At 46.2% G+C, this 144,179-nt stretch overlaps 4 long non-coding RNA genes across 4 annotated transcripts; 3 read left to right on the plus strand and 1 right to left on the minus strand.

Annotated features, from left to right (window-relative positions):
- Nucleotides 1–16,977: 16,977 nt before the first annotated feature.
- On the plus strand, nucleotides 16,978–27,108 carry LOC105470713 (uncharacterized). The gene is made up of 3 exons (XR_011613269.1): nucleotides 16,978–17,286; nucleotides 23,291–23,517; nucleotides 24,903–27,108. It is a non-coding gene; the product is annotated as an uncharacterized lncRNA (long non-coding RNA).
- A 16,785-nt stretch (nucleotides 27,109–43,893) lies between these two features.
- LOC139358435 (uncharacterized) lies at nucleotides 43,894–49,308 on the minus strand. Its single transcript, XR_011613270.1, has 2 exons — nucleotides 48,484–49,308; nucleotides 43,894–48,038 (listed from the first exon to the last, which is right to left on the minus strand). It is a non-coding gene; the product is annotated as an uncharacterized lncRNA (long non-coding RNA).
- A 14,482-nt stretch (nucleotides 49,309–63,790) lies between these two features.
- LOC139358812 (uncharacterized) lies at nucleotides 63,791–84,604 on the plus strand. Its single transcript, XR_011614313.1, has 3 exons — nucleotides 63,791–64,486; nucleotides 83,989–84,106; nucleotides 84,521–84,604. It is a non-coding gene; the product is annotated as an uncharacterized lncRNA (long non-coding RNA).
- An 18,173-nt stretch (nucleotides 84,605–102,777) lies between these two features.
- On the plus strand, nucleotides 102,778–107,845 carry LOC105470715 (uncharacterized). The gene is made up of 3 exons (XR_980725.2): nucleotides 102,778–103,049; nucleotides 106,536–106,806; nucleotides 107,455–107,845. It is a non-coding gene; the product is annotated as an uncharacterized lncRNA (long non-coding RNA).
- The last annotated feature ends 36,334 nt before the right edge of the window (nucleotides 107,846–144,179 follow it).

Consider the following 144,179-nt stretch of genomic DNA (forward strand, 5'->3'; position numbering starts at 1 on the left):
AGAGATCCCGCCACAGGGTTCTGTTAGAACTCAGGGCTAGGACAAGAGAGAAGATTCTGGGCAGCAGGATGTAGAGGGAGAAGGAGAAGAGAATGGGATGGATATGGGGGTCAGGACTGTGCAGGGGTGGGGTAGGAGGTAGGGGAAATTAATCAGAGGATATCCTGCAATTCTCAGACTCTGAAAAGTAGAGGAGCCAGCCTCACTTCAGCCCTGCCCTCTTGTTTCACAGATGAAGAAACAGCTGGTGGCTGGATGGTTCAAGGCCATGCATTTGTTGAGCCACAGTTGGGATTGGGTCCAGCAGGAGGGCTTCGGGGCCCACTCTGTGGACTCACACAATAGGCAGGGTTAACCTCCAAGACCCCATCTGCCTGTGCTCAGCAAAACTCAAGACACACAGAGATGAAAAGAAAGAACGATATACAGAGAAAAAGGAAATCATAATTGAAAATGTGAATGCCAGCTCTGCTGGCACCCGGACACGGACCCCACCTTCTTCTGGATCTCTGAGGGCGCAAAGAGGATTATGTTCTAAAGATGGTACATGAAGGTAAACAGGGTGCCTGCTTAAAATTACCCTTGACAACCTGTCATTGCCTGTGAAGAACAGTCAGGACGGGCACAAGTTCAGAAGGCGTTTCATACCCTGCCATCGCTGTCTTGAAATTCTTAATAGTTTTATCTTTGAGCTTGTGATTTGTTGGCGAACTCCAGTGAGACAATGGCACATGCTTGGTCCTGCCCCTCCCCTCCCTGGACAAGTCCTCCGGACCCCCGGGCCCCATGTGATCTCCGTCTCCCTGATTCCAATCACTGCCATCAGATGGCAACATGGCGGCAGATGCAGGGGCAGCTGCAGTGAGGCACATGCACTCACTTCGTGCACCTCAAAGATGAGAGTGGTAGTGGCTGTCCCCATCCCAGGCTGGCAGCTAGACATTCCCTGTATCTTTTCAGTGACTGAGCCATCAATTCTTTATTTCTTTTTCCCTTAAGCCATTTTGAATTGTGCTACTGCATTGTCAAACTAAAAGGCTCCTATGGACTCTTTAGGCAGCACCCTACCCCCACCACGTCAAAATCGGATTTCAGGAAATGATGCTGTAAACTTCTTCCAGCCAGGTGGCAACAGCTGATAAGCCTTCCTGTGTCACCCCTCAGTGCAGCATTGCCAATAAGGTAGAAAGTCCAAGAAAGGGAGCTTAGAGTTTTGGGGGATCCACAGCATTCTTCTCTATCAGCAAATTGATACTCAGAGAGGGTAAGGGGTTGGCCTGGAGTCACACAGCAAGTGAGGGCAAGAAGCCTGGCGCTCTGACCCAGGTTCCCATTTGGCTACTGTGTTACCCCAGACATGCTCTTGACCCTACCAATTCCAGTATCAGGATCCCCTGGGTTCTCTCTCTCTCTCTCTGCCTATCTCTGTCGCTCTGCCTCTGACTCTTTCTGTCTCCATCTCTTTTTGCTTCTCTCTCTCCTTCAAGTATATCATCACATAATGAACAGATGAACAAAATGTGGGATACTTGTACAATGTAATAGTATTTGGACATAAAAATCAATGAAATATTGATACATGCTACAGCATGGAAAAACCTTAAAAATATACTAAGTCAAAAAAGCCAGGCAGGGAAGAGTAGCTCGCACCTGTAATCTCAGCGCTTTGGGAGGCCAAGGTGGGAGGACTGCTTGACCCCAGAAGTTTGAGACCAGCCTGGCCGACATAGTAAGAATCTGTCTCTACAATGTTTTTTCAAATTAGCCAGATGTGGTGGTTCACACTGGTAGTCTTAGCTACTGGGGAAGCTGAGGCAGGAGGATGGCTTGAGCCCAGGAGCTCGAGGTTGCAGTGAACTATGATTGCACCACTGTACTCCAGCCTAAACAACAGAATGAGACCCATTTCTTTAAAAAAAAAAACAAAAAAAGGCCACATTTTGTATGTTTGTATGATTCCATTTATATGAAATGTCCAGAATAAGCACATCCCTAGAGACAGAAGTAGATTAGTGATTGTGAAGAGTGAAGAGCCCTGACAGCTAACAGGTGTGGGGCTTATTTGGGGAATGATGAAAATGCTGTGGAATTAGATCGCGGCGATGGTTTCATAACTTTGTGCTTCTTCTGAAACCTCTAAGGCCCATGCACAAGGCGTGCATCCTGAGGTAGAAGAAGGAATTGTTTCTAAAAGGATAGATTTTATGGTGTGTGGGTTATATGGCAATAAAGACGTTATTAAGAAGCACCATCACGTGGCTTGGCACATATACTCTGTTAGACGCTGAGCACTCCTGCGTCTGCTGTGCAGGTGCACATGCGATGGATGCACAGGGTAAATACACAAGGTCACGGGCACTGTCCTACGGGACGTTTACAGGGTTTTCAAGGCGGATTTTGACTCCATAAGATTTCACCTTCAGAGTAGCAGCAGAGGCTCATGCCCCAGGTAGGATACTTGGCCACCAGCTCACCAGTGCTGGCCAGAAGAAAGAGCCAAGAATCCTAAACATAAAAAACAAACACGATGTGTACCTTCCGGGAAGATACAGAGCCCTGGAGGCTGTCCGTGAGGCTGGCTTTCCTTTTTCTCAGAAGAGAGATTTTTGGCCTGGCACGGTGGCTCACACCTGTAATCCCAGCATTTTGGGAGGCTGAGGCCAGTGGATCACTTGAGGTCAGGGGTTCAAGACCAGCCTGGCCAACATGGTGAAACTCCGTCTCTACTAAAAATATAAAAATTAGCCAGGCATGGTGGTAGACACCTGTAATCCAAGCTACTTAGGAGGCTGAGGCAGGAGAATTGCTTAAACCCAGGAGGTAGAAGTTGCAGTGAGCTGAGACTGTGCCACTGCGCTCCAGCCTGGGTGACAGAGCAAGACTGTATCTCAAAAAAAAAAAAAAAAAAAAAGAAAAGATTTTTGACTGTGCACAAAGCCTCCTGCCTATAATCCCAGTACCTTGGGAGTACAAAGCAGGAGGATTGCTTGACACCAGGAGTTTGAGACCAGCCTGGGCAACATAACAAGACCCCATCTCTACAAAAAATAAATGAGTGGAGTGTGTTGGCACTGTCCTGTAGTCCCAGCTACTTGGGAGGCTGAGGTAAGAGGTTTGCTTGAGCCTGGAAGTTCCAGACTGCAGTGAGCTGAGATCATGCCATCACACTTCAACCTGTGTGACAGAGCCAGACCTTGTCTCAAAATAAAATAAAATAAAATAAAATAAAATAAAATAAAATAACATAACATAACATAACATAAAATAAAATAACATAACATAACAGAAAATAAAATAGAATAGAGAGAGATTAGCACTCGTTAGTGCTTAAGGACCTCCCTATGAGGAACTTGAAACTTTCTCCTCGATGCAATCAGAAGGTTGAAAATGAATTTTAAAAGGCCCATTTCTGGGTGGGCTACAATATATCCAGTGCTGTTTCCTGGACCCCCCGACCTTGTCTTGAAGACAATGAAGTCCTCCGCTGCACTTTAACCCTGGACAATCTCATCTGTGTGGACACAGCACCGGCCATCTCAGCCCTCTCCAAGCGCTGGGCCCCACACAAGCATGGAATGGGAGCCCACGCCCGGCCTCCTGGTCTCCGTGCTCTTCCCTGCTCTGCTCCTGCCTGAACATCTCACCCAGGCAAATGCAACTGTGCTCTTTAATTTTTCCTACCGTATGACTGGCCCCTAAAGTCAGCCAACTCGTTCATCTGGGACTGAACTAGAAAAAATGGATGCCATGTCTCAGCGCTGGAGGGAAACGCTATGTCAGACTCACCAAGAAATGATGTGTCCAGATATACCAAACTCAACCAGCAATGGTGCTCTTGTGCCGTTTGTGTCTTATACTCCATCCTCAGAATCCAACATAATCCTCACTGTGTGCTGGGGGCCTGAGGCAGGGAACCGTGGGATGGCTTCAGTTCTGGCTGGCAGCTGTTGAGCACTCACTGTGGGCCTGCCACATCTAAATGCTTTGCAGGCATTGACTCATTAATGCTCACAATAGCCCAATGAGGTTCATGTGATTGCCCACATTCAATATCCAATAACGTGAGGCTCAGGAGGCTACTGACATTACCTGAGATAACAGAGCTGCCAAGAAGGGCAGCTGGGCCATGAGCTCCAGGGTCTGTGTCCCTTTGCCATCTTGAGTCGTTGCCCACAGGACAGAAAGGAGTCATGTCCAGGTGTGAACGGTCCCCACTCTGCTTTGGAGGCTCTTACTGTGCACTGGCCTCCTCTGATAAAGGTCCAGCCTCTGGCCGGGGGCAGGCACCCAAGCAAGAGTGTGATGTTCCCACAGTGCCAAGTGCCAGCAAGGACACGGAGCAACCAGAACTCACGCACGCTGCTGGGGGCCGTAGACACTGACACCAGCCCTTTGGAAAGTTTGGCATTGTCTAATGGAGACGAAGATGTGAAGGCTCTCTGGCCCTGGCAATTGCACACTTGGTAGATCCCCAGCAGAAATGCATTTTACGTGTGCAGTGGGATACATGTCCAAGTCGTCCACCGAAGCAGCATGGGGAACAGCCCCTGTGCCCTGGTGATGACCCCCGCGGCCATCAGCAGCAGAAGGATAAGCACCTCACGGTGGGCTCACCCCAAGGCAGAACATCAGCAGCGCAAGGAAGAATGAGGCTGCATCCAACATGCCACTGAGCAAAAGAAACCAGACACAAAAGTCCAAAATCAGGGAGAACTAAACTTCTGTGTGTTCAGGGGATCAGGCTTAGGCAGTGTAAAAACAGAGGAGAAGAAGGAGGCTAGTGCCCTAAGTCAGAAGAACGATGACTTTTAAGAAGCAAAGGAGGCTGTGATTGGACAGGGAGACATAGAAAGTTTCCAGAGTGTCTTTCTGTATCATGATGCAGTGGAAGGGGTACCTGAATGTTCAATTTACAACAATCTGCTAATAATAACAAATACGTATTACGCACTTTTCTGAATATGCGTTCCATTTCACAAAACAACGGTTCCACCGACAGAGTGGTGGCCTCGCTCTTCAACCTTGATCCCTGATTTCCCTCCAATGACTGTGTGACCACATGCTCACGCTTGAGACTAAAACTTTCTCCATAACTGCAAGATTGTCCCTGGCCTGTGCCAAGCAACCCCAGCAGAGTGGCTGCTGAGGGAAGGTGAAGGAAGGGAGATCGATTCTCCCATTTTCCCAGGGGTCCACGCCCCAGAGCCAGCTGTCTAGCCTCAGTTCTTGAACGTGATTTTTTTTTGCACTTTGTAAATGAAAGTTCAAAGCAAGGAAAACTTACTCTGAATCCCAGGGAAAGCTGTGTTCCTGCAGCTGCCCACTGAAATCTGCTCCCAAAGATGTTTCTCAAGCCCCCAGCCTCTCTCCATCACCCTTAAAATGAGAAAAGAGAATCGTTTTCTTCTCAGCGTCCAATGATGAGCCCTGACCCCACTCCACAGAGGGAAGTGCCATGTGTTTGTACTTGCAGTGGTTGGGGGTTTAATTTCGTTTGCTTAGTGAGATTTGCTCATCTTCGTTCTGGTCTGAGGTTAAGACCAGGTTTTGATCTTCGCGGCTTGTTTATGGCCTGGGTGGTTGTCCTGTTGGAAGAGAACTCGGCTCCCTCACCTTGCAGAGAGGACCACAGATGGTCAATGCTGCTTTGGAGGAGCATTTCTGTTTCTGGTTAGCAGCCACATTCTTTTTGGTTTGGTTTCATCTCCTTCTTCCCAGGCTCTGGCTGGGATAGGATTAGAAGCCTGAAACAAACAAGTAGAAACAACATCTGACTTTGCAGGATGCCTACCTTGTGTCCAGCACTGCTCCATTATGCCTGCTGACCAAGCTCATCCCCAAGTCCTCTCTGTGGGAGGGGCCATTACCTTCATGCCCATTTTACATAGGAGGACACTGAGGCACAGAGAGGCCAAGCAACTTGCCCAAGGTCACACAGCAACTTACTGGCAGAGCTGGGACTGGAACCCTGACTGCCTCCAGGGCTTTACCCTGAACTATTGCTTCTTCCCATGGATGGGTCTTCCCATCCCAGAGTCAAGGCACAGTCAGTGGCTGGGGGGATACTCTGGGAGTTGCATTTACAGAGGATGTTCCTACCCAGGAGAATGCCACCCTCTCACAGGACCTGTCCCTGTGGAGGACCAAAGACCTTGCCCACCACGATGCCCAGGACTTGCGTTTCATGGTTAGAGGTTTGCTTACGTATTGTCATCGTTCTGGGGGGAGCAGGTACAATGTCTGCACCTTTGTGGGAAGGGAGGTAGAAACGCTCAAATGGGACTTGTTCCCCCAAGATGTGTCAACTCCTCATTTTTAAATTGAATCTTCATTATTTTGGGGGTTTCTTGCCCATCCATGATTTAGGGTGGATGGGGAGGGGGTGACCCAGCCCGAGAAAAAGGGTCCCCTGTCCTCAGGTGAGACTGGTTGAACTGTGTCTCTGGAGCCAGACCACCTGAGTTGAACCCTGGCTCTGTCACTTAGCAGCTGTGTGGCTTTCGGAAAGTCACTGCCTCACTCTTTGCCTCAGTTTCTTCATCTGTAAAAGGGGAATAACAGTCCCTATTCACAGAGCTGTTGTGGTCACTAAATCTCTCAATATGTGGGACACACTGAGGACATTGCTGGCATAGTAAGCACTCGATACGCACCAGCTAGCCTAATAACGATGGAAACAATAATAGCTGTTGCTATTAGAACCCTTCCAGCCCTTCCTCCTGCCCTCCAGGCAATTGTCAAGGCCGAGTTCTGCTGTGGCGCTGGGCGGCAGAAACATTCCTCCCTCTGTGCGCTCAGCCTGGCTTCCCACAAACCCACCCAGAGCCATCCCCCCAAAGGTCCTTCCTTCCATGTGACTCGAGTCCCCAAACCCCACCCTTTCTGCCCATCTTTAGGAACCAACGGGCAGGACCCACTCCTTCCTCTCTGTAACTCCTTCCTCTCTGTAACCCCCAGTCAACCTTCATTCCCTCCCATGTCACCTGGCTACCATCATTACTTGGTGGTCACAAGGTGTCAGCTTTGAAACTCAGACAGAAAGGGGCTCAGAACTCAGAGCCCCCAGGCCTGGTTTGCTTCCCAAAGGACAGAAAGTCACCTTGCCATTCTTTTTTGGCTGAGAGGTCCACAGGGGCTATCGAAAGAAAAAAAAAGAGATGAGTCACAAATGAATGTATTAATCATATTGCAATGTAAATAATCACAAGGCAATGTGATAAGGGCTATCATTCATTCAACAAACATGCATGGAGATCCTACTACATGTCGGGCACCGTTCTAGGCTCCAAGGATACACGGTGAGCATTATCCCTTCCCTTATGGAATTTATGGAATTACACTCAGGGAGACTGACAAGAAAGAAATGTACAGGGAATACCAGGTAGTGATGAGGACTGGGGAGACACATAAGGGCTGAGAGCAGGCTGTGCAATGCCGGGCTGGGCTGGAATGATTGGCCCAGGAGGTAGCTTGCTCACAATTGGGCGGTGTGTTCTCTCCATCTATTTAGCAAGTTTGCTCTCCATTAAGAGAGGCTGTGACCACATCATCTAACCCACCTCATTTATGCTATGCCATGCTCTGGACACGGGTAGTGCTCAATAAAGCAACCAGGGGTGACTGGGTGACGACCCCAGATTGTCTTAACTGATGGTCTCCTGATGTTCTTAAACATTCTGGAAAATCACAGGGATGTGTTGTGTTAGAATTCTCAGCAGATCAGAGCTGCAGGGACCTTAGGGAAATCAGTCTAATATCTCCTCCCATTCGCAGGTAAACAAACTGACTTGAGCCAGATGGGAGCGCATGGGCTGACCGGGCTTAGGCCTGATCTTCCAGCCATGGTGCCCGGCTGCTTGGGGGGCTCCGTGTTTCCCACAGTGCAGGACGTGTGAGCCACACAGAAAGCGGCGGGGGTGGGGGGTTCAGACAAATGCAAGGTGTTTCAGTGGCGGGTTGATATATCACATGCAACAACATGGACTCGCAGGTGCAAATCTCTTTCTATCCCTCTGTTTTCCCCCGGCCAGATCTCCGCCCTTCGAAAACCTGCCTTGAATGCTTCACCATCACTTGCTCATCCTTCTGCGGTGGAGCAGGCCTCAGGCTCAGAGCCTGGAAGCCACTGTGATACTACTCACACTGTATTTCCTTTTATTAGCATCTTCTATTTATGGCACTGGTTTTAAATGTCAAAATACAAAGAGAGAGAGTGTGTGATGTCTGTAATAAATAGCTGTGCCTAAGTAGAATATGTCTCCCTTTGAAAAATCTAGGAAAAACTAGAGACAGGTGTTGCTATCATGAAAACCAGGAAACTGGCTGGGTGCAGTGGCTCGTGTCTGTAATCCCAGGACTTTGGGAGTCTGAGGCAGGTGGATCGTTTGAGCCCAAGAGTTTGAGACCAGCCTGGATAATATGATGAAACCCTGTCTCTACAAAAAATACAAAATTAGCCAGCTATGGTGGCTCACGCCTGTAGTCCCAGCTACTCAGGAGTCTGAGCCTGGGGAGATTGAGGCTGCGGTGAGCCAAGATCGAGCCACTGCACTCCAGCCTGGGTGACAGAGAGACCTGTCTCAAAAATAAACAAACAAACAAAAACAAAAACAAAAAAACACGAAGCTAAGGTGTAAATGACTGAAGTTTGGCAAACCATCAGTTGGTGGTTGCATTTTTGGGAGGATACTAAAAATAAGCAGCATTTGCTGAGAATTTACTACGGGCCGGGCTCTGCTCTAAGCCCTCTGCTCTAAGGCCACCCCCAGCATGAGTGATGGTTTCCCAGTGGATGCTGACCGCATGTTGCATCTTCTGTGCAGGCATCTTGAGCAGTTGAAGATTTTGTCATCAAGCGGTGGATGGGGTTGGGCTCCCTGGCACAGTCAGGCCTGATCGACCACCCTTGAAGCTCTTGGTCTCCGTGGACTGAATTCTGTGACAGATATCTGCAGGAGACCTGAGGATGAAGTTGGAGGTGGCAGGGCCTTTGGCTTCCTGGAAGGCATCTGGTGTCCTTGCTATGGGGGGTCGGCAGCATCAGGCCTCTCTGGTTAAGCCCCATCCCATTCCTCCAAGGGCACAGGAGTCAGAAGCTCCATTGAGCTGTGGCTGGGACCCAGGTGGACCTTGAGACAGGGGTTGAGTCCTCCCAGCCTGAGGCCCTGGCTCCGACCACCCAGCCACACTGACAGCTCTGCACTGTGGCAGCGGCTCTGGCTACAGCGAGGGTGCGTAGATCAGCATGTATCATTTAATGGAGAATAAATCCACATGGCCTACCGTTCCCTGGAACAGCGAGGGGAGCGAAGAAGTCAACAGGAGGGCTTTACTGGCTGACAAGCCATCTGGGAGATTTGGAGTCCTGGGCTTTGGGTGGCTGGAAAGGTAAGCTGCCCAGCGTGGCTCATGGGTGGCAAGTGGAGCCGAGCAAGCCAGGACCCTCTGAGGTGCTTGGGAGGGTCCTGAGGGGAACTCAGCTGTGCAGACCCAGTTCTAGACCCTTGCTTCCTCCACCTGCCTTCTCTCTGGAGGGAGTGGGAGTTTGTTTGGGAGTAAGTGGGGGGGCAGGAACGTGGGGCCACTTTCGTGTGGCCAGGGCTCCTGCGTGCAGTGATGCGGGCCGGGGAGTCAGAAGACAGCAGGTAGAGCTTTGCTCCTGCTGGATAAGTAGGAGGGTAAAGGAAGAGGAGAAAGGCACAGGATCACAGCCAGGCAGGCTGTCCAGGTTGGGTTGGGGGAAACAGGTGGTCCCTGGGGAGTCTCTGGGATCTCCAAGAAGAGGCCAAAGTCAGTCCTCAGTGGGGGCAGGGGTAGGGGAACAGAGACCTGACCAAGGAAATGGTGTTTGCTGGCCTGGGTCCTGTGCGGAAGCTTTGCCCCATGAGAGGAACAGGCAATGCCACCGAGAATGGCATTGGTTATGTACTGTGTGGGAACCATCCTTCTTTATTCCTCCGTCCTCTGAGCCCGGTGGGTTTTTTATGCCTGCGATGTGGATGAGGCAGCAGAGGAATGGAGCCATTTATCCAGCACCATGGAGCTCATAGCAGTGGAGTCGGTGTGGGCCCAGTGGTCTGATGGCTCTTCCCACACTCAGGCCACCTCTTACAGAGGAGCTCAGCTCAGACAGGCATGGCCTCTTCAAAGGCAGAGGCTCCATGGTCTCTGTCGTCACAGAGAAGGGGATTTAGAGGGAACATGGAAGCAACCAAGCCTGGGCAGCCTTGGGTGCACCCTTGGCATACACAGGTGATCGCACATAGGCCTGGCCCTTCGCTTCCCTTCTTGATGGTACAGAAGACCTGGAAGATGGGATGCAAGCTCCTGGGCATCTCTACCAGCTTCCTTTTTTTTTTTTTTTTGAGATGGAGTTTCACTCTTGTTGCCCAGGCTGGAGTGCAATGGTATAATCTCAGCTCACTGCAGTCTCTGCCTCCCAGGTTCAAGTGATTCTCCTGCCTCAGCCTCCTGAGTAGCTGGGATTACAGGCGCACATCACCACACCCGGCTAATTTTTGTATTTTTAGTAGAGACGGGGTTTCACCATGTTGGCCAGGCTGGTCTCAAACTCCTGACCTCAGGTGATCCACCCACCTCAGCCTCCCAAAGTGCTGGGATTACAGGCGTGAGCCACTGTGCCTGACCCCGCTGTCATTCTCCTCTTCTCTCTTCCTGAGTCCTGGACAGAAATCCATCCCTGCTCTGCATTTCTGGATTGCCAGGAAGTCAGTGTGGTCTGTGATCCACACTTGCCAGTCAGGCAGGAACTGTTAGGCGTGTGTCTGTGCCTACCACACGCATGCAAACACGCACACTAACACACACAAACTTGCAAACACACACAAATATACTCACTCTTACACACATACACACACTTACAAACACACACACAAATATACTCACTCTCTTACCCACACTCATATACATGCACTTGCAAACACACACACATTCCCACACACTCTGTTACACACATACACATGCACTTATAAAACACACACTCACACATTCTTGTACATATATGATAAATACACACACTCTTGTGAACCACAAAACCTCCTGCTCAGATATTATATAATATATCTTTGTTCGTGCTGAATACAACCTCATTCCAATCCACAAAATACAATTCACTGCACCCAAACACACGCCCACATACCTAGCCTCCTCCATTAGCACACATGCACACACACACCCACCTGTCATCCAATGCATGTAAACACAAGCACATCGGCAGTTATGCTTTCTGCACATAAGCACGTGCTCATTCATCTGTTTTCATTCATTGAACATCCCCTGAGCTGCAGGTGGCTCGCTGCAGGGCCACGTGTCGTGTGCCGTGGGGGGCAGAGGACAGAGCGTCCAGATGCTCTGGAGCTGGGAGGGCTGCCAGGAGAAACCAGAGTTAAGCCAGGTCTTGACGGATGGAAAGGAATTCGCATGAAGACTAACGATTCATTCATTCACTCATTTTTGTTTCAGGGATACCTTTATTTATTTGTGGGTTAATTACCTGTTTTCCACAAGCAGAATAGAAGCTCCACCAGGGCAGGATTTTTCTGTTGCCCATTGCTTTGCTTCCAGTGATTTGAACAGGGTCTGACTCACATTTGAACTCTTAATAAATATTTGTTGAAACGCTGAGATTCAATTGCTACATGAAATACCTGTTTTTCAAAAAAACAGAGGGCTGTTTTCCAGCAGCTCTGGGGAAGCTACACGACAGTCAGATGCCAGCTTCAGAAAGATTTGCCACGCGTTCTGACCCTATGGTGGTCTCTTTCCTCTCCTTTTTTTCTTCAAGAAGGAAGCTGATCCCAGTGATTTCAGCCCATGCATTAGACAGGAAACAATAGCAAATGTGTGGAATTCGTGTTTTTCTAAAGGAAACTTAAAAACTGCTGCTATCTGTTACACACAGAACGGGTCAATGCCACATGGACAGGGAATCACAAGTTTGATTTTGGTGCTTCTTGTTCCCCTTTGTATTCAGTTGTATAGAACTTTCAAAATCAGAGTGAAAGGAAAGCTGTTCTGTATCAAACCGTCTAACCAATAAATGTCATATTTTAAAAGTAGCAAAATAAATAAATAAGAATAAAAATTGTTGAATCAGTGAATGTATCCATTAATCCTCCCTGAAGGATTCTGTTGGGGGTGATTGGACCCCTATTTCATGTGATAGGTTGTTTCAAAATGTTTATGAGGAATAAGGATCTTTTTGCCCCTTTATGGAGAAGAGGGTGAAATGAGTGGTGCTTTCTCTGGAAAGAGTAGCTTGGAATCAGTGAGTTAGGAAGAGTTAAGGTTCCACAATCTTCTTGGTGACTTCAGAACTATGAAGAGTGGAGAGGGAGGGAGAAAGAAGGAGGAAAGGAGGGAGGGAAGGAAGGATGGAAGGGAGAGATTAAGGAGAAAAGAGACAGCTTATTCAGAAAGAAACCAAAGAGCGCTGAGACCTGGCATCCTCTGAGAACTGGGTGACCTGGGTCACTGGGCTTGTTTTCTGAATGTCAGCTGGGAATGAGCCAGCCCAGAGGACAGACAGGGAGTTGGAAATGAAGAGCTTGCTAATCCTGCGGTTTTGTACAAATCCTCTCATGTCTCTGGGCCTCAGCTGTGCGTAAACTCAGAGACTGGACTAGAACAGTGCTGCCCAAAGTGGCATCAGTGGGCAGATTTCAGCTGGTACCCAGACATGCATGTTTCTATTTTAATAACTGTTTATCAAGAAATAGAAAGAACAAGAAATATTGTGATAATTGCTATTCCCAAGGATGAGGTTGATTCTTACAAGAGAGTGGATGGAAAGCAGGTTTGAAGGGACATATGTAATTTTGCCCAGGTGAGATGCAGGTACAAGATGGTGCTGGTGGACGTGAAGCTGATGTTTGGGAAATGCTGGCCTAAGTGACTGGAAACATTACCAGAAAGGGGTCCTGATCCGGACCCCAAGAGAAGGTTCTTGGACCTCATGCAAGAAAGAATTTGGGGCGAGTCCATACAGTAAAGTGAAAGCAAGTTTATTAAGAAAGTAAAGGAATAAAAGAATGGCTACTCCACAGGCAGAGGAGCAGCATGGGCTGCTTGACTGAGTATACTTAGAGTTATTTCTTGATCATATGCTAAACACTGGGTAGATTATTCATGAGTTTTCTAGGAAAGGGACAGGCAATTCCTGGAACTGAGGTTACCTCACCATTTTAGAGCATATAGGGTAACTTCTTGATGTTGTCACGGCATTTGTAAACTGCCATGGCACTAGTGGAAGTGTCTTTTAGCATGCTAATGCACTATAATTGGTGTATAGTGAGCATTGAGGATGACCAGAGATCACTTTGGTCACCATCTTGGTTTTGGTGGGTTTTGGCCGGCTTCTTTATCACATCCTGTTTTATCAGTGGGGTCTTTGTGACCTGTATCTTGTGCTGACCTCCTATCTCATCCTGTGACTAAGAATGCCTAACCTCCTGGGAATGCAGCCCAGCAGGTCTCAGCCTCATTTTATCTAGCCCCTATTCAAAATGGAATCACCTGGTTCCCCTCTGACAGTACCACCTTTGCAAAAATTATAACAGTGAGAAAATTATGGCAGTGAAAGACATCTGAACTAACCAGCCCCTGTCTTGCCTTCAGCCCCCAAACTTCCCTTGGTCATTCCAGGGCTTGGCAAGCTAACCTTGGGAGAAATTTAGTGTATAGTTTAAATGATAATATCCCTTCCCACGAACTAAACCTCCTAATGAAAGACACCGGGTTAGAAGGATGAGAGGCCAAATTCTACTAAGATGTAGGCAAAAAGGATTGCCAGTCATTATTCTGGAGGTCACAAGATTTGCAACTTCCCCAATTACTCCTGCAGATACCATGACTGTTGTAGAACCTAGGAGTGTCCTTTAGAGATCTCTCCTCAGACTTTTGCATTCCTGAAAACCCCCTGGATGACTCTACCTGGACCTGTGACTTTTGACTCAACTGGTCCTTGTGGCCCCACCCAGAAGTGAATTCAGAGTGCAAGGACTGTTTTCCACACCCCTATGTTTGCATCCCCAACCAATCAGCAGTGCCCATTCCCTAGCCTCCTGCATGTCAAACTATCCTTGAAAAACCCTGGCCTCTGAATTTTCAGAGAGATTGATTTGAGTAATAAAACTCTGCTGTCTCGTTCAGCCAGTACTGTGTGAATTAAACTCTTTCTCTATTGTAATTTTCCTCTCTTGATAAATTGGCTCCGTCTGGGCAGCAAGCAAGGAGAACCCAGTGGGTGGTTATGTGACCCCAAAGGAACCTTCCAGCTCTGTGGTTTCAAGGTCCCACAGCACCTAATCATCAGCCTCACGTACAGGGTAATCTGAAAAGGGGAGCCCCCTGGAGCTCCCTGCACCCCCTACCTGACCTGCCCTCTGGGAGAGGAAGAAGATCGTACAAGGTCTTGCTGGGGCAGAGGCTGCACCTCCATCTTCATGAAGCCAGGAAGCATCCTGAGTGGGTGGGAATAATTCTGATTAGCGAGTGCCTTAGCCTCTGAATAAGGTGGACTCGGAGCCTTTGCACTGGACTCTGAGCCCTCCTTCTGGGCCACTTTTTCTCATCTCATTCAGGTCTGTGCTCTCATGTCACCTGCTTGGAACCACATTCCCTGTGTGCCCCATGATATAGGCCTCACCCACTCTCTTCACTCTCTAGCCCTCGATCTGCTCTTGTTTCCTTGGCTGGAATCTTCTTCTTTATTTGTCACTGTGTTGAGTGTCCACCTCCTCTACTTCATATCAGCTCCATGAGAGGACAAACTGTGTCTGGGGTGCTCACTGCCTGTACCCTAGTCCATTGCCGAATGAATAAACAATTGGCCACGAAATATTCTAGTCATCTGCCTCCACCTCTTAAACATGCTTTTTTATATCCATTCAAGACAGGCCAGGGTTGTTCTTTTCTTTCTTCCAGGGCAGATCTGTGGGGCCATTGTACTGCAACTGGAGTGGGCATTGGCATGTCTCAACAACAGCAGGTGGAGCCGAGCATTATTTAACCAGAGCCTGTGCCTGGGGTCCTCTGAGAGTTCACCAAGGGCTCCCATGCGTCTGTTCCTGCTTTGGGGTGTCCTAGTCAGCCAGGCCCTGAGAGGCCAGGAGGGAAGCTCCAGTCTCTCTGGATGCCTGGCAGATTTGCTTTTAATGTTCGCATTCAGCAAAGGCTTTGCAAAGACAAAAGCTTGGAGGCCTGGCTGCCCATCGATGTTGCCCGGCTGGCAGGTCTCCATGGAGACCGCAGAAGCACATCTGTTCCCTCTGACTTCCCAGGGAGGGCGTCTGCCCTGAATCCACAATGCCCAGGCCTGGAGAAGCCCAGGCTGGGTCCCCTCTGTCTACAGGGAAAACAAGAAGAAGGGAGCATCTGTTCACGCCAGGAGGTGGGCAGCTTGGGAGTCAGGGCAGAGACGGGGCTGGGCGCAGAGTGGACCCTCGGGGAAACAAAGGCCTGCGGCAGCACACGGAGCTCCTGTCCTGTGCGTCTGGGGGTGGAGGGACCAGGAATGGAGGAGTAGGGGTCCAGCAAGAACAGTTGCCAGCCTGTTCCCTGGAGGCAGAAGCAGTGATTTCCATGAGGTCAGACTCGGGGTTCTCAATACCTGGAGCTTAATGCCTCCCTGCTTTCTGTAGCTCTTGGAATCCATCCAGCCTCTGTTTCTCTTTCTGTCTTTCCCTTGCTCTCTCTCTCAGTTTCTCTCGCTCTCTCTTTTTCTTTTTGTTTCAGTCCATCTTCCTCTGGGCACTTCCCTGTCTCTCTGTGTCTCTACCTTTCTCTGCCTGTGTCTTGCTTCTGTCTCTTTCTTGGTACCACCACTCACAAAGAGCAGTGTCTCGGGAGCTATAGAAAAAACTATAGAAGAAGAAGTTAGAACTTGCTAGAGTTGTGCAAATGGTGCTCAGCCCCAACTTCTGCCCATGGCTGGCCTTGCCCCTAGCCTTGCCACTCAGAGCACGGCCCTCAGTGTTCCTCTCTGCACAACCAGATTGTCTCCCCTCTGGGCTCTGCCTCCTCCCTCCCACCCCGTGGGAGCAGGGAGCCTGTGTTAGCTGGAGGAGGCTCAAGTTCACATTCTGGGACCCCTGCAGATAAGGCATTGCCTGGTAGCCTTGGGGCATGTCTACCCCCCTGGGCCTCATACCCACAGCGATGCTGAGGCCAGGAGCTAAGGCTCCCCTACCATCTCTGTCTGTCTCTGTGCAATCTCTCATCGTGACATTCCAGCCTTGCTTCAGGGTGGTCAAAGTTCTGACACCTTGGGCCAGAGCTCATAAGAAACAAGTCAAGGGAGAGAGAGAGAGAGAGAGAGAGAGAGAAAGAGAGAGAGAGAAAGGGGCAAGATCTGAACTGCCTTTTATGACCAAGCCTTGGGAATTTGCAGTTTCCACCTCCCCCACATGCTGTCCGTGAGGACGACTCATTCCTTGTCAACAGCAGAGAAACACAAATAAATCTAGCGGAAGGACTGTCAAAGAAATGTAGATGTATTTTAAAGGCACCACCCATAGCAAGAGAATGGCAGGGCTGGGACTTGAACCAGAGAGTCAGGCTCCAGAACATGTGCCTCGGCCATTCTGCTGTGGGTTTTTCAATGTCTTCTCTTTGGGGGGAAAAGGCTGCACTTGGGCCCAAGCACATAACAGATGCTCAATAAATGCTTGTAGATTATATTGCATAGACTGTAAAATCCCACAAGGCCAAGGACCCCAAGACAACCTTTGCTCTCATCTCCAGAGCTCAGGGAGAGAGTGGATGGGCCAGAGAGGGTGCAAGCAGGAAACTTCCAGGGGCCACTGGTTGGAAGGGCTAATGAGATCACCAATGTGCATCTGTCTCCACATAGCTCTAATGAAGAAAGGCTGACTTTCCCTTTGCAGAGTTTCCATAGCAACCAGCAGAGGCCCTGGCTTCGGCAGGTGTCCTCATTACAGCTGGGAGCTCCTGGTTACCAAACACCCTGCTCCTGCGGGCTACTGACTAGGCGCAAAACTAGCCAACTATGAGGAAGGGACAGACATTTACTCCCTTGGCATAAGTGACAGGATCTGTTATTCTGGCAGGAAGTGATACCATGGGGTGGGTAGGCTTAGGGACAGGAAAGAACAGCCTCCAATTCTTGCTGGAATGGCAGAATTGCAGCATGTCCTTGGAGATCACCTAGTCCTGAAACAGTTTTATTCGCTCTTGGATTCACTCACTCTCTCAACCAACATCCATGGAGCATCTGCGCTGGGCAGGAGACCTGCTAGGGGCTGAGCTGTGAGTAACACCAAAAATGGCCTGTCCTTGTGGGCTGGCATTTGGGAGGGGACCAGAGGACACTCAGAATGTGTCCAGAGGGAATCCATGTGCTGCACAGGGGCAAGAACCAGAGGAATGTACAGCAGGAAAGTGGACGAGAGGGTGGTAGAGGGCGCAGCCCCGGCAAGCCCCCTGGAGAAGGAGGCAAGTGAGCAAAGGCCCAGTGGAGGGGAGGGAGAGGCCATGGGCTCACCTACCACTTCTTCCCCTTAGGTGGTGATTTTGGGGAGAATGGGTGACTGTTCACCGTACAATGCCCCGCTCCGTGGGGAGGCCATAACCCCTACCCTGTGGACTCAGGCGTGCCTTGGTGACTGGCTTCAGCCAATGGAGTGAGTGGAAGTGACACGGGCTACTTCTGAGCTGAAGCTCCACCTGTGCCTGCCCCACCCGTCCCCGGAAATGCTCCTGGTAGAGCATGGTCCTCAGCCCAGGAGGAATCTGACACCCCGGGGACTGTTCACAATGTCTGGAGACATTTGTGGGTGCCATGACTTGGGGGGAGGGTGCTACGGGCACCTTGTGGGTTGAATTTGTTTGCTAGGGCTGCGGTAACACGGTACTACAGACTGAGCAGCTTCAGCAACAGACACAGACAGGCTCACCGTTCTGGAGTCCCACATCAAGATCTGAGGGCTGTGAGGAGAATCTGTTCCGTGCCTCTCCTGTAGTTTCCGGTGTGTCACTGTCCATCTTTGGTGTTTCTTAGCTCGTGGAAGCATCACCCTGACCTCTGCCTTCATTTTCACATGCCGTTCTCCCCGGGCGCATGTCTGCATCCAGTTTTCCCCTTTTCCTAGGGACGCTAGTCATTTTGGATTACGGCCCCACCCTACTCCAGTGTGACTTCATCTTAGCTAATTACACCTGCAGCAACCCCATTTCCAAATAAGGCCACATTCTGAAGTATCCGGGGTTAGGCCTTTAACATATGAAATGGGTTGGGGGGCACAGTTCAACCCCTGACATAGGCGGAGGCCACAGATGCTGCTAAACATCCTTCCATGCACAGAACAGCCCCCACGATAGAGAGTGCCAGGAGTGCTGAGGTTGGGAAGCCCTGTGACAGAGGTTGGGGTTCTGGATGGCGGGTGGCTTGGAGTTGAGTGGCAGTCCAGCTGTGGAGGACCTGCAGCCTTGTGAAAAAGTCAGTTTTGCTCTTGTGAGCCATGAAACAGCTTGTGTGTTTCTTACACAGCATAATCTAGCCCATTCTGACTGATGCAGCCACCTGGCACCCGTTAAGAACCCACCCAAACCCCCAGTGGGATGGAGTGTCCTGATCATTTAGTAACGCCTGCCATGGTGCAGGAAGGGAAAGTGTCCAAATGTCCGCATCTTCACAGTTTCTGGCCTCACCCCTGCAACTCAGAAAACTGCCCAAAGTCACACAACTCACAACTCACAATGTTCTGGTGCTTTACACAGAGCTTGTCATGTAATAATGTTCAGTAAGTATTTGCTGGGTAAATGAATCTCCAGCAGGATTAGAAACCGGGCCTCCTGTTATCTTTCTACTCCACTAGGTCGCATCTCCAGAGATTTTCATGCTCCCAAAATATCGTAAATGCTGGGACTAAGATTGGACCGTGCCACAAATTCTACCTCTTTCTTATCAACAATTGCTCGTGGAAAACGGATTCTCATATTTCTCATCAGATAAGCTTTAATGTGAGGTTTAAAGTGTTACTTTTCTCCAGGGTGATTTTCTTCTTCTGGAAATTCAAAACGAGACTCTCTAATGCTGGCATTCCAGACAGCAGCGATGGTGTGGGAAGGATTTGGGGAAAGGGGGAGGGCATGCTTCTTGGTGTTTCCGGAATCACTCTAGGCAGGCGAAGGCTCTTTGCAGTGTTAGATAGCCAGGGCCCAACCTGAGCGTGCATTGGTTGAGGGAAGGTAGATATCATGGGCACATAGTTGCAAATGAACAATGTGCCAGTGACCTCTACCTGCCCTCAACCTCTGCCCAGGAGAGATTAACCAAGGAAGGATCCGTGATTTGCGTGTTTGGAACAGGGCCTTAAGAGAAGGAATGAAAATGATCAGAGGACCCCAGGCCAGTGCATGTCTGACCGAGCAGAGAGAGCAGCATTGTCTCTGTGCTGTCACCTTTGGGGAAAACCATGGGCGAGACCAGTGCTCTGGAGAAGATGGTGTCTCACAAGGAGGTGTGTGCCAGGACTTTTTTGGTTGCAAGTGACAGAAATCCAAATTGGATGGATTAAAGTAAAGAGGAGTATGATCACTTCTGTAAATGAAAGCTTGAAGGGTTTATGGCCTGAGATGCAGCTGGATCCAGGGTTTAAGTGACTTGGATTCTGGACTCTGGAAACACTCATCCATTTCTCTCTCTCAGTTCCTCTGTTCTCTAAGTTGGCTCCACTCTCAGCTGGCAGGAATAAAAGTCATGATGAGCAGCAAACTCAGGCTGCTATCCTGCCCTCACGGCAACTGTGACATCAGGAGAGGCCTCAGTCCCTGTTGTGCCAGCAACGATCCAGGATCGGCTCTGATTGGACCAACCAGGGTTACATCTTCAGCCCCATCCCTACCCCTACCAGTGATTGAGGCTGGACAATGGAAGGGCCAGGCCTGGGTCACGTGGCTGGCCCTGGATCCACCCAAAGCACAAGGATTGAGCTTGTGAGCCAAGAACACCTAGGGCCAGAGGATGGGGGAATGGCTGCTGAACAGTCAGAAAGACCCAGCGCCCACCACACAAGACAACGATCCCATTGCAAAAATGTCTATTTCTAGTAAATGCCCCTGAGGGCACCCCTTTCCCTGTCAATGAAATGTGACTTGAATTCATTTCTTACACCAAATACATGGAGACAGTGCAAGGCTCATTAAGAAGAAGGATGAGCGAGTGCACACACTGGATTTTAATGGTTTAAAACTATGTTGCCTCTGTCTGTTTAAGGATTACTATTCCTCAAAGAATTCAGCTCCATACGATAAGTGTTAATACTTTATTTCTTGGGGGAGTCTGCAGTCTGGAGTTGGAATTGATTGTGAACAGAATAAAATAATTTGCTTTTTATCAGCATCCTCCATGGAAACTTGTTTGCAGCCAGTCTGGGCCTCGGAGGAAAATGCATTTAGCTTCACCTCCCTAATCCCTCTGTAAGGCGCCTAAATCACCACCCATCACTCAGCACCACTCAGCCTGAAAAGACCGTCGCTCGGTAATCGTAAAAACAGAATTATGGTCACTGTCACCTCCTGCTGATGGCTTCTTTAGGGCCAGATGAGAGCAGGACTTAAGAGTCAGCAATCGCAGGGAGCCACAAGGGCCCGCGGCTCTGCCAAGCGTGGCTGTGCCCACGGAAGGACCCTGTGTCCCCTAAATCAGCGCTGGCCATTCTTGTATTCTTGACTCCCAAAGTCAGAATTAATGACTCTCTCCTTTACCCTGGAGGTGGTAGCTGACTGCTCATTTACAGACTACTGTTGAGTTTCATTTTGCTTTTAAAAAATAAATCAATCACCAAATCTGATCGTTGGGAATTTCCACATAAAAGTCTGGATTTTTACTCCCTTTTTAAAAAAGAGGGAGAGTTGAAAGCACTGCATTTGGCTGGTGCTGAGGAACGACGTCCCACCTACCTCGCCAGTTCGCCCCAGCCCTCGCCACTTTCTGGAGGCCCCTTCACTCTTTATGTCACCTGCCTGGCCCCAGACCACCTACATCTGAGAGCCCAGCCCACATGTGAGAGCCCAGCCCACAGTGGAGCAGGTGGGTTGGCGCTCAGACTCTATGGACAGATGACTTGCCAGCTTCCACTGCCAGCTCTGACCTGTCCTTGCTGGATGTCTTGAAGCAATGACTTGGTTTTGCGTGTGCATCACTTTCCTCATTTGTAAAATGGGTACAGTCATAGCACCGGTTGATATGCAGAGCAAATGAGTTAATGAACACGCAAGGCAACTGGAACCTCTCCCGGCACACAGAAGAGCTATGCGCGGATAAGCTGCTACTGCCATGCTCCTGCCCTCCTTTGCCCTCATGGCATTCTCTGCCCTATCTTGGATATGGCGTGCATTGAACTGTGGCCCCCAAGAAGATATGTCCAAGGCCTCCACCTCTGGTGCCTGTGAATGGGACCTTATTTAGAAAATGAGTCTTTGCAGATATAATGAAGTGAAGACTCTTGAGGGGAGACTATCCTGGATTAGTCGGGTAGGTCCTACAACCTTGACAAGTGTTTTTATGAGACAGAAGAGGGAGCCAATGACACAGAGGGGAAGACCTGTGAAAATGAAGGATGGGACTAGAGTGAGGCCACCACAAGCCAAGAACACCTGGGGCCACCCAAAGCTGACAGAGGCTGGGAAGGCGTCTCCCTGAGAGACACTGGATAAAGCGAGGCCCTGCAGACACCTTGATTCCAGACTCCTGGCCTTCAGAACTTCGAGAGAATAAATTCCTGTTGTTGCAAGCCCTGCAGTTTGCAGCGATTTGTCACAGCAGCCACAGGACACTAATAGCAATGGGATGGCAGATTCTGTGGCCAATACCATTTCTCTCCAGCCTGACCCAGCTCAGTGCTGGGCATGATGTCGGGGTGACTCTGGAACACTTCTCAATTGGGAAACTGTATTTACACCTCCCAGCACACCTGTGAGAGATAGAGGGGCCCTTTTTAGGGCAAGCAGTGCCGGGACCTGGAGTTCCAGGGCTGGGGGAGGGGGTTCCCCTATCCCCACAGAAAGGCACAGAGCAGCAGCGGGTTCAAGGGAGAAAATGATGTTCACATGTTTAGGAAGAGATGCAAGAGCCTTCCTGTTTCGACCCAATTCATCCACCAGAATCGCACCTAGTACATGTGTGTGGGCTGGACCAGATCCCTGCTATGCAGGCCCAGTGCAAAACGGAAATATGAGGACCCTTGTTCAAAGACATTTAAGAATTTTAAGATGGTGACAATAGAGCACTAAGCCAAGTGGGAGGCTCTTCTGAGCATGGGAGACTGCACAGGTCACACGCCCGTGACGCCGGGCCTGGAGACCCAGCAGGGAGCAGGGAACAGGTCATACCACATCCCTACCCCAGAGCTTACCTTTTGGTGGGAGAGCGGCAAGAACCAAGTAACCAAACCTACAACACAGATGCACGGTTCTCATCCTCATGAGCAAACCCGGCTAAGTAGATCCACTTTACTCTCACAGGAAGGGGAAACAGAGAGTATGAGAGAACAGAGAGGTTAAGTAACCTCTCAAGGTTGCACAGCTGGTTTGTGCTGCAACTAGGCTGCGGACCCTAAATGTTTTTACCTATTTCCCCTCAAGCAGGCAATTACTAGAGAGCTGATATGTTCCACTTCACATATATTAACTCCTTCAATCCTGCCACATGGTCAATCCTGTTATTATCTTCATATTACAGATGAGGAAACTGAGGCACAAAGAGTGTAAGTACCTTACCCTAGGTCACATAGCCGGCAAGTGGCAGAGCCTGGATTCGAACCAGGGAGATGGCTCCAGGATCTGTATTTTCTACCCCAGTTCTCTACCGCAGGGACCGTGTCTTGTTAGGTTGAATTTTGATCGTTAATCCTAATTCTTCAAGCCATTGTGCCCATTTTCATGCAACTTGTTGGAATTTACTGTTGTTTCAGCATAAATATGGTTAAGAAACCATAGTATTTTGCCCAGAGGAAAAAATATTAACAAAGATTTGCCCCAGAAGGAGTTTTTGGGAAGGAGGTTTTCGGGAAGGAGTTACCCGTGTCATGAGGTGGAGGACAGGGCATCACGCCTTGGTTAGTTCAGGGCATACTCTGGTCTCCTCTGTCGCCTGCCACCTCTCTTGTCTGTTTCGTTGCTCACTGATGTGTCTATCTCGGGCTGCGAGCCTAGTGCTCGGCACACACTGTTGTTGAATGAATCTCTGTCTTCCTCAGTCCATGCCGCTCCCTCCATCCCTCCATCCCTCTCTCTCTGCTTCTGCCTCTAGGGCCCTGCGACTTCTTGAGGATTGTTCCAGGAAACACACTTAAGACACCTGGGCTCAAGGACACTGACCTGTCCAGACGTGAACACGATCCAGGTGGGCCAATGACTCAGTGCCCCCATCCCAGCCCCATCACACCAGGAAGACGAGACAGATGGACCACTGGGCCCAGCGTAATCAGGGCTTGGAATGGGGGCCTGATTACCTGTCCATGGAACATTGATTTATAGGTAATTCTTCTTCTCCTCCAAGACTCCAGATTGCAGCTAATTTACCGACAGTCTTAAATCATCCCCCAACAGGCGGTGGTGAAACCCGAGGCACCGTCTATCATGGGCCTCCTGTAACCACTGCCTTGATTAAAATGAGGGTGGTGAGAATATCCTCCTTTGTGCCGAGGGTGGGGCTCACACGGGAACTGGCAGTGTCGTTTATCCAGAGATGGTGGCAGCCCACACACGGCTCACTTAATTTCATGTTTGGCTGCTGACGGGTTTTCATTTATAGATAATATAAACAGGTTGACAGGGCCCTAATTAACTGATTTGTGGTCCTTTGGGAACAAAACGCTTATTAATATTCATAAACATTTGTAGCACTTAGGCAGATGCCCGGCCCTGACATGATCATAATATGTCAGCAACAGTGAGCTCCCGTGATATCTGATTTGTCCCTTTCCTGTGGACCCCAGAGAGCTTTGTCTGACCATGGTCCCTCTCCAGGAGGTGGGCCCAGCTCTTGATCCCGGCATTAGTGCATGATTTATCGATCACATCTTGAATTTTCCATAATCTTTTTTTCTCCCCAGATGTCCTTGACCCAACCTTCCTCCAATCCCACCCCTGAATCTTTTTTGAGATCAGCTGAGAACTTCCTCCTCCAGGAAGTCCTCCTGGATTGATCTCTCACTACAGTGATGCCATCTTTCTATATCAGAGTTACTTAGTGCAGTGTAATTGTTTACATGAGGGTAATTGTTTGCTGTTTGATGTTCTTAGGTTATTTTATCCAAGAATGTTCTGCCTTGTGAACTTTCCCCAAAAGCAGGGATAAATCAATTTCTTCCTGTAGCAGTAGAGCCTCACCTTCTGCAATGCCATTCGTGCCATGGAAATTAAAGAACAAACAAAACAGCAGCGGCTAGCATCTATTGGACTCTTCATTACATGCCAGGAAATACGCCAAGCCTCTCACTCGCTTTTTTCGCCTCAGTACTGGGAGGCAGGTGCAAGAGTCTCCACCATTTTCTAGATTAAGAAACTGAGACACAGAGAGGCCCAGTAACTCGCTCAAGACCACAGATCAGTGAGTAGCACCGTCAAAATTAGTCTTCAAAATTCCCTCAAGTACTCATAAGGTCCAGTATATATGGTCGAGTGCACTGACTTTAAAACTTTAACTCTGACGCGTAGCATGAAATGTATCTTTCCCTGTGATCTGGTACACACTCGTGCACAGGCACACACACGTGGACAGACACACGTGATGGAATTGACAAGCCTCTTAAAGCAATATTTATTTTATGATGTGTAAAATATCCTACTGTCTTCTCCCCTATTCCATCCTCTTGGGAAAAATTCTGACCCACTGATTTTATTTCTTAATCTATTAACAGCTCACAACCCTCTGATGGTGAGATCGTTATATTAAGTGTCAATTTGATTGGATTGAAGGATGTAAAGTATTGTCTCTGGATGTGTCTGCGAGCGTGTTGCCAAAGGAGATTAACATTTGAGTCAGTGGACTGGGAGAAGCAGACCCACCCTCAGTCTGGGTGGGCACCATCGAATCAGCTGCCAGCATGGCTAGGATAAAAGCAGGAAGAGGAGCGTGGAAGGAGTGGACTGACGGAGTCTCCTGGCCTCCACCTTTCTCCTGTGCTAAATGCTTCCTGCCCTCGAACATCGGACTCCAAGTTCTTCAGCTTTTGGACTCTTGAACCAGCGGTTTGCCAGGGACTCTCGGGCCACAGACTGGAGGCTGCACTGTCGGCTTCCCTACTTTTGAGTTTTGGGACTCAGACTGGCTCTGTTGTTCCTCAGCTTGCAGATGGCCTGTTGTGGGACTTCACCTTGCGATTATGTGAATCAATTCTCCTGATAAACTCCCCTTCATGTATACATATATCCTGTTAGTTCTGTCTCTTTGGGGAGCCCTGACTAATAGAGGTGGGTCGTGATAGAGTTTGAAGATCACTAGTGTGAAGCACGCCACACAAACACATAGAGAAGATGCTGTACATTTCTCTAAACCTTTGTAAGTAAGATACCAGCATTTACCTGGGGCTTACTCGGTGCCAGGCACTGTGGTCAGAACTTTTCAACTCTTAACTTCATTCCCTATGGAATATTAGGTTGAATCATATGAAATTGTCTATAGTTGACAATTTCCTGTGGGGAATAGCAATTTCACATAGCTGAACTTAATATTTATCTTCATGGTAATTCCATTTTGTACACACACACACACAAATTACAAAACAACAGAGAGATTAATTAACCTGTTCAGTGTTGCACAGCACCATGTGAGGTTGCTACACCTCACTCCCAGGCAGCCTGGCTCTAGCCCATAACCGTATGTCCTCCTAACCACTGGGTAGCCAAGGCTCTTTAGCCAATGATTCCTCAAGGATACTGAGGAAGCTTGCAGGGGCCACTTCAATGAGCAGTATTTCCCCCCTGTTTTATGCCTGGGAAGCCCCTTCGAATCATCCTCACATTCTTTCTATAGGTTTTCCAAGCTTTCTGGACTTTCAGACATCACAGCATTCAGTGCCCAGGGCCTCCCTCTACTGAGCCCAAAGACTAGCTGAATTCCTGCCCTGTGTCAAGCCCATCTCTGCATCTCACCACCTCCTCAATGTGCAGTGGAATTTGTTGGTGAGTTAAATGCAGTGTGGCACGATTACCCACTGTTTCCTCCCAGGGCGCATACCTGGGATGCATTTGCTGACCATCAGTTTCAAAATGCAGTCAGAGACGTAGTCAGAGGCCCACTAAAAGGTCAAACGACAGTCTGGACTAAAAGTATTTTTTTTCATATCTAATAATGAAAAGCAATGAGTTGGAAGAGGTATTAGAGTCCCCATCACCCAGCTGCCCCCCGAGCCCTGACATCTGCACCTCTGCATCAGAATGTCCCTGACACTTGATGAGCCGCCCTTGTCATAAAACCATCTAGTTACTGCGCCTTTGGATCTAGGGCATCACCCATCTGCTTCTTGAAATTTCAATTACGTTATGTAAGCCATGAGGTACTTGCTTACAATTTATTCACCTTTCCAGGATTTTCATTTCCTCTTACCCACAATGGGCCTGTGGGTTCCAACCAACCAGTTGCCACCCTGCTCTGCTGTGAGGACATGGTGCCAGCAGCCTCCACCTCTTTGAAAAACGGTAGGGTAGCACCTGATGTTGGCTCGGGATCTCAAATTACTAATCAAGGCCAACATCAGATGTAGAAACAGCTGAAGATATTCAAACCCCAGGATCATCCTCAATATGGGTAAATGAGCACATTCGAGTGGCCCTTGGCAACGGAGACACAATGACAGAATTGCAGCTCCATCTGCCACCACCCCCTCCCACCAGCAGGTGCCCAAAGAGGGGCACGCCTCGGCTGGATTATTTACATACATTTACATATTCTATGTTTCATTATTAGCATATATTTACTATCCTCTTTGTTATAAAACTAAAGATAATCTTCCCATGTTTTATTTTCTGTCAAGGGTATTCTGTTGTATTTACGTCTGAGGCAACTCCACTGTAATCCCAACAATAAAACGATCTGCTCTTGAGGGCACTCGGAGAGATCTGAAAGAGCGCTAGCTGAGACTGAAAAGCCTGCCTGCTGGAGCCGTCTCTTTCATTTACTGACTCTGTGACTTTGGAGAAGTCATCTAATATTTCTGAGCCATAGGTCATCTTTTCTCTAGACTAGTGGTTCTCAACTGGGGGTAATTTTACCCTTAGAGGACACTTGGCAATGTCTGGAGACATCTTTTTGGCTTGTCACAATTGAGAAGGGGAGGGTGCTACTGGCATCTAGTGGGTAGAGGCCGGGGATGCCGATAAACATCCTACAAGGCCCAGGACAACCCCACCACAGAGAATCGGCCAGCCCAAAATGTCAACAGTGCTGAGGTTGGTAGACTGCAGTGTAGACGACTCCAGTGTAGACATACAAAAGGCATGAAAAATATTATCATGAATATCCATGTTTCTAGCTTCCAGACATGAGGAGAGGGTTGAAGCCCTCCGTGTGTGTGCTGCCGAACCCTCGGAGTGCCTGCGCCCAAGTGCATGTCCCTCCTTCCCCAAGGAGTAGCCACCATGCTCAGTTACACGGTTATCACCCCATGTACACCACCGACAAGAAGGGAATGATTATAGCAGATCAGCCTCATTTAAGAGCTGACATAAAGAACAGTTGTCTGAGACAGAAAGCCCAAGAAATATCCCCTAACAAAATTTACAAATGGGGGTGGATTACAATGGTCTCATCTGTTTTTCCTATTGCCCCTTTCAGCATTCAGGGTAGAAATCCTTCCACCTCCTTCGACAGATGCAGAAATGAAGTCCAGAGAGGTTAAGTGACTTTTCCCTGACCGCACAGCAAGTCAGACCCCAGTTGGGCTCAAACTCCAGTCCTCAGAGTCATCTTTCGGCTTCACCATGTGAGTCCAGCTTGGATACACTTTCAAAGACTTTGAGCCACAGGAGTTCATGGAAGTTGATCTGGGCTTCTCACCCGGGTTAGCAGCTGTGCGCTTTCTTGCTCGCGCTCTCTTTCTCTCTCATGCTTATGTGAAAAGCATTTTGCCTGGACTTATCTGCCTCCCCCCAAGTGGCCATTTCATTTTGTAGAGTGACATTGAGGCGGGCTTCTCTCCAGAGGGAGAGAAGATTGAAGCCTGCTCCAAAGGCATTTGCCCTTTCAGGCCAGCCCCCTGCGGAGAGCCAGAGCTCACAGGAACAGCAATTGGGCTGCCTCTCCTGTTCCTTTTTGTTCCTCATGAAAAAAGGTGAAAAAGAAAGCAATTTCTGAGAAAATGACCCAGGTGATTAGGTACAATCACTTCTCTTTTGCTTTCTGCTCCAGCTGGGAAGCTGCAGTCAGACTGTGTATGAGGAGGGAGGAGGGGGAGGAAGGTGGGGAAGAGGGCCCTGGATCTGAGCTGCTGCCATCCCCTAGGAGGAAGGGACAAGGCTGGCTGCAGAGCCACTTCACAGATGACTTCAATCTTTTTTTTTTTTTCTGTTTATTTAATCCAAGGGATGAACAAACAGATTAAATTAGCAAATACTTCTATAAGGTTTGTTACTAAAAAAGCATTTTCACACTCTCTTTGCCCTCCCCGCCTTTTTTCCCACACTCAGGCAGTTGCTTTCAACTCTTTTAGCTGAATATGTTGATATTTAAATCTAAGTAGTGTAACCCCCCAACAGCTTCATCTTGCTGGCTGCCCAGATACAGCTGATTTATCAAGACAGGAGAATGGCAATAGAGAATGTTTAATTCACGCAGAGCCAGCTGAGACTGGAGTTGTGTTATGACCCACATCAGCCTCCCTGAAAATTCCGAGGTTAGGGATTTTCAAGGATACTTTGTGGGGAGAGGGTTAGGGAATGGGTGCTGCTGATTGGTTGGGGATGCAATCAGAGGGGCGTGGGAAACGGTCCTGGTGCGCTGAGTGCTTGTGGGTGGGGCCACAGGACCCAGTGGGTCACAAGTCTTGGGTCCAGGCAGAGTCATCAGGTCTTCAGAAATGCACAAGTCTGAAAAGATGTCTCAAAAGGCCAATCTTAGATTCTACAATAGTCATGTTATCTGTAGGAGTAACTGGGGAAGTTACAAATCTTGCGACCTCTGGAACAAGGGTGGGTATCCTTTAACCATGCCTACATCTTAGCAGGATTCAGGCTCCTCTCGTAATCCTAACCTGATGATTGAGTTTTGGGAAGGGCTATTATCATCCTGGCTTTAAGGTTAAACTACAAACTAAATTTCTCCCAAAGTTAGCTTGTCCCACACCCAGGAATGACCAAGAGCAGTTTGGAGGTTAACAATGAGGTTGGTTAGGTCAGATCTCTTTCACTGTCAACATTTTCTCACTGTCTCAATTTTTGCAAAGGTGGTTTTAGTGGCATGCTTGTAAAGAGCCTTGCTGTCTTTGAAGTCAAAGCAGGTGACTGAGGAGACATAAGTGAGTGTTACCAAGTGAAGTGGGCAGACTCAGCTGCATGCGCACCAGCAGCCACATACACTCATGAGGAACATGCCCATAGCAAGGCTGAGTGGAACAAGAGCAGGTGCCCATCTTCCTTTTGGCAACATGGAGTCTACATACCACCCCTGGATGATGACTGCAGATTTCTCTTTTTGGAAGACAAAGTGAAACCCTCATTGTCTTGGCCATTGTTTAGGTTTCTCTCACTGGCAGCCAAACAACCATGAATTGGAACAATGACAAAGTCAAGTGCAAAACTTGGCCTTTATTTTACCCACTAGACAAACCTGTCACTGCACATTGTTAAAAAACAAAATCCTTCTTTGTCATATCATACGATCTGCTGTCCAGTAAAGAACAGCCTCACAATGACCAGAGACCCTCAGGCGGTGCTGCAGAAGAGCTCTCAGGCTCTCAGAATGCCCCTGACAAAGCCACACCGTTCAAAACTTACCTTCACAAAGCATCCCTTTGGATTAGGGAGATACTCCCTGGATGCTCTTTTGTTTTGGAGAGCGTGACTTTGCATTATGAGACATTCATGCTCTGAAGGACATAATCAAGGAGATGTGGCCAACGGTAACAGGGTGGGGGTGGTGGGGAGGCACTTTCAGACTGGGCAGGAAAAGTAGCCAGGTGTGATGGGGCACACCTATAGTCCCAGCTACTCGGGAGGCTGAGGCATGAGAATCACTTAAACCCAGGAGGCGTAGGTTACAGTGAGCCAAGATTGTGCCACTGCACTCCAGCCTGGGTGACAGACTGAGATTTTGTCTCAAAACTTAAAAAAAAAATTGGGGAGGAGTTTAGTGGTGAGGCAGTGGGGTGGTGTCCTTCAGTGAGGGAAGACACTGAGACCAGTCTGAATGTTGAAAATTAGCTGGAGTGAGGTGGGGGTACAGGAGGGGACCGCACTCCAGGCAGAGGGAACAGCAGGTGCAAAGGCCCTGAGGCTGGGATGTGTTTAACACACACAAGGTGTGCATGGTGGAGCTCTGTGGCTGGGGAGGAGGTCCAGAGGTGGGCAATGGCCACGCCGTGGCTGTCTGTGGCTGGGATTTTTTTTTTTCTAAGAACTCTGGGAAGGCCCAGCAGGATTTTAAGCAGAGTCTACGGATATTCCAGAAAGTTCTCACCCAGCCCTGGGGGCCTCTGCCTTTCCTGTCTCCTCTGCCTGAAGTGCCTTTCCCCATTCCCCCTTTCACCTGGCTTACGGGGCTTGATGCCATTCCTTCCAAGAAGCTTTGCCTACCCCATTCTCCATGTCACAGGGCCAGCACCTCTCAGGGCTCTCAGAGGCCCCAGAGCCTCCTTCCACTTGGACACCTGCCCCATGATTGTCAGAGGCTTTGAACCAGAGCAACTCCATCTTGAATAGAGGCTGGGTAAAATAAAGCTGAGACCTACTGGGCTGCATTCCCAGGAGTTTACACGTTCTTAGTTACAGGATAAGATAGAAGGTTGGCACAAGATACAGGTCACAGAGACCCCACTGATAAAACTGGATGTGGTAAAGGAGCTGGCCAAAACCCACCAAATCCAAGATGGGGACAAAAAGTGACCTCTGGTCATCCTCATTGCTCATTATACGCTAATTATAATGCATTAGCATGCTAAAAGACACTCCCACCAGCACCATGACAGTTTACAAATGCCATGGCAACATCCAGAAGTTACCCTATACAGTCTAAAAATGGGAGGAACCCTCAGTTCCAGGAAATCTCCACCCCTTTCTCAGAAAACTCATGAATAACCCACCCCCTTGTTTAGCATATGATCAAGAAATAACTATGAGTATACTCAGCCCAGCAGCCACGTCACAGCTCTGCCTATGGAGTAGCCCTTCTTTTATATCTTTACTTTCTTAATACACTTGCTTTTACTTTATTCTATGGACAGGCCCCAAATTCTTTCTTGCATGAGGTCCACAGACCCTTTCTTGGGGCATTGGGACCCCTTTCTGGTAACGTTATGTTTCGGTGAGTGACTTCTTGGCCTCCCTCCTCAGACTGTGGGGTCCTTAAGCACAGGCCAGGCTGTGTTTGCCTCTAGAGCCCCAGCGTCTGGCTTGGTAGACTCAGCCCTGGATACTCCTTAGCACCACTTGGGGGCCCCTGATCCCACACCCAGGCTGCAGCCCACACTCTCTGCGGTGGGGCGCAGGCATCAGCATTTTTAAAGCTTCCCAGAGATGACAAGGTGCAGTCAAGTTGCCCACTAGATGTGCTCCAAATAAAGGAATGGATGCTGGTCTTCAGAGCCTCTACAGCGACACCGCTGCAGTGGGCGTGAATCCAACCCCAACCCCGGGCTGGTTGGAAACCCCACTCCTCAGCTTTTCTGTGACTCAACTGAATTTTCACTTTAGGTCCCCATTTGTCTCTGGTGGACGCTCAGTCTCAGTCAGTATCGAACTCCCCTTCGTGCCAGGACTCCAGCTGGAAGCGGAGGGCACAGGCCCATGGGGATTGCTTAGCGAGTGGTAAGGGGTTCAGCAGGAGGGGGAGCACAAGCGCCTGGGACCAGGGATAGGAGAGGTAGGGGCTGTTGCTCGCTTGGGTGCAAAGGATCCCAGGAATGGGTAGGTGATGTAGGCTGGGAGAGGAGAGTCAAGTGGAGAAGCTGGCCTGGGAGGCAGCTGGGGTCTCTAATCAAGGGACATAGCCAGGCCATATTTACTCCACAGGCACAGAGTCTGGGAAGTGAACTCCGTGCCCCTCCTGCAACCACCTGCAAAGCCCCCACCAGCCACACCCAGAAGCCAGAGGCCAGAAGGGCCATGCTGTGGGACATATGTATCAGCCTCCCAGGGCAGGCAGCAGGATGGAGGATGGGTGAGTGGGCCTGGTGGGACAAGGTGACAATGCCCAGCAACCCCCTCCCCCAGATCACACTCACCATCTCAGGCAGGGTTTAGTAATGCCAGGCAAAAGCACGGAGATTGGGGGTAGTGACGGGTACACAGTGTCACCTGTACACCCTGGAATACACGGAGATGTCTGCAGGGACAGTGTTCAAATATCCACACAACACAGTCATGACCAGCCAGAACACTGGTCAGGAACTGGGGTGCATGGTGCTCCTGTGCTGGTGGATGCTGAATCCCCTAGTTTGGTTCTGCACTGGGGCATCCCCCTCCCTCCACACCCTAGCTATGTACTTGAAGATCATCCTGCTGCCTCTGCAAACACCAAGAAATGGTAAACCTTATTTGTAATATATTTCAAATGTGATTTTGAAATTTCATGTTTAAAAAAATCTGCTCTCACTAGGCGCGGTGGCTCACGCCTGTAATCTCAACACTTTGGGAGGCCGAGGCAGGTGGATCACGAGGTCAGGAGACTGAGACTGTCCTGGCTTAACACGGTGAAATCCCGTCTCTACTAAAAACACAAAAATTAGCCAGGCATGGTGGTGGGCGCCTGTAGTCCCAGCTACTCGGGAGGCTGAGACAGGAAAATGGTGTGAACCCGGGAGGCGGAGCTTGCAGTGAGCCGAGATCACGCCACTGCACTCCAGCCTGGGAAACAGAGCGAGACTCCGTCTCTAAACAAAAAGGAAAAAAATAATATGCTCTCATGAATAAATGATCAACTTCTACATGATCACACATTGGAGTAAAGTTCATAAGTAAGAATGTGCTCAGCGTCCTGGAAGCGGAAAGAAGCAGGGAGAGGCAGAGGACTGAATTTCCACCTCCGTAGACCTGAATTATGAGCCCTAGCTTGGAACTGGTTGCTGCAACCCTTGAATAGTACAGGCAGATGCTGGGAACACCCCAGTGACCGCTGTGCCAGGAGCTGAGTCCAGCAGCAGAGAGGGTGGTCACAGGCTGGGACATGGTATGACATTGTCCTCATCTTCCTGAGAATATCCACAGCTCCTCTCGGTCCTGGTGGCCTCTGGTAAGTCTCAGCAGGTTCTAGGTATGAAGATGGTGTTTTGACTGCCACAGGAGCCTAGCTGGGCAAGTGGCTGGCGATGACTGGTGTAAGCTGGGACCACAGAGGAAGGAGGAATGGAGAGGAAGGAGGAATGGGGAGGAAGGAGGAATGGAGGAGCCTTTCTGAACTGAAACAAACGTCAGAGAGCATCAGCAGGTGCTATTGGCATTTGAAAGCATTGCAAGAGACTTAGTGTCCTTGACCCCATCCCCTGGAATGCCAGCAGTGCCCTTCAGTTATTGTGACAACAAAAACATCACCTTATGTTTCCACAAGCCCCTGAGAAGGTGGGTCTCTTCTGGCCTACACACCGTCCATCGATTTTATAAGTGAGGGCAAGATGGGAGAGTGAGTTGGGATAGCGAGTTGGGATAGCCCCTACCTCTTCCTTTCGCAGGCAGGAACTGGAGCAGCTCGTTTTATTCAGCTCACTACTGGCCACTCTCTGTGCTGGAACCGGCTGTTCGCTCCTCTCTGGCGGGAGCAGACTCTGTGCAGACCCCACAGCAGAGTCCAAGCGTGTTACAACCGATGCTCTTTCAGCTCTGCTGTCCAGGGATGGCCAAGTACCAACCGACTCAGTGGAGGGTCAGGGTAGCAGCCCCTGCCCTCTTGGCACCCGGGTTCTTGTCCGGCGAACCAGGAAGAACCAGGTCACATGAACTGTTGGAAGAGTGATGAATGCGGAAGACTATTGAGCAGTGAGTGGCTCTCAGCGGAAAGGGAGGCTGGAAAGGGGAAGGGAAAGTGATCTGTCCCTGAAGCCCCGACATCTCTGGCCAGGCCCCTCTCTGAAACCACACTGTCTGAAGTTAGTGGCATCTGTCCGTAACCTCCGATGCTCAGCTGCTTCTATCCTCGACCTCGGCCATTTATATTGCTTTGCCAGCTGAAGTCTTTAATGGGCACAGGATGGGGTAGGGCAGGTCAAAAAGGCAACATTTGGGTGGAAAAAGGAGGTCAGCTGTTTTCACTTAGGGCCATGATTCCAGGCTTAAGGGTAGGGTTTAGCTGGGAGTCCAGCCTTTCTGTATCAAGAGCACATTCTAGAAATGCCATCGTCTGTGTTGCAGCCTGGGGAGAGCCAGGACTATACCCCAGGTCTTCTATTGCTCCTGGTCCTACCATCATCCACTTTATTACAGTAGAGCTGATCATAAGGGTCAAATTTCCATAGGGTTAGCAAGATCTTCTAGGAACAATTACAGCAGTCATAGTAGTCGTTGACACTCTTGGTTGTCTACACAACAGCCATCACCTCCCACTTCTTCTCTGCACACAGATCCCCAACTTTGTGTCAAGAAAAGAGATGGGGATCTCAGGATCTCAGAGAAGCTAGCCCATCTTCAGTCACAGAGGATTAATCTGGCTTAAAACCACCGTGGTTCACCTTTACTTTTGCCAGTGACTGGTGCAGGAGTTGCCATGTGAATCTGTTCTGGCTAATGAGGTGTAAAGAGAAGTATGTTGGGGAGTTGCCCACTTTGAAATAAAAATTGACAAAATCTCATGACAGAGCTTTTTAACCCTGATTCTTTTTCCTTTCCAGGGATGGGAGAGCTGGAGCTTGGCAGTCATCTTGTGACCATGAGGATGCAGACGTGCAGATGAAAAGTTAACATGCTGAGGAAGGCAGGGAAGAAACATGGAACGACCCTGTATCCATGGGCAGCATCGCACTGTTGCCACTTCAGCCCTGGGATCTCCAGGCTTCAGATGTCTTGTTCATATGAGACAAGATGCTATCCAAAAAGAGCACAAGATGGAGCTAGTCAGGTGTTCTGAAACTGCAGCCCAGTACATTCCAAATGATGTAAATATTTTCCTGCTTACAGAGGGCTCTGTTGAATATCTCATTCATGAGGAAATCAACAAACATGTTCACTGAGCCACAATTATAGGACAAAAATTTTCTAGGCCCTTAGAATACAAAGATAAACCTAGTTTCTGATCTCACAAAAACTGAAAACATAGGACAGGAAACACAAAATTGTCCTATTCATAATAGCTATCCTCAGGATGTGTCAAGCACTGTGCTAACTCACTTGATTCTGGGTGGTCAAAGCTGAGTGGAATAGCACATGCCTTGCTGGGCAGTAGCCATTCTGCTTCTGTTCATAACCAACCCTGGGCCCAGTATAAGCCTAAAAGCAAAATTCCAAGGGTGTGACTTCTCAGTCTGGGGGTGGATGGGAGCCTGAGTCTCTGAGTCTTTCTTGTCTTTAATGGGTGGGGTGTGCAGACTCCTGTCATCAAAGCTGCAATGAGGGAAAATTCCAGAATCCCCAGCTAATGGATACTTGAGCCAACCAGCCAAATGGGACTTCCAACTTCCCAGCTCCTCTATTTTTCAGAATGCGGACATGTGTCTGTTGCCCTCCACAGTGTGTGTACAGCAGGGAGGTTATCAATAACTGCCCCCCACCCTCCCTGCCACCCCCACCTTAGTAATGCCCAGCTCTTGGTTTCTCCTCCCTCTCAGAGCTTTGCCATCATGCTTTCAAGGGTCATCCATGTTGTCATAGATTGCAAGATTTCTTTTTTTGTTTAAGCTGAATAATATTTTATTATATGTATATATTACATCACATTTTAAAAATCCATTCATCCATCAATCAAGATTGGTTTCACATCTTGGCTACTACAAACAGTGAAGATGGGAGTGCTGAGATCTCTTCAAGGTCCTAATTTCAGTTCTTTTGAATAAATACCCAGAGATTGCTAGTTCATATGATAGTTCTATTTTTAGTTTTTTGAGGAATCTTTACGCTTTTTTCCATAGTAGCTGCACCATTTTGCATTCCTACCAACAGTGTAGCAGCGTTCCAATTTCTCCACATTCTCACCAACACTTGTCTTTTGTTTTTTTAATAATAGACATCCTAAAAAATGATGTGAGGTGATATCTCATTTTGGTTTTAATATGCATTCACCTGATGATTAGGGATGCTGAGCATCTTTTCATATAGCTGTTGTATGTGATACACCTCATTAACAGAATGAAGGAGAAAAATCTCATGATCACGTCAAGTGATACAAAAAGAGCATTTCATGAAACTCAACACTCTTTTGTTATAAAAACACTCAAAAACTAGGCATAGAGAAAAATTACTAACTCAACATAATAAAGGCCATATATGAAAAGCTCACAGCTTACACTCAATGATAAAAAGCTGGAAGCTTTTCCGCCAAGAACAGGAAAAAGACAAGGATGCTTACTCTCACCGCTTCTATTCAACATAGTACTGGACGTCCTAGCCAACACAACAAGTCAAGGAAAAGGCATCTAAATTGGAAAAGAAGAAGTTAAGCTTTCCCTTTTGCAGATGACATGATCTTATATATGGAAAACCCTAAAAACTCTTAAAAAAAAAACCTGTTAGAATTAATAAACAAATTCAGTAAAGTTGCAGGATACAAAGTCAATATCAGTTGTGTTTCTATATACTAACAACAACCTATCTGAAAAGGAAATTAGAAAATCAATCCAGTTTGCAATAGCATCAAAAAATACTTAGAAACAAACTTAACTAAGGAAGTGAAAGATCTGTACCCTGAAAACTACAAAATATTGATGAGAGAAATTAAAGAAGACACAAACAAAGGCAGAGATGTCTCATGTTCATGGATTGGAAGACTTAATTCTGTTAAAATGTCCATACTACCCTAAGCAATCTACAGATTCAAAGTAACCCCTATCAAAATCCCATGGAATTTTATTTTCACAGAAACAAAAAAAAATTCAGAAATTTTTGTGGAATCACAAAAGACCCCGAATAGCCAAAATAATCTTGAAAAAGAAGAATAAAACTAGAGGCATAACATTTCCTGATCACAAAATATATTACAAAGTTATAGTCATTAAAAGAATATGGTACTGGCATAAAGACAGACCTCTAGATGAATGGAATTATAATAAATAGAGGGCCCAGAAATAAATACCCAAATATGTGGTAGGATGATTTTGAACATGGGTGCCAAGAATACATGATAGGGAAAGGATAGCCTCTTTAACAAATAGTGGTGGGAAAATTAGATATATATATGCAAAAGAATGAAATTAGACCCTTGTCTTTGTCTTACACCATTTACAAACATCACCTAAAAATGGATTCAAGGCTTAAATGTAAGACCTAAAACTATAAAGCTCCTAGAGGAAAGCATAGGGGAAAAGCTTCACGACATTGGTCTTGGCAATGGTTTCATGGATACAACACCAAAAGCAAGGGCAACTAAAGCAAAAATAGACAAGTAGGACTACATCAAACTAAACAGCTTCTGCACAGCAAAGGAAACAATCAGTAGAGTAAAAAGGCAGCCTACAGAATGGGAGAAAATATTTGCAAACTATGTATCTGATAAGGGTTAATTTCTAAAATATATAAGGAACTCCTACAACTTTATAGCAAAAAAAATAAATCCCTAATAACCCAATTAAAAAATGGCTAAGGATTTCAATAGACATTTCTCCAAAGAAGCATGACTTTTAATTAGCCTAAGCAGCCTCGCAGAAGGTGTTGATATGGAACATCGCAATTGTACAGAGTGATTTTCCCCTGAAGGATCAGCTGCCCTGGATGTCCCAGCCGGTGGGAGGATGTGCGGCCCATGCTGGGGCAGGGCCACAGAAGGGCTGAGCTGGACATAACCAACCACAACTTTCACCTGGATGTATCTCTTTGCAGCCAGAAGGCCATGACTTCTAATGGAGGGTTGCAGATTTATTTTACGTATACTAGATGAGATTTTAACCAGACCTCAAGGAGCTAAGACAACGGCCCCAAAAAGGGCAGGGCTGGATTTTCTATCTTGGACCAAATAAACAGGGATGAAGGTAGAGGGAGGGGTATAGAGCCGAATCTGCTTTTTATGGCTGGGAATAGGGAAGAGGGGGTCTGAATTGAGATTTAAAGGAGGAAATAAATAGAAAATGAAATTCCTTTTTCTTAACAAATAAAATAATCAGGGCACTGTACTTTCTTAAAGCAGAAATCATTTCACTCTTCCTCCTTCTCCAAAGCCATAGATTTTTCTATTCCTTTGCTCATTAATCAACTAGAAATGTGACTTAGGGGAGGCAGAGCAACAGCATTTTTTGCTCTGGAGTTCATTAGGAATTCTGGAAAGCTGACATCATAACTCACTCCTAGTGCAGCTGGCTGCCAACTTCCCAGAATCCGAGGTTGGGAGCCCATTTAAAGCTGCAGGCAGCTCTTCCGCAAAAAAACTCAGCTCAGATAGGATGTCTATTTATAAGCAGGACATCAGGATTTTCCTAGGAGTCTAGACTTCAACAGCTCCTTTAGTCTAGGAAAATGTTGGCTTAAAAATTGCATTACCACAGACTGGGTGTGGTAACTCATATTTGTTATCCCAGCACTTTGGGAGGCCAAGGCAGAAGGATCACTTGAGGCCGGGAGTTCAAAACCAGCCTGAGCAACATGGCGAAACCCCCAACTCTATAAAAAAAAAAAACAAAAAAATTAACCAGGAGTGGTGGTGCATGCCTGTAGCTACTACAGGCACTTGGTAGGTTGAGGTGTGAGGACTGCTTAAGCCCAGGAGTTCAAAGTGACAGGCAGCTGTGATTGTGGCACTGAACTCCAGCCTGAGCAACAGCGTGAGGCTTTGTCTATAATAAAAATAAATAAATAAATACAAATTGTATTACATATTGGGGGGCAGACCTGGAAAACCCTATAGCTAGTGAGAGAGCAAAAAATAAGTTAAGACGTGTCAGAAATAGTAACAAAAGCCAGTAGGAAAATAGGATTCTCATTGCTAAAAAGCAGACATTCATAAGACACATATCTGCACATTGCTATTTTGCCAATTTAAGTGTGACCTATAAAAATAATGTAAAAGAGTTGGCTATTGACAATCTTTTCCCATAAAATATTTAAAAGTCTTGGTTCCTTATTTTATGAACTTGACTTTTTTTTTTTTTTTTTTTTTTGGAGACAGCGTCTTGCTCTGTCCCCCAGGCTGGAGTGCAGTGGTGCGATCTCGTCTCACTTCAAGCTCCGCCTCCCAGGTTCACGCCATTCTCCTGCCTCAGCCTCCAGAGTAGCTGGGACTACAGGCGCCCGCCACCACTCCCGGCTAATTTTTTGTATTTTTTAGTAGAGATGGGGTTTCACCATGTTAGCCAGGATGGTCTCGATCTCCTGATCTCGTGATCCGCTCGCCTCGGCCTCCCAGAGGGCTGGGATTACAGGCGTGAGACACCGTGCCCAAACCTGACATTTTTAAGGAGGCGAGATGGATTACTCCATTCAACAAATGGGCCATGAGCTCCAACAAAAGGTTGCTTTGTTTATATTGAATTTCGGAAGTGAAATAGATGCGGGGTCTTGATGCCCCAGTTCCCGGGGCAATGCATATCTGAAGTGTTGGGTTGACAACCTCAGCCGTCGTTAAGAAATAACATCGACCATAAATGCCTTCAGAAAATACAGGCAGAAGAAACACTTCCTAACTCATTTTATGACACTCACTTATGACACTATAATACCCAAATATGACAGATAGTCAGATTGCAGCACTGAACAGATAGTCAGATTTGGGTATTATAGTTTCAAGACAACTAAAATGTATTCCAATGTCTCTGGGCTGTGTTGTTTCCATCTAATATCTACCAGGAGCTTCCGCAACAGGAATGATACATTTTGGTGGAAAAGGACATCTACTCGATACCGTTTTTTTCCTCCCTGGACTGGCGTCATCTGCCCACAGACAACAGCTGTTTCTTTAGCACTTTTGTGAAACCTTCATCTCATCCACTCCAATGTCTTTGATTGGCCATCATGTTCACCAGGTGCACAATAATGTCAAAAAGAGGTGACAGCATGACATTGCCTCTCCTTCTTCTGCCATGCTCAATTCAATGTGTCAGAGGCTCCCGCTGGTTCTTCCCTCCAAAACATCTGGAATCTGAACGCAACTCCTGGTCTCTGCCTCCGCCATCTTGGGTCAAGCTCCCTCATCCTTCTCCTGGTTTGCCGACAGCCCTCTCACTGGACTTCTTGCTTCCCTCATCTATAGACTCCTATGTACAGAAATGAAACTTCAAGGATATTCTTTTTAGCCTTTTAATTTTAAAATCAGACACAGGTACAAAAAAAAAACACAAAAAAATGTATAGCTTAGTGAGATATCATAAACAAAGTTCTTATCACCAAGACGAAGTTAAAAAAAAGCACCTAGCTGGAGTCCACTCCACGGCTGCATCCCAATCACAGTCTCTCCCTCCCTCCCTCCAAAAGTAACCCTCATGCTGATTCTCATAGTCAACTACCTCCCTACAATCTGCATGGCTTAATCACCCCCATGTGCCTCCCTAAACAGCACAGTTCATGTTACCCATTTGGTAAATCTTGGTAAGTCTCTTAAATTTCCAGATTTCCCTTCCAAGCCTGTCTTTTTCTTAGAACTTCTTTGTCACAGTGCCTGAGCCCTGTGACCTATAGAGATTTTCACAGTCTGGATTTTGGCGATTCCGAATTTATGGTGCAGTCAGCACATTCCTCTCTCTGTCCTGTGTATTTCTTGCAAAATAGCAGCTGGATCCAGCAACTTGTTCAGAATTAAGTGTGATTGTGGAAAAAAAAAAAAAAGTCTGAACTATAAAGAAGCTATTGGGGAACAGTTGTAAAGTTGTAAAGTTAGACCATGATGTTAAAGCCCACCCACCTAAGACTCCCAGGACCTTCCCTGCAGTCACAGTCAGTTTATTTAGCTTGCTGCAGTCATGGAGATTCCACACCCATGGCCACCTGGGGGCATCTCAGTAAGAGGGAAGGGCAGTGCTTCTAAGAGGACTTAGGCTTCTACTGAACGATTCCAAAAAGGGATTAAGGAGGCAAGGTCAAGAAGTGAGGGCAACTTGGTGATTGCGTATCTTAAATACTTTATCTCCAGCTTGAAGCAGGTTAGAGTTGTCATTGGTAAAGAGGCAGCTGTCACTCATGTTAGAAAAGGGGCATGTTCAGTCATTTCTGTGACTGCAGAGTGGTCTTGTCTCTGCCTACCTCTAAACACAGTCAACTTGTGGCCTTGTCTGAACGGGTTCATATTCTTTGAGCATGGTTCATGTCGACTCAGGAACATCATGGCCTGGAGGGTTGTGTTTCTCAGTTCCCTCCACAGGCTAGAGGCAAACAGGCCTGTTTTTGTTTTGTTTTGTTTTGTTTTGTTTTCCTTACCAATGACCATATTATGGAAGGCCTTGGTTTTCATCCTAAGGAGGTTTGTATCTAACTTGGTAGATGAGACAGAGTTATCAAAGATACTTGGGTGCTGGAGTAATCAAATTAGAATAGTACTTGAGAGATCAGGTATCTGTCAGTCTTTTGGAAGAGAAAGGACAGGAGATAGGATATTAGGGGCAATTATGGTCCAGGCTAGAGAAGGTGCAATATCAATAAAGGTACCAGGCGTAGGAAGGAAACAGGCTGACCAATGGAGGAGGCATCTGAGGGAGGGAACAACAGGCTGTCCCCTGGATTGGATGCTGGCAGTGGAAGAAGATAAAGTAGGAGGTGCTGATGTTTGCTCACCCAACAGCCATCTTCACCCTACTTGCTAACAGGATTTTTTTCTAGGCAAAATGGAAATGGATCATAATTGGTCAAAACCAGTCTTGGCTATGCCAGTCACCTTTGCCAGATACTTCCCAGCTCCCTTTGCAGTGAGGACTTCCCTATGACTCATTCTGGCCCACAAGGCCTAAGAGGATTACGACAGGGCTCCTGAGAAGTTTTCTTTTCTTATACAAAGAACAAATGTAAAGAGGGCGTTCCCTTGAAATGCCCCTATTTCCTTGTTTTGGCTTTGATCCTAAACTGGAAGCATCGAAGTCAAGCCTTGGATTAGCTCCCATTTTCTACTATAGGCAACTGGAATGTGTAATGCCTAGATCTGCACCGCCCCCTCCGAGTCTTTTCCTAAAAACATTGCTATTTCCTTCTTCTTTCTTTTAAGATGGAGGTATTGCTCGTGTCTGAGTGACGTGCTTATGCCAACGAGATTTTCATAGACATGGCACAGGCAGAAGCCTGGAATGTGTTGGCACTGCCAGGCCTGCCCTCTAATGCTCTTGATTTTTCCCACGAGATGAGCGTGCCGCAGGGAACTTCAGCTCTGGCTGCAGGATGAGAGGTGTGTGGAGCACTCAGAGTTCCAACCCTCAGCCTGGAGTCAAGCCTAGACTAGATCAGCCTAAGCCCAGCCAAGCCACGGGTGCAAGAATGAAAAGCAAATGCTAACTGTCCATGACATTGACTTTCAAAGGGATGCGTCATGTTATGTGGCTCATCCCAGCAACAATGAAGATATTTCTCTATCAGTCAGTCGGTAAATAATTATTGACAACAAGCCAGGAAGGTGGAGTGATCGGAGTAGATTTGGTCCCTATTCTCATGGAGTTTACTTTCTAGAGGGGAAGACAGATGATGGATGAATAAATATAAATTATACTATTAGGTTGGAGCAGCAGCAATCCCGGTTTTTGCCATTCAAAGTAATGGAAATCAAAAGCAGGGAGGAGCTGGCTCTGCAGTTCGGTAAAAGTAATGGCAAAAACTGAGATGACTTTTATGCCAACCTAATAGAACAATTACAAGTGTGCAAAACACTGTAATGGGAAAGTTCCAAGTGCCAGGATATCAACCAGCTTCCTGGAGTCAAGAGATGGGGGTTTTCAACCTAACCAAGGTGAAGTCCAACTGGTGGGGACAGGCAGGGAGCAATATTTCAGTGGAGACTCCAAGGATGAATGGTAATTAGAAAAGTGAGCCCAGATGGTTGGGGAAAGTGTTTCAGGCACAGAGAACAGCATGTGCAAAGGCCTATGGTGGGAGGACATCGTGTGTTCATTGACCTGAGGGGCGGCCAGCAGGCTGGAGCAGAGCGGGTTGAGAGGAGGGTGGGGAGCCGGGGAAAGGCACTCCACGCAGAGGGCACAGCAGGGGAAAAGGCCCGGAGTCAGGCCTGAGTCCATGTGGTTTGAGGAAGTGGCAGAGGCATGTCTGTCAGGAAAGTAACTGCAGAGGGGAGACCATAAGGCCAGGGCAGAGGGCAGGGCCGTGCTGGGCACTGTGGGCTATGGATGGGACCTGGCATTTATTCTTGGGTGAGGGGAACATGTTAGAAGATTTTAAGGAGGGCAGGAACATTTGGGGATAATGTGTATTTTAGGAATCTCAACCAGGTAAATTCATAGTTCGAATGTTCATAAGACTTCTGCACAGGTAAAGTGAAAGATGGTTTCTAGAGCTGTGAGATAAGATCATAGTAAAAAAAGAATGACTAAGTTTCTAAAGGTCATTTCAAAGGGTGGATTTCCATCTTACAATTGAATATAAGTAGACTGCAAGGTTGATGGAAAGTAGAAAATTTCCTGACTTGTGTGAACAGAAAAGAAACATCAATTTGAAAGGAAAACATTTATTTATTTACTTCCTCTGCAGTTTTCCTGACTGCTACATTTCAGGAGAAGGGATGGTTTATGAGGGTCAAGGAGCCGGAGGCATGGGGAGGAGCTGGTGTTTTTGTTCCGGTCTGAGGGTCCTGGAGCTGGAGCCCACGGGAGGAGCCGGTGCTGCCACTGATGCCTTAGGGTCGTGGAGCTGAAGATCCCACAGGAGCTGGTGCTGCTGTTCCAGTTTGAGGATCGTGGAGCTGGAGACCCAGGGAGAAGATGGTGCTGCTGTTCTAATTTAAGGATAATGAAGCGGAAGAGCCAGACAGGAGCTGGTGCTGCCACTGCTCAAATCTGATTGTGTTGGAGCTGCAGCCGGGGGTGGAGCCGGTGCTACCTTTGTAGTCTGAGAGTCATTGAGCGGAGGTCCAGGAAGGAGCTGGTACTGCTGTTCTAGGATGAGGGTTGTGGAGCTACAGACCCAAGGAGGAGCAACGTTGTTTTAGTTTGAGAGTTGGGAAGCTGGCGACCCAGGGAGGAGAGGTTACGTTGTAGTTTGAGGGTCACGGAGCTGCAGACCCAGGGAGGAGCAATGTTGTTGACGTTCGAGGGTCTGGAAGCTGGCGACCCAGGGAGGAGAGGTCATGTTCTAGTTTGAGGGTCGTGGAGCTACAGACCCAGGCAGGAGCAATGTTGTTGAAGTTCGAGGGTCTGGAACCTGGCGACCCAGGAAGGAGGAGTCTTGTTCTACTTTCAGGGTCATGGAGCTGCAGACCCAGGGAGGAGCAATGTTGTTGTAGTAGGAGGGTCTGGAAGCTGTCGACCCAGGGAGGAGAAGTCATGTTCTAGTTTCAGGGTCGTGGAGCTGCAGACCCAGGGGGGAGCTACGTCGTTGTAGTTCGAGGGCCTGTAAGCTGGCGACCCAGGGAGGAGAGGTCTTGTAGTTTGAGGATGGTGGAGCTGCAGACCCAGGGAGGAGCAATGTTGTTGTAGTAAGAGATTTGGGAACGTGGCGACCCAGGAAGGAGAGGTCAAGTTCTAGTTTGAGGGTCGTGGAGCTTCAGGCCCAGGCAGTAGCAATATTGTTGAAGTTCAAGGGTCTAGAAGCTGGCGACCCAGGGAGGAGAAGTTTTGTTGTAATTTGGGGGTCGTGGAGCTACAGACCCAGGCAGGAGCAATGTCGTTGAAGTTCAAGGGTTGGGAACCTGGCGACCCAGGGAGGAGAGGTCTCGTTCTAGTTTGACGGTCGTGGAGCTGCAGACCCAGGGAGGGGCAATGTTGTTGTAGTAAGAGGGTCTGGAAGCTGGCGTCCCCGGGAGGAGAGGTCTTGTTCTAGTTTGAGTGTCATGGAGCCGCTGACCCAGGGAGGAGTTACGTTGTTGTAATTTGAGGGTCTGGAAGCTGGCGACCCCGGGAGGAAGGGTCTTGTTCTAGTTTGAGGTTGTTGGAGCTGCAGACCCAGGGAGGATCCGTGTTGTTTTGAGTGTCGTGGTTCCGGAGACCCACAGAGGAGCCGGTGCTTCCTTTCAAGTCTGAGAGACATTGAGCTGGAGATCCACGGAGGACCCGGTGTTGCTGTTCTAGTGAGGGCAGTGAATATGGAGACACAGGGAGGAGCGGGTGCTGTTGTTCATGCCTGAGGCTTGTGGAGCTGGAGAACCAGAGAGGAGCTGGTGCTGGTGTTTAAATCTGTGGGTTCTGGAGCTGGAGTCCTGGGGGGCAGATGGTGTTGCTATTGTCTGAGGGTCACGGGGCTTGAGGTACAGGGAGGAGCTGCTGCTGCTGTTCAAGTCTGAGGGTCGTGCAGCTGGAGCGCGGGGAGGAGGTAGTCTCGGTGTCTAGTGTGAGGGTGGTAGAGCTGCAGACCTGGGGAGGAGCCGGTGCTGCTGTGGAGTTTGAGGGTCATGGAACTGGAGACCTAGGGAGGAACCAATGCTACCGCCATTTAAGTCAGAAGGTCGTGGATCTGGAGTTTTGGGGAACAGCCCGTGCTGCTGTTTAACTGTGGGGAGGATCCGGTGTGTCAATTGAAATTTGAGGGTTTGGGAGCTGGAGAACCAGGGAGGAGCCGGTCATGCTATTGTATTTTGAAGGTTATGGATCTGGAGACCTGGGGAGAGGCCGGTACTATTGTTGTAGTTTGAGGGTCATGGAAGTGGAGACAGGGGGAGGAGCCGGTGCTACTCTTCTAGTTTGAGGGTCGTGGAGCTGAAGATCCTGGGAGGAGCTGGTGCTATCGTTCAAATCTGTAGGTCCTGGAGCTGGAGCCCTGGCGGGCAGCCAGTTCTGCCATTCGTGTCTTAGGTTCTTGGAGTTGAAAACCCAGGGAGGCGGCGATGCTGCTTTTCTAGTTTAAGGATCGTGAAGCTGGAGACCTGGATAGGAGGTGGTGCTACTGCTGTTCAAATCTGAGAGTCGTGGAGCTGGAGCCTTGGGGAGTTGCCGGTGCCACCTCTCAAGTCTGAGAGTTGTTGAGCTGGAGATCCAGGGAGGAGCTGGTGTTGCTGTTGTAGTCTGAGGGTAATGGAGCTGGAGACTCAGGGAGGACTGGTGCTGTTCTAGTATGAGGGTGGTGGAGCTGGAGACACCGGGGGGAGCTGGTGCTGCTGTTGTTTAAAGCTGAGGGTTGTGGAGCTGGAGCCCTGTGTGGTTGCTGGTGTTGCTGTTGTTGAAGTCTGAGGGTCATGGGGCTTGAGGTACAGGGAGGAGCCACTGCTGCTGTTCAAGTCTAAGGGTCGTGTAGCTGGAGCGTGGGGAGGAGGTAGTCTTGGTGTCTAGTGTGAGGGTGGTGGAGCCGTAGACCTGGGGAGGAGCCGGTGCTGCTGTGTAGTTTGATTGTCGTGGAACTGGAGACCTAGGGAGGAGCCGGTGCTACCAGCATTTAAGTCAGAGTGTCGTGGATCTGGAGCTTTGGGGAAGAGCCTGTGCTGCTGTTTAACTGTGGGGAGGATCCGGTGTGTCACTTGAAGTTTGAGGGTTTGGGAGCAGGAGACCCAGGGAGGAGCCGGTCTTGCCATTGTATTTTGAGGGTCGTGGATCTGGAGACCTGGGGAGAGGCTGGTACTGCTGTTGTAGTTTGAGGTTGGTGGAACTGGAGACAGGGAGAGGAGCCGGTGCTGCTGCTGTTCATGTCTGAGGGTTGTAGAGCTGGAGACCCAGGGAGGAACCGGTGTTGCTGGTCTAGTCTGAGGGTTGTGAAGCTGGAGACCCAAGGAGGAGCCGGTGCTATTATTCATGTCTGAGGATTGTGGAGCTGGAGACCCAGGGAGGAGCCGGTGCTATTGTTCATGTCTGAGGATTGTGGAGCTGGAGGGAGACCCAGGGAGGAACCGGTGCTGCTGATCTAGTCTGAGGGCCATGGAGTTGGAGATCCTGGGAAGAGCCGGGGCTGCCGTTTAAATCTGTGGTTCTTGGAGCTGGAGCCCTGGGGGTGACCTGGTTCTGTCATTCATGTTTTAGGGTCGTGGAGCTGGAAACCCAGGGAGGCGGCGGTGCTGCTGTTCCAGTTTAAGGATCGTGAAGCTGGAGACCCAGACAGGAGGTGGTGCTACTGCTGTTCAAATCTGAGGGTTGTGGAGCTGGAGCCTTGGGGAGGTGCCGGTGCTGCCTCTCAAGTCTGAGAGTTGTTGAGCTGGAGATTCAGGGAGGCGCAGGTGTTGCTGTTGTTGTTTGCAGATTGTGGAGCTGGAGGCCGAAGAGGAGCTGGTATTGCAGTTCAAGTTTGATGGTCGTGGAGCTGGAGACCTAGGGAGGAGCTGGTGCTACCACCGTGTAAGTTGGGGGTTGTGGAGCTGGTGGTCCCGGGGAACAGCCAGTGCTATCGTTGAAGTTTGAGGGAGCTGGAGAGCCAGGGAGTAGCCGGTGCTGCTGTTCTAGTTTGAGTGTTGTGGAGCTGGAGTCTTGGTGGGGAACCGGTGCTGCCTCCTAAGTCTGAGAGTCATTGAGCTGGAGATCCACGCGGGAGCTGGTGCTGCTGTTGGAGTTTGAGGATGGTGGACCTGGAGACCCGGGCGGAGCTGGTGCTGGAGTTGGAGTTTGAGGATGGTGGAGCTGGAGACCCGGGCGGAGCTGGTGCTGGAGTTGGAGTTTGAGGGTCAGGGAGCTGGAGATCTGGGGAGGAGCCAGTGCTGCTGTTTAAGTCTGAGGGTCGTGGAGCTAAACATGGAGCCAAAGTTGGGGAAGTAGAGAGAGAGAGTTACAGGATGACCCTGAAAACTGTAGATGAAGCTGTACCCCAAGCAAGCTAAGCTTGGGAACTTCTAAATGCTAGTGATGAGTGTTCTTTTTCCTCTTACACAGTTTGGATTTGTTTTCTGTCTCATGAGGCAGAAAGATCCTGACTGATACCCTTAGGAATTGAAAAGCTTAAAAAAACTAAAGGATATTGGTGATAATAATAACAATAATTAAATTATGACTATCCTGACTGGCAGAGACGAAATTACACACACACAATATATATCTTTCAAACAGTTAGTAAAATAAAAAATACATTGGAAAATAGACCCAAGCAAAGCTATAAAAATTTGTTTCACAGAGAAGCGTTGGAGGAGAGAGATTCATCTGAGAGGTGCTATTAATGGAGAAACTGAGAACTTACCATTTTTCCCGTGAGGTTTTGGTGCAGAATGATATTGTGTGAGTTCTGGCAGCTGAGTCACTTCCCACAGCCCGGTGATGCTGTCGGTGTCACAGAAGGACCCTCTCCCAGCTGGTCCTGCCTCTCTGCTACGATGAGTGCGGCCTCTGATCCCCAACAGCTGACTGCGTCTTGAGACTAGGCCCATGAGCACAAGGGTTTCCATGGTGAAGGTTCCTGGATGGAACACTGTGGATGTTCCTAGTGTTCCTTCCTGATGTTCATCTGCCATCCTGCTATTTAATGCAATGTCTTCTAAATATTGAATAGAAAAAAGTATTTGTACAATATGGGTAAGGTATAAAGAATATCCACACACTGGACACATGGACAGGGAGGAGCACCCACAGCAAACTCCCTTCGCCTGGGAGCAGGTGTGGTCCTTGAGTCCTGTGTCGCCTGTTTCTTCCTCCGCCTTGGTCTACAGTTCCGATATGATCTGACCTCTGCCTGCCTCTCCAACTCCATCTCCCCTCCCGCTCCTGTTCTTTCTAACAATTATGTTACAGCCTCAGTGAATGTGACAAGGACCCTGAATCACGGTGGCTTTACTAAGACAGAGGTTCATTCCTTTCACATGAAAGTCCAAACCAGTCGGGTGATTCTTCTCTGTGCATGTTTCAGGGTCTTAGGTACTTCCATCTTGCTGCTCTGACTTCCTTAGGGTGTAGCTTCCCCACAGCGTCCATCCTATCTATTGCCAGCCGGCAGGGAGGGGAGAAGAGAACAAGAGGACACAAACCTCCCTTCCTGTAAAGGCAGTTGCTGTGCACTGGCCTCATATGCATTGACCACTGCCTGGTCACATGGCCACTGCTTGCTGCAAGGGATGCTGGGAAGTTTTCATCCTGGATGCCAGTGCCCACCTGGGTGACTCCTGAGATCGAGGGGAGACAGGACATGAAAGAGAGTCACTGACTTTTCGCACTGTCATGCACGTTGCTCCAGTCTAGGGTGACCCACTGCCTCAGCTTGTTCAGGACTGAGGGGGGGCCATGGGGCACAGACCTTTCAGTTTTATAACAAGGGCAGTTCCAGGCAAAGCATCCCAGCTTGGCTGAGACTCAGAGTTTCCTGGGACTTGGGATTTCTAGTGTTAAAACTAGGAAAGTTCTGGGTAATCCTGGACAAGTTGGTCCCCTCTACTCCAGACACTGGCTTCCTTTCTGCTCCTCCAGCAGGCCAAGCCAGGGCCCGCCGTGGGGCCTTTGCATCTACTGTTACCCCTGTCTGGGATTCCGTTTCCGCAACTCTGTGCAGTGCTCACTCCTCTTCTGTTGAGGAAACGCTGCTCTCTGGGTGCCCCTGGGAGCCTGGTCTGCTGTACTCAGTCAGCACTACATGCGCCGTGAAAATCCCTCCGTGCTCTTCATAGAATGAGATCGGTTCTTTCCACCCTTTCCTGCCCACTTCAGTTTCAAAGTGTCTGAGGATTATTAATTTTTATTCTCTTCACCGCTGAAAGAGACATCCCTTTCCCTAAAGCTGTGACTGGGTTCATGGATAGCCAGGTAAATCTGATATCAATAATAACCTGAACGAAAATCATGTATTAAATCCCAAGGTTATGATGTAGGAAGCAGGGATTCTGAAGAGATGTGTAAACCTAATAAAGGCCAAAGGGTGTGAATTAAAAGGAAATGTGGGGTGGAGAAACATTTCATGAAATAGAACCACACCTCTTGGTGAGTTCATTGGTACAACCTTTCTAGAGGGCAATTTGGCAACTGACCAATGAAAGTGCATAACTTTTGGTCCCGGATTTCATTCATAGGCATTTATCCCTAGGAAATAGTCAGAAAAATATGCAAAGATGAAACTCTAAGGATTTTTCTAAGAAGAAAGAAATTGGAAGCATGAATGCCCACTGGTGGTCTCGCACCCTGGCACCAGTGCTCCCCTCTCACACAGGCTACATTTTCCCAGGCTTCCTTGCAGTGAGTTGTGGCCATGTGACCAGGTTCTGGCCAATGGGAGGTAATAAAATTGTTGGGTAGCATTTTTGGAAACTCTCTTCTATAACCTCTGTCTTGATATGGTTTGGATGTTGGTCCCCTCCAAATCTCATGTTGAAATGTGATCCCTGATGTTGGAGGTGGGGCATGGTGGGAGGCGTTTTGGTGATGTGGGCAGATCCCTCTCACAATGACTTGGTGCCGTCCCAATGGCAATGACTGAGTTCTTGCTCTGAGTTTATGGGAGATCTGGTTGTTTAAAGGGCCTGGCACGTCCTCCTCCCTCTCTTGCTTTCTCTCGCCATGTGACATACCTGCTTCCTTTTCACCTTCTGCCATGATTGGAAGCTTCCTGAGGCCTCCCCAGGAGCAGATGCTGGTGTCTTGCTTGTACAGCCTGCAGAACTCTGAGCCAATTAAACCTCTTTTCTATAAAGAACCCCGCCTCAGGTATTCCTTTAGGCAACACAGATGGGCTGACATATATCTTTACTGTCATTTCTTAGTTGTTCCATCCTTTGACCTGCTTCCTGGGATAAGCATATGATAATTGGAGCTATTCTTGTCACCTCGAACCTTGAGGATTAGGCTTCTACCCTGTGGACAGCAGAATGTCCTCTGGAAGGAAATGAAAGTCCCTAACGCCACCCTAGACTGACAACCTCGTTTTCTTTTTACTTTTTTGTTTTTTGAGATAGAATCTTGCTGTGTTGCCCAGGCTGGAGTATAGTGGTGTGATCTCAGCTCATTGCAACCTCTGCTTCCTGGGTTCAAGTGATTCTCATGCCTCAGGCTCCCGAGTAGCTGGGATTACAGGTGCATGCCACCATGTTCAGCTAATTTTTAGATTTTTAGTAGAGACAGGGCTTCACCATGTTGACCAAGCTAGTTTCAAAATCATGACTTCAAGTAATCCACTCGCCTCAGCCTCCCAAAGTGCTGGGATTACAGACATAAGCCACTGTGCCCTGCCCAGTCTTGGTTTTTGTGAGATAAACTTCTACCTTGAAGTAACATCACTGATAGGTGATATAACCGTAACTGGATAAAAAGTAGGAAATTGATTTAATATTTACATCTACATATGGCCATACCAAGAATGATAGTGAACTGTTGTTATCAATGTATAAATATGGACACAAAATATTGTTTAGTGTAAACAAAACTGTTTTGTTTTCTTTTTTGATTCAGAGTCTCACTCTGTTGCCCAGGCTTGAATGCAATGGTGCGATGTCGGCTCATTGCAACCTCCACCTCCCAGGTTCAAGCGATTCTCCTGTCTCAGTCTCTGGAGTAGCTGGGATTACAGGCGCACGCCATTGCATCCAGCTAATTTTTTGCCTTTTTAGTAGAGACAGGGTTTCACCATGTTGGTCAGGTTGGTCTCTAACTCGTGACCTCAGATGATACACCCACCGCGGCCTCCCAAAGTGCTGGGATTACAGGCTTGAGCCACCGTGCCCAGCCAGCATTGGTATTTTTTGACCTCTGATGGTTGGAGGTACTGTTCCCAGCTGCCCAAAGCATGCTAATCAACCCCCAGGGGGAGCCACAGATGACAGGAATGTCTTTGAACCTGGACAACTCACAGGATAGTGGGGCCTGCATGGAAATAGGAAAGTCTGGGGAGAAGCTGTATCCGGGACGGGAAAGAAAAAGTAATTTTGTTTGAATCTTCTAGGTTTAAATGGACAGCAAATAAAGTCTGGAGCTTGCGAGAGAGGCTAGAACTTAAGTAGATAGCAGGTGGGAGGGATCCAGAGGTAATGGTTCAGAGATCTGCCTCAGATCTGTTTTGGGGAATCCTGGGTAAATATAGACTTTAATCCTTTTCCACATAGTCAGATATTACTTTTAGGATGTTGTGAACTCATTGCCTGGCTTGGTTTTTGCACTTGCATAGCCTGGTTAGAAAATAAATTCACGGCCGGGCGTGACGGCTCATGCCTGTAATCTGGCACTTTGGGAGGCCAAGGCGGACAGATTACGAGGTCAGGAGATCAAGACCATCCTGGCTGACACGGCGAAACCCCATCTCTACTAAAAATACAAAAAATTACCCGGGCGTGGTGGCAGGCACCTGTGGTCCCAGCTACTCGGGAGGTTGAGGCAGGAGAATGGCGTGAATCTGGGAGGTGGAGGTTGCAGTGAGCTGAGATCACACCACTGAACTCCAGCCTGGGTAACAGAGCGAGATTCCATCTCAAAAAAATAAACAAATATAAATATATAAATAAATAAATAAATAAATTCACAGGCTGAGCACAGTGGCTCATGCCTGTAAAAGCAGAGTCAGGGAGGGGTGCAGGAGAGTTTTGGGGGTACACAGACTGCTGACTCCTCCACCTCTTAAAATATCCACATTTAACAACTTAAAACAGGAGGGGATCTTAGATGAGAAGTGTATTACTCTGTTTTCACACTGCTGTAAAGATACTACCTGAGACTGGGTAATTTATAAACAAAAGAGGTTTAATTGACTCACAATTCCACATGGCTGGAAAGGCCTCAGGAAACTTACAATCATGGCAGAAGACGATGGAAAAGCAAGTCACACGTTACATGGTGGCAGGAGAGAGAGAGCAAGAGAGGAGGTGCCACACTTTTAAACCATCAGATCTCGTAAGCACTCACTCACTATCACGAGAACAGCATGGGGGAAATGGTCCCCATGATCCAATCACCTCCCACCAGGGCCCTCCCTTGACATGTGGGGATTACAACTCAAGATGAGATTTGGATGGGGACACAGAGCCAAACCATATCAAGACGAAACTGGGTCATGGAGACAGATGCCCACTTTTCCAGAGTCAAGGATGAAGTTGGCATGGGAGCCAGTTCTCTGAACTCTTGCCCATTGCTCTCTTCCTCTCCCCCGTCACCTTTCCTTCAGAATGGGATGTGAAATCAGCAGAACATTATAAGCAGAGGAATCATGAGTCTGCTCTGTGTATAAATGTATCACACAGAATGCTCTGACAAGGTGAAGAGGTCAGGATGGGCGTGGCAGGTGGAGGACAGGAGGTGAGAGTCCAGTGAGGGGGTTGCTGCAAAAACTGGATGAGAGCTCATAATAGCTTGGACCAGAGTGGGAGCAGTGGAGGTGGTGAGAAGTGACTGGACTCACGATATATTCTGAAGATAGAGCCTACACAATTTCCAGATGGACTGGATGTGGCATATGAAAGAAAGGAAGAAGAGAAAGATGGAGCCCAGGTTTTGGTTCTGAGCACCTGGAAGGATGGACTTGCTTGGGCCGAGATGGGAAAGGCTGCAGAAGAAGTAGATTTAGACAGAGAATTTAGTCTCAGTCTGCTCAGGCTTCTATAACAAAATTCCACGGGCTGGGTAGCTTGTCAACAGCAGAACTTTCTTCCACACAATCCTGGAGGCTGGGAAGTCCAAGATCAAAGTGTCATCAGATTCAGTGTATGACAGGGCCCCAGGGCCTCCTGGTTCACAGTTGGCACCTTATCTCTGTATCCTCACCTGGTGGAAGGGGGTGAATGAACTCCCTTGAAGTTTCTTTTATAAGGGCATTAGTGCTATGCACAAGTCCTACTCACCTCCCAAAGGCCCAACTTCTATACCATCACCTTGGGAGTTCAAATTGGAACATATAAATTTGGGTGGGGGGGAGTGGACATAATCATTCAGATTGTGGCACAGAAATAAAGAGTTTCATTTTGAACAGATTAAGTCATGATATGTCTGGACAGCTGAGTGCATGAGTTCTGAATCCAGGGGAATTTCAGGCCAGAGATACAAATGTGGGAGCTGTCAGCATAAAGGAGATGTTTAAAGTCTTTATCTTGGAGAAGATCCCCCAGGGAGAGAGGATCTGATCTTCTCAGATGGGTTTACTGTGTGATCTTGGGACTATCCCTCCACCTCTTGAACCTTTTGCTTGAAGCAGCCTGGGCAACAAGAGCAAAACTCCATCTCAAAAAAAAAAAAAAAAAAAAAAAAAAAAAAAAAAAAAAAAGAAAGAAAGAAAAGAAAATACCAATGTGTTTAGGAAAAGACTGGGAAGGGCAGCTCTGGGCATTACATATTCCAATTTCTTATTGTAGAAACCTGGTTTGGCTCTATACCCCTCCCTCTACCGTCATCCCTGCTTATTTGGTCCAACTTTTTGCTTGTCGGTAAAAATATGGATTGAAGAACTTGATCTCCAATATCCTGTCCTACTCCATTGTTCTAAAATAGAAGAGGGTCCTCAGGATTGACTGAGCCAGGCTGATGAAGTGGGTGCTACCCACAGATCAGTGTTTATCTGCATCAGGGTGAAGACCTGGATATACATGGATTATCACCAGGTTGACAGACCCTGATGCAGGTGGAGTGAGACATGGGATGCTCCCCAGTGCTTCAAGCTGCTTAACTGGAAGCATCAACAGCCAAGCCTTTGATTAGCTCCTGTTTTCTACAACAGGAAATCAGAACCATTAGCCAAACCAGTCCAGCTGGGAATTTCAGCTGTCTTTCCCCACGAGACTCACCACCTCTGTGATCAATCACATCACCAGAAATGTCACTGGCAACCTGTTGATCAGCTGGTGATGAAAGCAAGTGCTGCACATGCAGGCAGGCCATGCTGCTTGGCATCCCCTTCCCTATAAACAAGGACCCTGTAATTCTTGCTTCCTGCCCAGGGCCCTATAAAGGCAGCCATTTAGTAATGATTTTACAGGATGACCCAAGCTCTGTGGGGGCAGGGTAAACTTCTGCTCTAATTACACAACAGCTCCAATTGGTGCCTTAGAAATGGGGCCCTGTAAAAACGGGAGAAAGTCTTTGTTTCCATCCCAGGTAGGCTAGGCTGTTTGTGGAGAGAGAGAATAAAATGGGGACTAGAATAGATTGAAGAGGTATGTTGGGTGGGACTGAAAACTGCCTAGCACCCAAAAGGTCAGAGTTAGGAGGTTGCCTAACAGGTTGTACTGACGAGACTAACATGAAAACTTGTACATGTGTCCCTCCGAGAGACAGTAGGTGTGAATTCGGGAGAATTCACAGTTAGGAACGTGAATTCGGGAGGCACACTGCCTCGGTTGGAATCCTGGCTGTCTTTTTCTACCTGTGTCACCTAGGACAAGTGATTTAACTTCTCTGTGTTTAAAAGCTTCACATGAAAAATGGGTACAATAATGGTACCTATTCCATCAGGTTGTTCTGATGATTAAATGAGTTAATATATGTAAAGTCCATGGACCAATACCTGGAACACCATGAGTATTACACAAGGCTTGCTGTTCCTAAGGACTGAACCCTTAGCCAGATTCCAAATTTTGCCTACTATTTGAAAAATCGCCTGTGACACATCTGGACTCAGAGTGCTCTCATTACATGAGAGGAAGAACTCAGCTCATGAATTTCTTACCTCTAGTCTTACTCTTTAATCAGATAAACCAGTAGTTATTGAATAGATGGCTGCAGTGTGGGCAGCTCTGGGCTGGATGTACAGAACCTTAAAATCAAGATGTAGATCCAAGACACAAACTTGTAACTTGCTGAACAGAAAGAGTGGCACCAAGTGACGTTCAGGATAGTGATGGGAAAAGTGTCACAGGTCAGTACATGGTTAGTACCCGGATGCTCAGGCAGAGAGTGAGAGGTGTGGGAATTTGAGCAGAGTATTAGCAGATGATCTACTAGGAAAACCCAAGAAAATCTACAAGAAGTTTTGGAGCTTGTAATTGTGTCCAGAATTCCAATGGGCTATAAAATTAGCATGTGGCCAGGTGTCATGGCTCATGCCTGTAATCCTAGCAATTTAGGAGTCAGAGGCAGGCAGATTGCTTGAGTCCTGGAGTTCAAGACCAGCCTGGGCTACATGGTGAAACCTTATCTCTACAAAAAACACAAAAATTATCCAGACATGGTGGCACGTGCCTGTAGTCCCAGATACTCGGGAAGCTGAGACGGGAAGCCTGCCTGAGCACAGGAAGCAGAGGTTGCAGTGAACTGAGATCGTGCCACTGCACTCCAGTCTGGGTGACAGAGCCAGACCCTGTCTCAAAACAAAAGCAAAAACAAAAACAAAACAAAAAGAATGATAGTTAAACCTCTAAGAGAAACAAATCCAATTTTAAATTACAACATACAACATTTTGATATCATTATAGCAGCTCTTTGGGATCCATATGAATAAAATCATAAAACAAAAAATCAAATAACATGCATAGCACATTCTTTGATAGGTAGTTAATATTGACTTGATACCTATTTCCTTCTTCTCAATCTATAAAATGTGAAATTCCAGGAAATTATCATGAGGGAAATGGTCTATAGTGAATTTGAAAACTTAAGTCATAAAAAAATGCTTTTCAGAAAAGAAAAGAAATTATGGATTTAGCTGTACCAGGTATTCTCACACATAGAATTGTAATAACTGAAGAGTCAGGCTGATTGGAAGCAAAGCAAGAAAACTCAATAGAAAGTTCAGAAAAAGACTTGCAGATATAAAACGCTGCAATGTGATAAAGGTTGCAATTCCATTGTTTGGAGGAAGATGAATTATTCAATAAATGGTATTCAGATTATTTTGAAGGTGCTTAATGATCTAGATAAAAATATTAAATCTGATGTGTATCTCATTTGTACATCAAAATATACTCCGAATGTGTTGGTAAATTAAGTGTAGAAAACATATGAGTCCTGGAAGGAAAAAATGAAGTTTACATAATATTGGGGGATTTGTAAACATAAATATGGAAAGCACAAAGACAAAGTTTATTGAATATAAGAAACAACAATGGGAAACTTTTCTTTTGATATCTCTGAAATTTATTCATTTTTCAGTTTCATAAACTTACTCTAAGGTATCATTTCTTGCCTGAATTCATTCATTCCTTCGTTCGTTGAGTGACTACTATATGACAGATATTGTTCCTGGTGCCAGAAAAACAACAGTTTTTAAAAAGGGCAAAACTCCTGGTCCTTATGAGGCTTGCCTTCTAGCAGGGCAGACAGAGTAGGAACAGGATACATAAGTGACATACACAACATGTCAGATTGTGTTTGGGTTTATGAAGAACAATAAGGGAAGAAATGGAGATATGGTTTGCGGGGAGTACTTTGCAATTTTGAAAAGAGAGGTCAGGCTGGGCATGGTGGCTCATACCTGTACTCCTGGCATTTTGGGAGGTCAAAGAAGGAGGATTTTTTGAGCCCAGGAGATTGAGATCAGCCTGGGCAACATAGTGAGATCCCATCTCTACAAATATTTTTGTAAAATTAGCCAGGCATGGCAGCACACACCTATAGTCCCGGCTACTCAGGAGGCCAAGGAGAGATGATTGCTTGAGGCCAGGAGTTTGACACCACCCTGGGCAACATAACAAGACATCATCTCCACAAAACATAGGAACGTTAGCTGAGCATGATGGTGCACACCTCTACTCTGGAGGCTGAGGTGGGAGGATCGCCTGAGCCCAGGAGGTCAAGGCTACAGTGAGCTGTGATGATGCCACTGTACTCCAGCCTGGGCAACATAGAGAGACCCTGCTTCTTAAAAAAGTGGGGAAGGGTGTCAGGAAAGCTTCTGTGAGAACTTGACATTTGAGCAAAGCATTATAGGAAGAGAGCAGATGATTATGTAGATAATTTAGGCAAAATATTCCAGGCAAGGAAACAGGAAAAGGCAAGAACAAAGTCCCTGCAGCAGTTGGGTGCCTGACAGTGGTTGAGGATCCTCAAGGAAGCTGGCGTGGCTGAAACTAAGCAAGTGAGGGAGAAGAGTAGCAAGAGATGAAGTCAGGAAATATTGGGAGCTGATCATGTGGGCTCTTGTAATCTATTCAAAGAATGCTGGCATACAACTTCTTCCAACAAGAGGCTGTAGAGCATGGTGGTTAATCTGGTGAATGGATGGATGAATGGGCAGACGGAAGGGCAGAATGGGGCGATAGGCAGGTGCATGAATGAGTGGATGGGGGGGTGAGTGAGTAGAAGGGTGAAGGGGTGGGTGGATGGTGGGTGGTGGATGGGTGGGTGGATGGGTAGATGGGTGAAAGGAAGAGTTAATAAACTAGAGGCAACCAGAGGGAAAACCAAACTATGCAGTTGAATACATGGGTCTGAAACTCAGATAAGGGAGAACAACTGGAAGTGCCTCTTTGGGAGTCAGGGAGGCAGCAGTGGTCACTGGGGTCTCAGGCATAGACCAGCACCTAGAGAAGGAAGACAGAGAGGGAGGAGAGGAGCATCTGGGGCCAGAGCTTAGGGGATCATCTGCCGGCCCCTCTTATAACTCTTTATGTATTTTAAGTCTTCCCATTCTCAAAAAAAAATTTTTTTAAACCCTGAGGTAGATACTATTGCTATCATATTTTTAGAGATGTATAACTGTAACACGAAGGAATTAAATGACTTGCTCAAGGTCCCACAGTGAGTAAGCGGAAGGGCCAGGGCTTGAACTCAGGCATTTATGCTCTTCTCTTAATCACGATGATGAAATGATAGGACCAGTGAAAAAATACGACACAGCCACACAGCAGAGGGGCTGTGCAGCCCTTAAACATGATGCTGCAGAAATGTGTGCATGGATGTGAAAAACTTAAAAACTACACTGTGCTTCAATGTCAAATAGGTAGATTTTTTTAATGCATGCATAGAGAAAGGACAGAAAACTACACCTGAATTTCCTAGAATAAATACATTACTTTAAAAAAGTTTTAATGAAAAAAAAAATGCCCAGATAAAGATACCGAGGACAGTATCTACATCTAGACAGTGATTGATCCATCCAGCTGTGGCCCTCCCATCTCACCCAGCCCCATGTAGCTTCCTTTGAAACTGCAGACTGGAGATGATAGTGGTGAATTCTAGTCCTACTCACTGGATATCAGCATTTCTGAAGAAAGTCACCATATCAGAGTCCTTCCCTCCCTCCCTCCCTCCCTCTCTTCCTCCCTTCTTCTCTTCCTCCCTCCCTCTCTTCCTTCTTTCCTTCCAACTGACATTTATTGAACACCTGCCGTGTGCCAGGCACAGTGCTAGGCACCCAACAAATAAGATCAAGAGGGGCCCTCCCTCACAGAGCAGATGGAGGAAGTTAGACGACAAACGTATAAGGCAGTCAATGAACAACACAGTATCAGGAGGTGGTCCACGTTATGAAAGAGATGGAGTGAGTAATGACATAGAGAATGTGGTGTTGTCACAAGTAAGAGTCCCAGAAAACAGACTCCGAGGGCACTCGTTAGCATGCAGGAGGATTATTAAGGAGGGAAGAGGGAAATGGCCACTCTAGAATGTGACGTGATCTGATGTCACTCTCTCTACTGCGTGGACAATGGATTTTATAAGGAAAGGAAACAGGACCGTCCATCAGGAGAGGCTGCGATTACTAAGGTATAAGATGACAGTATAAGGTACAAGATAACTGGCCACCTTCCAGGATCAAAGCCTAGTCGATACAAAGGACCTGCATGGAGAGCATGGGTCCAATCATCAGCCTTGGGGTCCTGTTCCCAGTCAAGGTCACTGTTAAGCCCCATGCGCATGCTCTGCAGCTAGTTGGCTAAGCACATCTGGGACAAGGTGGGGCAGGTCTACCCCTGGCATGAAAACACTTGAGTGTATAGACTTTGTGGCCTGTTCATATACAAGGACCTGGGTGAATTTGATGAGGAAATGAGGTTTCTTCCTGACTTTCATTTAGGAAATAAGAGTCCATGAAGTGTAAGGAACAAAGGTCATCTACATACCTGGCCACAGATATGTCGTCTCCCCAAAACACCCAGCTCATATTTGCAGAGTGCTTTCCTGCTTGACATTCAAAGCATTTTCATGTCCGCAATCGCCATTCTCTCTTTTTTTTTTTTTTTTTTTTTTAACAGTCTTGCTCTGTCACCCAGGCTGGAATGCAGTAGCGTGATCATGGCTCACTGTAGCCTCGAACTCCTGGACTCAAGTGATCCTCCCACCTCAGCCTCTTGAGTAGCTGGGACTAGAGGTATACACCATCATGTCTGGCTGTTTTTTTCATATTTTTGTTGAGGAGGGGTCTCACTGTGTTGCTCAGACTAGCCTCAAACTCCCAGCCTCAAGTGATCCTCTCTCCTTAGCCTCCCAAAGCCTGGAATTACAAGCATGTGCCACCGTGCCCAACTCACCATTCTCTTCTAATAGTCTGTGTAATTTTCTCTCTGTGTTGTAGATGAAGAAATTCAGGTTGGGGGAGATCAGAGGAAAACAATTGAATTTCTCAGACATTCCCATGACTTGGTTCTGAGTATGGGCTGGGTACCTTGCCAGGGGCTATGAAATGCATCACATTTGCCCCAACGTCACAGAACAAATTGGTAATAGAGTCAGGACTTGAATGTGAGTTGCCTAATTCCAGGGCTCTCTTTCGTGCCTGTTGAGGCAAGGGGGTGCAACTCTACTCTGCCCCTGTGCACTCTTCTGTGAGGCTCCTGTTGCCACTGGAAGGAGGGCTGGACATAGGCTGACTATACGATTAATAGTTCCCAAACTAGACCCCCTTTGAGTATCAATGGTGAGGTACTATTAATAATGATTCTAGAACACAGGGACTGTCCCAGGTAAACTGGAACTTGTGGTCCCCTTAACTGAATGTCACATTTGCGCAGGACCTTACATAAGACAGAGAAAATGTCCATTGTCTGAGACAGAGAACGGGACCAATGGGCTGATGACCCAAGAAAGTAGAAATGTGGCCACCACATTGCCCAGCTCTGTGACCCAGACAGCTTATTCACTTCCTCTGTGCTTTGGTGGCCTCATTTGTCAAATGGTGGTGACACTAATAATTCTACTTTCGGGTTTCTCTAAAGATGCAATGAGGTGATGGCTGGGGAGCTCCTCTATCTGCACCTGGCAGTTTATGAGCGCCCTACAAGGACTGGCTTTCATCGTCACTCCCAGGGACAGCATGGTGCCACTTCCAGCAATTCTGGACCTTGCCCTGAGCAAGCACTTTGTAGGATGCATTGCATGGATACCAAAGAGGAGCGTCTATGTCCTCCTGGAACTTTGAGTCTGGCTGGAGTGACAAAAGACAGGAATTCTCAATCAGGGAGAATTGAGCAGGGGAGTGAGAAGGGTTGGCTGCAGGTGAGTGGAGAGCAATCAGCAAATTCCAGGGCTGGCAGGATGTGGGTTGCATAAAGGTTCTATTGCTGCTGTCACAAATCATCACTAACTTTGTGGTTTAAACAACATCGATGTATTACCTTACAATTCTGGGGTTCAGAAGTCTGAAATGGGCCTCACTGGGCTAAAATGGAAGGGTTAGCAAGGCCATGCTCCTTCCAGAGGCTCTAAGGAAGAGTGTGTTTCCTTGCCTAGCTCAGCTTCTAGGAGCCACCCACATCCCTTGGCTCATGGCCCCCTCCCTCCATATGTCAGTCATATCAGGCCAAGTGCTTCTCCTGGTGCCAGCTCTCTGGTGCTACCTCCCTCGTCTACTTATAAGGACTGTCATGATTACCTTGGGCTCACCCAGATAATCCACGATCATCTCCCTATTTTAAAGCTAGCTGATACACAATCTGAATTCCATCTACAACGTTACCTCCTGTTTGCCATGTAACCTGGAATATCCACAGGTTCCAGGGATACAGATGAGACCGTCTTGTGGGGCAGTTATTATTCTGCTTACTATGGAGGTCACTGAAACTCAATAGCCTCTTCCATCCTGCAGCATGAATGTGGAGGCCCTGGAAGAGACAGAGAACTGCCCACGGTGCTATCACTGGTCATTGATGGTGATTAGACCCCTGCCCCCCAACAAACCCTGCGTCCCAGGCTAGGGCTTTTCAGGTCCAGAAAATTTTATGTAATATATTTTGCAGTTGAGGTATTTAGAAGGCAGTTCTCCATGAGCGGCAGTGTCATGACTGCTGCGGGAAGTACCTGCTGCGTTTTCTCAAGCTGCTCAGCCTGGAGTCTTTCCTTTTAGTAATAAAGGGTACAAGTAAACCCAGTGACTTTCTCTGTTGCTGGAAGTCACATCAAGTTCAGCAGGAATCATTGCAGAAGCACCCTTCACAAATCACAGATTCATTACTAAACATATTTCAAAATAAATGTCCTTTTTCCATCCCTAGAATAGAAAATCAATACCACAGTCGTGCTCAGGCAGATGGCTGATTTAGGAGCTGACTTCGTCATATTCCTTCATCAGAAAGGTCACTCAGGAGCCTCCATCATAAGCACACCCCCTCTCCAACCCAAGCCGGGGAGGGATGAGAAGGCGGTAATTTATACATGTAATTATCCTCTTGCAGTGAACAGATGGGAGATTTTCTCCAGGGGACATGGTGTACAACATCCCATTTCTCATGGGGGCAGCAGGGACAGTTCCAATTAGCCAACTTCCTGCGAACCGGCCCCCAGCAGAACTCAGAGGAGGGAAAGGAAAGAGAAAAATCATCAAGGCTTGCATTAGCTTCTGTCGTAGCGCAGTGCCTACTTGAAAGCTTAATGTTCTCGCCACAGTCAGAAGCAATGTTCTTGGGTTTTTAGAGTCAAAAAGAATCTGCAAACTGTGCTCATGTCAACTACAGCCCACAGTGGCCTGGCCTGTCCTCTGCTAGGAGGCAATTGTGATGGGCCCTTGACAGGTTTCTCGACCTTGTAGTGGGAGCACAGGCATCAGTTATGACCTTGGGGACTGTATGGTATAACTGGGAGAGATGTGTTATCTCTCTCCCAGTTAACAGGAGAACTTTCCATGAGCGTTCAGTGATCACTTACTCAGGCTACCTGGGTCTTCCATGGGAGCACAGTGTAGCGGAGAGGGCAGACAAGTGGAACAAACCCAGGTTTACATTCCTGCTGAGTCTCATAGTTAACCATGACCTTGGCAAGTCATTACTGCCCTCTGAGCCTCAGTTTCCCTGACCTACCAGGATATTCTGTCTGCAGCACCATGGCAGGGTCTTGAGCTGACACAGGTAAATCATTTCATTAGATTCTTTTCTTCTCTTCCTTTTTCACTTTAGTTTCTCAGAAGGGGACAGGCAGCCTATGCCCCAGGGATAAAAAGGGAAGGATGCAGTGGTGTGCAGTGAGTTGAGCCTTAAAGAAAGGTGTGGCAGACACTGCTAGTTGCCCAGTATCCACTTCTTTCTTTCAACCAAAGGACCCAGGCTTTGTTCGAAGTGGCAAAGTGCCCAGCTAAGGCACTCACTTTCCCAGCCTCCCTTGCAGCGAACAGTGGTCACATGGCCCAGTTCCAGCCAATAAGATGTAAACAGAGAGCTGCAGGAAGGTTCCTGAGAATGCCTTCCTACCCCGACTCCCTTCTTTCTCCTTCCTGCCTAGAGGTGAAGCAGCCATTTTAGAACCAGACAGCAATGCACCTGTGGGTGAAAACCAGTGCACTGAGGATAAAGAGCAGTAAGACAGAAAGTCCCAGGCCCCTGAAACATCAATGATTGACACAGCACTGGTTCAGGACTGCTTGTCTCTGGGTTTCTTTATTTAAGCCACCTTTAGTTGGATTTCCTGTTACTTGCAACTAAAAGGATTCTAAATGGTGAACCATTATGATATTTAGGAATAGGTCAGGCATTCTGCAGGAGGAATGACTGAAGCAAGTGGAGGAAAGTAGAAAAGCACAAAGCATGTGCAGTGACCAGGGCTGTTGGCTCCCCAGTATCCAGTCGGTGCCAGATGAGACCAATCATGGCACCCTCACCACCCTTCCTACCAGTGACTAGGAAGGTGTATGTGACCCCATAGTGGCCAAGGAGACCCAATGCAGGGTCTTCTGGAAGATTCCAGAGAATATTTTCAGGCTTCTAAGAGGATAACCAAGAAAGACCAAATCCTCCACTTTCCTCTCTCTCATACATTTCTCATATCTGGATCTGCCTGGAACTGTGATCAGCCATCTTGTCAACAGAAGGGTTGGCCTGTGGATGGAACTGATGCCCCAAAGATCACAGAAGAGAAAATGAGAAAGAACTAAGTTCTTTACTTACGTCTTTGAGCCCCTGGATTAACCAACCAGCAGCTACCTGAACTCCTAGGTGAGTAATACTAATCATCAAAGTCATGGTTGTTGAAAACACTTTGAGTTGGGTTAACTGTTATTTACAGTCAAGATCATCCTAATTCCATTTATTTGAGGGAGAAAAGCTTGATTGATCATCATCAGTTAACTAAGCAGATAGCATGTGTTTGTCTTAAGTTCGTGCATACATGGCTTCTTTTTAATCTCCCAGAGTAAATCACAAGCACTTGCTTCAGGGCAAGAATCTATCTGTCTTTGATTAGATCTATATCACATTGGCAGGCAGTACAGCATGACGGTAAGAACATTAATTGTAAGCCAGACTGCTTAAGTTTGAATTTCAAGCTCTGTGACCTTGAATGTATTATTTCAACTCTCTTTGCTTATTTTAAAAAATAGAGATAATAATAGCACCTCTATTGTGGGTAGGGTGGTTGTAAGGATGAAATGAGTGAGCCCACGTGATGAACAGTTCCTGGCATGTGGTAAGTACTGTGTAAGAGTTAGCTTCTGTCACACTGATACACAGGCAAACAGCATTGTCGATCCAGTATGTCCTCCCACTGTTACAGCAAAAATATTCCCATCTTGCAGATAAGGAAATGAGGCATAGAGCATTAAAGTTCTTTGTCAAAAGTTCACACAACTGGTAAGCGGAGAATCTTGGATCCAAGCCCAGGCAGTGGGGCCCCAGGTCCCGATTTCTCAACCACTGTTCTATTCTAGATCTTTTTCATGGTGGTCAAATTGAATGAACCAAGCAGCTCACCAAGGGGGCTCATTAAGCTGGCTAGAGTCCATCTTGCTTTGCTGGTCCGTGAATACAGCTAAGTACCAGCGGCAATGGTGTGCTCCTTCTTTGCCAGGCTGCTTGCCATCTCCCAGCTCCAGTCATTTCAGAGTACCATTATCATTTCTCTCTTGCACTTTGGAACCTCTGAATGGGTCAGCGGGCTTGCAGATACAGAGGGAGCTCCGCCAAAGCCCCACCATCTGGCACAGCCTGAGAGATCGCATATGCCCTGGCCTTCTGCGTGAAGCATCCTTCGCAATGAGTCCAAATGAGGTCCTAAATGCTCCCGATCAAGGATCAAAGCGGGTGGTCCGCAAGGCCCCTGTCGAGAAGTGCCAGCTCCCCACAGCTAACAGTCCCCCAGGCCCTAGGCCTTCTTCAGCTCCTGGTCCAGCAGCCCAAAAGAGAATCAAGTGTGGTGGGCGGCAATCTTCTACTTCTTCAGCCTGAAACAGAGCCCTTCAGGTGGGAGGCAGGAAAGAAACAACTGACATGAGAGCAGACCACAGGCGCAGGGCACCTATGTGGCAACTCACAGGGCCAGGCACTTGCACGGGGTGCCAGGAGCACAAAGGCAAATAAAGCCTGGTTTGTGCCCTGAAGACACTCAAAGTGTTGAGCTCAAGACAGGCCGTAAACAACTAAGATGAGCCAATGTGTATTGATCGCTTCCTGTGTGCCAGACACTGTTTAAAGGATGAACAGATTGGTTGGGTCTCCACACCTACTCCGTAAAGTGGCTCCTATTATCATCTCCATTTTCCCCAGGAAACTGAGGCACACACAGAGAGGTTAAGTCACTAGCCCAAGGTCACACAGCTCATAAGCAGCTATAGCCAGGGAATGAACCCAGTCCTTCTGGTTCCAGAGTCCAGCCTCTTAAGCACCCACTCTGCTTCCTGTCTGTAGCACTCAGAAGAGGCATGGCATGTGCTTTAAGTAAGGACTGGGTGCCGGTGCCCTGGGAGCCCCAAGTGGAAAGCAATGATTCCTCCTCCCACTGGAGAGAGGATGCCCGGAGGGAACAGGAGCCATGAGAGGTGGACAGACGTGGACTTTGCCAGATGATGATGATAATGATAAAAATAATAGTAGCTAACATTGATCGTGCGTGCACTAAGTGCCAGCCACTCTTCTAAGTGACTCATCCGTGTTTTTCTGTTATTCCACTCAACACACTTAAGGGGGCTACTATCATCATCTTAATTTTATAGACAAGGCAACTGAGCCACAGAGAGATTTAGTGACTTGCCTAATCTCAGAAGAGACAGAGTCAGGATTTGAACCCATGGAGTCTGGCTTCAGAGCCAGACTACAGAGATGGGGAAGACGGTTTGGGCAGAGGAAGCTCCCTGGGCAAAGGAGGATGCGTGGGGTGGTGCCTGAGCCTGGAGACGGAGCATAGCATAGGCATGGTGTGGTGCAGAAATGTGCTGTGGGCAAAGGGGCATCGGGGAAAGGGGGTTTAAGAGGATCTTTCATTCAGCACGAAGGAGAAGGGGCCTCAGCCTGAAAGTGGTTGAGTGATGTTGATGCTTTCTCCAAAGCAAGATGGTGTGTTTGATGGAAGGGCAGGAGACTGAGTCCTGATCCTGGCTCTGCAGCACCATGTGACCATGTCCATGAGACTCAGCTGTCTCTTCTGAGAAGTGGGCACATCACAGCCAGTAGTAACATAAAAATTTCAGTACACAGAATAGCACAAAAGGAGGAGCAGTGAAAAGCATACAGTTGGCATGTACTTGGAGTACAAATGTGAAATGAGGGCACCAGAAGGAGAGGCTAGGGGGCGAACAGGCAGGCAGGGGAACCAATGAAAACTTGTACATAGGAAGAGTTTGTATAGGAGAGTGATGTATCTGTACCAATCAGTCTGCTTCACTGCAAACAACAGAATCCACTCTGGCTTATGCAAAACAGAAACTCATTAAAGGGTAGTAGGTGGCACAGAGACTTCCAAAGGGCCACAGCATAGATCAGGAAACACACAGCTAGGAGCTGCATCCAATCACGGGGCACTAGACGCCAGAAAGTGCACCCGTTACCCCAGAACAACCAGATGCCTCCACTCCCTTGCTTTAAGAAAACCTGAGTTCTGTCTGTCTAAGCTGGCTCCATGTTCCCTCCCAAATCATAGCCTCAAACGAGAGGATATGATTGGAGAAGCCAAAGTCACATGACTGCCTCTAGTAGCAAGGGAGTCTGGATGAATGTCTTCTGGTTTCTCTCCTGGAGAGGTAGAAACTGCACCATGGGAGACTATCTCAACGCCAGGTCGACATTCAGAAGATGCTGGGCAGCTTCAGAATGTCTCAAATGTCCCTTACATGGTTCTATTTGCATTTTAGTTAGACTTCTCCAGCAGGATCCTGGAATTGGGATTTTAGGAGAAGGCTGGAGACAGGGAGATCTGCAGCAGATGGCAGCAAGAGAAACAGGAACCTGAATGAGGGCAATTGCTGCAGAGAAGGGGGTGGACATAGGAAACATTTGGGAGGCAAAAGTATCGGGGGCACAAGTGGAATCGAAAGTATCAGCAATATCTAAAGCATTGTACCCCTATTTACGCAAAACCAAACTCTAGGGAAGGATACAAACCATTGGCAAGGCTGGCTTTCAGGGAGGAGAGTGGAAGTGAAGGGGAAACTGGGGCAAAGAGGGGCTTTCATTCATGGTTTTATTCACAGGACATTAATCTTATTGAGCTTCTTTGATTCCTTTGCAACAAGACTGTGTGCTGCTTCTTTTTTTTTTTAGACAGGATCTCTGGAAATGGGATTTTTAGGACAAGACTGGAAACAAGGAGATCAGTAGCAGATGACAGCAAAAGAAAACAGGGACCTGAATGAAGGCAGTGGTCGAGTGCAGTGGTGCAATCTCAGCTCACTGCAGCCTCCACCTCCCCGGGCTCAAGCAATCCTCCAGCCCCAGCCTCCTGGGTAGCTGGGACCACCAGCATGCACCACCAAGGCCAGCTAATTTTTTGTATTTTTTGTAGAGTCTGGATTTTGCCATGTTTCCCAGGTTGGTCACGAACTCCTAGGCTCAAGTGATCGGCCCGCCTCAGCCTCCCAAAGTGCTGGGATTACACGCGTGAGTCATCACGCCCAGCCAAGACTGCTTCTTAGTTAGCCTTCTCTAGCTGTTCTGCTCAGATGCTGCTTTTCAAGGAAATAAAAGCCATAGGAGCTTGGTTGGGATGGGCACCAAAATCTTTGAGAGGGCTGAGATCCATGTTTTGTTCACCTTTTAATCCCAGGATCTTGGCATGAGAACTGACCCACCACTGGCACTCAGCAATGGCTGATTGTGGATTGCCACATTGGCTTGAGTTAGAGCTTCAAGAAGATCAGTTATATTAGAGAAATAAGAAGGAAAGAAATGTTGTTCTATGTCCCTGACCATCCTTTTAGGCAAGGATGTTCTCCATATATTCACTCAATGAGGTTTTATGATACCTCCTCAATAAGCCAGCCAGGGATCTGGGTGGGGTAGAGGCCACAGGACAGGCCTGTCCTCATTAGCTCTGACAACTACGAGATTTATATTTTTTCAAACCACTACAGGATTTAAGCTTGGTGGTAAAATGGAAGTGCAGAAGGGGAGAGAGTTCCTAGCCTGGGAGGAAGGGCAGGAGTTGCAAGCCTGGCTCAATTGTTTACCAGGAGTGGGACCTAGGCAAGTTGATTAAACATCCTTTGGTCTCAGTTTCATCCTTTGTAAAATGAAGAAGAAAATATCATGCCCGCCTCAGGGGTGAGGGTTAAAGGATTTGACACATAAGAATGCCAAGAACCATGCCTAATGCACAGAAAGCACGCTGTGTAGCTCTTAGGATCATAAGATTTTTCCTAGGAGATTGTGCCAAGCTTTCCTGCCTCTGGGATTTTGCCCCTGCTGTTCCCTCACTGTGAAAGCCTTTCCATGCAGCTTCTTCTCCACTTGCAGATTTTAGCTCTGATGCCAGCTCCTCTGACCACTCAGCATAAACTAGCCTTTCCTACCAGTGGGCCTGCTTGCTTTCTTCAGAGAACTCACCACTCTCAGAAAAGTATCATCTTTTTTGTTTGTTTGTTTTTAACTTATTGTCTGTTTTCCCACACGGGAACTGCCAGCACCAGGAGGTAATGCTGCTGACCAGGTTGTTGCATCGCCTTATGCTCAGAGCAGGAACAGTGCCCAGCCAGGGGCAGGCTCACCTTGCCTACCTGCTGAATGGGTAGGCAGAGCTTAGACTCCATTCCTTCCCAGCCTAGGTCCCAGGAGTCTGCCTCTGTGTCTTGACTTCATTCTTCTGAAGGGCACTGGTGTGTTTGAGGGGAATTCTCTAGATTCTTCCTTCAACCTGGAAGAGCTGATCTGTAAGTTAGGCTGCTGCTGCAAAGACCCAAAGCAACAGTGATCTCAACATAGGTGGTAGGGCAGCTCCACTCTGCAATGGAGTCAGGCAGGCACCAGGCTCCCTCTGTCTTGTGGTTTCTGTCCCTAGGGTGTGCCCCTCTTCCACATGGCCCATGACAGCTCCCTGACATGTCTGGGTTCCAACCACATGAAAGGGAGAGCTGCCATCCTTACCCTGTGAGGGCTCCAGAAGGGAGTCACATTCACCACTTCTGCTCAGTCTCATTGGCCAGAGCCTGGACACATGGCCACCCCCAGCCCCGAGAAGGCTGGGAAATGTAGTCTTCACTCTGTGCAGCTGTACACCCAGCTAGAATTCAGGAGTGCTATTATTATGAGAATAGTGAAGAATGGAAGACATTCCTGGTTTCCAACCCACCTACCCCCACCTTCTTCCTTGGGCCCTGTAAAATCGATGTGCTTGTTAGCGGAAAGAGGAGAGAGGGAATGAGCCCAGGAGAGGGTCCTGAGGAATCTATTCCCACTTTGAAGTTGTGGGGGGGTTTGAGCTGCCTCCTTGTGTCTTTCCTCTGCCCCCTCTTGCTCTCACCCACTCCAGTCATGCTTAAGGATTGTATCTGAGTTTCTCCTGCTGATGGAGTCAAAGTACAGTTGGTCTCCCCACCAAGCTGCTGATGCCCTGGCGTGCCTCAGCCGTGGCTGCCTGGTCTTGCTTTTCACACCCCGTGCACGAGAGGCTGGCTTTGTCTGGCCCAGAAGGACACTGGGCCAGGTGTTTCACACTCAATCCCACTGGGTCACGCCACTTGGCATGGACCTTGAGAAGCTCTCAGCTGCTAGTACTGGCAGCTCTGCCAAATGCCAGCCTCGTGGCCAGAGAGAGAGGACAGTGCCACCACTCAGTCTCCTTAGGGCAGCAAGTGGGCTGCTTGTCCGTGAGGGTGTGGGCATGCGGTCATCTCACAGAGCGAGACTCCATCTCAAAAAAAAAAAAAAAAAAATTCACCATTTTAACAATTTTTTTTGTTTGTTTGTTTTTTGAGACAGAGTCTCCCTCTGTCACCCAGGCTGGAGTGCAGTGGCGCGATCTCGGCTCACTGCAACCACCGCCTCCCAGGTTCAAGCGATTCTCCTGCCTCAGCCTCCCGAGTAGCTGGGACTACAGGCACCCACCACCATGCCCGGCTGATTTTTGTATTTTTAGTAGAGATGGGGTTTCACCATGTTGGTCAGGCTGGTATAGAACTCCTGACCTCGTGATACACCTTCCTCAGTCTCCCAAAGTGCTGGGATTATAGGCGTGAGCCACGGTGCCTGGCTCATTTCAACAATTTTTAAGTGGACAGTTTGGTGATATTAAGCACATTCCCATTGTTGTGCAACCATCACCACTATTCACGCAGAGAATCCCTTTCATTTGCAAAACTGCAACTCTGTACTCATTAAACGCTAACTCCCCATTGCCCCTTCTCCTGGCCCCTGGCAACCACCCTCTCCTTCCCATCTCTATGAATTTTCCTGTCCAGGTACTGCATATGCGTGGAATCATCAGCACAGATGGTCTCGACTCACAGGATTTCTCAGCTTTACAATGGTGTGAAAGTGACACCTATGCAGTAGAACCCCACTTCGAGTTCCCATACAACCATTCTGTTTTTCACTTTCAGTACAGTATTCAGTAAATCACATAAGATAGTCAACCTTGTATTATAAAATAGGCTTTGTGTTAGATGATTTTACCCAAAATTAGGCTAATGTAAGTGTTCCAAATAAGGTAGATTGGGCTAAGCTATGATGTTCTGCCACTTAGGTGTATTAAATGCATTTTTGGCCTATGATATTCTCAATGTATGATGGGTTTACCAGGACGTAACTCCATTGTAAGTTGAGGAGCATCTACATTTGTTCCTTCAAAACTGATTTCTTTTATTTAGCATTATGTCATCAAGGCTCATCCATGTCATAGCATGGGTCAGAATTGCCTCTTTATTTGAGACTGAATAATGGTTCATTGTACGTATATACCACATTTTCTGTATTCGTTTGTCATGAGTGGCACAGGTCAGACATAACCAGGTCAATGCATGCTTGTGTCTTTCCACAAGGTCAGACTTTTATTGATCCTGTGTCAACCACAAAAGCCAGACGCTACATGGAGTTCCCAAGGAGGCAGTTCTCCTTAGTGCCCCCACCCTCCGTTCACTTGGTCATCAAAGCCGTGGACACACACATTCAAGACGATCCGCACATCAGTGAATATTACAAGCCATACGTAGCAGTATACTTAAATATATAAATGCTGTAGGTTAAATATTCCACATCAAACAAAATAACATTTGACATCAAGGGAAAAGGGGACAGGGAAAATGGTTAACAAACCAGTCCAAGGAGAGTGGCATGGACAAGAAGAGTGTCCTGGCCTGATCTGGACGGGTATCAACATCTTGCAAAGAAGAATCTTTGATTTGGGCAGTCCTTCGGGGCAGATCCTGGGTGCTGATCACAAGGAACAGGAAGACAGTGCCTATTAAGATGGCTATCTTGAGCTGGCGAAGCCCTGCTCTTTTTATAGCTCCAGGGTCCCCTGGTGATGATAGTAAAAGGTCATGCCCGTTTATGTTCTTATCTGATTGGGGACGGTCTCTATTTATTAGGCAAATATCTGGTCCCTGTTGACACGACACTATTTGAAGTATAAGATGGAGTCTTTTCCTAACATGGAGTCATTTATATCAAGGGTGCTATCTACCTGGTTCATCTCTCAATAGACTCTTGTGTTACTTATACGTTTTGCATATTGTAAATAATACTGTTTTGAACACAGGTGCACAAATCTCTCTTCAGGTCTCTGCTTTCAGTTCTTTTGGGTACATACTCAGAAGTGGAATTCCTGGATCATATAGTAATTCCATTTTTAATGTTTAGAGGATCTTCCATAGTGTTTTTCATTGCAGCTGCACCATTTTACACCCTCATCAACAGGGCACCGGGTTCCAACTTCTCCTCATTGTCACCAACACTTATTATTTTCTGTTTTCTTGTTTCTTCCTTTTTTTTTTTTTTTATTTATTTCAGCTATCCTAATGGTTGTGAGGTAGTATCTCACTGTAGTTTTGATTTGCTTTTCCCTAATGATTAGTGATGTTGAGCATCGTTTCTTGTATTTTATGGCCATTGGCACATCTTCTTTGGAGAAATGTCTATTTATATCTTAGAGCGTTCTTTACTCATTTTATTCATTCTTTAGTTTATTCATCCATCAGTATTTCTCCAGCGCCTATGATGTGTCAGGTATCGCTCTATGTGCTAAGCTACAACGATGACAAGACAAAACAAACAGACAGAAAACAACCAAACAAAAAAGAGCTGCCAATCTTAATCTGTTTATAATTCTTACGTTGGAGGGCTTGTCACGAGAACGAAATAAAGTGATGTCTATAAACCCCCAACAGAGGATGGAGGCTCAGTCAGCTCCTCCCTGCATCTCTTCCCCTCACTTCCAGGATGTCCACACTCTCCCTCTGCTCTTCCTCCATTCTCTCTGCTGTCTTCTCTCCCCACCTTGTCCTGCATTTTTCCTTTATTGTGTGAATTTCAGTAGCTGGTGCATCTCAGTGCCAGGGCCACCGTGCCTCCAGGGTCCTGGTGGGGGATTTCCGCCCCTGCTTCAGCTTTTCTTCTGAAATATCAGAACACATTTTCAAAATACCAAATGTTCATTGTTAACCCTTCCATGGAACCACTGTATGTCTAAGCCCAGATGGAACCTCTATGAAGAAAGCCGCCATTTCACGACAACAGCCTTTTTCTTGATTCCTGATACACGTATTAGGAATCTTTGATGAAGCAAGAGATATGTTGAGGCTGGAAACAGAAGAGAACTCAAATATCTGCAAGGAAGATGGATGCGACGTGTGAATGGGAGCAATGGAGCATTGACCCTGAGTCATGAACAACTGGCTAAAATGCAGGCGACCATCCATCAACTTCTGGAAACTTCTTCCAGTGGAGTGGGTCTCTCAGCAGTGGCCAAACAAGTCTTCTTGTGTCCTTAGGAAGAGGTGAACAGGGCCCTGATAAATGGCCCCTTCTTCTCCAAACTTCTCCTTGGAGCTCATTTCCATGTGTCTAGTGAGTGGACAGGCCTCAGAAGCTGCCAGGTTTCCCCTTTCTCTGGAGGGGTGCATTCCACACTGTCTGCTACTCCTGGACAGAGAAATTTGAGACGGGAGGGAAAACATGTGAGGCTGCCAGCCCTGGCCTCCTCGTCCATCAGGAGCTCCTCAGGCCCCTGTGTCCCGGCGCCAAGCAGCCCACACAGATGGGTTCTGTTCGCTTCTCTCCGGGCACACAGGCCCCGGATATTGGATTCATCACCAGCTTTGATGGATGGTGATGGGAGCTGGGACTCTGCCAGCCACAGATGACTTGGAGGTGTTCAGATGACAGACGACTCTGGGCCTGGGACGGGACGGGCATGAGCCCCACAGTGCACCTTTCTACTGGAACAGAAGCATCCCCGACAGCCTGAGCACAGCAGAAAAATGCATCCCTCTGTGAGGATGTCGGGGAGGGACTGTGGCTGCAGCATGTCCCCATCATACTTCTCTTCATGGCCACCTCCCAGCCTCCTTCTAACAACCTTGCTCCCCACCTGTCCCCCCACCTCCAATTCCCAATTTCCTGGGGTCCCGGTCTTTGTCCCTCCTCCTGGGCTGCCCATCCTTGGTATGAAAGTTTCCTGCCTTCTGCCCCATTGAAACTTCTGTTTTCTTACATCTCGTGAAAAAGACAGATGCTATTGTTAGAACTTAACTAAACTGGTAAGCGAAGGTTCACCAAGTATTGAAAGATGCATGGCTGTGCAGTTGAGTAACTGGAATTCCTGTTCAGACATCATCCCTAATTAGCATGAAAGATTAGGAAGCTATTGTTTCCTATGATGATAAGACATTGTTTGCACCCTACTGAGCATCTCTCATTGGCTTAACCAAAAGGACGGAAAGGAAGCAGAGAAGAAAACAAGAAAGGTGGGAGCTTCATCAGTATGTGGTCCACAGTCTTTTTTTTTTTTTTTTTTTTTGAGATGGAGTTTCACTCTTTCTCCCAGGCTGGAGTAAAATGGCGCGATCTCGGCTCACTGCAACCTCCGCCTCCCGGGTTCAAGCGATTCTCCTACCTCAGCCTCCTGAGTAGCTGGGACTACAGGCGCATGCCACCATGCCTGGCTAATTTTTGTATTTTTAATAGAGACAGGGTTTCATCATACTGGCCAGGCTGGTCTCAAACTCCTGACCTTGTGATCCTTCCGCCTCTGCCTCCCAAAGTGCTGGGATTACAGGCATGCATCACCGCACCTGGCCAGCCGACTGTCATTTAATGCTCTTTTCTTTCTCTGGGATGTTCTGTGCTGGTGGATGCAAAAGCATTTTGTGAATTGGTAGGACACAATCTCTGGGGAAGCGACGTTCTCTAATTTGTCAGTGGGGCAATTCTGTTTCGTTTATTTTCTTTTTAAGACAGGGTCTTGCTCTGTCAGCCAGGCTGGAGTACAGAGGCATGATCTCGGCTCATTGCAGCCTCAACCTCCCAGGTTCAAGCCATTCCCCCACCTCCCGACCAACTAGCTGGGACCACAGGCTTGCACCACCATACCCAGCTACTTTTTTTGTATTTTTTTTTGTAGAGACACGGTTTCTCCATGTTACTCAGGCTGGTCTTCAACTCCTGGACTCAAGCAGTCCTCTTGCCTCAGCTTCCCAAAGTGCCTGGATTACAGGCATGAGCCACCACACCTGGCCCAATTGTGTTTCTGACCCTAAATTCTGAAGGTAGGAGGCAGAGTTTTAGCAAATCTCCAAATTCAGGTACCCACTTGAAGCTGGGCAATCCAGACCCCACCAGAATAATTGCAGCTGCTGTGTATTGAGCACGTGCCATGGGCCAGGTCTTATGTCAGGCACCAGGCGCTCTAACATACGTATCCCACTGACCCTCATTATGACACTGCTGAGACTCAGATTTATCAGCCCATTTTTCAGATGGGAAACTTGAAGTTCAAGGGCTTGCCAAAGGCTGCACTGCAGGAAAGGGGCCTGGGCAGGTTGGAGCCTCACTGGACTCACACGACCCCAGGGTCTGTGTTCTCTCTGTGGCCCACGCTCCTTCCTTTTTTGTGCTGGACTCTCCGTGTGGTGAGAATATGTGTTCCAAATAAGCCCAGCTCGAGGCTTTGCCGTGTTTGTAAAGGGATTTTCTCTAAGGCTTACAGAGAACTATATTTTCTTAGAGGCCAGAATTGCTGTATCTCCTGATGTATCATTTGATCACTCAGCATGCTCCATCTTCATCCCTCCTTGCCTTTCCGCCTTGTCCTCTTCTCTCCTGACTACCCAAATAAAAAGATCCTTTATTACAAGAAGCAAAATCTCCAACCCAAAATGATTTAGAAATCTGTGAAGAGAATTGCTGGCTTTTGTCATTGAAAGCTGCAGCAGTAGGGCTGCCTTCAGGTGCAGCTTGATCAAGTTGTTCAATTGAAGTCATCAGAATCTGGCATCTCTATGTCTTAGCCCAGACAGACTTTCCTTTTGTGGCTGTAGCATTTTTCATCTCTTCTTAGATTCAAGGTTTCTGGAAAAGAGTGATTATTTTTGTACCAGAATTCATTTACTGATTCATTCATTCAACAAATATCTAGGGAGTATTACTTTGTTCCAGAATTTTTCTAGGTGCTGGGTATACAGGAGGTAAAACAGCCGAAAATCCCTGCCCTCCTGGAACTTTTGGTCCAGTTGGGGGAAGTAACAATAAATGAATTGACAAATAAATATATCAAAGATGTTGCATTTGGTTGGTGAAAAGTAATTGCTGTTTTTGCCATTGCTTTTAATGGCAAAAACCACAGTTACTTTTATACCAACCTAATATTTGTCCGTTTTCACACTGCTATAAAGAACTGCCCGAGGCTGGGTAATTTATAAAGAAAAGAGGTTTAATTGGCTCACAGTTCAGCCTGGCTGAGGAAGTCTCAGGAAACTCACAATCATGGCAGAAGGGGAAGCAGGCACCTTCTTCACAAGGCGGCAGTGTGAGCATGAGGAGTGAAGGGGGACGTGCCCCTTATGAAACCATCAGGCTCATGGGAACTTACTGTCACAAGAACAGCATGAAGGAAACCGCCCCCGTGATCCAATCGCCTCTGGCCAGATTCTTTCCACGACACATGGGGATTATGGGGATTATAATTTGAAATGAGATTTCAGTGGTGACACAGAGCCAAACCATATCATATGTGAAGTGTAGCAAAGAAAATTAATGCAAGGCAAAGAAAAGAAGGCGGGGTGGCTATTTTAGAGTGATCTGGAAAGGCCTCTTGACAAGGTTAATTTTCAGAAGAGACCTACCTGAGATGAGCCCTGTGGATGCTGACGTAAAGAACATTTCAGGCAGGGGGCCAGCACCTGCGAAGCCACAGAGGAGAGACCATGCTTGGCTTGTAAGCCTGGAGGTGGGTGTGGCTGGGGTAGAAGGGCACAGGGGAGGGTGCCGGGAGGGTGGAGAGTTGGGCAGGAGGTCGATCTACATGGCAGACTCTGAAGGAGTCTGGTGTTTATTCTAGGTGTTGAGTGAGTAACCAATGGAGGAGAAGAGCAAGTGAGAAAGTCTCCTCTACACCGAAAGGGCCCTCTAGCAGCAGCGAGTACCCTGGCTCTTACCGGCTACGCGGTCATTTCTGGCTCCACTCGGGACGTGAGACCTGGTGGGTCTGAGCTGAATAGTGGGCAGAAGGGATTCTCAAGAGAAACATCCATTACCGCCAGCAAATCGCAGGGCTCTGCTCCAGCAGCCCTGGTGCCCACTCTGGGGTCTCACCTCCATGGCCCTTCATGAGGCTCCCCTCTTCCTTCATGTGGACCCGGCAGGCTCACACAGATGGGGCCACCACAGGCGACATAAGGCAGCCATGGCCTCTGTTCACATAGCCGTGTCTTCCTGTCATCTCTGCTAGATGAGGAATTGACCAACCATCTCCTCAGGCTAAATCCAGCCCACTCAGCCCGTTTTTGTCCTGCCCCTGAACTAACAATGGTTTTCACAACACACACAAACACATGCACACACACACAAGAATACATGGCAGAGACAACACGTGGTCCTCAAAACCTAAAATATTGGCCGGGTGTGGTGGCTCACGCCTGTAATCCCAGCACTTTGGGAGGCCAAGGTGGGCGGATCACGAGGTCAGCAGATGGAGACCATCCTGGCTAACACGATGAAACCCCATCTCTAATAAAAATACAAAAACATCAGCTGGGCGTGGTGGCAGGCACCTGTAGTCCCAGCTACTCCGGAGGCTGAGGCAGGAGAATGGCATGAACCTGGGAGGCAGAGCTTGCAGTGAATCAGGATCGCGCCACTGCACTCCAGCCTGGGTGACAGAGCGAGATTCTGCCTCAAAAAAAAAAAAAAAAAAAACTAAAATATTCACTATCTGGCCCTTTGTAGAAAAAGCTTGCCAATCCCTGCCCTAGATTATAAACTATCTGGGGAGGACCCTTTTTTCTTCCCCATCTCTGTGTCACTAACAGAACTGGTTCCAATGGCAACATCTGATTTTATCATGATACGATCAGCCTTCCGTGATCATCAGTAATTACACAGTGTTTTAGAGAGTGCAGAAAGAATCCTGTTTTGCCGACAAGTCTTTTGTACAAAGGAGCCATAATAAATAGCTGACCTTGAGAGTTAGGTTGGACATCTGCCATTTGTCTCTGCACAACATCCCTTCTATTTCTCTGGATCACAGCACCCCCAACCCCAGCATTCATTCTACTTCTCTGGATCACAACACACTGCAACCCCGTTTCAGTTGAGCAATACCCACTTCTCTCAGCATTTGAGTTTCCTGGGGCATCAGCCGACGTTCCAAAAGGGAGTCCTAGACCCACACTGGGCCAGTGAGCTGAAATTCTGATTTCTATTGAAACTCTTAGCTAGGGGATGTCTCTTTTAATTGACTTTGGAAGTGAAAGGAGCTCAGCCTGGGCAGCCTGGGGCCACAAGTTCCCCCTATGGAGTAGGACCACCTGAAGATGATCCCAAACAGGAAGGCAGAGTTGAGAGATGGAGAAGGAGGGAGACAGTCTAGTAATGTCATCGAACCTCATAAGTATGTCCTCATCATCGAAGCTTCTCTTCCTGGCTATATGACCCTAGTAGAATGATGATCAAATCCATTGACTAAATCAGACCTCTTTTGAGAATAAATGGGGGTGCTCCTTATGATTACTTTGGACAGCATTATGTTGAGATTGTCCCAGGGAAGCCAGAAGGGATGGTCAGCCTAGACCTGGGCAGGTTACTTTAGGTCCCTTTATCACATATTCTTCATCCAAAGAAGACTGATCTCCAAAGGGATGTGGTAAGGATTAAATTAATGGACACAAGATCTTAGAAGACTGCCAGGCATTTAATAAATGATTGAAGTGTGTTCCCCATTGTTGTTAATATTGTCTTTATTATTGTTTGCCCCCACTTATATCTCCTCTCATGTTTACAGAATTTTCCATCTTATAATTTCATGCCTTTCTAAATGAAAAATTAGCGTCCAATAAGGCATTTTGTACTTAATGAGCTAGATTGATTTCTCCTGCTTGTAACTAAGACTCATAATGGATAAAACCCCCTAGATGCAAACATGCCTACAATCATCTTCTGGACTTTCTATTTGAATAAACCAGTCCTCCACTTCCATCTTCTCTTATCTTCTGATGCAGTTTAATTTAGATTCCTGCTACTTACAGCCGAAGCTTACTAATGAATACACATACATGCTCTCAAAATTGGGCAGGCAGGGAAGATGCTTGGAATAGAAAAAGAAAAAACATCATTCTTGTGGCCAGGCATGGTGGCTCAAGCCTGTAATCCCTGCACTTTGGGAAGCCGAGGCAGGCAGATGACTTGAGGTCAGGAGTTCGAGACCAGACTGGCCAACGTGGTGAAACCCTGTCTCTACTAAAAATACAAAAATTAGCTGCGTGTAGGGGTGTGCACCTGTAGTCCCAGCTACTTGGGAGGCTGAGGCAGGAGAATCGCTTAAACCCAGGAAGTGGAAGTTGCAGTGAGCTGAGATCATACCACTACGCTCTAGCTTGGGCAATAGAGCCAGACTCCATCTCAAAATAAAACAACATGGCATTATTCTTGCATAAAACTTTAAACTGCAGTTCCTTAAACACCCTTCTCTCCATTATTTAATATTTCCACCCTCACTCACCAGCCATTCAAACAGAGTTCCTAGCTACCTAAAAACAAAGCTAAATATAGGCAACGGGTATTTCATATCTTACTACCTATATTTCTTTCCTGATTGCTGGTTGAGAAAATGCAAATAAAGACTCTGGTCTGTTGCTGTTTCCTTTGGGAGGACTCGATGAATACACTGAATCTTTGTGTATGCTTTGAACAGTGATTGTCTTCTCAAGAGCCTATCATCCTTCTCACCTTGGACTTGCAGTTGCCCGATATCTAGAGTGCTTTGTGAATACATAAAGGGAAAAGAAAATACAGCAAATTCAAAATGTCACGTAACCCGCCAGCACCTCCCACTCTCTAGAAAATGCACAGCCCCAAGAAAAAGAGGTTCTCTGAATTCAGACCTTTGTGAAAACCCCCTAAGATGTATCCTTTTATCAATATCCCCAAATAATTTATTTGGATATGATTGAGGATTTCAACCCAAGAGAAAAAAAGTATAAACATCTCTGGAAATAGAATTCTCATTCATGCTCAAAGTTTACATTCTAACATTATTTCCATATGCCCGGTCAGAACTAGGAGGAGAAAGAGGAAGAAAAACGAGGCTTTAAAATCAGGACTTTGCTTGTACTGTACTTTTATAGGCAGGAACAGTGTTCAATACCACCTTTGAAGTGAGGGCTGCTGGCCTGTCCTGCAGAGGTCCAGGCCATGCCTAGGTGAGACTGGGGCCAGTGGGGTTGTCCTTTAAAAAAATAAATAAATAAAGGGAAATCCAAGTCACTGTGATGTCTTTCAGAGACATCAGTTTTGTGTGAGTGTGACCTTAAATGTTATTTAAAAAATTATTATACAATAAAACTGACCTTTGTGTGGTGTGCAGTTCTATGAATTTTAATGTGTGTATAGGTTTGTGTAACCACCACCATGATTAGGATACAGAACAGCTCTATCTTCCCCCCCACCAAAAAAAAAAAAAAAAAAAAAAACACGGCTAGCTTCTCAAAGTCACCCCATCCCCTTTCCCATATAATCTCACACCCTTCTTGTATTGTATGGTTTCTTTCTCCTTAAGAAAGTCATATAAATGGAAATGCACAGTATGTAATCTTGAGACTGTTTTCTTTCATTCAACGTAATGCCTTTGAGAATCAAAGAAGTTGCTGTGTGTATCAATAGTTCATTGCTTTGTATTGCTGAGTGCCATGACCCCAAAAGTAACTGAAACAGATCTCAATCAATTTAGAAAGTTTATTTTGTCAAGGTTAAGGATGTGCCCGTGACACAGCCTCAGGAGGTCCTGATGACACATGCCCAAGGTCGTCAGGGTATAGCTTGGTTTTATACATTGTAGGGAGACATGAGACATCAATTAATATGTATAAGATATACATTGGTTCTGTCCAGAAAGGTGGGACAACTCGAAGCGGGGAGGGGACTTCCAGATCATAGGTAGATAAGAGACAATTGGTTGCATTCTCTTGAGTCTCTGATTAACCTTTTACTGAAAGCGCAATTCACGTGTGAGAGGAGGGTAGCGGAATAGTCACTTATGCCTTAGTCTGGCTTAGTGAAATAATAGGGCAGAGGAAGCCATCAGATATGCGTTTATCTCAGTGAGCAGAGGGATGACTGAGTTCTGTCTGATCTTTGTCCACAAGGAATTTCCTTGTGGGCAAATTCCGTGAGGAAGGTGGGCAGCCTTTTTTTTTTTTTTTTAAACCTTTGTAGCGATCGTATTTAGGAACAAAATGGGAGGCAAGTTTGCCTGATGCAGGTCCCCCAGCTTGACTTTGCACTTTGGCTTAGTGATTTCGGGGTCCCTAGATTGATTTTCCTTTCACAGTGCTCTCACACCTGCTGTTTTTACCCCAGCCCCTGATAAAGGCCATTTGGGTTCCTTCCATGTTTGAGCAATTATGCAGAGAGAATGCACAAGTTTTCATGTGGATACAAGTTTTCTTTTCTCCGGGGTAAATAGCCAGGAGTGGGGTTACTGGATCAACTGGTAAATGTATGCTTAACTTCATAAGGAGACGCAAAGCTGATTTTTCACAGTGACTGTACCATTTTGCATTTTCCAAAGCAACGCATGAGTTCCAGTCGCTCTGTAACCTGTCTAACACCTGGTGGTATCGGGATTTTTATTGCACCCATTCTAATTCTAATAGGTACGGAGTGGTAGCTCATCGTGACTCTAATTTGCATTTCCCTAGTGATTAATGAGACAGAACATTTTATCATGTGTGTGTCTGCCATCCATATATCCTCTTTGATGAAGAGTCTATTCACATCTTTGCCTCTTCTTTAATTGGGCTGTTTGTTTTCCTGTTGCTGGATTTTGGGAATTCTTTACACATTCTACATTCAATTCTTTGTCAGATACATGATTTGCGAAGATTTTCTCCCAGTAACAAACTTGATCTTTTATTCTATTAACAGAGTCTTGCACAGAACAAAAGTTCTTAATTTTTATAACAAATATATTAATTCTATCAATTTTTTAATGGATTGTGCTTTTGGTATCATGTCTAAAAGTCATTTTCCTAACAGCAGATCCCAAGGATTCTTCCTGTTTGCTTAGAATCTATGTTTCCATTTATTCCATGAGTGTTCATAATTGCTTATTGGAGGATTTTTATAATAGCTGCTTTAAAATCCTTGTCAGAAAATCTCTATATGTGTGTTATTTCATTATTGGGGTCTATTCATGACCTTTTCCCATGAATACTGAGATTTTCCTGGTTCTTAATAAGCAAGGAATTTTAGATTTTATCCTGGACATTTTATATATTATGTTATGAGGCTCTGAGTCTTGTTCAAATATTGCCCATCAATATCATAAGGTTGCTTAAGAGCTTGTGTGTCCGGAGTTGGTTCCTTCCAGTGGGTTTGTGGTCTCACTGATTCAAGAATGAAGCCACGGACCTTCTCAGTGGGTGTTACAGCTCTTAAAGGTGGCCTGGACCCCAGGAGTGAGTAGCAGCAAGATTTATTGTGAAGAGCAGAACAACAAAGCTTCCACCGAACCCAGCAGGTTGCCGCTGCTGGCTGGGGTGGCCAGCTTTTATTCCCTTATTTGTCCCTGCCCATGTCCTGCTAATTGGTCCATTTTACAGAGTGCTGATTGGTGCATTTACAATCCTCTAGCTAGACACAGAGCGCTGATTGGTGCATTTACAATCCTTTAGCTAGACAGAAAAGTTCTCCAAGTCCCGGCTCCACAGAGGAAGTCCAACTGGCTTCACCTCTCACTTGGGCATGAGGAAATGGAGAAAAGAAAAAAACAACAGAGATGTCCACGCCCTGAGTGTTAAAAGTTCCCTGAACCAGAACTAGAGGACATCCCCGAAGTGCCCCTGGAGCTCTGTCTTTGCCCCAGTGCTCACTTCTGAGTTTCAGGATCAGGCCCAGTGATATCAAAGGGCAAAACACGGCAAATTCACCACCAGTGCATATGGTTTGGTTCTGTGTCCCCACCGTCTCATGTTGAATTGTAATCCCCAGTGTTGGAGGTGGGGGCCCGATGGCGGGTAATTGGATCATGCCGGTGGTCCTTCATGAATGGTGTAGCACCATCATCTCGATGCTGTTCTCGTGATAATAAGTTCGTGAGTTCTCATGAGATCTGGTTGTTTAAAAGCGTGTAGCACCTTCCCCCTCTTTCTCTTCCTCCTGCTCCTGCCGTGTAAGACGTGCCTGCTTCCCCCTCACCTTCCTCCATGAGCAAAAGCTCCCTGAGGCCTCCCCAGAAGCAGATGCTACCATGCTTCCTGTACAGTCTGCAGAAGCATGAGTCAATTCTTTTCTTGATAAATTACTCAGTCTCAGGTATTTCTTTATAAAAGTGTGACAATGGACCAGTACAACCAGTTTAGTGACATTTCACATTCTGATCTTATTCTGTGATCCACCTACAACTATTTACTTTTCAGAGCACTCGGATTACTTCTCTGTGCTGTCTTTCCAGGTTCTATCTCTTCATTCAGTGGGAGAAACATGGTAGAGTGTATATATAACATCTTACCTCGACCAGAATCTGTAAATATCAGTTTTTGATATAGAAATTTTTTTTTTGAGTTGGGGTCTCATCTGTTGCACAGGCTGGAATGCAGTGGCACAATCATGGCTCGCTACAGTCTCAAACTTCTGGGCTCATGCAATCCTCTTGCCTCAACCTCCTAAGTAGCTGGGACTACCGGTGTGCACCACAAAGCTCAGGTAAGTTTTTCTATTTTTTGTAGAGACAGAATCTCACTATATTGGCCAGGCTAGTCTCAAACTCCTGGCCTCAAGTGATCTTCCCACCTTGGCCTTCCAAAGTGCTGAAATTACAAGCATGAGCCAATGCACCCAGTCAGTTTTATAGAATAATGATTCATTCATTTATTTAATACGTTTATTACAATTATCCTTGCGTCACAACCCCATGTATGTTTGCCACCTCTACCTCTAGGATGTGAGCTTCTCCAGTTCACCTCCCTGGTTTCATTCCTCCTGAGTCTATCCCAGGACTAAGCTTAGGATGAGACTTAGAATAAACCCTTATAATAGTACTTAACATTAATATGTAGCAAAAGTCAGAAAATCTAACTCAAACTTGTTTAAACATTTTTTTCTTTGCACTCATAACAGAGAAGTCCAGAGGTAGCAGGCTTCATGACACGTCGAATCCAGCATTGTACATGTTTTAATTTCTCTCCTTCATCTGTTTTCCGCAACATTGGCTTCATCTGTGGACTTTAACTTCGCACAATTCTGAGTTCTCATCTGTGGCAATAAAATGGCTCCTGGATGTCTAGAATACAGATCTTTACACCACAAAAACTAGGGGAAGGAGAAGGGTCTCTTATTGTATCTACTGAATAAGTCTTGAAATTTTTACCATTTCGATAGCCTTAATTGAGTTTTGTGTTTATCCCTAAACCAATTATCAAAGCCAAAATAATAGAATATGCTGAGTGATTTAAGCTAAACTGTCATATAGAGCTTAGTGTGGTAGAAGTCCCACTCAAAAAACGTGCCTAAGAATACAGGAAGTTTACATTTCCCAAAAGAAAATCAGACATTAAGCAATGGGAGAAAGAATAGATGGATGCTATGGAGTAAATCACGTAGATTAATTTTGAATGTCAACATCGAAAATATTAACTTGTCCTGGCTTAATTATTTTAAATAATCTATTGGTTCAGGTAAACAATAAGTCCAGAAATTTGGACATCAGGAGCAGCTTGATCAAGTTCCCTCTCCAATTTATCTTTTATCCTCTGTATTGGGCCCTTCTTCTCATCCTCAGCCTGGCTTTCCAAAATGATCCAGCAGTTCTGGGATCCAGATAACTGTGTCTTTCACATTCAGAAGGAGATTTCCAAAGAAAATATGAGTTTTTCACTGATTGGGCCACCTTGTGGGAGAGTCTTACATGTTGATTGGATTAAACCTGGTTTCACTGAATTAATCATTGGTGCATTAAAGTAGGATTACTCTAGTTATCTTAGACCAATCAGGGTGTACTGCTATAGTTGGGGGTGGGGTCAGTTCCCCTCTGAGACATCGGCTACCTGGAAGACAGATGAATATCCACAGAGAGTATTACAAGGAAGGGGCATGGGTGATTAGATACAGGGTAGGCACATTACACACACAGAAAAACTGCCAAAACTACCAAATGTAGCTACCACATCTTTCCAAAGCAGATAATAAATCTTGTTCATTTTGAAATTCCAGAATGTTCTGTGTATGGCACTTAGTAGGCACTCCATTAATTTTTGATGACTGAATTAATGACTTAAAACAACCAGGCTCTAAGGAATAAAATTCTAATCACAGTTAAAAATAGGATTCACAGTTCTAGGACTAATTCCAGTTGTAGGCACTATCACTGAGAGACATACTTTGCTATAGCTGTGTCTATGAAGAATTGTCAAAATATTTTGAAATTAAGTAATAATTTGATATCTATTAAGATTCTATCTTCAAAAGTCTTTTTTTAGTGAATACAGAGCACTAAGGACAAACCAAACCAAGGTAAAAACATTTATTTTATGTCATCTTATCTTGGCTTCCAGGCTAGGGGCTATCATAAATTGACACTTGTCACAAAACTCAAAACATGGACGGTTCTTAGGAAGGAAGATGATGGTCATTTATAACACCATGCCCAATAGGTGATTCTGATATCAAAGGCCATAGAATTCCAAGGAGGGTAGAAACTCTTCAGAATTCTTGGTCAAGGTGAGATTTGAACAGAGTACTGAGGATCAGTAAGATCATCCTTAAAGCCAGGGCTGGTGACAGGTGTTAGATGAGATGAGGTGTTGGTCCAAAGCAAAGGCTTAGAATCCAGAAAAGGCAAGGCATGTGGTACCCAAGACTACTCACAGGACTGATGACTGACTGAGGATTCACAACCCTCAGCGTGCTGTCATCCTCTTGACTATGATGTATTGCAGAAAAAAGCAAAATCAGCAAAGAAAAATGGTGCATGGGTGAAGTCTGGGAGAAGTCAGGCCCAAGCTTCCAAGGGTCTCTCCCACTGAAGTCACACAAGATGTGCTAAATTCCCCCAGCAATGAGGTGTGGCAACGCCTGGGAAGTGTTGTCCACCAGGGAAGATGATTAGAGACTTGGTGCCTGGGATTTTTACTGGGGGCTGGTTATGGGGCAGCCTTGGCCAGGGATGTACCAAAATTCCAGACTCCCAGAAGAAAAATGTGTTCACCAGGAACCATGCTGTTTTGTGTAAACAGTTTAGGCACAGCGAGATGTCTCAAATGTCACATGCTGCCTTGACATCTTTGAGCCTCACAGAAACCCAAAAGCCTGACCATGAGTTCTCCTGCCCTCACCAGATATGTCGCCCACCCAAAAGGAAAGAGTCTCTACCTGGCCAGTTCCCCTACCAGCCACACCAGCTGTACCCCATCTGGTCCTCAACCTCATGGGTACACCTCCCTGTCAATCCACAGAATTATTGAAACAAGCCAATTGCATCCTCCTGCAGGGACCACAGCACCTCAACCTCTTGTTGCTACAAAGCCTGCCACCTACAGCCCTGGCTGGTTTTATTTGCTCCCCAGCACAACGCTGTGTGGTCCTGCACAGCGTGCGATGTCCTCCTCCCCCAGGGTGTTAGTAGGCGTGACCGATGAGCTGCCGCCAAGGTCATCTGCCCAGTGTTGGGCACCGTGTGTTCAGTCATCTCATATGCTTTGGGATGGGACATCCCTCACTAACCAGTGGGATACATAAGAGGTAATTAAAACAAGCACTGTGGTTGCCACTTGGATGCAGGGTGTTCCTAGGAGCCCACTTCATCACATGGGGTGGGTAATAGATGGGAGGACTCATATCTTTATTTCAGGACAAAGGCCAGGGGTTGAGGGTCGTGGTGATCAAAGTTCTTTTGTGCCCACAGCACAGAGTGGTGGGAGGAGTCATAAAAAGTCTATTTTTTATGTTTGACTATTGGGGGGAGGGAGGCACTATGATGGGCCGACAGCCTCCCCTGCTGTCTCTTGTCCTACCCCGGTAATGTCATGTCTGTGGTCCTGGAGCCCCAGCAGGTGGTCCTGCTCAGCCCTGCCGGTGAATCTAGCCATGTCATTGTCAAATTGCCCTTTGCTTTGAACCGCTTTAGTTGCCTTCAGCTACAAACTCTTGGTTCTAAAGATTTACTCTGAAGACAATGGGGTGCCTCTTGTTAAATTTTTATTCAAAACACACTGGGTTTCATGCAAGGAGTTTAGTCTTGGGGCTGCAACAAGGTGCAGGATGAACACAGAGCATGTTGCTCTCCTGGGTGACTCCAGAAAGTAAACACTCTGTTCCTCATCAGGCCAGGCGTGGTCTTGCCTCGGGGTCTTTGCGCAGCTGTGCCTTTTGCCTGGAGCACCTTTCACTCTCTTATAAGCTTGGCTTGCTCCCTCCCTTCCTTCAGGTCTGTGCTTGGCTGTCATGTCCTCAGAGTGGCCTTCCCCAAACACCTTTAACAAAGGAACCCCCCAGCTACTCTACTTAGCTTTCCCCCACAGAGCTCATGGTCACCGGATAGAGTGTGTGTCATTCCTGATCTCTGTTCTTCCACGAATCCTGAAGAACGGGAAATTCATTTCTTCACTGCTGTATTCCCGGCACTCGCCACATCACAGAAGCTCAGCAAACATAGGCTGAAGAAAGGATGAGGTCACGATGTCTGAGTCTGAGCCAGAGCCCCCTGTTTTCAGAGATAGGAATGGGGGCTTAAAAGCAATCCTCCAGGGAAGTGGCGCTTGGAGCAAAGAGAAGGACATGGGACTGAGATTCGAGAGATCCGAATGCGGCACCTGCACCTGCCTTGGGCCAAGAATTGGGTAAATTGTTGTTACCCTCTGTGATGGCTGAGTATCAACTTGTTTGGATTGAAGGATGCAAAGTATTGTTCCTGAGTGCGTCCATGAAAGTGTTGCCAAAGGAGATTAACATTTGAGTCAGTAAACTAGGAGAGGTAGACCCACCCTCAGTCTCGGTGGGCACCATCGAATCAGCTGCCAGCTCGGCTAGAATAAAACCAGGCAGAGGAATGTGGAAGGACTAGACTGGCTGAGTCTTCTGGCCCCATTTTTCTCCTGTGCTGGATGCTTCCTGCCCTCCAACATCGGACTCCAAGTTCTTCAGCTTTGGGACTCTTGGATCTTCTACCACAGACCGAAGGCTGCACTGTCGGCTTCCCTACTTCTGAGGTTTTGGGACTGGGACTGGCTTCCTTGCTCCTCAGCTTGCAGATGGCCTATTGTGGGACTTCACCTTGTGATCGTGTGAGTCAATACTCCTTAATAAACTCCCTTTATATATACATCTATCCTTTTGGTTCCGTCCCTCTAGAGAACCCTGACTCATACAGATTTTGGTACTAGGAGTGATTCCAGAGGAACAGAATATTAAGGATGGATTTCTTTTGTTGATTTGGGGGTTTCTGGAGTTGGCTGCTTAATATGATTAGACCCAAAAATGCTAAGGATTCTACTTCTAATAGTATGGAGAGCACTGATAGTCCTTGCCAAATAAATGCATTTGATACTCCTGATTCACTGCTCGTGAGAGGCAAGGAGTTTAATGATTCTATACCTAATATCTTTGACCCTCCGTGGAGAACCAAGGAATATAATGAAGTTGGTTGGTTGCTCCTAAGTTCACTGGATAAAGTGATGAAAGAAAAAGAGCCTCATTTTGTTTATCTGAAAACAGAAACAAGGTCGACCAGCAAGTGGCTGAGCCAATGAACCCAGGCAAGATGTGACAGACCTGCGCCTCCGGGAGCTGATGATCATTGCCTTGCCCCTGCCTCTTCCTCAACAGCCCCTGATTTAATACAGAGATAGAGACAGGGGAGTATCTGAGTCTGTTCAGGTAGCAGCAAGACTTCTTCCCACCCACACCAACCCCAGCTAGCCTGGGAGAAGGCTACACAGTCTTGCAGAAAACCTGTGAAATCAGCTGGATTCATTCCTTTCAAAGCACTTTACCAATGTGCACACACAGCCTCTCCATTCTCTCAGGAAGATCAAAAAACAGCCCAGATAAGCTGAGATGGATGAGTCTCGCTAGAACAGTGCACAATACCTAAGGTGATCAATAAAGTGTTTGTAGAATAAGCAAGTGAATTAATAAATAAATGTGTGAATGAATGAAACCATTTTTTGAAAATGACTTCCATTGAGTTCCAGAGAGCAGAATTTGAAAACTCAGTGATTTGTCAGTTGTTGCCAACCCATCTCCGTGGTTCACAATAAGGACTAATTCTCACACGCACCGATTCACGGGTGGCTCATGGCTCTGCGATCCAGGCGGGGCTGTGCTGGGTAAGGTGCAGGCTGTGGATTGGACTCAGATCTGCTCCACACGTGTGCGCACTGGACCCAGTATAAAGGGGCAGTAGCTCTTGTTGTAAAGAGAGCACACACTCATCAGAGCAGATTCCCATGAGCAAGAGCGAGCCAAGCTGCACGTTTAATCCCTTTGCTCTCATCAGTTCTGCTGACTTCCAAATGGCTAAAGCAAGTCACATGGCCAAACATCAGCAGGGTGGGAAGTGTTCTCCACCTGCAGTATGAAGGGGAGGGAGTGAATATTTGCTTAATGATAATCTAAACTGTCACACAAACCCTGGCCCTAGAGAGTGGCTTGACCAGCTTTAATGTTGTGGTGGGTCATGATCTAAGAGGCTCTGAGATTGCTATTGCTTTAACATTAATAAATGAAAATAAATGCCAGAATCCGACATACCCTGAGGGATGAGTCACAGTAACAGCTAGTGCAGGCGCACCCCACAGCCATCTGCCAGGAACTTCAAGTCTCAGAGGCACCGAGCATGTTGGGCAATTGACCTTGGGGGTTCTGGCCAACTCAGGGATGGGAGATTTGAGATCGTCACTTGCCTTCTGCAGGTGGATCCAGCACATGCTTTAGTAATTCCAAATTCAACTTTAAACTGCAGCTGCTGTCATCGCCTGGGGACCCTTATCTTTTAACATGTTATCGTAGATCAGTTGCCCGCTGCTGCAACAAAGAATTCTCAACAGGTTGCCTGGAATTTCTAACTCAGTGCTCAAAAAAACCTGGTGGCTAAACCAGATGGGCTTTTGTTCAAGGGTGGTTGGTGCTAGATCAAGCAGACAATCATGGGGTCTTGGCTTCCTGGAGGCAGCCCCCACGGCACCCATGAGCTCAAGGGAGCACATTTGCTTCCCCTGCAGATGGGGGCAGTGTTGGTGTGGCCAGGCAGTAGTAGGGATGGAAGGTGCTGGACAAACACCATGCTGTATCGCATTCACCCGTATCATCTGGCATTTGTGAAAAGGCATTTGCCAGCTTTCTTTCATGCTTGTTTGGTTCCCAACCATGTCCTTACCACGGTACAGAAAAGGGAAAAGGGTGGTTGGTCAGGCATTAGATCAGCCATCATCTCATAATCAAAAAATCAAAAAATCAAAAAATAATAGATGGCATGGATGTGGTGAAAAGGGAACAATTCTACACTGCTAGTGGAATGTAAACTAGTGCAACCACTATGGAAAACAGCGGGGGAGATTCCCTAAAGAACTAAAAGTATAACTACCATTTGATCCAGCAATCCCACTACCCGGTATCTATCCAGAGGGAAAGATGTCATTATACAAAAAAGATACTTGCTCACACATGTTTACAGCAGCACAGTTCACAATTGCAAAACTGTGGAACCAACCCAAATGCCCGTCAGTCAATAAGTGGATAAAGAAACTGTGATATACTGTGAGAGAGAGAGATATATAGTGTGTGTATACATATATTTATGTGTATATATACCACTCAGCCATAAAAAGGAATGAATTAATGGCATTTGCAGCAACCTGGATGGGACTGCACACTATTATTCTAAGTGAAGTAACTCAGGAATGGAAAACCAAACATTGTATGTTCTCACTCATAAGTGGGAGGTAAGCTACAAGAATGCAAAGGCATAAGAATGACACAGTGGACTTTGGGGACTCAGGGAAAAAGAGTGGGAAGGGAATGAGGGATCAAGGACTATATATTGGGTTCAGTGTATGCTGCCAGGGAGATGGGTGCACCAAAATCTTACAAATCACCACCAAAGAACTTACTCATAGATCAGCCATCATCACATTGGAGTACTCACACCTCTGGCCATACATGACAATTGTTTTTTTGTGTTTTTTTTTTGCTTGTTTGTTTGTTTGTTTGTTTTTTGCAATGGAGTCTTGCTCTGTTGCCCAGGCTGGAGTGCAGTGGTGCGATCTCAGCTCACGGCAAGCTCTGCCCCCTGGTTTATGCCATTCTCCTGCCTCAGTCTCCTGAGTAGCTGGGACTACAGGCGCCCGCCACCACGCCTGGCTAATTTTTGTATTTTTAGTAGAGACGGAGTTTCACCGTGTTAACCAGGATGGTCTCTATCTCCTGACCTCATGATCCGCCCGCCTCGGCCTCCCAAAGTGCTGGGATTACAGGCGTGAGCCACCGCGCCCAGCCTACATGACAAATTTTTAAGGGTTCACAGGCATAGACAGTTTTAAGATCATCAATTTCCAGACCCTCTACCCAGATGTATCCTATTTTTCACTTCCTCCTTCACAAATACCCTCTTTCATTATATTAAAAGTGGGAGTTGAACAATGAGAACACATGGACACAGGGAGGGGAACATCACAAATGGAGCCTGTCGGGGGGTTGGGGGTAGGGAAGGGATAGCATTAGGAGAAATACCACATGTAGATGATGGGTTGATGGGTGCAGCAAACAACCATGGCATGTGTATACCTATGTAACAAACCTGCACGTTCTGCACATATACCCCAGAACTTAAAGTATGATTTTAAAAAATGGATTTATCAGTCAGGATACTAACACAAAACAGAAAGCACACTCAAATTGGGTAATTTGAGGAAAGTTTAATACAGGAAATGTTTATAAAGGTGTGGGTGAAGTACAGAAAGCCACAAAGGATAGTGCAGCTCTCTGGGGATAGTGGGGCCCTGTGCAGAGTTAGAGAAGAAAGAGATTTCTAGAATCTGGAGACAGGAGAGGCTGTGTATAATGTGAAGGAGCTGTGACCTTCCTGAGAGAGATGCAGCCACCCTGGGTCACCCCACAGTTGGAGCCCAACTTTATTCTTCCCTGCCCTGACCTCCAGCCACTGTCAGGGACCATAACCTGGAGGCAGCAGGGAAGGGAGCCCATGGCTATGGTCCATGCAGCCAGCCTCCCAGGAGAGAAGGAGGATGGTGAAGGGTGGATGGTGGAAGACGTCCTCAAACAGAAGCCATCACCCAGCCTGCATCTTACAAAGGCACCTTCCCCCACTGGGAAAAGTCCTTCAGGGCACCAGGCAAAGACACATTTTGAAATATTAGCAGGCCGGGCGCGGTGGCTCAAGCCTGTAATCCCAGCACTTTGGGAGGCCGAGATGGGCGGATCACGAGGTCAGGAGATCGAGACCATCCTGGCTAACACGGTGAAACCCCGTCTCTACTCAAAAATACAAAAAAAAGCTAGCCGGGCGAGGCGGCGGGCGCCTGTAGTTCCAGCTACTCTGGAGGCTGAGGCATGAGAATGGCATAAACCCGGGAGGCGGAGCTTGCAGTGAGCTGAGATCCAGCCACTGCACTCCAGCCTGGGAGACAGAGCGAGACTCTGTCTCAAAAAAGAAAAAAAGACATATTAGCCTGGGCATTGAGAACACAAACCCCTCTGACAACTGGGTACCCCATCTGGGTATATAACTAGAACCACATCCCTTTACAGTCAGATTGTTTTCAACTCTTCACTTTCACTGAAACTGAAGAGGAACCTAATAGGGATGTCAGCTCATAGATTATCGAAAATATTTTTATGATAAATCATTGTGTGATTTTTGGCACATAACCTGGAAGGAGTCCAAACAAGTGCATGGCTTCCAACCGAAGGCCCCCCTTTCCCATCTGCCTGTTTATGTGAACAAATGCTCAGTGCTTACGCCAATAAAACCAAAAGGGTGTGAATAAAATTGATGATGAAACCGCCTCCTTAAAATAACAAGTAATATTCATGAATATACATTAATGGCAAAAAAAATCCCACCTCTCATACTAAGAGAAGGATAGCCAAAGAATTTTACTTTTTTCAGATTAATAATTCTTTATCCAGTGCTCTGCCGTATTTATGCTGCTTTGATCAATTGTGCTCTCCAAACAACTGGAATGATCATCCATAATGATAAGTTTAAAAAAAAAAACTTATTTTAAAATGTAAAGACTTAGAGACATTTTTTAAATTTAAATTTAAATGTATGAGCATATTTTTGTTGCAGTCAGTGATATGTGATAGAGTAATCAATAAAAAAAACTTCCACGAATAAAACTATGATACATTATGATCAAATTCTTCTAGGGTTGTACAAGTTCAAGGGGAAAAAAGAACAATGCAAAGTTCCTAACCATGTGAAGCTCCTGTGTGCACTTTTTAAAAAATCATTTATGATAGGTGTCAAATCACATCGGTATTGAGCCTCAGTTGGACATACTTTAAGTTATATTACAGTTTTCTCTTAAAATATCCAGTATTTACAACATGCTAGAAATTTCACCCATTTATTTATTTATTTTACATAAGTAAATATCTTAAAAATATATAATACATATGTAATTTATAAATATATAATTACATCCAAATATAAATTTAAACTTATAAAAAATTTCGTTAGTAATGGCCGGGCGCGGTGGCTCACGCCTGTAATCCCAGCACTTTAGGAGGCCGAGGCGGGCAGATCACAAGGTCAGGAGATCGAGACCACCCTGGCTAACAAGGTGAAACCCCGTCTCTACTAAAAATACAAAAAAATTAGCCGGGCATGGTGGTAGGCACCTGTAGTCTCAGCTACTCGGGAGGCTGAGGCAGGAGAATGGTGTGAACCTGGGAGGCGGAGCTTGCAGTGAGCCAAGATCACGCCACTGCACTCCAGCCTGGGCAACAGAGTGAGACTCTGTCTCAAAAAATAATAATAATAAAATTTTAGTTGGTGGCTTAGAAATGCTGGAGTATAGACATGATTTTTCAAGTTGAAAGAGATGCTAGGAGATGTGTCTGCAGAAGTCTACAGGGTCAGATCTGTTTTTTGAAGGGCCTTGTTTGCCCATTTCATGCTGGGAAAACAAGGAATGAAATAAGATAAAAGTCACAGAGGATGTCAAAGGATGTCTACTTCAAGTGCCCAATGACAAGGTACTAATGTGCTGTCGGAGAAGGAAAAGATTGCTGTGGACCAAGGTGATCACAATGGGAGGTGAAGGGGCACTGAGGTTAACCCAGGACCTGGAGGAGCATTGAATCAATCTAGTCTTGGAGAAGAAGTTGCCAGGGAATTGGAGAAAAATAGAAGTGACTTAAGGATCCTGGAGTCCTCTCATTGGCAAGCAGATCAGCTGGTTGACACTCAGTTACTCTCAACTGTCATAACAGTAGTAATATTACTAGTCGATATTTATTGAACACTGTTTTTAGGCATTGGCCTGAGACATCTGGATATACAGATATAGGCTCTGGGATTCTAGCACCTGTCCTTGGCCACTATTCCATGCTAATTCTCTTGTGTTTCCTGGGCTGTTGTTGATGAAGTCTGTCTTTTCTTCCTTTCTTCCTTTCTTTCTTTCTTTCTTTCTTTCTTTCTTTCTTTCTTTCTTTCTTTCTTTCTTTCTTTCTTTCTTTCTTTCTTTCTTCCTTCCTTCCTTCCTTCCTTCCTTCCTTCCTTTCTCTCTTTCTTTCTTTCTCTCTCTCTCTTTCTTTCTTTATTCTTTTCTCTCTCTCTCTCTCTCTCTCTCTCTCTCTCTCTCTCTCTCTCTCTCCCTCTCCCTCTCTCTTTCTTTCTTTCTTTCTTTTGACAGAGTCCCACTCTATCACCCAGGCTGGAGTGCACTGGTGTATCTTGGCTCACTGCAACCTCTGCCTCCCGGGTTCAAGCAGTTCTCCTGTCTCAGCCTCCAGAGTAGCTGGGATTATAGGTGCCACAAAATAAAAATTTTGTATTTTTAGTAGAGACAGGGTTTTACCATGTTGGCCAGGCTGGTCTCAAACTCCTGGCCTCAAGTGATCTGCCTGCCTCGGCCTCCCAAAGTGCTGGGATTCCAGGCATGAGCCACCCTGCCCAGCCCCTTTTTTATTTCTTTTAGCAAATAATTGTTGCATGTTGACATGGGCCAGGCAGTTGGATATATTTATTCATCTTAACTGTTGGCAAGTTCTCATCTGCATTGATTTCCTTGCAAAAACCTCATTCTTGGCATGGTTTGATTCTCCCTTCTTGCTTGGGAAAGAGTGGCGACTCCCTTCTCCCAGCTTTGGAAGGGAGCCATGGTCTCTCTGCTCCCTCGTCCAACCTGTCCTGGCTAGTTCTTTGAGTGTCCACTGTAGAGGGGACAAAATTCCACTTTCAACCTCTTAGGGTTCCAGCTGGGCTCTAGAATGAAATCGACATGAAATAGATTAAGAAGAGAAAAGCAGACAAATTTATTTAGTACAAGTTTTATGTGGCATGGGAGCCGTCTCAAGGAAATGAAGAGCCAAAGAAGCAGAGAGAGTCAGTCCCTCAGTTAGTGAATTGGACAGAGAATAGTAAGTTGTGAAAAAGCAGCTCACTCATGTGGGGAGGCTGAAAAGATAAGAGTTGTTTTAACAAGGTCTGTAGAGAATGATCTCGGCTAGGACTCCCCATCGAAGAATGTTTCTTTTCTCCTGGCACAAAGAGGGCATCTTTCACATGGGAATTTTTATCTCCTGTCTTCAGGAAGAAAATGTGAGATCGGAATGCCCTTCTTGCATCCGCTGTTTTTCAAGCACCTTTCGCTCAGAGTAATCCTCAAGGTGAAGTAGCATATTTGGGGTGGCACACTCTCTCACCCTTCACCACCTTTCTCAAAACCCTGAAACCTCTTCCAGTCTGCACCACACCCTCCTGCTCAAAGTTTATAGAGTTTCACACAGGACTTCTAATCATATTGGACACAGGAACTACCTATTACACTTCTGAATCTCCCCAAGATTTCTAGCTCAGAAACGCCCTCTGAGATGAGATTTGAGATTTTGCTCAGTTATGAGTTCCCCCTGAAATGGACAGTACCTTAAACAAGATAAAGTGTCCTTCTGTCTTAGGTAAAGAAGGACAGTCTAAGGCTAATACAGCGGCCCCCGTGCCATCGAGGAGCCAGGCTCCGGTGTCTCACCCATAGCTCAAGGTGCCAGCTCCAGATCAGATGCCTGCGTCTGCATTCCAGCTGGCAGATGGACAGGGGGAATGTTCTCACTCCTTAAGATACCTCTCAGAATCTGGACACAACAAACAGGTTTATATTCCCCCAACTAGAACTTCATAGCCACATCTACCAGCAAGCCTGAATGGAAAATGGAGTTTTTATTCTATATGGCCATATGCCAAGTAAAATATCTAATAAAAAAAGAAGGAAAACAGATGGCGAGGAGGAGCCACCACAGTCTGCCATAGCATCTCAACACATCCTCTCCACCTTCACTTGACCCATCTCTCCAGCCCAGCCCCATCCTCTGGTTCTATTTCCCCCTGAGACTTGGAGATCAGTGCATAGAGTCTCCCTGCCCCATCCCCCAGGAAAATTCTGTCTTAGGAGTTACTAATACCAATACTGGGTATTTCCCAGGTCCTTGTTTTTCTCCGACTTGTAACATTCAGAAATTGTAAGAACATGTTCACAGATGGGCCTTTCCATTAATTTATAATCCAATTCTCATCTTTTGAAGCAAAAATAAAGGGTTTCTGCTCAGTTAGTCTGTCAGCTGTCACCAGGAGGTGGGCAGGAAGAACCCTTACATGTCAGATGCTTGGGTGGCAGCTACACAGCACTCAACAGCTGTTGGAGCATGAAAAGGATGAGCTCATGACTGTGCAAGGTCTTAACCAGAACATCTGCCAGGATGCTTGCAGAAAAGGAATTTAGTCAACATCATGTTGGGGATCCTCTGGAAGGAACAGTAAATCAAGATTTTTGGTGTCTCAACAGCCGGGAATAATACTGTGTGTGTCATCCTGTAAGGTACTGACATTTCCACTAAAGACACAGGAACTATGAATTGGAGCAGAAACCGTGAGAAATTCCAAATTTAAAAATAATAATAATTTTTAAAAGTAAGCAGCTTAGGTGGTGATAATCTGAATTAGCTCCAATTTTGATCTTGGACCCCAAAGTGCAAGCATTGATGAACTCAATGTACTAATAATCTTAAACATCTAGTTGAAGTACCAGCCGGACATGGTGGCTCACACCTGTAATCCCAGCACTTTGGGAGGCCAAGGTGGGTGGATCATCTGAGGTGGGGAGTTCGAGACCAGCCTGGCCAACATGGCGAAACCCCATCTTTACTAAAAATACAAAATTAGCCAAGTGTGGTGGCAGGTACCTATAATCCCAGCTACTTGGGAGGCTGAGTCAGGAGAATTGCTTGAATCCAGCAGGTAGAGGTTGCAGTGAGCCGAGATCATGCCACTGCACTCCAGCCTGGGCATCAGAGTGAGACTCCATCTAAAAAAAAAAAAAAAATTAGTTGAAGTAATAATATAAACACCCACACTGCACCCAATTGTTGGACCATGGGGCATTTATTCTAATCACTTGGTTAGGAAGAAATTTAGACTTTAGAAAGGCCCCATTGAACTATTTATAAGCTAGGAACCAAGAAATGAACAATTATGAACTAGAGGTCAGTTTATTCCTCCAAGTTACCATATACCTTATTTACTCTGAGTTTATCTACATTGTTTTTTTCCGAGGAAAACTTCGAATAAAGATTCCTCAGATCATTTTTCTCCCTTCTTTTTTCTTTGGTTGTGTGTGGTAAATAAACTATTGATTTTGTTTTCGTGGAATTTAAGGGGTAGTTCAGCTCCATTTGATAACTAGCACCTTAATGTATTCAAAGTAAACAAATTGTAGGGTTTCAATTAGTTATTTTTGCCATCAAAATCAACCACATCATGACAGGCACTGCAGAGGTTGCTGTGTGGGCTGTTTGGGCCCTAAGTTGTACGTGACATTAACGATTTGGAGACCAATTGCCAAAAGGAACACTTGGTATGAGACGCCAGGGAGACTCATTCAGAGGTGTGTGCTCTTCGAGGGTAAATTAACATTGGATTTCTTAGGAAAAAAAAGTGAATTGGAATGTGATTTTGGGGAATTCAACAGAATTGGTTCTACTTAGGCCAAAAGCATCTTTTGAATGTATTTGCAGAGTGAGCGTGTTACCGGTTCGCTGTGAGGGAAAGAACAGCAATCTTTAAAGAGGCACACTCTGTCTTTGAGGACGGGGTCCCCAATCCCTGGGCACAGACAGATACCAGTCCATGGTCTGTTAGAAGCCAGGCCACACAGCAGGAGGTGAGCGGCGGGTGAGTGAGCATTACCGCCTGAGCTCCGCCTCCTGCCAGATCAGCAGAGGCATTCAGGCTCGCCCAGCCCACTGCCCAGAGCCAGCATGCAGCCCAGGACGGCTTTGAATGCGCCCAACACAAATTTGTAAACTCTTCTTAAAACATTATGAGATTTTTGTTTGCATTTTTTTTTTTTTTTTTAAATTTTAGCTCATCAGCTATCATTCATGTTACTGTATTCTATGTGTGGCCCAAGACAATTCTTTCAATATGGCCCAGGGAAGCCAAAGGCTGGCCATCCCTGCGTTAGGTTTCCACAGGAGCCTTCACCCTGTTGTGAACTGCGTGTTCGTGGGGTCTAGGTTGTGGGTTCCTTACGAGAATCTAACTAATGCCTGATGACAGGAGGTGGAACAGTTTCATCCTGAAACGATCCCTCCCCTCCAACCCCCATGCGTTGAAAAATTGTCTTCCATGAAACTGGTCCCTGGTGCAAAAAAGGTTGGGGACAGCTGTTTTAGAAGACATTAGATTGTAAGTGACAGAAAACCCATGTCTGACTAGTTTAAACAAAGGAAAGGAATGTATTGCCTCAAGCCAAGAAAAGGCCAATGACAAGTTGGCTTTGAGCATATCCACATCCAGGGACTATGACTCTTTTTCTCTCCATCTCAGCACAACCTTTTTGACATCACCCTGAGGCGCATGTGACCCCCACCCAGGTGGCTCCCCAGGCGGAGTCTTACACCTTCCATCCTTGGCCCCTAGCAAGGCCCAGGGTGAGCTTTGATTGGGTCTGACTAGGTCACATGCCATTCCTGAGCCAATCATTGTGACCAGCGGGATGTGGAGCCTCATTGGTCAAGCCGGAGCCACATGATCATTTCTGGAGCTGGACTGAGACCAGCAAAGCCATGGTTCCCAGAGCAAGCTCAGAGCATGGCCCCAGAAGTGTGGGAGTGAAGGCTGGGCAGGCACAAGGAATCTGACCACCAAACGTCCATCCAGACAAACACCTCATTGGCCTCCAGAGTCAACCTGAAGTCACTGTGCACCTTAGCCCTGTTGGCCTTTGGATGCTGGGCCTCATTGCCCCATCTCTGTCCCCAGTCACAAACACAGGGTACCCCCTGAGCCTCTGCTTCCAGAGCTTGACTTTGCCCACATCCCTCCCTTTCAGCCCCTTCGGTTCCAACTCCTGGAAATGTCCCACATGCCCCCTTCTGACCCCAACTCACTCCGCTTTCCTCTCCGATGTCCTGACTGGGTTTCCAGCTGCGTCACCTTTCAAGCATCTGAACTCCCTAAACCATGTGTCTGTTGCCTCTGACATCAGCTTGCCGAGGGCCAGTGAGCACGTGGGTGAGACCCCCCTGCCGAGAGCAGCCCCTCCCTTGCCCACATCAGGAAATACCAAACATGAACCCACCGTTTTTTTCAATCATTAAGTGGCCTTGGGCCAAAAGCAATAAAACTCTGACGCAATCCAACTTTTTATGGGAATGAAACGCAATGGCGACTCGCATGTATGAATGTATTGTGTAAGTGTGTAACTTTGAAATAAAACGCGAGGTTATTGTTTCAGTCAGATCACACATTTTTATCAGCATTGGAAATGTAGTATGATACTACTCATGTGAAACAGACATGCACACACAAATAATACTTTGTATTTTCTGTGAGTAGATCACATCGTCATTATAGCTAACATTTTTGTGTATGATCACATTTAACTCTCATGACAATGTCATGAGCAAAGCACTGTTTCTGTTTTCATTTAACAAACAAGGAAACTGAAATATAGTGAAATTAAGTGACTTGGCCACGATCAGATGATCAAATAGTGAAGTCAGGTGTGTAGTCGAATTAACCTTTTTCTTCTCAGTGAAGACGGGGGTGACCAGTGACATGAAAAAGGAAGTGATAGGTGTCACTTTGGGGTTGATATCTTTAAGAAGCAGCGTTTCGTTGTAGTTGTTGTTGTTGTTTTCCAGGCTTTCCTCCTTTTTCCAGATTCTTGATGGTGGAGGAACTGCTATCACAGGTATATGAGGGTTTACTTAAGCAGGTAATACATTTTATTGCTTTACGCTTTTGAGATTTGAACTAATACGTTAAGACATTAATAAGTTAGGGCATTCTAGATATCTGTGTGTTTTTGATGGCTAATTGTTAAGAATTAAAATTAATTTTATTTCACATTTAGAAAACGTAGGCTTTAAATCTTTTTAAAAAGTTATACAGATGTTTATTATTCTATTTCTTATTCTATTATTTTAACATCTCTGATATTTTTAAGGTAAAATATACAGCCATATCTCCTTACGTAGAAATACTGAATGTAATTTTTCTTAGTTGTTCATTTCAAAAATAATTTTTTTATTATCAAAGGATTTCTGGAACTTACTCTGTGCCAGGAACTATTTTAAATGTTTTACAGATATTAACTCCTTTAAACTTGACACTAACCCTTTGGGTCAGGTGTTACACTTAACTTTCCCATAGTTAGTGAGTAATGAGGCTAGGATTTGACCCCAGGCAGTTCGTTCCAGAAATCTGCCCTTAGCATCTATTCTATCTTCACTCTTCAGGCCTCAGAGAGTTTAAGAGGAGCTTGGCACATAATAGGCCTTCAGTAAATGTGTTGAATGTATGAATGAATGAATGCATGAATTCCACTTCACAAAGGGCCATCGTTAGATTATTTCATTGGAATACCACGCCAATCCATTGCCATGCTTGTTATTTCTATCCTCGTGTCACAGAAGGGAAACTGACTCTGGCAAAGTGAAAGGCAATGTGACCCAAGAAGGTGGAGAGCTGCTGTCCCAGGCCTTAAAACCAATAAAAGCAAAGAAAAGGGCATATTTTCTTCCCTTGGAGGGAACGGATAATCCTATTCCTTCCTCTGAGATGACACACACGTGGATGTCTGCACTGAACATGTATTTCCTTGCTCTTTCTTATTGCTTGAGGAATATTCTATGCTCTCTCTGTCTTAATAAGGCATGGAGGAGGCCTGGAACAGCCTGTTCTGGGCCCCTGCCTGCTTCAGGAAAGAGTGCCCCCTAGCAGGGAGAGTTGCTGCAAAGGTTGCATGAGGTAGCATGCGCTGCACAAGCTCAGGACAGAACCTGGGACACAGTAAGTGTGCAATAAGTTTTTGCTCATGAAAGAATAAATAAAATAATTAAAATGCAGTACAAAATGTCTTTATACTGTAGGATTAGACTAGACCAAAACAAAATTTAGATATTTTTTCCCTCAACTTCCTCGAAATAGACATGATTCCCTCTGAGCAACTCCAGCCCTATAGTTCTGTATAAGTGCTGGAATTCCAGCCACTGGCATCACCAGAAGAGTTTTATTGTGTTTTCTGCAGAGGCTATAGGATGCAGAGTTCAGTTTGTGGCTTCTAGAGCCAGATACCTGGGTTCAAATCCTGTCTTGGCCACTAACTGTATAACCTTGGGTAAAATACTTAGCTCGGTTTCCCCATTGTGAAATGAAGATAATCATGCTATGAGAACTAAAGTAAATATCTGTAAGATATTTGGACTGAAGCTGGAACATCTATCCAAGGTACCATTAACAGAGTTAGCTTCATATTTTAAAATGCTTTGCAAACTGTCAAGTCTTGGTGGAATTGTGTTGTTGGTTTTATTCTTATTCCATCCATGTGAGTTTATGCAGATAGGACAATCATTATCAGCAAAGACAGGTCATGTTTTCCTGGTTGGTTTCCTGGCCTCACATATTTGTATACTCCTTCATTTTCTGTAATCCAGATTTCCCCAAGAGACATCAAGCCAGACCCTCCCCATTTTCTCCTTGCCTAATAGGAAGTTCAATCTTTTCCTGGGTTCCTAACCCCAGATGATGTCACAGAGCTTCTCTGTGACCTGCCCTCCCCAGGCTCCAGCCCGCCATCCTGGTGCTACCCCTGTCTAGTTTCCCTCATGAAGCAATGAGCACAACAGCTCCAACCCCCTCACCTACACAACACGCATGCTTCTTTATGCACAGTGTCGGTGGGTCTCAGAGCTTGTTCAAGCTGACAGAGCTGGCAGCAGAGACAGGGCCAGAACCTGGGTCTCCCATCTTCCTAGGGCTGCATTCTACAAAACACAGTCAGCATTCCAAGAAGAGTACTGACATAATGGGAAAGGCACTGCATGGCCCTCACTCATTCGGCCAGTCATGGATTCACTAATTATTCAAATAGTTACGATGCCTGCTGTGTGCCAGGCACTGTTCCAGGTAAAAGGACATTGGCACTGTATTACGTAAAAGGAAAGGGAAAAAAATTGGCTGATTTCTTCTTGGTAATACATTTGTTCCATACTGTGAAAGCATTAGTGGCTCCAGAAGTTTTTGCAGGAGGGTCTCAGATGTGGCAATGTTCTGGAAGGAGGAATGATGGAAACATTGAGTACTCACGCATATCTGCTCCTCCCCTCCTTCTGGAAACAGAAGGAGAACACCACCTGTGTCAGTCTGTTCTCACCCTGCTAATAAAGACATACCTGAGACTGGGTAATTTATAAAGGAAAGAGGTTTAATGGACTCACAGTTCCACATGACTGGGGAGGCCTCACAATCATGGCGGAAGGTGAATGAGGAGCAAAGTCACATCTTACACGACAGCAGGCAAGAGAGCTTGTGCAGGGGAACTGCCCTTTATAAAACCATCAGATCTCGAGAGATGTATTCACTACCATGAGAACAGTATGAGGGAAACTGCCCTGATGACTTAATTCTCTCCACATGGCCCACCCTTGACACATGGGGATTATTACAATTCAAGGTGAGATTTGGGTGGGGACACATCCAAACCATATCACCTTCCCTCCCCTTGAAGTTAGGTGGGGTCATGGGGCATGTTCTAGGCAACTGTTGTGGATGGAAGAAGATGGAGGTTTCACTTCAGAGTGAAGTGTTTCTGGGGCTCTCTGACCTGCACCGTGATGGTGCCAGAGCTGCCAGGTGGACACTGCAGGATAGAGGCCACCTGGATGGCTGAGTTCACATGGAAGATGTTGCCCACAAGGGTCATCTAGACCCCCAGTTGCTTTGTGGTGAAAAAGAGAAAGAAATGTTGCTGTGATTTCTGCAATTTGGCTGCAATTTGGGGGTTGTTATTAGAGCATTGCCCAGTCTTTCCCGACTGATGTGGTATCGGGAGAAAGGTTAGGATACTGGTCTTGAAGCTGAATTTGCAGTGTCACACTTTCTATCTGGAGTGCAGGTCCCCTATAAGGAGCAGCAAAACAGTTTCCTAGAGATTTTCTTACATAACTTTGCTTGTATATTTTTCTTAGTACCCTGTGTGGCAGGATATAGAGAGAACACTGCCTGGGGTTATGAGTGGACTAAAGCTTTTCTTTCCAAGTCATTCCTTGGAAACACTATTAATTAAAATAATAAATAATAATAGACTCAGTAAATACATTTTTACACTAAGGAAGGTTAAACATTAATTAATCAATAGGACTTGATGTTTAAGGGTTTCTTTTTTCTTATTTTTATTTTTATTTTTATTTATTTATTTATTTATTTTATTTTTTTGAGATGAAGTCTTGCTGTGTCGCCCAGGCTGGAGTGTGGTGGCACAATCTCGGCTCACCGCAACCTCCACCTCCCAGGTTCAAGCAATTCTTTGCCTCAGCCTCCCAAGTAGCTGGGATTGCAGGCGCCCACCACCATGCCTGGCTAATTTTTTTGTATTTTTAGTAGAGATGGGGTTTCACCATCTTGCCCAGACAGGTCTTGAACTTCTGACCTTCCGATCCACCTACCTCGGCCTCCCAAACTTCTGGGATTACATCTTTTTTTTTTTTTTTTTTTTTTCTTGAGACAGTCTCACTCTGTCACCCAGGATGGAGTGCAGTGGCACGATCTCAGCTCACTGCAACCTCCACCTCCCGAGTTCAAGCAATTCTCACGCCTCAGCCTCCTTAGTAGCTGGGATTACAGGTGCCCACCACCACACCTGGCTAATTTTTTTGTATTTTTAGCAGAGACGGGGCTTCAGCATGTTGGTCAGGCTGGTTTCCAACTCCTGACCTCAAGTGATCCACCCGCCTCCGCCTTCTAAAGTGCTAGGATTACAGGCATGAACCACTGTGCCTGGCGTGTTTAAGTGTTTCTTACGGGCCAGCTCTCACAGTGACTTAATTAAGAAGCTCAGCTGAGAAGCATCGGGCTATTAAATGGAGGTTGACGGAGCCCTGGTTGATTCAGGGCTGGATAGAGACACGGCCTTTATTAGTCTTCTTCGCTTCTGTGAAAGCAAAGCAGGTTTGTATTCCACTTTGGGACTAATCCATTTGTCACTGTGAAGTCTCTAAGGACAGGGATGTCCATTTCAAACTTCATTTGCAGCTGCTTTTTAGTCTTAGTGGTTTTGGAATGGAATTCATCCGCTTTGACCTCTTGTGTATTTGGTTACCTCTTATCTAGTGCCCACAGTGAAATTCCAATATAACATTAACAATTTGTTTTCCCTGATATCGGCTCTGTTTGTCACAGGCTGGAAGCCAGGCCCATAAAGAAATGTCACTTTTGGTCTCTTTGTAAGAGTTTTATGCAAATAACATAATGATTTCAAGGAGAAAGAAGACTGGATGGGGAGGAGGGGAATGGCAGGAGGGGAGTAGAAGGAAAAAGAGAAGGAGGGAAAGAAAGGGGCGGTGGTGAGCACGTGGAGTCATGGAGAGAAGGGAGGCCTGGGGAAGCGCCTGGGTGTCCATGAGCAAGTGAAAACACACCTCTGCCTCTACAACATGGTGGGGTGGTGGTCGAGACCAGTTGCCCTGTGTAGCTTGGAGCATTGTCAGGAACAGACACGATGGGGTGTGAGCAATGCTATGGAGAGGACCCAGTGCTCCTTACACAGTATTAGTGATTCCAGTGCCAGCAGGGGACAGAATCGCAGCCAGTAAGAGAGCAGAGAAAAGGTTTTTGAATTCAGATCAACTCATTCCCGAAGGGCCTACAAACACCGTGCAAGGGTACCTGCGTATGGACCTCAAACTCAGTGTGTTCTCATGCCCTGCAGTGCTCATTCTGAGAACGCTCTTACTGTTCCTTCCCATCTCCCCTTTCATAATCACCCTTTTCCTTTTTAGAAAAAAAAGTACCATCTTCACTTCCCGGAGTGCTTTGCTTTAGGTATGCAAATCCCCCCACCCCACATTCTACAAGGGGACAGCCTGTAAGAGTGGGGTCTGGGACAAGTGTCCTTTAATTAACACTCTACAACCCCCTCCATCCATCTCCTAAAGACTTTACTTTTAATAAAATATTGCTTTGATGCTTAATAATTATTTATCAAAATTTACTGTGTGTTTGTGTTGTTTTGATCACTTGAGTGTTACAAATAACACTGATGATAACTCAGTTCAGATGAAATTGTAAACATAGTATATTTAAAAGTAAAACAATTGATGGCATAAAAACAAATTGAAGTAAGATAAAATTATCAGGAGGAAGTAGAAGGAGGAAAGGAAATGATACACATTTCTAACTATTAAGAAAAGCTTGTTAATATATCTTAAAGGATCATGCATATTAATCAGGTATGATATTTAGCTTCCATTGGATGCATTTCAAAGGATGATGTAACAGTTTTATTGCAAAGTGTCAATATTTACACTACTCTGTCATTTACACAACCTTGTCATTTTTGTCCTTTGTATTTTACTCTCTAATTCTTTTTCCCTTGCTCTTTACTTCCATGACCAGAAACTGGCTTTCTCATCAGGACTAATTTTTCACAAAGAATCTGCATTTGAATCAAGTCATGAGAAATATACAAGGCAGATGAGAGAGAAGCCCAGGCTCTCCTGGCACCCACATTCTGAGTAGTGGGCCAGCCCTGCTCAGCGCCAAGCAGACTGGGTCCACCCACCAGCCCTGCTCCACATTTCTGCATACCATGGAGTATGGTGGTCGTGATTGCTGCTCACCAAATTTTCCCCCTGTCCCTCCAAGCACTTTCCCACAATCTTGGAAGGTAGGCGCAGCCATATAACTGACTTTGCCTATGACTTGTGGGAGGAAATGGTAGTGTCGCTCTTGGGCAAATATTTTAAAAGCCAATCTTTATGAAACCATACCTTCCTCCTGCCACAGTGATTATAGAAGGATGTGCCAAGAGGGAGGTGCTGCAAGCCTGGGTCCCAATGTACAGAAGTCTCAGCTGACCCTGTGGTAGCAATGCAGCCTTCTTATTTAAACCACTGATATTTTTGGTCTTATTTGTTACTGCAGCACAACCTCACCCACCCTGAATAGCACCATAAGTCATTTGCAAACAGTTGAAACTTCAAATGTTAACTCTGTGAAATGCAGTTATTCCACATTCAGCTCCTCTTTATAACCATTTATTTTTATTTACAAAACCCACCACGCTTTGTCAAGTCAAATTTTTGGATCTGCCTTTTTGAAATAAATTTCTCACATGGACAAATTTGCTTTTTCTCTTCTGATTTGACTTCAGGACTTTTGACCAAGGACCCAGGGATTCACCACTCATCCTGTTGAGTTTTGCTACTTCCCATGGATCTTTGAGCTTGAGGTCAATAGTGATCACTTCTTGGCTCCCGCCTTCTATGACTCTTGAGACATTTCTTTAAAATTCTGTTTCCTGCTCTGATCTCAGGTCAGAAGCTCTTGTGCATAAGCAGGCCTGGTGTTCATCAACATTCACTATCAAACCAGAATGTCAGTGTGAAGGCCTTTCCCACAGAAACACCAGGTGCAGCTAAGGGAAGCCGGAGGAAGTGGGTCACTAGCCCAGAAGAATGAAGGAAACTGATTCGTGAGTCAAAAGGACATTACCCACTGTTCCACTAAAGAAGACACAGACTCGAACCCCGTTCTGCATTTACCGGTCCACTGATGAATGACCAGCTCTGAAGGCTGATGGGAACCTTTGTCCCTTTAAACCAACCAAGAAGTTCATTTACACATTAAAAAAGAAAAAAAAAAATCTCCATTTTAGACAATGGTTTTCTGGCTTAATGGTGGTAGAATAACTGTGATTCTCACTTTGTAACCAAAAAGTTATTTTTTCCTCCATGCACGTAAATGTTTCTCCATCTCCCTGGCATCTTGGCAGATCAGGGATCCAACCGTTTTTAAAGTAGAGGAAAACCAGAGCACCAAATCCAGCATCAACATCCTAATTGAGGTCAGCCCCTCCTGGGTAACCTTTAAGCCGCACATCATCATGTTCCAGTGGTTCTGGTTTTAATGTTTTCTTAATTTCTCCATTGTAGGCCTAAGTAGCATCAAAGCTACTTAGATGCTGTGTCTTAAAGGTACAGAAGGATGCTTGCAAGAGAAATAAAGGAGAAAACTGATAGCCTGATAACTCTTCTTGCAGAACCAGCTGAATCTAGAGACTAAGGAGTAACGGGCCATCTGGTGTGATTTCAGGGCTCTACGTACCATTGCCTTCTTCCTGGATTGCTGTGTGCCTTCAATCCTACCATTACTGCTCCTTTCAGGCTGAGACACCAAACACTCCTTTTAAAGTAAAAACAGCATATAATTGGAAGATTGAATCAGTCAGCACTCTTGGTTGCATGCAACAACAACAAAACCTAAGTTAAATAGCTTTAAATGAAATAAATTTATAATATCAGATAAGTAGAATGTGCAAGGAGTAGCTTGTTAGTTTCAGGCACAGCTGGATCCAGAGGCTCAAAGGTCAGCCGTTCCTGATGAGTGTCTCTTGATCCCTCTGCTACTCTTTTTCCCTCCCAGGGCCATTCTTAGAGAGCATCTCCTGCTGTGGCTGCAAGACAGACTAAGCCTCGTAGAAAAGAGCCTCTGGCACTCCCAGAAGCCACAACAAAAGTCTCATTGCATCTCATTGGACCTACGTGTCACATACCCATCCCTGGACCAGTCAGAGTTGTGGAAGAAAAGAGCCTGATGGTCTTACTCCACCTGACACAGAGGGTTGGTCCAGCCATTGGAGGGTGGTTGCCCAGGGGAAACTGGGATTCAGTTACCCAAAGATGGTACAATAGATTCTGGGTAGCCAAAAATAAATACACTACAAAGTTCATATTCTTTAAAGAGATTTATAAACAAGAGTGAGATGCACAGAAGCAAAGTTTCACTATCCCTGTCTGAAGGTGAAACTAACTTATTACCTGGGTTGACACTTCAGATTAGGTACCTGTGACCTTGGAAAGGGAAGTCCTACTAGTGTTGGGACACAAACCAGGAAAGTTTGAACTGAGGAAAGGAATTCAAAGGTCCTAAGGTGGAGAACTGGCCAAGTGAGGCACGAGGGAATGGAGGCAACCAGCAGAATGGAGGGAGGTTCTGGATGGATCCTCGATATAAAGAACAACATAACAATGAGGGCAGCCATGGATGAAGTGCTTGCTATGTGCCAGGCACTATGCGAATCACTCTCTGTATATTAACACATTCACATCTCACAGCAATTTTAATGTTTATTAAACTTATTTCCATTTTACAGTAAGACAACTGAGACACGGAGGGCCTGATAGAGCTAGTGGTGGTGATGCTGAGACTTGAATCAAGATAGTCTGTTCCAAAGTTCACATGCTCAGACAAGATATTGAAGAATCGCCAGGAACCAGAGCACTAGAATCGTGCTGCTGGCACCCTTGAAGCTCCTTAGAGCAACTGTCTCCTCATGAGTGATGGGGAAACTGGGGCTCTATAACTGGGCACTGTTCTACCCCAGGATATTAGTTAGGACCCCTTCCTTCTGTAGCCAGCAACAGAAAATGTAGACCAGACTTGTTTCAATAAGAAGGGAATTTGTTTTCTCCCAAAACAAAATAACAAAATATCTAAGTATTGTGCTGGTTTCAGGGACAGTCGATTCTGGACTCAATTCAACTTGACTCAGTCTCCCTGATGCCTTGACGCTAACGTCAGCTGTGTTAGTTTCATTCTGCGGCTCTAAGTAGCAGAATGGCACCTCCAGCCTCATCCAAGTTTCAACCATTCAGAAAAGGGCCACAAGCTTCCAGGGAAGTCCGGAGACTCATTCTGATTGGGTCACGTTAGGTCACGTGCTCACTTACCCCTGATAAATTGCTGTTGCCAGGGCACACCACGTGGTGATTAGCTTAGCTCTGGAAAAGCTACATGCTGATTGGCTTAGCTCTGGAAAAGCTGCATGCTGATTAGCTTAGCTCTGGAAAAGCTACATGCTGATTGGCTTAGCTCTGGAAAAACTACATGCTGATTGGTTTAGCTCTGGATCTTGGGCTTGAGTTCTGACTGCAAGTCATATAAATTGAAATACAGAGGGGAGATTTTTCAAATGAAAATGGTGAAGACGGGAGTTTTCTGTTTCTAAAATAAAGTGATAGAGGTGCAGGGACTAAAGAACAGATGTTTGTAATACCCAGTCTCCTATGTAAGAAAAGTTTATTTTTTTTCTTAGCTTATATTGCAGCAAATTCGAATGCATGTGACCCACAGTGACCTCTTCCAGGCTGTTATCTTGTAAAGTGACCCATATCCTTTCATCTATTTCCATACTCACCTTTGTGTGTTGGGAAAATGGATTCGCGGTGGCTCACGCCTGTAATCCCAGCACTTTGGGAGACAGAGGCGGGCGGATCACCTGAGCTCAGGAATTTGAGATCAGCCTGGCCAACATGGCGAAACCCCATCTCTACTAAAAAAATACAAATATTGGCCGGGCGCGGTGGTGGGCACCTGTAATCCCAGCTACTCAGGAGGCTGAGGCAGGAGAACTGCTTGAACCCGGGAGGCGGAGGTTTCAGTGAGCCGAGATCGTGCCACTGCACTCCAGCCTGGGTGACAGAGCCAGACTCCATCTCAAAAAAAAAAAAAAAAAAAAAGGAAAGAAAAATAAAAGAATCAAACTCAAAGATATTATGTTAAATAAAACTAAGCCAGTTATAGAAAGGATGCTTTTAGTATAATACTGTTACTATAAAGATTTGAAATATGCCAACAAATAAATATAATATTTGGGACTATTAAAAATTTCAGTAAAAATGTTACTATAAAGATTTGAAATATGCCAACCAGTAAATATAATATTTGGGACTATAAGAAATTTCAGAAAAAATATACATGAGCAAGGCAAGAAAACAAAGTTAGGAGATGACTACGCCCTGGGGAGAGAGCAGGAGATCTAATGGTAGAGGGGTACCCAGGAAGCCTCAAATGTACTTCTGAAGTCTGATTTCTTATGGTGGAGGGATGACTGCCCAGGTGCTTATTAACTAACATTTTGTTAGTCTGTATGTCTAAAAGGCTTCTCAAAAAAATAGAAAACAAAAATCAAGTAGCAAGTGCATGGCCCATGACCAATGCATCATCTCTGCCCTGAAATGATGTGATGTCTGTCCCACATGAGTATGAATCTTCTTAGATAACCTCAAAAGTATGAGGATGCTCAACTCGTTCTCCTCAGCAGCAGGCTCCTGCCCTCTCCATCCTCCTGGATCCCTTTGGATTTGTCTTGCTGGGTTTTGGGGAGTGGAGACGCCCTCCTCCCTGCAGCGCTTCCTCACATGGTGATTTGTCTATTGAGCATCAGTCAGGATCCCGGGAGGACCTGAGGGTGCGGCCGCCTCCCCACAGGGATGGAACCAGGTCCAGCTGCCCGGAACCAGGAGACCCAATGTCAGGTGCGATTTTGTGCTGGGATCCAAGTGGAACCACAGGTCTGTGCAGCTTCTTGTAGTCAAGAAGCTCATGACTACAGAGGGAGGCATGGCTGGGACCCGGTGCCTCTGCCCCGTCTGCATCTCTGCACCTCAGGGCAGCAGAACACTCCAGGCCTCTCTCACAGTGGCCAGTGTGACCTGAGGCTGCCCATCTCCCCGCCAGCCTGTCCCGAGTATGAATTTTCAGCATCGGAGAGTCCTTCCTTTTTGGTTTTCCTTCTTTCCTTTTTATAACTGAGCATCTCCCAGGCAGGATGGCTGATTGAGCTATACCTGTCCACCTGCAGCAGGGGCTTCTGGCTGGCCGATGGAGGCATGTCTCTGGGGTACAGCAGAGCTCAGGGTGGGGACAGAACAGGGAGAGCTGGGAGGCAGGAGAAAGGCCCTACAGGAAATGCCCCACAAGCTTTCCATCCTGCCTGCTTTTCCCTGGGGAAACCCAAGTCTCTGCTGGTGGCGGGGGCAGGGGAAGAACTGCTTTATCTTAAAGTTAATCATTGATGACACCTCCTATCACTGAGTATTGATTGAGTTAGGGTGGGTCTAACAGATAAATGATTCTTAAGAATTCAAGTTTAGCAAGTCATTTATAACCAGAAGCTCCTGCATTACTTACAGAAAACAGATAACAAGCCTGCGGCAGAGGCAAAAGATCAAGCACCATGAAGGAGGGAAAGATTTATTCCGCCCTAAGTCAACAAGAAAAACCACAGTGAGACTCAAAGTGTCAGCGTCTGTGAAGAAGATTCCCTCAGAGCTCTTCTCTCTGCTTCCAGATAAATAGAAGTGAGAAAAGTATATCTATTAAAATGCGTTGGCTGTCAGCAACCAAAGACCTTATTAACAGACTTGAAGAATCATATAGATTGTCCCCTATAACAGAGGGGATGATGAATGCAGCTCAACCATATCTGTCTCTCTACTCTGCCTTCCTTAGCAGGTTGGCTTGTTCTTAAGTATGGCTCCTCATGCTCACAGAAAGGCTGCTTCGGTTCCAGCATGCTGTTCTCAACCAATTCTTTTCTTTTGTTTTGTTTTGTTTTGTTTTGTTTTGTTTTGTTTTTTGAGACGGAGTCTCCCTCTGTCGCCCAGGCTGGAGTGCAGTGGCGCGATCTCGGCTCACTGCAAGCTCCGCCTCCTGGGTTTACGCCATTCTCCTGCCTCAGCCTCCTGAGTAGCTGGGACTACAGGCGCCCGCCACCGCGCCCGGCTAATTTTTTGTATTTTTAGTAGAGACGGGGTTTCACCGTGGTCTCGATCTCCTGACCTTGTGATCCGCCCGCCTCGGCCTCCCAAAGTGCTGGGATTACAGGCGTGAGCCACCGCGCCCGGCCAACCAATTCTTTTCAAAGGCAGGAAGGAGAGTTTCTCCTTGTGCCTCCATAGCATGACAGAAGAAAATTTTTCCTTGAAGACTCTTCCCACCTTGGAACATTGACTCTCCCCTTGCGTCCGTCAGGTTTGGGTCCCATGGCTGCTTCTGGATGCAAAGGAGGCTGAGCAAGAAGCATTTGGTATATTTGGGCTCTAGAGGAGGAGAAGCAAGCACCATGCAAGACAGAGATAGGGGGCTGGGGCAGCAGCGGGCCACAGTGGGGGTGACCCTTAGCTCCCACCTCGGAAAGACAGGTAAAGCCTTCTGTCCAGTTTTGTTTTGTTTTGTTTTGTTTTGTTTTGTTCTGTTTTTCTCCTGGGGGCTACATGGCCATTTGGACAGGATTGTGTGTCATACATTACCATCCCTGAACCCTTACCCTCAATTCTAGAAATGACACCCACCATGAGTTATTGTGACAATGCAAAACTCCTCTAGATGTTTTTAAATGAGCAGAACTGTCCCCATCTACCCCAAAGATTCTTAACAAATGTGAATTTTGTTCAGGCCAGTGTGGTGGCTCACACCTGCAATCTTAGCACTTTGGGAAGCTGAGGTGGGAGGATTGCTTAACTCCAGGAGTTGGAGACCAGCCTGGGCCAAATAGTGAGACCCTGTCTTTACAAGAAATCAAAATATTAGCCAGACATGGTAGCGTATATCCTATGCTCCCAGCTACTCAGGAGACTGGGGTGGGAGGATCACCTGAGCCCTGGAGGTTGAGGGTGCAGTGAGCTGTGATCGCTCCACTGCACTCCAGCCTGAGTGACAGAGAGAGAGAGAAAGAGGCTCCTGGGTTGAGGGGAGGGTTTCAGGGGGTGTAACATGTTTAAGGTATCACATGGAGCACCCACCCCCAGTTTCAACCAGAGCAACTGGGTTTCTGGCCAGTTTTACAAATTGAGATTTTGTAAGAGATTCTCTTTGCAGAAAATATTTACATTTGGAAATAGTTGAGAATGACTATTTGAGTCTCAGCTGGAGCTGGGTGAATTCAAACTGTCTTTTTCAGGAGAACAATCAGTCAACATGGTTATTTTACTCAGCAAATATGTCAGAGTAAATTCGTGCTAGTTGATAGAATAAATTGTGGCTAGTTGACAGATTGCATTTTCTCCTGTTTCTTACTTTCAGGGGGCATCTGTTTTTCAGATTTAGCTTTTATTCTCACCAGAAATGGATCTTAGAAACCCTTGTGTGTGCTGGCCTTAGAGTCATGGAAAACATTTCAGGCAAAGTAATCCTGGCTGGTGGCCAGATTGTTTCTTTTTGTTTGGGTGTTTAACACATTTTTTCTTCTAATTCATGCATCTATGGTGTGTTAAGGAAAATGGGATACTTTAGGTTGTGTTTTTTTCTTCTTCTTCCTTTAGAATGGAAAAATAAAACTTGGCTAGAGTTTACTGTCTCCTAATCCCCAGTAGGAACCTGACATTTTTATGTTGCTTTTTCACCCTCTCCAATGTGGCCTGAGGTGCAGGTGGGGAGCTGCTGGTAGAGTGTTACCATAATCCCACCCAGCAATGACAGAGACCTGCCTGAGGGCTTCAGGGGAGACTGAAGAGTCCCAAGCACATCTCTTGTCTAGGGTGATGAAAAGCTGATCTGGGCTTGGTACCAAATGTTGCTTATCAGATTCCAAGTGGCAGTGTCTTCATGGCACCTGGTCCTGCCGGAGTGCTTGTTGAGGGTGGGCTCCATTCAGAGAGTGGGAGGGGCATCTGGGAACCGGACAAGGTGATTCAAGACCCCTGGTGCAGGTCCTGGCTGTGACCACTGTTTAGTTCTGGCAAAGACCAGGGCACTATGGAGATGGGGAAACAGAAAAGAAAATGATTCATCTGGCTGACAGCCCAGAAAATGCATGCTAATGCCTTTGTACAGGCAAAAATAAGATTATAAAGAGACATTGAAAAAAAAAAAAAAAAGCCCAACCTCAATCCATTAACATGGAGATTAATAATGTGCTGAGATTCAAAGAGTCAGAGAGAGAACCATCACATGAGTTAAGTTGTTTGTGAAGTCAGTTCTTTCCTGTCCACATCCTATTCTCCTTCTTGGTAGACATTGCTAGAGCTCACAAATACCCGTAGCCTCCTACTTCTTCCAGGCCCACAGGATGCATACACTCCTCTACCCCTTCAAGTCATGAATAGGCATGTGACCTCTCTCAGTCATTGAAATCTGAGAGAAAGCAACAGGTGCTATTTCCTTATGATTGCAATTTTATTATTCAGCATACAGATCAGGACCAGCCAAATGAAGAGACACGTAGTGCAAAGTCTCAGAGAGTCTTCAACATGAAGCTTCTGTGCCCTCTCCATGGAACCAGGGCACCTCACCTTGCCTGGCACATCCAGTCAGGAAGTTCCACTGAGCTTCTAACAGGTGTTAGTTCTAAGGAGAACCATTTAAGAACTGCAGTGTGATTGGCTATGCTGTTTTTATCCTGTGGTTGTCTTGGGAGCATGCATTGAGATGGTGCAACCTCCATCAGACTGGATCACAGAGTGACTATGATGAAGGGAGCCCTCCATAAAGAACCCACATCGGACATAAAGTGTAAGTGGTTTTAAAAACATTTGTTATGTTTAGCCCTAGAGATTTGGGTCTTATTTGGTACTGCAACCTAACCTTGTCCATCCTGATTGATATGCTCAACATCTTCCACCAGAATATCCCACAGATGGACACATTACAGGCTCATGACTTCCTCTAAACCTACATCCCAAAGATGATCAGTTCACAGCTTCCTCCAGGCAAAAGAATCAGAATTGTTAAATGAGATGGCTATTGACTTCAGCACATCAGGAATTGCTGCTCCAATACTGAATCTGATGAAAAAGAAAGGAGAATTTAAAAGTGCAGACATTGGCAAAAAATACTTTAATGGTTATGTCAAAGGAGATTTCAACTCAAAAATAGAAATACAGTTGATCCTTGAACAATACAGATTTTAACTGCATGGCTCCACTTATACACAGTTCTTCCACCTCTGCCACCCCTGAGACAGCCCCACCTCTTCCTCTTCTTCCTCAGCCTACTCAACATGAAGATGACGAGGATGGAGACCTTCATAATGATCCACCTCCATTTAATGAATAGTAAATATATTTTCTCTTTCTTATGATTTTCTTCATAACATTTTTTCTCTAGTTTATTGTAAGAATATAGTATATAACACATATAACATACAAAATATGTGTTAATCAACTGTATATGTCATCAGTCAAGCTTCTGGTCAGCAGGAGGCTATTAATAGTTAAGTCTGGGGGAAGTCAGAGTTATACACAGATTGACTGTGGGGGCGGGGGGCATTGATGCCCCTAATGGCCACATTGTTCAAGGGTCAACTGTAGTCTGGTGACAGGTGGGAATGAACCTGTGGGACTGGGTGGTGATGCTATTTGGGATTATCTGAGCTCAATAATTATTGTCATCCCCATTGTGAGTGTCTTAAATCTATTAAGAAGTGAGAGGAGAAAAATATGTTGTAACAAGAGGCTGGACAACATGTCTCACCCACAGCTACCGAAATCAAAAGTCTCCAGTTGCTTTTATTCCTATAAAGGATGAGCTGTGGGCTGGGTGCGGTGGCTAACACTTGTAATCCCAGCATTTTGGAGAGGTCAAAGTAGACTGATCACTTGAGCCCAGGAATTCAAGTCCAGCCTGGATAACATGGCAAAACCTCATCTCTACAAAATAATACAAAAATTAGCTGGGCATGGGGGTGCCTGCCTGTAGTTCCAACTACTCAGGAAGCTGAGGCAGGAGAATTACCTGAGCCCAAGAGGTTGAATCTGCAGTGAGCCCTGATTGCACCACTGCACTCCAGCCTGGGCGACAGAGCAAGACCCTGTCTCAAAAAAAGTAATGAGCTGTGAAGATACGTAAAAAGGTTGGCAAACTGCAAGTATAACACACCAAAATCAATTTCATTTTATTAAAAAAAAAACTTGGCTCAGCATAGTAGACAAGTGTTGATTTTGGCCCACATACACATACACACAAACATTATTTTTAGTAACAAAATATTCTCCATATATTTTCCAGGAGACCACCCCCTACCCTGCCGTTTCAAGCCAAGAGAAATAAAAACATATGTCCAAATAAATATGTGTCTATGAATGTTCACAGCAGCATTATTCATAATAGCCAAGAAATGGAAGCAGCCCAAACCTCCATCAATTAGTGAATGAATAAAAAAACAAACAGAACTGTGGTGTATCTATATTATCAGCTATTATTCAACAACAAAAATAAACAAACTATGATACACACCATGACCTGAATGAATCTCACAGACATTATGCTAAGCAAGAAAAGCTAGATAATAAAATTAATAAATAATAAATAATGTTTGTAAAAAAAGAAAGAAAATCAAGTTTAACAAGTCACAGACTTATGACTCCATTTATAATGACATTTTCGAAATGAAAACTATAGGGATTAGGGATCAGATTAGTGGTTGCCAACAGTTGGGGAGAGAAGATTGACTACCAAGGGGCCACATGAAGAAATTGTAAGGGTAATGCAGCTGTTCTGTATCGTGATTTTGGTGACGGATAGGCCAATCCACATATGTGTTATAATCTATAGGCCTCTATGCCCACTAGAGGTCCATTTTACCATAGGATCATTTTATAAATAAAATTATTTTTAAAAATCTTATGTAGATTAAATTGGGCTTTGGGCTCTAAAATTGATCTCCTGGATCAGAAGCTCTTTGGATGATCCTACTTCATTAAAGTTGAAGCTTTAAAGAAAATACACGTATTCCATTCTTGAGCAAGCTGATTCCCTGAGGTTTTTTTAAAAGTAAAATTTAACATTAAGTTTTGATTTTGTTGGCATTCCAGCCATTTAGCATAGTTCATTAGAATGTTTGGTTCAATCCAGGTGACCAAAAATGTTTATTTATATAATTAAATACCTATGTAAAAAAGTCACATTTCAGAAAATATGTAAATGCAATTTTTAAAAAAGGAAGGTGCTTGATTTTTGAGGCTCATCTTTCTTCGGGAGCTCTGAAGTTTCAAATCCTTTTGCAATATTTATTATTGTTCAGCTGTCTCTTAGAAGACTATGGGGTCTCTGTAACCCACATCCTATTTACTTATTTTTTATTTAAATATAATTATTATTATGATAATTATTATTAGATACATCTTGCTCTGTCACCCAGACTGGAGTGTAGTGATATGATTATGTTTCACTGCAACCTTGACCTCCTGGGTTCAAGGGATCCTCCTGCATTAGCCTCCTGAATAGCTGGGACTATAGGCATGCACCACCAAGCCTGGCTAATTGTTTTTTGTAATTTTTATTTCATTTTACTTTTTTCAAGATGGGGTCTTGCTATGTTATCCAGTCTGGTCTCAAACTCCTGGGCTCCAGTGATCTCACCTCAGCCTCCCAAAGCACTGGGATTATAGTCATGACCTAGTGTGCCCAGCCACAGATCCTATTGGATCTAATCATTTAAGGAATAGGAGGAAAAAGAAGTGCAGTAAGAAAGAAATAGATTGTGCCATGTATTAGTCTGTTTTCACACTGCTATAAAGATACTACCCAAGACTGGGTAATTTATACTCAAAGGAGATTTAACTGACTCACAGTGCTGCATAGCTGGGGAGGCCTCAGGAAACTTACAATCATGGCAGAAGAGGAAGCAGGCACCTTCTTCACAAGGCAGCAGGTGACAGACAGCAAGCAAGAGCAGGGAAAACTGTCTTATAAAAAAACCCATCAGATCGTAAGAGAACTCCCCTCACTATCAAGAGAAAGGCATGGAGAACCATCCCCATGATCCAATCACCTCCCTCCATTGACACATGGAGATTACAAACGGAGCTGAGATATGGGTGGGGACACAGAGCCAAATAATGTCATGTTGCTTTTTGTCTTTGATGGAGGTTGAGCGATAATTTTTCTTTTTTTTAACAAAGAAGACAGAGGAAGCACTGGCAAAGAGGAAAGGGAGAAGTCAGAAGCACTGCCAGGTCTTAGAGCAAACTCTAGGCAAAGAGACACTCGGGTGCGTCAGAGGCTCCAGACTTCCCTTCCTTCTTCCTTATTGACTGAACCCTGATGTTATTTGGAGAGATTGTATTCCCAGCTAAAAAAATTTCTCAGGCTCTCTTGCATCAAATGTTCACGTGACACAGACCTAGCAAATGGTTACTCAACATAAGCTACTGGGCAGGACTTCCAGGAAAATGCTTTAAAAGGAGTTGACTCAGCAGACAGGTGTCTGTTGCCGTTGCCTGTCATGTTGGCTGGAACTGTGGCAGCCATTTTGAGGGCATGAAGACAGGGCTCACAATAAAGATAGGGTCATGAAAATCCAGAAGGGGCATGGGTCCCGGATGTTATCATGGAACCACCATTCCATCCCTGGACTACCTGCCTCTAGACTTATTTAATATGAGGAAAAATAAACCCCTAAGTTTCTTGGAGGGGGGCTAGGGGTCTCTGTAACTTGTAGAATTTGTAACGCAAACAAGTCTCAAGAAATTTCATGCCTATTTTTTAACCACCCATAACAAACCACCTCCTGATGTGACAGTGCCTATATCTCTCCTCTTTCCAGAGAGGCCCTTCCTTGAACTGGAATGATAGACATTTCTGCTACTTTTCCATTTGCATGGAAAACATCAAATTATAATACATCATTTTCATTTCACTGTACCATCAAATACTTCTTTGAAGTCAGTAATAATAAAGCTCATCCCAGGAGTAATTTCCTGATCATCAAGTTTTTGAATATGTAGTTTAATTTGTTATCCCTGCTCACAAGGCAGTTGGTGGGTATGCTATACCCTGGAGATTTCACTGTTATTTTTCCAAAGGGATGCTAGTCAATCTTTAGATAACTTTCAATTGTATACATTATTAAGAGACATCACAGAATCAGGAAATCAAAGAGCTAGATAGAACTTCAAGAATAATTCTAGCTGAGATATTGCTTATGTAATAGGGTGAACATTTGCAAGAGTTGTCCGCAAAGTAATCTGGTGGCAACCTAAAGCTCTTCTCAGTTTTATGAAAAACTGTAGATATTCTAGGACATAATGAGGAGAGTGAACTTCCTGTGCCTCTACCCAGCTGTCTCTGATTCAAGCATCTCTGAGGTCCCCGTGCCCCCATTATTAATGCTGTGGATCAGACTTGGCTATGAGTTGCAAATAGCAGAATCTACTCTAACTGGTTTAAGCCAAAAAGGAATTTATTCAGCAACTCCCAGAATCTCTGCAAGGTCAGAGATCCGGCTTGGAGGCTATATAACAGAAAAAAGGCAGACCCACAGCTACTGGTGGTGCTGGGCACATCACTGACACAGACAAAAGGGGACAGTGTGACAGCCTCCTCACCCCACCCCCGCCCACTGCTCTGTAGCTTCTGCAAGCCACGTGTGTCTCTTCAGTGCCCTCTGCAGAATGGTCTCTGCATGTTGCCATCTTTTACACAACCTTCTCTTCTGAACAAGAGTCTAGTTCATGCCCCTCTGATCAGTGCACTCCGTGTCGCATGTCTGCTCTCTAGCTGTAAGGCAGATGGGAATGTAGGTTTTTGGCTTTTCTTTTGGGGATGTGCAGACACATCAGGGAAAAATTTCTGACATGTAAGAGTTTTCAAAAGGTTCTGGAAGCCCACAAATCATGACCAATGCCATTATCAGTCATTCTCCCAGCACAGGTATTGTAGCTCAGCTCTTGACCACAGTAACATCACTTCCCATTTCCAGGCTAAAAATTGGCAAAGGAGCATAAGAAGAAGAAGAAGAAGAAAAGAAGCAGATTCAAATTTCCAACTGCCTGGTTGAGAAACACAAAGAAGGGAGCTAATGATCGGTAGAGAAAAGTCACGATATAAATTCCAGATGTTATTCCAGAAAAAGGTGTTTTTGGCATGAACTTGTAATTCTAACCTAATAAAAACCATTCTGTTTTAGAAGAAACTGTGTCTAGTTTTCCAAATGTGTGCGTGTGTATCAAAGTATGATTCTCAAATGTTAAAAGCATAACTCTCATAAGCTGGATGGTAAGCATTTGTCAAATCTATTTCATTAATAATGGAACTAATAAGATGGCGAAGTTGATTCAAAATAAGGTATAAGAACAAGGATTCCATGCAGTCAATCCAAAAGAAGAAATGCTGCCATTCAATTGCTGAGTTAGCTACAATCACTTCAATATCTTAATGGTCAATAACGTTATCCCCAGGTGGGGATTATCTTTAGTGCCATCAGAAAAGAAAAACATTCTACTTTGTAAGTTTCCTATATCTTAACCTCTAGCTTTCCAGAGTTATAAAATGTCTGGGCCCTAATCAATGGTAAATAGGAAGTCAAACAAAGTCACATCTCATGAAGGGCTCAGGTCCCCCCACGTGGACTTGTTAGACTGCCCTACACCCTCATACTATGTGTCTCAATCATCTTTATAGCTTGTTTTCAAGCTTTGAGTATTTTTTAAACATATATGAGCTTTTCCCCCATACCTCCAAGATAAATATATTGGTTTGACTGGGGCTTAACACCTGTTCAATCACTCACTTACCCAGAAAACACTGATTGGGCTTCCATTCTGTGTCAAGAACTCATGTAGACAAAAATAAATTAGACATAATTCTAACCCAAAGAAACAAAACCCTGAAGTTAATTCTTACAAAGTTCAGTAATGGAGTTGTTAAAAATAATAACAAAGTGCTGTGGGATGGAGGGGAGGAGGAAGCAGCTCTGCCTTAAGTTTGGAGGTCAGAGGTGCAAGTAAGTTAGGCAGCCTCAACGTTTCTTAAAAACCCACTAAGTGGGCCAGGCGCGGTGGTTCATGCCTGTTATTCCAGCACTTTGGGAGGCCTAGGCGGGTGGATCACAAGGTCAGGAGATTGAGACTATTCTGGCTAACACGGTGAAATCCGTCTCTACTAAAAATACAAAAAAAAAAAAAAAATTAGTTGGGCACGGTGGTGGGCACCTGTAGTCCCAACTACTCAGGAGGCTGAGGCAGGAGAATGGCATGAACCCGGGAGGTGGAGCTTGCAGTGAGCCCAGATCACGCCACTGCACTTCAGCCTGGGTGACAGAATGAGACCCCGTCTCAAAAAAAAAAAAAAAAAAAAAAAAAAACCTACTAAGTGGGCCGGGCGTGGTGGCTCACGCCTGTAATCCCCACACTTTGGGACACTGAGGTGGGTGGGTCACTTGAGGCCAGGAGTTTGAGACCAGCCTGGGCAACATGATGAAACCTATTCTCCAATAAAAGTACAAAAATCAGCCAGACATGGTGGCACATGCCTGTAATCCCAGCTACTTAGGAGGCTGAAGCATGAGAATTGCTTCAACCCAGGAGGCAGAGGTTGCAGTGAGCCGAGACTGAGCCACAGCACTATAGCCTGAACGACAGAGTGATACTTCATCTCAAATAATAATAATAATAATATTAATAATAAAAAAGCCTACTAAGTGCCAGACACATCCCAGGCTATAAGAATTCCAGGATGCATTGCTTGCACATATGGGCTGGGGCAGGCCTCTGGTGCTGTGGACAGGCCAGTGCCCATTCCCCACTCTTCTGCCCTGGACTTCAGGCTCCCCTCGAGGATCCCATGCCCACTTGGTCACCATCTCAGTGGAATGGATGACCAAGGTGCTCTGCCAGAGAGTGAACGTGGGGCCCAAGTCCACACTTCCCTCCTGGGAAATTTTACCTTGAGGGGACTGACATAAGAAACAAGAGTGAGTAAGCCCCCACCTCAAAATGTATGCCTCAAAGAGATTTCTCAGACTTGACCCAGGTCTAGTCCTTCTGTCACCTGGTCCCTTAGCCCTTCTGTGTTCTCAGAGCTACCCCACATCTATCCATAGATCCCTGTTTTGGTAAGGCTGGCCAAAGCTAGCTTCCATTGCTTACAACCAAAGGATCCTGGCTGGTGAATGCAGCAGCTGGAGGAATGTGCCAAGGAAGGGAGGTGGGTGGCCTTGCAGAATATCCAATACCAGCAACCCCCGCCCTGTCCACCCCTCGCCCTCATCCAATATGCTCACAGTCTTTACTGTGGGATGGGACCACGGCGTGACTCTCTTGAGAGACTGTCAGATCCCAGGTAGGGGAATTCACCTTCTCAGCTCCAGAGTCACAGTTTTCAGCCCCTTTTGGCTACCAGGCATCATGCCAAGAACAGAGGATGTAATTCCTGCCCTTGAGAGGCTTCTGTAAACAATTAAGAGACACTCACAGGAGGGACCCAAGTTTATCCACATGAGCTCGATGAGAACATGCTCCTACCCCGTGCATTTCATACCGGATAGAGTTTGGATGTTTGTTCCCTCCAAATCTCATGGTAAAATCTGATCCCCAGTGTTGGAGGTGGGGCCTGATGGGAGCTGTTTGGATCACAGAGGCGAATCGCTCACCACATGGCTTGGTGTCCTCCTGCAGTAATGAGTTCTCTTGCGATCAGGTTTTTTGTTTGTTTGTTTGTTTTTGAGACGGAGTCTCGCTCTGTCGCCCAGGCTGGAGTGCAGCGGCCGGATCTCAGCTCACTGCAAGCTCCGCCTCCCAGGTTCACGCCATTCTCCTGCCTCAGCCTCCCGAGTAGCTGGGACTACAGGCGCCCGCCACATCGCCCAGCTAGTCTTTTGTATTTTTTAGTAGAGACAGGGTTTCACTGTGTTAGCCAGGATGGTCTCGATCTCCTGACCTCGTGATCCACCCATCTCAGCCTCCCAAAGTGCTGGGATTACAGGCTTGAGCCACCGTGCCCGGCCGCGATCAGGTTGTTAAAACGAGTCTGGGACCTCCCCAACCATTGCTCTCTTGCTCCCTCTCTCACAATGTGACATCCAGACTCCCCTTCACCTTCCACCAGCAGTAAAAGCTTCCTAAGGCCTCACCAGAAGCAGACGCTGGTGCCGCACTTCTTGTACTTCTTGTACAGTCTGCAAAAATGCGAGCCAAATAAACCTCTTTTCTGCATAAATTGCCCAGTCTCATGTATTCCTTTACAGAAACACAAAACAGATGAATACAGCATCAAAAGGAGAGAACTGAACTGACTTGTGGAAGCCCTTGCTTCCTCTGGAGCTGTTTCACTGGGGGAAGGAGCTCCCCTTGCTGTGAGGCAGGCATCATGATTCTGTCAACATGGCAGACCGAGCCCAGTGCTTGAAATGTGCGGAGAGTTTGTATCATCAGCATACGAGAGACCCATATAGGCCACGGTCAGTGATTTCCAATATGTTTTTCGACACCAAAGGATGATTCTCTTGAGGGAGGTTGTCATGCCTACCTGCAGTTTGTTACTGCTTCAGGGAGCATCTGGAGCAATAAAGTGTATCCTATTTTATACAGAAGGCTGGCTCAAGAAAACTTGCTATTTGTCTTCTCGGTATTTATTCATTCAACAGATATTTAAGGAGCTTCCATTGTTGAGTATTATCATTCTAGATGCTCAAAATACAGCATTGAACAAAATGGACAAAAATCCCCATGTCAAAAGCACATGCCTTTTAGTGAGGGGAGTTCATGGCAGCAACTTGATTTTCATTTAGAAAACTGTCCCCTCCTCTACCCAGCCAATGTAGTGTGGAGAGAAAAACATCCCAGAGTCAGGGGCTGGGACCCATGATCCAGGTTAAACCTACCAGCATCAGCGTTGCCCCAGCAACAAGAATTTATAGCAGGTGGGCACGTGACCTAAGCTGATTCTTTCTGAGTTAATCTCAGGCTTTTTGAAAGCTACTGGAAAACCAGCCGACCCTAACTCATTGTTTGACTACCTCAGTAAAATAGATCCTGGGCAATTTTTACATCCCTCTGGTCCCCAAGAGGTATGCCAACTCTAAGATGCCCTGATGACCACTGGATTTGCTATGCCTGATGACGATGCCAAAGATGACCAGATAACTTACTCGCCAACTCAGGCCATGTGTAAGTGTGAAAGGCAGCACCATTCACAATTATAGCAAAACAACCAGCATTGACGAGGACCATTCTGTGCAAACCAGGTGTGCTCAGCCAGTTCCTGGTTGATTTTTTTATTTCATCATATGAGGCAAGAAATTACCTCTTCATTCAGCCACTCAATATTCTTGCAATGAAGTTCCTCTGCTTAGGTAGGGAGCAGCACTGAGGTTTAGTGATAGGTTGAGGTCATAAGGAAATGCTATTAATAATTAAGGCAACAAACAGGCACACACAGGAACTCCCCTGTTCAGACCAGGACAGAGGTTCACATGCACACTGAATGTCTGCTAGGTGCTGGCACTGCACGTACTGGGCGTGGAGGGTTCTAGGGTGATGGAGGCACAAGTACCTTCCTCGAGGAACTCACTGTCTTAGTCAGAGACATGAATACCTAAACACACAATGGCAGCACAAGATGCTGAGAGGGAGCCACAGGTGGAGCCCACCTGCTCAGCTGCCTCTTTCAATCATGATCATGTTTTCAGAGTTTGCCTTTGTTCAGTAAAACCCAGCAATGATGAACTGCTGGACAGAGCAACTGACTTGACTTTCTTACTTCCCCCAGCATTAACTGAAAATTCCAGCCCCTCAAGCAAAAATGGCAGGCCATCTGTGGTTTAATATTTGAGCTGCTTTCTGTCTCTCAGCTATTAGAATTTTTGCCTGGGAGATTTAGAGATGGAAGCCCCTCATCTTTGAGTCAAGAAGACAGTGGTGAGGGAACGAAGAGAAGGCTTAGCCTCTCCCTCCATGCTTGCCCTGGAAGGTTTGTAGGGAGAGGAAGGGTTTCTGCAATATCCACTCTTGACAGCACCTGTTCTTGGTGTGCAGGGGATTGCCAGGGTGACTTCTCAACAACTTTTATTATAAAATTAAAACAAAAGCATAATTTTCCAAAGACGTCAGGTAGCACAGGCCACATGGCTGCGTATGAAGGAAGGAAGCACGTGGCAGCGCAGGAGGGAGCCCTGGCGCTGGCGTTCAGCACAACTGTGTTGGTTTCATTAGTTCGTCTTTTGTATTTGGAAAAATACAGAACATTTGGCCAAGGATCTGTCTTTATTGAATGGCCCCGCATACCGTGGTCAACACATCAAGCTGGCATCTATTCCAAAACACACCATGAGGAAAATCAGAGATACAACGTCTCTTATCTTCCTGAGCGGTACAAGCCGTGACAAGTAAACGGGTGGGTTTGATGAAGTGTAAGACAGCTTGTCATCCAACAGCTAAGTGGCCTTGTTTCCTTTCCCTGGGATAATATTGAATTTCATACCAATAGCATCAACAAGAGAAAGGCTCGTACCTAACAGCTAATTTCTGAAGAACATATGTTTCTGCTCAATTTAGGCACCTTTATGGCCCCATGTGACATTGCAATGCTTTCTGCTGCAAAACAGACCTCATTCGACTCATCTGTCTTACATCTAATTCAAGTCAAAACCAGTAAAGCGAGCCAACTCCTGGCCTATTTGTAATTCTTCCACAAATTGTTGTCGCTGATTGTCGCGTGCTACAATTTTTTTTCAGGAACCAGCAGCTGAAAAAACAAATGCTGATCAAGTTGCAGATCTCATTTTCTTTTCTGTATTCTCCTCCTAACAGAGGAAAGTCACAAATTGGGATCCTAATGGGACAACAAGTCTCATCTGTATAGATAGTGTATTGTTATTTTCATTTTTTAGAAATCACAAACCTGGAGCACCTGTCTACCTTTAACTCCGTAAACACAAAGCGAATCCTTTGGCAATCTGCACACTTCTCGATAAACACAATACACTCCCACAGCTCAGCATTCAGGGTGCTCAGACCAGAAAGCTTGGAGTCAGCCTATATCGGGTTTTATTGTTCTCCTTCAACCCATTTTACAAAAACATCCAGTCCATTTTACAACCACCTCAACCACGCTTCAAACACTTCTGTCGCCACAACTGCTACTGCCGTGGCCCATCACTGCTGAAAAGGAAACCGTCTCCTCTCTGATTTCCCAGAGTCTGCACTTGCCCCCACTGCTCCCCTATCCTATTCTAAGCACAATGGTCAGAGAAATCTTTCTAACTACAAGTCACAGGCAAGATTCCAAGATGGCTCCAGGATTCCTCCTCCCCTCCTTTACAGTCTGGGCAGAAACTGGAAATATGATGGAATATCATGCCATGGATTAGATTGTTAACCGACTGACTTTGAGTTAATCAAAGGAGAAAGAGTCTGGATGGGCCTTGCCTAATCAGGCAAATTATGGAAAGAAGCTGAGATCTTTGGGAAGGAACCATGGAGGGGACCATGTGGCGAGGGCCTGGGAGCAACAGCCAGAGGCTGGGTGTGGTGATGAGCTGACAGCTAGAAAGACGCAGGGTCTTTGGCCCTTCGGCGCCAAGGAAGCTGATTCTGTCCAACAACCCGGGGGAGTTTGGAAGTGGATCTTTCCCAAGAGGAGCCCCTAGATGAGGATGCAGCCAACTAACATGTGGATTTCAGGCTTGTGGGGACCTGAGCAGAGAGCCAGCTCTAACATGCTTGACTCCTTTACCCACAGAAACCACACAGTAATAAACCTGTGTCATGTTCAGCTACTAAGATTGTGGTCATGTATTACACAGCAATAGAAAATGAATATTAGAGAAAATAAGATTTCTTCCCTCTGTTCAAAGCCCCTCAAAGTCCTCCTGAGTCACTAAGATAAAACCCAGATCCTCACAGCGGCCCATGAGGCTTTCTGGGTGCCTGGCCTCCCTGCCTCTCTGGCTTCTCTGTCCATGCATCTCCCTCCACTCTGCGGTGGCCACACTGGTTCCTCACTGCTGCTGGAACATGCTCTTGCCTCAGGGCCTTTGCAATTGCTGTTCCCTCTGCCTTTCCCCCAAGATATTAGCCTGTCTCCCACCTTTGTGGCCTTCGGGTCTCTGCTCCATGAGAGCGTTCTCTGAGGATCCCCACTTCCACCCAACCCCCATTTCTGGCTTCACTTTCCCATTCAGTTTCAGCCTCCTCCTCATACACACAAGACACACTTTGTCTTCTTATTGGTTGTCCTTGACCGAAGCATGAGCTCCATAACATCAGAACCTTGGTTTTGGATCCTCTGCTTTAGACTTTGAGTGAAGAGCAGTGCCTGGCACATCGCAGACACTCAGTAACCTCTTGAATGAATTAATGCATGAATGAATGAGGGGTTAGTTGGGAAACAAGCAAAACAGAGGGTTCCCTGGAAGCTGAAATGCCAAGGGAAATGTGACACGTGAACCTCAGGGTGTCTACGTACAGCAAACACCAAAACCACAGAGTTCCATGACACTGTTTTTTTAGCACCTCACAATCTTTGTGCTTTTTAAACAAACCAATTAAACACAGTTTCCACCTTGGCATGTGCCTTTTGTTGTTGTGTTTTGAGACAGAGTTTCACTCTGTTGCCCAGACTGGAGTGCAGTGGCGCACTCTCAGCTGACTGCAACCTCCACCTCCTGGGTTTAAGCAATTCTCGTGCCTCAGCCTCCCGAGTAGCTGGCACTACAGGTGCGTCCCACCAGGCCCGGCTAATTTTTTGTATTTAGTAGAGATGGGGTTTCACCATGTTGCCCAGGTTGTTCTCGAACTCCTGAGCTCAGGAAATCCACACTTCAGCCTCCCAAAGTGCTAGAATTACAGGCGTGAGCCACTGCGCCCAGCCTTGGGGTGGGGGTTTTTAATCAGCCTTTCTTTGCCTGCTCAGCAGCTACTGGAGCTCCTGGGTCCCCCAAATGCCCGACTGGTCATGGATCCCTTTTCCCTTTGGAGAAAATGAGGCTGACATGAGCACTTGCTGCCTCTGTCAGTCAGGACCAAGATACACAGCGCCAAACGTCAGCCAGTGATGAGACTCCTGCAACAAGGGGCTAACTGCTTGAAACATTTTGCGTAATTGGAAGATGAGATTAACAGCAATAAGGAAAATTCAGGTGGACGTCCAACGGTTTATGAAGCAGACGCTGAAAAATAAATAGATCAGAGGGCGTCCAACTAGCCCCGCCTGACTCTGCTATTTCTTGGATAGTGATGGTGCCACAGAGAGGATGTGTGTTTGGTTAAAATCAAGGGCTGCAGAACTGGGTCAGGGACTTGGGTTGAAATCCAGCTGCCCGCTCTCCAGCTGTGTGACCTTGACAAGGCCCGCCCCTGACCTCTCCCCAGTGTGTAAAGTGGAACAACATTCCTAAGAAGCATGACTGCCTTAGGGGCCTCTGGAGGGTCCATAACCCACAGGAAACTAGACAGTTTGGGTATTTCCAGGCCACACACGCACAGGGCACTTTCTCACGCAGGGCTCTGCTGGCTGGATACTCATGTGGTCCAGGGAAGTCACTCATCCACCCCACGGGGTGGGTACTGTCACCCTCCTACTTTCCAGAGGAGGGAACCAGGCACGCAGAGGGCGCCTCTTGCCCGTGGCACACAGCAAAAGCCCCAGCGTCCTGAGCTCAGGGGCCGGCCCTGTCCCGCTGACAGGCTTGCTTCTGTGAAAGGATCATTTTCCCTCCTGCTGTTGGCTTGTGTGATCATCAGTCACTGATGTCTGGGCCATTCCTTGAGCCCTAAATGCTGAGGAGTCTGAAAGGTTGATGCCCAGGCAGCTTGGGGGTGCCAGGAAGACCTAGTTTCCCTGACAGCCCACCCCAGACCCAGGCGGGGTGAACTGCCCTCTAAGGACCCAGTGTCAGCCAAAGCAGAGGCACCGTGGAGGCCATCCTAGGGGTCATTGCTCAGTGACAATGTCACATGATGCAAAATTCACGGGACAATGGAAAAGAAATGTTCTGCAGGTCATGAGAGGTCAGCTTTTCCTGAAAACCCAAATGCAAAGAGAGGAGGAAGGTGGAGACAAAGGACAAGCAGCACTTTTTAAAAGAGAGGAAGAAAGAGAAAAACATGTATGTTACTTATTCCTGGAAGAGTTCATGAAATTACAGAAATTTTTAAGTCCCCAAAATGGATCTTGGACAACAGCGCCCCTCCCAGGTTTAACTCCATGGTCAGAGGCTGGCAGAAGGCTCTCCCAGCTATAGGATCCGGCACCAGCCTGTCCTCAATGAGACCTGCAGGGTCCAGGAGAATTCACCTTAGCCCTCTGTTGAACCCCTCAGTCTCAGCTGTTTCCAATGCTGCAGACATAGGCACCTCAGAAGATCCCTGGCATGAGGAGTTGGCTTCTTCAGGAAATGCCCTCACTTTCAGAGTCTGGTCATGCCACAGGTAGGTTTATGAACAAGATGGTTTACACCAGAGAAGTCAGTGTTCTTGTTTTAGGACTTTTTTTTTTTTTTTGAGACAGAGTCTTACTCTGTTGCCCAGGCTGGAGTGCAGTGGCACAATCTCAGCTCACTGCAGCCTCCACCTCCCATGTCCAAGTGATTCTCCTGCCTCAGCCTCCCAAGTAGCTGAGGTTACAGGTACCTGCCCCCATGCCCGGCTAATTTTTGTAATTTTAGTAGAGACAGCATTTTGCCATGTTGGCCAGGCTGGCTCAAACTCCTGGTCTCGAACTCCTGACCTCAGGTGATGCATTCACCTTGGCCTCCCAAAGTGCTGGAATTGCAGGCATGAGCCACCACTCCCAGCCTTGTCCTAGAACTTTTATCCTAATTTAAAGCTTATGCTATCCTTTTATGTAGGCTATTAAAAAGTATCACTAATATTAATAATAAAATAGAATTTTTAAGGATGATAATCATTTCATTATTATAATTAATACCTAGATACTAATACATTAATTAATAATAACATAATTACTTTAATTCTTTACAAAATTGTGCAAAATAGCTCTCACAAACTACATTTAGTTTGGTCCCTAACAGTGGACAGGGCATGGGAGGATGTCGGGGAATTCTTACAACTCTACCTTATTGTAGATGAAAAAATAAAACTGGGCACAGAGAGGGGAAGTGACTGTCTGAGGACACACAGCGAGTAAGGGACTGAATTGAAGCCTGGGCCTGGGCTCCTCTCCTAAGCCCAGGCTGGCTACTGGTGGGAGGAGGAGAACTGGAATGGGAGTCAGGAGGTCTACATTCTCCCCAGCCTCCTCCCCAACTAGCCCTGGGGCCTTGGGTAGGTCACTCCTTCTCAGGCCTGAGTTGTACCATTCTTGACATGCAAGCAAACGAATCATGGAGCAACGTAATGCCCCAGGATGTTTTTAGTTCTGTTATTCTGAGACTCCAACAGCTCAGCCTCCAGCTCCCTTGGGTGATTTCCCCAGCTCACCCTCCATTCTCCCCACTCCCACACCTAAGGAATCTTTAACAGTAATTTTATTCTACCTTTGGTAAGACAATTGCAGACAATAACTAATGCATTCTCCCCATATAATAGACAGAGGAACTTTTTAATTATTTAAATATTTTAAAAGATCAAAATGCTATAAACAGGAGCAAAGTCTCCCCTTATCATTTCCTTCCTGGGCCTGACCCCACTCCATAACTGCCCATGGTGTTGATATCAGTGTGTGGTGTCCAGACCTGATTCCCCAGTTCTACCTATTTGTGTGCCTATAAAGACAACACCATATTTTTGTATGCACATGTTTCTATAGACGGCTTCTCACATCACATATGGTCTAGCATCTTGCTTTTTCCCCCTCAACCATATGCACTAGAGACCTGTCTGCCTTGCTGTATACAGATACCTTCTCCCTTATACCTGCTGTGGTCTGTATGTATCTATGTCTGGAGCTAACTCCCATGTATTAGTTCATTCTCACACTGTTATAAAGGCATACCTGATACAGGGTAATTTATAAAGAAAACAGGTTTAATCAGCTCAAGGTTCTGTGGGCTATACAGGCTTCTGCTTCTGGGGAAGCCTCAGGAAACTCACAATCATGGCAGAAGGCAGAGGGGAAGCAGGCATATCTTCACATGGCCAGCAGGAGAGAGAGAGTAAGGAGGTGCTACACACTTTTAAACAAGCAGATCTCAGGAGAGCTCTATCACAAGAACAGCAAGAGGGAAGTCTGCCCCCATGATTCAGTCACCTCCCACCAGGCCCCTCTTCCAATATTGAGGATTACAATTTGACATGAGATTTGGATGGGAACACAGAGCCAAATCATATCACCTTAGTTCATATCCCCTTTCCTCTAAGGGTGGACACTTAGGCTGTGAGTGGTCATGAGCATGCTTGTGAACTAGTTCCAATTCTCTGCCCTCTGAGCAGGTGGCAGTGCAACTGCCCTTCTCTGCCCTGCACTGAAGGTAGTCGTGATCGTGGGACTTAATATTGAGCAATGAAATTGTGTGTCACCTCCAGGCAGAAGCTTAAGAGGCAGTCCCTGATTTTCCAGTTGCCCTTTGTCCTGCCTTGGCTGTCACAGGAGCACGAAGAGAAAGTCACCCTCTACGGGATCCCTGAGTGGGCCTGACATAGAGTAGAAGCCCCACCTACCTGAGGCACATGCAGCATGAGTGAAAAACAACCTTAGGGCCAGGTGTGGTGGCTCACGCCTGTAATCCCAGCACTTTGGGAGGCGGAGGCGGGCAGATCACAAGGTCAGGAGATGGAGACCATCCTGGCTAACATGGTGAAACCCCGTCTCTACTAAAAATACAAAAAATGAGCCGGGTGTAGTGGCGGGCACCTGTAGTCCCAGGTACTTAGGAGGCTGAGGCAGTAGAATGGCATGAACCTGGGAGGCAGAGCTTGCAGTGAGCCGAGAGGTGCTTGTTTTTTGTTTGTTTGTTTGTTTGTTTGTTTGTTTGAGATGGAGTCTCACTCTGTCACCATGCCAGAGTGCAGTGGTGTGATCTCAGCTGACTGCAACCTCCATCTCTCGGGTTCAAGTGATTCTCTTGTCTCAGCCTCCCGAGTAGCTGGGACTACAGGCGCGCACCACCATGCCCAGCTAATTTTTGTATTTTAGTAGACACAAGGTTTCACCATGTTGGCCAGGATGGTCTCGATCTCTTGACCTCATGATCCTCCCCCCTCAGCCTCCCAAAGTGCTGGGATTACAGGCGTGAGCCACTGTGCCCGGTCATGATGCTTATTATAGTGGCATAAGCTAGTCTGTTCTGATTGCTGTAAATTATTTTGGGGTGGACTGAATAATCGCGCCCCCAAAGCTGTCCACATTCTAATCCACAGAATCTGTGAATGTGTTATCTTACATGACAAAAGGGACTTTGCAGATACAATTAAGAATACTAAAATGGAAAGATTAACCTGGATTATCCACAAGGGCCTAATGTAATCTCAAGGATCCTTATAAGATCTGGGAAGGTCTCTGAGGAATCACTACACTGGTTTTCACAATGGTTGAACTAATTTACACTCTCACCAACAGTGTATAAGGGTTCCTTTTTCTCTGAAACCCCACCAACCACTTGTTGTTTCTGACTTTTTAATAGCAGCCAGTCTGACTGGTATGAGATGATATCTCATTGTGGTTTTGATTTGCATGCCTCAAATGATCAATGATATTGAGCTTTTTCTCATATGCTTCTTGGCCGCATGTATGTGTTTCTCATATGTCTTCTCGTATGCTTTTTGGCCGCATGTATTCTTTTTTTTTTTTTTTTTTTTTTTGAGATGGAGTCTCGCTTTGTCTCTCAGGCTGGAGTGCACTGGTGCAATCTCAGCTCACTGCAACCTCTGCCTCCCGGGTTCACACCATTCTCCTGCCTCAGCCTCCTGAGCAGCTGGGACTACAGGCGCCCGCCACCATACCCTGCTAATTTTTTTTTTTTTTTGTAGTTTTAGTAAAGACGGGGTTTCACCATGTTAGCCAGGATGGTCTCGATCTCCTAACTTTGTAATCTACCCACCTCAGCCTCCCAAAGTGCTGGGATTACAGGCATGAGCCACCGCTCCCAGCCAGCCACATGTATTCTACGGCAGCTTGTGTCTGTTCTGGGTATGTACCCAGAGGAATACACATCATTCTGTCATAAAGACACATGCACTTGTATGTTCATTGCAGCACTATTCACGACAGCAAAGACAGGGACCCATAAATGGCAGATTGGATAATGAAAATGTGGTACATATACACCATGAAATACTATGCAGCCATTAAAAAGAACAAGATCATGTCCTTTGCAGGAACATGGATGGAGTTGCATGCCATTATCCCTAGCAAACTAATGCAGGAACAGAAAACCAAATACCATGTTTTCACTTATAAGTGGAAGCTAAATGATGAGAACACATGGACACATAAAGACAATAGACACTGGGTGTGGAGGGCTGGAGGAGGTAGAGGATCAGGAAAAAATAACTAATGGGTAGTAGGCTTAATACCTGAGTGATGAAATAATCTGTACAACCAACCCCCATGACGCAGGTTTACCTATATTAAAAAACCTGCACATGTACCCCTGAACGTGAAATAAAAGTTTCATTTTGTTTTGTTTTAAAGAGGAAGACTGAGCACAGTGCCTCACTCCTGTAACATCAGCACTTTGGGGAGCCAAGGCAGGCAAATCACTTCAGGCCAGGAGTTCAAGACCAACCTGGCCAATATGGCAAAACTCCATCTCTACTAAATGCCCTGGTCTCAGATCCCCAATGTCATTTTGCATTTTGCTCCCCTGTATTCAGGCCAGGAGCAGCTTAGGGAAAGTCACTAACTGCCAGTGGAATGAAATCTTCAGCCTTCCCAACCTTTGTCCAGACCTGTCTGCCTAGTCCCCACATTTATGGCTAAAACCTGTTTCCTTTTTATTTTTCTCCCTGGGACCCCTGAGATGGAGCAGGCCTATGGACTAGGCAAGATTCTTAATGGCTGGTTTGATTGATCAGGTCTCAGCTGTTCTCTCATTTTCGTATACAAAGGTTACCTAGCTCCAGAAGCAATCAATGGATCACTAATGTATGCAGGCATGTTCTCACCGCTTTCAGGCTACAGGACATTTTATAGACAGACTGCCAAGTCATTTGAAAGCTATGAGCACTCAAATTGTTTTTATAGCTGAGCCCATGCTGGAACACACTGATTTCAAGCCTTCGCGTGGCTCTGATTCTTTAGAGGCTGCTAATGGGTACGTGGGGAGAGAAATCAGATTGGAAGGCTTGCATTTAGGATGGTGGAAGTAGAATGACCAGTAGAAGATGGGGAGATGTCTTCATGCTTCCCAAGGACATCTACCTCTACGGAGGATCTAAAGAGGTAAAGGCTGGAAGTGAGACTTTGAAAGATACCTGTGGCTTTACCGGGCACTGAATTTGGCCCACAGTGACACTAGTCTAAACTGAAGCTCCCTGAATTCTTACCTAAAAGACACTGATTTCCAGAGAGGCAAATGGCATGGGTGGGAGAAGGTGAGAACAAGGGAAGTGCGGAGGAAAAGGAAAAGAGCTCATTAAAAAGTCCTTCTCACCATTCACTGCTGAGAAGACGGAGAAGAAGTACTAAAAGTCAGCATTAGCCAGAAACTCGTGCTCTGAAATTGACAAGGCCACCAATAATGATTATTCCATGTGCATGTGGCTTCTCTAGTGCAAATTTCATAATTTAAGTTTCTGGCATTCATTGCCCCATCTTCTGGTAACCAGACCCTGGTAACTAAGCAGTCAATCTCCTGTTGCCCATCACCGGGTTCAGGATGAGCTCCAGGTTTGGATCTAAGGGTAGAAAACGTGACCGGGTCTGGCCAATTAGCAGGTAAGTCCCTCTGACCTGGAAGTAGTTCAGGATGAGCATGTGACAGGAATTAATCCAAGCAGAGTGAGCCCTGGCTCTGGAGCAGGAGTGACTGGGAGAGATGCTTCCTGGGTCAGGCTCTGCTGGATGTCCACCCAACAGCTCCCCACCCTTAGTTCCCCAATCCAGAGGCTGAGAGTGCCCGATCCTTGCTTTCCCATCCTCCTTTGCAGGGAAGTCAGAGTCACATGATTCAATCCAGCCAGTGGACTCTGATGGAGTGTCTGTTGGGGTGTGGGGTTGGGAGGCTGAGGGTTCTGGGGGGCATTTGCCCTGTCTGATAAAAGAGAGATGTGCCTGACAAGAGGCTTGCTTTCCTACCTTCACTGGACACTGTTGTGTGAACACAGCAAGTGGCAGCCATTTTTGGGCTATACCAAAATGAATCATGGAATTTCAAAGAAATCTCCCTAGAGTCTTAGGTTCTGAGTTACTGAGTCATTGTCTGAGCTAACTACCTTCAGGCTTCTTGTTATGTGGGGCGGGGGGCGGGGGGGAAGGGGGAACTAAGCCACTTTTTAGACTGAGGTTCTATTATTCTGCTCAAATCATTTTAAGTGGACTTAAAACATAAATGGTTCTGGAGCTACTGGAAGTCGTCTTACCTCCTGGAGAGCCCAAGAATGACTCCGTCATGGAGGAGAATGGAGCTGAAATAAACAATCCTGGTGGCTTGTTTAATCCCCTGAATCCACCTAAGTCTCACTTCTGAGTTTTTCAGTTGTATAAATCAATACATTTTACTTTTGTTTGAATCAGTTAGGGGTGTCTTTCTCTTGCAGTTGACTACATTAAACTTTAAAACTTTTGCATAATAAAGGATGTCGTTAAAAATTTAAAGATGTTCTCTACAGTAATATTTATAACAGCAAAAGCAAATGAATGAATGAATGAATGAATGAATACATAAGCAAATGAAAAATACCTACTCGTCTATAACACAATGGTTAAATAATATATGGTGCACCCATACCGTCTGTGACTATGCAGGCATTTAAAGGAATAAGGTGGGTCAGTGTGCACTGGCAGAGGGCTATATCCCAGACATCTATTACATGAAAAAGGGAGGTGAAGAATGGTATTTACAGGCCAAGCAAGGTGGCTCATGACTGTAATCCCAGCACTTTCAGAGGCCGAGGCAGGCAATCACTTGAGGTCAGGAGTTCGAGAGCAACCTGGCCAACATAGTGAAACCTCATCTCTACTAAAAATACAAAAATTAGCTGGGTGTGGTAGCGTGTGCCTGTAATCCCAGCTACTCTGGAGGCTGAGGCAGAAGAATTGCTTGAGCCCAGAAGGCAGAGGTTGCAGTGAGCCAAGATCATGCAATTGCACTCCAGCCTGAGTGACAAAGTGAGACTCCATCTCAAAAAAAAAAAAGAAAGAAAGAAAGAAAAAATATATTTATCTGTATGAATAACTAACATATGTATTTTGCATGCCCACATTTATAGAGGTACATGCATGGAAAATAATCTAGAAGAACATAGGCTATTTATATTAATGAATACTGAGTAGGGAAGTGAAATTGTGGGAAAGGATAATGCTTTTATCCCATATACTTCCAAATTGTTTCAATTTTGATAAAAGTCTATTTTTTGTATTCATTGTGAGATTAAAAATAAAATTGAGATTTGAAAAATATATAAAATAGTTGTGATGCTCTAAGTGGGCTCTACTTAATACAAAACATTTCCTAATAAGGAAAGAAGAAAAAAGACGATAAGCAGCATGGGCAGGTGGACATGCAGCCTGGAAAGCTGGAACATTTTCCTTGGCTTTCCACCTTGGTCCTTCAGTCTCCACCAGATAAGAATGCGCTCCCAGCCAGCATGTTGAGAGCACCTCTTTGTCCCCAGGGGGCCAGCCCTCTGACACAAGTGGGACCCAGTCTCTGCCCCCTGCCAGCCAAGCTCTGGCACCTCAGAGCGGCTCTCCAGGCCCCCAAGCTGAACATGGCTGCAGGAGGGCTTTTCTGTTGAGCCCCTCTGGCCCTCGTGGCAGTTCCACCCAGCCCAGTTCCTTGGAGACAGCCTTTGAAGGCACCAGTTCCACCCTCTAGGGTGACAAAAAGGAGTGAATCTCCATCATTTCGTGTTTCTCTCATACATGAGAAACCAGAAGTTGGGGTAGCCTGCTTCGTGTGTATAAAGCTGCCACTCGAAACAGTATAGGCCGGGCACAGGGGCTCACACCTTTAATCCCAGCATTTTGGGAGGCTGAGTGGGGAGGACCATCCAAGCCCAGAAGTTTGAGACCAGCCTGGGCAACATAGGGAGATCTATTATTCTTAATGAGAGTCGCCATGCTGTATATTAGGTCTCTGGAAATGTGTACCCTTTGACTGTCTCCCCATTTTTAATGTACTTTTATTTTATTTTTTATTTTTTATTTTTGATACAGAGTTTCGTTCTTGTTGCCCAGGCTGGAGTGCAATGGTGCAATCTTGACTCACCACAACCTCTGCCTCCCAGGTTCAAGCAATTCTCCTGTCTCAGCCTCCTGAGTAACTGGGATTACAGGCATGCACCACCACGCCCGGCTAATTTTGTATTTTTAGTAGAGACAGGGTTTCTCATGTTGCTCAGGCTGGTCTCGAACTCCTGACCTCAGGTGATCTGCCCACCTCGACCTCCCAAAGTGCTGGGATTACAGGCATGAGCCACTACACCCGGCCTTTTTTTTTTTTTTTTTTTTTTTTTGAGACAGGGTCTTGCTCTGTTGCCCAGGCTGTAGTGCAGTGGCATGATCTTAGCTCACCTCAGCCTCAACCTCCTGGGCACAAGTTATCCTCCCAACTCAGCCTCCAGAGTAGCTGGGACTACAGGCACGTGCCACCACAGCCAGCTAACCACCACACACGTGCCACTACACACACCTATCTCTACCAAAAAAAAAAAAAAATTAATAAAATAAATAAAAGAAAAAGAAAAAAACAATACAAAACACCAAACAAGTCAGCAAGAGTCTCACGATGAGCTCATATTCTAGAATAATAATGTTCACAGTGACCATAATAGCAGGCACTTCCCTAACACCTGCTCTGTCGGAAGAGAAGAGTGTTCTGCCCTGAGCCTTGGCTGTGCTGAGCTCCTGTTGTGTTCCAGGCAACAGAGTCTCTCTTGGGCATGGACCAGCATCGTGCTCCGCGATAGACGTGAGGGGAACGGTGAGGCCCTCCAGGGTCTCGTGGATTCTTGTAACATCATTGGCTTTTACTCCATGAGAGGCGACAAGCCATAGGCTGCTGTGAGCTGAGGAGTGGCAGAGACGACTCCACTACTGGCAGACCCTCCGGGCTCCATGGGGAGTAGACCATCTGCAAGGCAGTCTGCAGTCAGGGAGAAGCAAGGAGACCCAGGAAGAGGCACCCGCAAGAATCCAACGGGAGATGATGGCAGTTGGGCCAGAGCGGGAGAGGTGGCACGCTGAGAGGTGAACTCATCCTGCGTGTGTTTTGAAAGTGAAACCGACAGGATTTGCTACCAGGTTGGGGGTGGGAAGGACAGAGAGAGGTGTGAGGGCTGACTCTGGCTCAGAGGCATCTATTTACATGTGAAATCAACAGCAAAAATACTTATTCTTTCAAATTTAATTATAATTTGTATCAAAGTCATACAGGGTAATAGGATTATATGGCTGATAATGAAAAGCTGCAGTTTCCCACCCCAACCCCCACTACTGCTCTCCAGAAACAACCATTTTCAACAATTTTAGCAGGTCTACGAGTATTAACCTCTACATTTGTGAGTAATATGTTTAGGTTGCTATTTGCTCATTTTTCTAGTTCATTACCTACTGTCTACAGACTATGAAGCAAAAATCATGAGGATTTTGTTCTCAGACCAGAGCCCCTCACACATTCCCCTTTGCCCATCTTCCTGGAAGAGCCATATCGAGCCTTTACATACATAAGAAATATAGAGGATCCTGGGCAGCATGGCCAGGCCCTGTCTCTACAAAAAATAAAAATAAAAATTCGCTGGGTGTGGTGGCACGTGCCTGTAGTCCCAGCTACTCAGAAGGCTGAATTGGGAGGACTGCTCATGCCTGGGAGATTGAGGCTGCAGTAAGCTGAGATCACACTACTGCACTCCAGCCTAGGCAACAGAGCAAGACCCAGTCTCAAAAAAAAAAAAGAAAGGAAGGAAGGAAGGAAGATAGAAGTACATTAAAAATGGGGAGACAATCAAAAGGGTACAAATTTTCAGAGACCTAATGTACAGCATGGTGACTCTCATTAAGAATAATATATTGTATACTTATACTCAATACTGTGCATGTGAAATTTGCTAAGAGAATAGATCTTAAGTATTCTTACCACACAAAAAAAGGCAACTATGTCAGGTGACAGATATGTTCATTAGCTTGATTGTGGTATTCATCTCACAACATGATGAATATCATGCATCTCACAGCATACATCAAAACATTACTTTGCACACTTTAAATATATATAATTTTTATTTGTCAATTATACCTCCAGAAAGCTGGAGAAAGAGAAAAGCTCAGTGTTTACACCACCATGGGTAAAAGCAACCACAACTGAGCCATGAGGTCTAAAATTTAATCATCTTTCTTTTACACATTTTTTGTTCTGTTTCATTTTTTTCTGGAAAATGAGTAATGACTTTGCACTTTTCCCACTTCCCTAGTTTTCTCTATAGCAGTTACTAATCCACCCCTAAATTCCCTGCTAACCCACCCCTAAATTCCCTGCCCTGACTCACCAATTGTAACAAATGTTTAGTAAGATGGTAATATAGGGAAAAGTGGCAGGGGCCAGGGCATTGGAGGGATTTATAGGAACATTCTGTACTTTTCGTGCAATTTAAATAGATGTGTTCAAAACACAAAAACATTCTATCAATGTAAAAACAGAAAAAGACAAAAGGGAGAAGTCACCCGTATCCTACCACACCTTTTTTTTTTTTTTTTTTTTTTTTGGAGAGTTAAGCAAAGTTAGCATGGCCAGGTTCACCAATACCATTGTCTCCCTAGATTGGACCTCGGACCTTGGGCCACCATACTGGGTGCTCCCAAACCTGACAGGCTCCCGGAGAAACACAGATGCCTGGGCATGTCGCCTGGGCAACCCAAGGCAGAGCAGACCTGCCCTCCCCAGCCCTCGTGGCCCTCTGCCTGAGACGGCCCCTATCCAAGCAGCTTTGTGAATCTAAAAGCAGAGCCAGCCCTTCCTGGCTGCCACAAAAAGACCTTCCAACCACTTTCAGGGCTGGCACGAGCCCCCTTTCACCTTGGGATGTGATCCCTGTCTTACCTTCTATTGCTGAGGGCAGGGAGCCTCCGGGAGACCAGGAGCAGGAGGCCAGCCAGCTGCGTCAGCGTCTGAACCCACAGCCCCTCCCTGTGCAGCCCTCACCGCCTGTGTTCTGTAGCCAGTAGGGCCTTGGCCCAGTGCACAGACACACCTCGGGGAGTCGGGCATCCAGGACCAGACTGAGTCTCACAGAGGCATATGCAGTGTCAGGCTCCATCTCCCAGCCACGGGCCAGCCCTGTTTTTAACTTTCTTTGCTGGAGCTGCATAAATAAATAAACACACGAGTGTGTGGACGGATCCTGCCCGCTTTGGATTCCTAATCCCAGCTGGTCTGCTCCTCAGGTGCCAAGATCTGAATAATTAAGATGAGAGAAAACCTCCGACTCCTCTCATCTGCCATTTGCAGGAGGGCAAAGGTCCCTCCTAGAAGACAGTTCTTTCACAATTTATTGTATTGCATTGACTTGTGTTTTTGTATCAGCCCCTTGCTAAGCTCCAAGCTCCACAACAGCTAAAGCAGTCTGTGAACAATTTATCCCTCGTCCCTATCCCTCCCATTTCATAGGCAAGGTCACTGTTTCTCCAGGAATGGTCTGAGTCTTATGAAAAATGCAGATTCTCAAATCCCAACCCTGAACTACTGAAGTCGGGCTCAGAGAATTAAACATTTTTAAAAGCTCCTCAGGGGATTCATACACACATCTACCTTTGAAAAATTTTGGAGTAGACGAGAAACAGACCCATTTATCTCTACGGATTAAAAGTAAGACTGGTCTTTCTGCTTCTATTTAATGCAGTTATTCATACAATTTAGGTCTGGTTTCTTACTATTTGTTTTTTATTTGCATCACCTTTCTCTCTCTTTTTCTGCCTTATTTTTTCTTAACAAATATTTGTATTATTCCCTTTGGTCAATTCCAATTAGCTCATTCATCTTAATATCTTCATTGTTCTTTCACTGCAATACTAGGGATTATAACATATCTCCTCCAGTCATTATGGTCTGTCCTAAATTAGAATCTTGCCACTTCCTGGACTATGGGGAACCATAGGGCACGGTAACCCCATTAAACATTTTTCCTGGATAGACGCATCATCCCTGTCACATCATCTAATTCTACAGATACGGTAAGCCCCCACAGGACATTCTTGCTATTGTTTTGTGTACTCACTAAATTTACCAATGTATTAAATTTCTGTGGCTCTCCGTTCTTTCTTGCACATCTACACTTCCATTTAGAATCATTTTTCTTCTGCCTGAAGAACTCTGGTGTTGATTTTAGTGCAGATCTGCTGGCAATAAAGTCTCTCGATTTTTGCTTCTCTAAAAATGCTTTTATTTCATCTTCACTTTCGAAGCATATTTTTGATGGGTATAAGATTGTAGAGAGGCAATTATGTTTTTTCAGCACTTGAATCCATGCCATTCTGTTATCTTCCCGTTCCATCGATCTTATTGAGAAATTCGCTGTTTACTTAGTATTTCTTCTTTGAAAGAAATGTAGAGCTTTTCTCTGGCTGCGTTTAAGATGTTCCCTTTGTCTTTCACTCATGGCAGTTTTACTATGATGTGGTGAAGTGTATCTTTCCTTGTTTTTATTATGCAGGAGTTCTTGAATCCTTGACTTCACATATTTCACTAGCTTTGGAAAATCCTCAGCTAATATCTTTTCATATAGTGCTTCTGTAGAATTTGTTTTTTTGTGTTGGTTTTTGAGACAAGATCTCACTCTGTCACCCAGGCTGGAGTGCAGTGACGCGATCTCGGCTCACTGCACCCCATGCCTCCCAGTTTCAAGTGATTCTTTTGCCTCAGCCTCCCGAGTAGCTGGGATTACAGACGCCTGCCACCATGCTATGCTAATTTTTGTATTTTTCATAGAGATGGGGTTTCACCTTGTTGCCCGGGCTGGCCTCAAACTCCTAGGCTTAAGCAATTCACTTTCTGCTTTCTCAACCCCTCTGCACTTGCAAATTGGCTACTAGCTCAAGGAGATTCAAGGCTACTAGCTTCAAGGAGAATGTAGTGACCACCTCTTTGCAGTTCACTTTTCAATGGGATTATGGACCCTCAAAGCCTGGCAGCCTGGGTTGCTTTCTGATGCCTTCAAACAACTCCCAAATGCTTAGCAGCACCAGGCAGGTAAGTCAAACAGTGAAGCAATCCAAGCATGATCAAGAGGGTAAATTCAGTTACCCAAGATGAGCTATATTTGGCCATGGTGATGGGGAGACCCTGGGACTGGAGGGACTGAGGTAGACCAGGAGGAGCATGTTCCACCCTAAGGGCATGTTGGTAATAGCTGCCTGTGGCAAGGTAGGAAGGCGGACTGAGTATTGAGAGAGCTCCATTATTGTAACATATGTTTAATATTAAAAACACACACTAAAATTTCTGACAATTTCATTTTCAACATTGTGCCTCCAATAATAATAATAGTAATAATAATAATAAAACAGTTTGGCACAGAAGTTTACAGCATAGGCTCTGGAGCCAGACCATCTGGGTTCAAACGCTGCCTTACTCTTGCCTAGCAGGTGACCCATAGTAAGGTATTTAACCCCCCTTGGTCAGAGTTTTCCAATCTCTAAAATGGGAATAATAAGAGTGCCTATCTCAAGGGGTGCTGGGAAAATCAGACAAGTTAACACACATGAAGCACACAGAACCCAAAATCATGAGTGCTAGGAAAACACTCACTAAACAAACGAATGAAACAGTTTGCCAGACAGAGCCCCTCTCTAGGCTGATTTCAGCCCACAGCCCACATGTTAAAGCCTCTGCCCCGGTCCAGCCCTCCTTACTTTACGGATGGGGCAAGAGGAGGTACAGAAAGAAAGAGGGGCCTGCTCAGGCATTCGCACAGCTTGTTAGTTGTAAAACCGGCTCTAGGGCTGGAATTTTCTTTTCATACATTTTATCAATTAAATTGTGTGCTCCGTAAGTCAAGCAGCTAATTTCCCTTGAAGACAGAGGGGTCAAATCTTGCTCAAACTATAGATAATTCTAATTGCTGCATCTGCCCCAAATCCATTGTGATCATTAGCAGAGCCCCTTGTGCTCCGGCTGGGAGAGGAGGGGGAGGCTCAGGCTCATCGTTGCTCATCTAAATGTTTAATAATGCTCCAATCTGCAGATCATTGGGGCAATCAAACCCAAATTAGCCTGATACTCAAAGCCACGAATAACAAGAGGAGTGAAAGGGATAATGTTTCTTTAATGAAAATTTCATCAATGCAGATTTCTCATTGAATATTAAGGTTTTGGCTTGAAGACAGCATCAGAGTGGAGTCTGCTGTGACATTGACCTTTATCCCTCGAGACAGGTGCAGAGTCAGGCTGGTTTCGCTCACTGAGTGACAGCACAGTGGACCGTCCTG

The sequence above is a fragment of the Macaca nemestrina genome, chromosome 15 (genome assembly GCF_043159975.1).
Source record: "Macaca nemestrina isolate mMacNem1 chromosome 15, mMacNem.hap1, whole genome shotgun sequence".
NCBI lineage: Eukaryota > Metazoa > Chordata > Mammalia > Primates > Cercopithecidae > Macaca > Macaca nemestrina.